Below are 127365 nucleotides of genomic sequence, written 5' to 3' on the forward strand. Positions count from 1 at the left end.
CTTGATTTTCCGAGTATAATGGTTCACTGATGAATGGGGAGACTTTTTTTAAGCAGAGGCCCCCAACCTTTCTGGCTCCATGGATTGACAGCAATGGCAACAGTTGGGGGGGGGGGGGAGAGATGATTTCATGCACAAAACCTTGATCTCACACGTGTACAAATGAAGCTTTGCCCACTTGCCCGGTGTTTGTGTAGTCCAGTTCCCAAGCCATGGACTGTTATCGGGACACGACCTAGGAGTTGGGGGGCCCTGATGTTAAAATTATCCTGAACATGACACAGATATTTTGTAGCATGCAGAAACAGAAATGGGCTGACTTTCCACATGGTCCAAACTAATGGAAAGTTATTCTGTATTCGATAAAGGCATTTCATTTAATTCAAATAGAACAGTATGTCTAATTCACTAAAGTGAAACGTAGAACTCTTTTAGCAGTTGTATGTTCTTTTCCTTTGCATAATTTTGAGAAAAGCATATTAGAAATGTAGGGCTTATTAAATGTTAAATATATATTTTGTTCACTATAGTTTCTCATCCACAAACTTTTATTTTAGGACTATTTCAGATTCAATCAACTTGTAAGAAAAACAATGATTACAGGATAATTTATAAACTATTGGAAAACAGCATCAAAGTTTTCAACTTATTCAGTATTAAGCAGCTGCTCAGAAATATTACTGCTTTCTTTAAAAAAGAAGAGTTATTCTAAATGTTTACTCAATTAGCCAGTGGAGGATTCTGTTGCAGAATTATTTCCAGCAATCCATGGCTTCTAATCTATGCATGTTGCATAATAAAATTCTGATTAAGATCTGATGTTTATAATATATCGATGCAAAAACAATTTTCTCCCTTTGATGAAATGAGCCCTAGTTATCTTTCTTGATGGAAATGTGGAACCACAGTTTGAACAAGATAAAGTGGAAAATAACTGGCCAAAGATATATTGCCACTGAGGCTTAGCCCTATGAGCAAACATGGAGTACATAGTATAAGTACTGCAGTTTCTAGCCTCAAATTTCCAAAGCATTTTTCTGGGATGCCTGAATGAAAGCACTCAGGCTTCCTGTTTCTAGCATGGCTTCATAATAAAGCTCCCTCTGAGTCTTAAAATTGCAGGTGTAAAAAAGGCATTAAAAAAATCAATAAAATAAATATAACTCGTTCTATTAAAAAAAAGGCCATGCAGGGATAAAGTATCAGTCCTTTATTCCATTTCAATGATCTCCTTCCAGCTTCTCCCCAAACAATTTTGTGAAAGAAGAGAAGCAAGGAACCTTTTTTAGTTTCTCTCAGACTATGCTGGAATTATCTGTTAGTTTAAGCAACGCCAGTCACTGGCCAAGTACCATTTTTTGTATCATCTTCAACTGAGTAATGGGGGAGTCTTTTGGAGCATGATGGTAGAAAATGAAGAAGAGAGTAATGTGGAGTGGGAAGAAAGAGGGGGACGAGATGAGGGAAGAAGCAACTGCTGGTGTGTGAAACTTCAAAGGGATTGAACAGAGTATTGATTGCATCACATCCATCAAAGAGTCACAAATCAAAGCAAGAAGCTGCTTCAAAACCATGAAATTAGAAGTTCTGCAACACTGGGGCAATTTCCAAAGCTAGGATAGGTCAAGATAGACATTTTCTGTCAGTAGAAGAAAATATAGTGTGATAGTGCCTGCCGACTCAGGTGGTTTAGAAGGAATTTCCTTATTTTGATTTGTCTCCTGTTCCAACCCATTAGTAATTGGATACTTATTGAGGCAAAAATAATCATGGACTGTTGAACTTATCTATTAGTCCTTTAATTTCATCTTATTTCCCATCATCCATCAGGTGGTTTTCAGCCATCACCTTGGATATTTTTTCTCACTTTGGGGAGTGGATTTTAGAAATAGTACATTTTAGGTCATGTAGTTTAATGTTTTCTTATTATAATCATGTGCTCTTAAAAAATAAGTCACTCTCTTCCTATATGATAGGGAAATTGCTCCCTGATTATTCCAGCAGTTAACAATGAACAGTAGGTTTTAATACAACAGAAAAAAAATTAGCTGTATTTAGTTAATTTTAAAGAAGGGATTCACGCCATCCCACACTAAGGATAAGCTGGAGTCCCAAAATCAGAGTTGGAAAGGAGCATTTGGACAGCTGAGTCTAAATTCCTGTTCACTACAAGAATCCATATTAAAGGATCCGAGACAGATGGCTCTCTAGCCTCGGCTTAAACTTTTCAGCAATCGTTAATTGCTTCCACTGTTTCCAGGAACAGGGAGGAATAAGGTGGAATAGTATGGAAACTGATCATCGTTAGAAAAGTTATTTTTCCATTTCCATTGCTTCCTGGAATCTAAATCTATTATTCCATATCCTATTCCCTGGAGCAAGAAAGACCTGGTGTTTGAGATTGCCATCCAATCTTTCCTTGGTTCAGCAGCATCCACAGCAAACCACAAGGATGCGAAAGGGACACATGCGTGATGATGGAATTACATCATCTTGTATGTGTCATTTGCCCATCTTCCATTCCCTGCAGATGTCAGGTTTCACGTGACCTTTTTTTGAAGGCAAACTATGCCAGAGTTGTTCCAGGAGGGCATGACATTATAGAAAATTAAATTACAAGAAAATTGATTTCAGGTGGACTTCAGGAAAGATTTCTGAATGGTTAAAGAGCTATTCAACAATGGATCAGAATGGCTGATTGTGAACTCTTTATTGGAGATGCTCATTTTTCAGGGAAGCTATAGTAGCAGATGTCTGCATTGGGCCCGTGGGGATGGAGGCGATGTGCTCTAAGGTTGCTTCCCATTCTTATCTTCTATGATTCCATGATAGTTGCGACTTTCTTGCTAGCAGTATGGCCTACTTGACCACCGATTTGTCCAATGGCGGACATCTTGTGTAGATGATATTTAAGAGTAGGATATTTATCAGCACCACAAACAACTTGTGGTTATTGTGTATGTGTAACAAATTTAAAACTAATTGGTAGACTATATGCAGTCTAATAAAACAAAAATACAACATCACACAATGCCCAACTACATTTTTCCTTTCATGGTTTTACAGCTTTGCAAAGGAGACTACTCGAGTCAGGATAAAAACATTTTCTAGATTTCAAGGCTCTATTATCTGGATGACCACGAATTAGCTTTCCACCTTCTCAAACACATATTAATAATTTAAATTCAGATAAAGCTTACAACACCCTTCTAGTACAAAAGAGACATAGCTGATGTAACGTAGAAACCTGATTTACTTTTTGCAAACAAATGGACAATAAATATATATATTGTACAATATATAATAAAAATACAGCATAGTACGAATGCCACTAAGAAAAAAAATAACCTAATTTTAATACTTATAAATGCTTATTTTTAATATATACATTGCAGAATAAGCCACATTAAATACATCAAATTACAGATCATTCATCATAAATACCGAAAATATAAATACAGAAGGAATACAGCATAAAATAAAGTTTGTAGCATAAGGTATAGTTTAGTGTTTTCGCCACCTACACTAACCCTTTTGTATGTGAAGTTGCAAATGATAATGCAAATTAAATCAGCCTGTGGAAGTTGCACTATAATGTCAGTTGTAACTTGTATGTATGTTCTGGGTTTGTTCATGTTCTAGTGTCATGCTATAAATGTCTTTGGGAGGGGGAGGAATTTTGGACAGTATAACTCTGTTAGAACCTTTGGCAGGAGACAAAGCTCTGAAAAGGTGACGTAGGAAAACTACAATCATTCTGACCTGCTGTGAAATTCATTAACTGAAAACTACTAACTTTATTTTTAATTTTCAAGTAAATTGCACCGCTGTCTTAAAACTTCAATACTTTGTCTTTTCGGGGGTTCTACAGGTGGTCCTCATTTAGCAACTACAATTGGGACCCACAATTTGGTTATTAAACAAAGCAGTCACTCAACAGAAACTGCAACCGGCTTATGATCTTACTTCAGCTTTCCTTTGCTTTGCAGACTTAAATATGAGGCCTGGTCATAAAAATACTCTTTTTAATCACCAACAATTGCTAAACAAGACACTCACTAAACAAGGACTGCCTCTGTTAGATCCACAGTATCATTGGACCTGCTACTGTCCTCCTTTATACTGAAAGCATTTCAAAAGAGATGCATTTTATGTATGTGCCATGCCTCTGAATTAAAAAGAACCTAAAGCAAATAATCCACCTCATAGATTGCCAATAATAGACCCGAGTTATTTTTATTGTCAAAATGAATTAGATGAACATTTTCCTTAGCTAATGTATATAAGGCTAGTCCCTGACTTACAACCATTCATTTAGTGATTGTTTGACGTTACAATGGCAATGTAACAAGTTATTTATGACCATTTTTCCACACATAAAACCGTTGCAGCATCTTGTGTCACATGATCAGAATTCAGGTGCTTGGCAGTTGGTTCATATTTACGATGGTTGCTGTTTCCCAGGATCATGTGATCATTGCAACCTTTGATAAGCAAAGTCAAGGGGGGGAAAGCCAGAGTCACTTAACAACTGTGTTACTACCTTAACAATTGCACTGATTCACTTAACTGTGGCAAGAAAAGTCACAAAGCTCACTTTAATTGTCTCGGCAATAGAAATTTTAGGCTCAATTGTGGGTCACCGGTCAAGCACTACTTGTAGAGTGATTCAGCATCAACTGTCATTCTTGCAAAGTGCCTAGGTACATATGTTAGTAGTGTCCATTCTCCTAAGAATGCCGTCATTTTTTTTTTAACAGCCATCAATGCAAAAAAAAAAAAATTGTAACAGAGGAGCAAGTTGACTTCACAATAGTGAATTCTGGCTCTTGAACAAAACTTTTTTTAAAAAATGACAGCCATTAATTATTTTAATTTTTTTTTGCAAAGAATGTAAAACACTTCACTTGCATTTTTTCAAGCTGCATAGCATATATGTGGCTGTAGAGGCATGTGTGATTTAAGCGACTGAATTAAGATGTAGCTGAAATTGCTCTGCACAGGTAAATTAATGTGGCAGTCCTGGGAAATAGAGAGTCTGAAATAATACAAGATTTAAATTGAAGTTCTTATGTTGCTGTGACTTGTGGCTTTCAACAAGCAAAAATTGTGTTGCCTAGGAACTTGCCTTTAGAGAAAAAGCTGAAAACACTTGATTAAACCTACGTGCAGAGAATGCTTGATTTGCAGGGAGGAAAAAGATTTTTTTTTTTCAGAAAGAACTGTAAAAAACCAAACAAATAGAATGTTCAGTTCTAACCTCTTAAATTAAATCCGCTGACCTTTTCCAATCCTATGGTTTTCTTTGCCTGCTCAGAGCCAGGGAAATAGCTTTCACTGTAGGAGATGAAACTTGGAAGGATTCAACTGGACGTGTTCCATTAGAGCTATGCAGGATCTACCTGCATGTCCCCATTTGAGATCCAAGGTTTGTTGATGATAATAGCAGCTTACAAGAAATGAGGCTGAAATTGTATTCTTCTGGCAAGGTTAACACAGAATTTTAAAAGCTATATAGTGCCAAAATAATCTCCAGGAGGTACGTGAAGATATATTCTTGTCAAGGAAACTTACGGAGAAGCATGGTGAACTAGTCATCCCTGAGAGACTAGGAGCAACTGTGGAAAAAGACAAAAAAAACCTGATGAGTACACTGGTTCAATAGAACTTCTCCAGAAAAGGAGAGGAGGGGAGATTACCCACATATGCTCCGGATGGCTGTTCCTCATGAGGAGATCACAGGACATTTGTCTTCTATGGGTTTGAGTGCCAGGAAATGACGGGAACAACCATCAATCTCAACCGTGGAGCCTTTTAAAAGATACTGGGTTCACTAAACTTTTGGAAATGGCCTTATTACCGTAAGGCTATCAGAGCTTCAGAACAACAACCTTGAAAAGCCGCCTAGTGAGTTTATCTTCATTCCTGAACTAAAGAAAAATTAACTACTTAGCTTAAGAATTTGAAGAACTAGAAATATAAATGGAAAAAAGCTAAACAGGATTTTGACCCAAGAAAGTTATAAATGAGTTAAGGATCCAGATGAATTTAGAATATTAAAACTTTTATTAAAAGTTTTGGAAATAATTATATAAACAGACTTTCATGGGAAGAAAGTGTTTTAGCTATCCTAAGTCATATGAAATTTTGAGATGATTTTATGATGACACAAATAGGACACGTGAGGGGACTACATATCCCAGGCAGAAAAGCAAAAAAGAGGGAAGGGCAACCTTCTGTTTTTGGTTAGCAAGGGGATTTACAAAATGACATAAAACACTGACCTTGGTTAACCCTCCATGAAACTTTTGAACAATGGAGTCAGAAATAAGCAGCTACAATATCAGTAGTGATATCTGATTCTATGACTATACTATGTCCAAAAGATATTAATGAATGGATTAATGATGGATTGGAAGAAATTTTCTCTGATGTAGAAATATCAGAAACAAAAATATTAGATAATTTCAGAAATGTGGATTATAAGACAGAAAAGGTAGCTAAAGTAGAAACACAAAAGATGAAAGTGGTCAAGAAAGTGATCCAGATAAGGAGCTCTTACTGGATATACAAAAGAACCATATTAAAGTTTTGAAAATTAAAATAGAAATAAAGTTAAGAAAGCAAGAGAACAATCTTGATAATGATTTTTTATTGAATTTACAAAATGTTTGTTAAAGTGTTCAAGAAATCTTTTGGATGGAGAAAAATAGAATGAAATCAAATCCTATGTCAACATCTGAATAAATTAAAAATCAAGATTGTTAGAAGCAAAAGGAAGGAATATAAAGTTGATTTGTTTGACCAAGGTTAAAATGAGACATTTTTATAAAGCTCTGCTAACCTTTTACAGACTTTTTGCTGACATTAAGACTGAAAAAAATGATGATTTATGATTTGCATATGGAAGCATTATGGAAAGAAGAGAATTTGTAATTTTATAGGGGTGAAGATTGTTTATGCTTGTGATGAGATCGGCAGTCATTTCTTTAATTTCCTTTTTCATTATCTTACTTCTTTTTCTTTTTTTGCACTTTTTATTCTATCTCTCTGTGAATTTAATTTCTATTTGTTTTCACTATTGTAATTAAAAATTTCCATACGTTTTATTTTATTCAATTTTATTTTATCAATTACTATCTGATACCAGCCTTGTGTATATAAAGCCTTATGAATATATAAAAACAAAAAACTGTCTCCCTTTTCCTGCTTGACTCTTGGTAATTACATGGGTACCTCCAGCAATTTATTTGACAACAAATTGAAAATCTTTTGCCGCTTTCTTCCACAGATGGAAATGTAACTTTGTGACTGCTTAGAAAGATCTTTGAAAAATTTAAATATTTGCTCAAAGAGGACTGCAGAAACAAAGGCTTTTCTCAAAAGCCCCTTGTGGACACATCTGTATTTGACACCTTGCACCTTTTTGCTTGATATTTATTTATATTTTAACCCTGGTAGCGCAGTGGTTAGATTGCAGTACTGCAGGCTAACTCTGCCCTCTTCCAGGAGTTCAATCCTGATCAGCTCAAGGTTGACTCAGCCTTCCATCCTTTCAAAGTCGGTAAAATGAAGACACACATTGTTGGGGGAAATATGCTTCTGTAAACCACTCAGAGAGTGCTGTAAAGCACTATGAGATGGTACATAAGTCTAAGTGCTATTGCTATATTCATCTTTATCATTTTTACGAATAATTTGTAAACATATCCAATGCACCTTCTTCTTGTTTTCCCAACAACACTTCAAGGTAGGTTGGGCTGAGAGAAAGTGACTAGGTTAAAGTCACCCATTTGGCTTTCATGCCTAAGGCAGAACTTGAACTCATAGTCTCCCGCTTTCTAGCCGGGGCCTTAACCACTAGACCAAACTGGCTCTATATTACATTATAACCTCAAGGGCAACCTTCCTCAATCTAGTACTCTCTAGACCAGGGGTGTCAACCTGGCAGCCTGCAGACCGGATGCATCACGTGTAGGTTATGCCCAACCCGGCTCCGTGAAGTGGAAAAACACGATATGTCACGATCATGGTTAATGGTGTGAGTTTGACACCCGTGCTCTACATTGAGTAGGTCATTTATTTTTTCCCCCACACAATGCAATACAATCTGAAAAATGGGAACTTTTTTAGGCTGAAAGTTTAAGAGTATATAGCAAGCAACTCATAAAAGTAACTGCCATGAGTGGGCCTGTCTAGACACATGAAACCTATTTATCAAAAAGCAAACTTTTCCAGAGAACTCTTACATCATCCAGTTTGGGACATCCATTAAACACAAAGATATTTTTGTAAAAAAAAAAAAAAAAATGAGGTCAGGCCCCGGTGCTTTACTTTGTACTATACAATCTGGGTATCTATGTATTTATTAATTATGTCATTGTAAGGAAAATAAAAGACAGCTCAGTAGCCTCAAAGTTACCAAGGAAAGTATTTGGGGGTACAGTGTATTTGTGTGTATTAATTAGGTTGCCTGACTCTGGTTTAATTCTTCATACAGGTAATGGGCATGTACTTTGTGAAGCTACATTGTTTAGCTTCATGGTATATGGATGTTGGCAGTAATCATGCGAGAAACCACTAGCAAAGTTTATGTACCATCAGACTTTGCCTTAGCACAGTTCAGATTACAAATAAGGTTGTAGTTTCTAGCCACATTATTTATATTCTTTACATCACAACAAGCATCTAAAGTTTCCTTCGGAAATTAACAGTGGATAAAGTCACAGTGATGAAATACAGCCAAAAATGTGTTTATCCCCGTACTAAAAACAGTGGGACTTTCCAAACATGCAGAGTTTGCTTGTGTGAGTCCAGATGAACTGAGTCGGTCTCAGCCACAAAGAACAATTTGTATACAGTTCCTTTTCATTTTGAGGCCTGCTGGCAGATGGATGAATATGAGGAAAATCAAATCCATCTCCAGTTTTCACACTTACACTTCACCCATTTGTAAATGGGCCTGCTGTGGAAGGGTCCTACTGAGTCCTACTGGATCAGAGTTTAGAAAATATTGATCATTTATTATGGTAGTAAAGTCATTTGTATTATACGCCTAGGTACTAAAAACAAAGCCACAAAAATAGTATTTATAACTACTGTAACCAATCTCTAATGTTTTATAAATCTTATGCTTGGGGGGTAAGCAAAGTTTGTCCCAAACTAATCATTTATCCAAGCCACTCTCTTGTACCCCAATGACTGACAAATCTACGCACTTTCTCATTTAAACCAAATATAAACAATTGGCAGATGATATGGGGCATGAGAGCTCTGAACGGACCCAACCTTGACTCTCGTCCTGTTGAATCGACATGACAAGACATTATCGAATGAAGGCGAATATACATATCCCAGGATAATGTGGCAGGATCCAATCAGGGCCGGTCACTGGGACCAGAGGTTTTATCTTCTGAAGTGTTAGGCTTGTTCTAACAGTCTGAATAGAATAATAGAATAGACTGAAGTTTCTTGAAGGTGGGCTCCAGTACGAGACTGAAAGCTCAGAAGACAAAACCTCTGGTCTCGATGACTGGTCCAGATTGGATGCTGCAACAGGGCAGTATCCTTCCTGGTTTTCCACTACAGTGAGGCTTCTTAGAATGGGGGTCATGACCTACCGAGGGGCCATAAGCAAATCACTGATTTTGCAGACTTAAAACATAAAGAGGAGAGAGTCACTATTAAAACTTGGGTCCACTCCGACGGGCCTTGCCCCGACAATGTGGAAGCGTATCTGATAGGATTCTGGCACAATTTTGTAGGGATCTTACTCTGGAGATCCATCTGATGCAAAACAAAACACAACACAACAACATGAAGCTACTATATCACTAGTGTGGTGGGAGAAGGCCTGAAGTATGGTCTTACAGCGCTCTCAAACAGTCTTACAGTGATCCAGCATTAAGTGTGTGACAAAAGCATGCTTTTTGCTGGAATATTACCAGCTTTTTGGTGGTGGTAGTGGCAGTAGGCCTGAATTGGGAGAATTGATTAGAAAATATTACATTCTAGTACCCTTTATTTTTGAATCACAATCATCCGGTTTGGTATCTAGGTGAGATTTAACTCATTAGGACAGGGCTTTCAATTGCCATCCTTCTGACTTGCAAGCCTTATTCCATGAAGTAATTTACAATGACATGGAATTAGCTGAATTCAAAGAGTGTTTCCAGCAGCAATGATGTGTTCTAGCTAGCCTACGATGAGCATCAAGTATCTTATGCAAATTCTTCCGAATTATTGTCAGTATCGAGGCAACCTAGAGAGAGAGCCACTGCAAAAATTAAAGCACAATGTGCCAAACTAGTACCAGTAGCTTATTTCACCTTCCTTGTTCTAAATGGCCAAAGAGGAAGAATACAAAAGTAAGAATCAAATAAGAAAGGATTTATGAATAAGAAGTCAGCAAAACTTGTCCTTTTGGACATCCAAGTGTCATCTGTTTGTTGCTATGCAACCAGTGCTGACCAGGTGGCTGGAATGTTTAAAAATAATGAGAAAGGATATGATCAATAAAGAAGATAGGAATCAACATTCAAGCCCAAAGATCACCTTCAGTGAGCACATGCCAAGAATATGGAATAAAGCCTCGTTTTTGTAGTAAGTTAGGAAATAGAAGAGTTAAGAACCACCAAGGATTAACACCCCCTCCCAATTCAAAGTAATTTGGATGTAGCACGCTTGCTACAAGGAAAATAAAGGGTCAGCTGGCATGCTTGGCAATGGTGGCTGCTGCTGCCAGGAACATTCCTAGAAGTGGGAAACTTCTAGAAATAAAGCTGTGGAGGCTTCTGCCGAGATCAATGGGAAAGTCTGACTGAAGACTGCAGTGAGATAAAAATGTATTTTGATATGGTTGGAATCTTCTTGAGTTAAGCATGCAAAGGCGCTTCCTCCACAGTAATTTTTTTGAACAAAAATTATCCAAAGAAGAGATGGAGTGCTGTACTTGAAACCACCATTTTCAGAGGACAAGCCTACATTTAAAACTTCAAACATTGCCACTTTAAAGAATGGACATGTACCAGAATAACTGGTACGGGAATAACTTGAAGGTAGACGTTCATAAATATTGTTGTTGAAATCTAGAAAAGAGTCACAAGTGGATATTTATCATTTGGATCTATTTAGGACAACCAGTTCAGAGAATATCTAACAAAATGAAATTCAATGTAGAGAAAAATAAAGTCTTACACCTAGGCAAGAAAAAAGAAAAGTACACATATAGACTGGGTGAAACCAGGCTCAATAGCAGTAACTGTGAGAGGGATCTTGGAGTCTTAATGGACAACCAATTAAATGTGAGCCAACAGTGTGCGGCAGCAGCCAAAAAAGCCAATGCAGTCCTAAATTGCATTAACAGAGGAATACAATCAAGATCAAGTGAGGTACTAATGCCACTCTATAAAGCCTTAGTAAGACCACACCTAGAGTACTACATCCAGTTTTGGTCACCACAGTATAAAAAAGATGTTGAGACTCTAGAAAGAGTGCAGAGAAGAATAACCAGTATGATTAGGGGACTGCGGGCTAAAACATGATGAATGGTTGCAAGAACTGGGCATGGCTAGTCTAGTGAAAAGAAGGACCAGGGAAGACATGATAACAGTCTTCCAATATTTGAGGGGCTGCCACAAAGAGGAAGGGGTCAAACTATTTTCCAAAGCATCCGAAGGCCAGACAAGGAATAATGGATAGAAACTGGTCAAGGAGAGATTCAACCTGGAAATAAGGAGAAATTTTCTGACAGTGAGAGCAATCAACCAATGGAGCAGTTTGCCTTCAGAAGTTGTGGGAGTTTCATCACTGACTGCCATTTGTCAGAAATGGTGTAGGGTCTCCTGCTTGGGTAGGGGGTTTGACTAGATGACCTACAAGGTCCCTTCCAACTCTGTTAATCTGTAAAGCTTAATGAACTGTAATAGCTCCACAGAGTTCCGATGCCGACAATGTTCCTTAATTCCCTACAATGAAGAAACACTTGTGAATTGCATACACTAATGATAGAAAAGCTCTGAAGGAATACACACTCAAATCTCAAGTCTTTTTCTAAAACAAGAGAGAATAATGGCTGAAATATGCCTACTGATTCCAGTTCACCCTAAACCCTTTCCTATTTGGAGATTATTGCGAATCAAATCACACTCAAATGAGAAACTCCATCCCTACCGATTCTGGGTGTCTCCTCTCTTTTTCAGAACTCACGGAATTTCTCCACACACCCGTGTAATGCCATTCTTTTCCTAATTAATTTATTTGGCTAAAGAAATGCAGAGTAAAATTCTTTCTGAGAATTGCTGACAATTCTTGCATGGTTTATCCATGGATATATATATATATTTTTTAAAAAGGAATAGATGCAACGTTTAAGAAAAAACAGTCTTTTAAGATTACTCACAGCTGCTACACCAAACTGTGTTAGATTAAGAACAACAAAAAGAGATACTTACACAAAAGCTGCCCTGGGATGAGAGCACAAAGCACACAGCCCATTAAAAGTTAATTGCAAGGAAGTGCCACCAAATGCAGTGGAATGTGACATTCCACTGAAGGAATTCCCTTTTGATATCTCTGGATCGTTTCCATTAGCACTGTGCTTCCATGTGATTCTGCACGCACTATTATTGTATGCAGGGGAAATGGTTACAGGGCTAGCGGAGAGACGGAATGCCAGTGAGATCTAGAGCTTGAAGGAGATGAGAAGACACCACCCCAAGAAGAACTCATATTGAATCCCTTAGTGGTCACAGAGTTCCCAGACAGAGATAACCTTGGTTCAGTCATTCACTCTGGATTAGTTCTTAAGCGACTGTGAAGATCACTCGAGCACTTTATACATCGGGATGATAATTTTAATACATAAAAATATAACATTCTGGCTTTACATGAAGATAAAACCATGGAAAGACTTCAGCACTGCTCTTATTTAATAGAGGGCCCAAGCCATCCTATAGAACAGGGGTGTCAAACTCGCAGCCCGTGGCCTGGATATGTCACATGCTGGCCACGCCCACCCCCGGTTTAGCGAAGGGGGGGGGAAAGTTGCGATACATCACGTGATGACGTGTCGTCACGAGTTTGACACGCCTGCTGTAGAGCCGCCATTTTCTGACAAGCAAAGTTCTTCACCAATGCGAGGGGTTGCCATTAAGGAAAAGTATGTTGGTTGAAGGAAAAATGGCCAGTGGGGGGAAATGACGGCAAGATCCTAAGAAGTCTGGCTGGATATTGTTCCTATTTAATATTCTGCATTTATCCAGAACAGTTTATGGATTGAAAAGAATGGAGAAAGACCATCGAATAACAAAACACAACCCAATTTCCTTATAATGCTAACGCTGCTTCTCTCGACCCCTGAAAATCTAAGGATTGTCCTACGTTTCACATTGTTAGAAATGTAGCTGCCACTAGCTGCAATTTAGAAACATCTTATATATTGTCCTCTCCTTGAGATGGGGACAGGGCAGCAATCGCAACACAAACACCACATCAGTGTCACCAAAATGACTAAGTGGTATGTCCTCTCTACATTCCTAAATTACAAATACAAATAGTCCCTAGTGCAGATCAGAGAACAGGGCTCGTGATCGAATGTACTACCCTCACAAAGGCAATTTGCCTAATGAAATCTCATTGTGCTGTTCTGCTCCGAAGAGCAAGAGGTTCATTTTTATCAAGTTATGAGTACTAAGCTACAATAAATAAACAAATACATTACTGAATAATTCAGGTTGGTTTTTTTTTGTTTGCAGTCACATTTATATTTAAAAAGTCATCACCCTCGAATAGGAGCGATATTTTAATACCCTAAATATAAAGAATCCAAAGTAAAGTTTTTATTATCTTGCACAAGCCCGACAATAAAAGAAGAAGTTGTAAGTTAGAGAGCCCAGCATAAATCAACACATGGGCCATTTTTGTACTATATGCATGTGGATGTGAATATATTGTATGGTATTCAGCTTTGTTCGGGTATTTTCCCACGTCATTGTAGTTGTGCTTTTAAAGTTGTAGCATGGCTTTGGCAGAATCATCATCTGCCATCATCAGGCTTCTGTAAATCTGACTGTATAGAAGCTGATGATGGCAGACTGAGATTCTGCTCAAACGAACTGCTACAACTTTAAAAGCAAAACTACAAGACGTGGGAAAATACCCTAACAAAACTGAATGCCATATATATATATATATATATGTCTGTGTGGGTTATTTTAAAATCTGGGTATTTTCTATCAAAGGACCATTCTATTTTTTTTATAAAAGTTTACTTTTTTACACAAACTGTTTTTGTGCAATGGCCACAGCCAAGAGAGCTTTACTAATAAACGACAATGAAAAAGAAAATCAAAACTTTAACCACAGTCTTCCCCCTTACCTCCACTGCTGAGAGAGAAAATAATAATAAGAACGCTTCCAGGAAAATCCAATTAAAATAGAATGCATTTTGAAATCTAGAGCGATTCGGTCCCTAAAATAAATTTAAACAGGTACTGTTTCCATGACGGGAGATTTGATACACTCTTCGTGTAGTCTGCTCTTTTCTGAAAGGCCGAGTGAATTCTCGGTGGGATGCTCCGGGAGGTGAGTGCCACCATTCAAAGTAGATACAAATCCATCTTGCGAAGGGCTTTTCAAGTATGAAGGAAAATCCACTTGGGAATGCCTTGGCCGATGTTCAGCATATAAACTGCTACATGGAACAACGTTATCGTTTTCTGACGAAGAGCAGCAAACAATGACAGACGGGTTTGAAGTGGGATACAGGGAGCTGCCATAATTTTCCTCTGAGGGCCGCGCGTAGTCCACAAACTGTTCCGAAGTTGGGTTATAAGGCACCAGAGAAAGATTCCCGTTCTTAACAGTCTCTCTTTCAGAGTAAGTTTCCCGAATCTGGTTAGGAGTGCCAGGGCTGTGATTCTCTATTTGGTAATACAAGGATGTGGAACTCGGGTAGTAGGAAAGTGCCTTTGGCTGGTTTTCATGCATGACAGTGCTGTCTGAATAGCAAAGGACAGAAGGGAGAGCTTGGCCTGCATCAGCATGAACACCCAAGCCTTCCAGACATTCATCTAGTTTTTCTTCTTCTTCCTCTTCCTCGTCTTCCTCCTCCTCCTCTTCCTCCTCCTCCTCTTCCTCCTCATCTTCATCTGTTTCACTAGGCGCTAAACTCTGTGTGCTGGAATCTGTAACTCCACTACAAAAACTACTTGCGTCTTCCTCCTCTTCCTCCTCTTCCTCCTCCTCCTCTTCCTCTCCAGCGCAATCCAAGTCGTCCGCCGACTGCAAATGCATCACCGCAGCCCTGGGTTCAGTCTCTAATTCAAAGTTCTCCAGGACTGAAAATTCCAGGGGGTGGGAGGTGGGGCCCATTGCACTGCTGTGAGCATTGAGCTCAGCGTGGCAGCCGTTCAGCGCAGGAACTTGCTGCTCTCTGTTTTTCTCCAATTCAAGTTTCATTATAGTATGCAAAAAGTGAGTCCGAACCCGGATGGGATTAAATTCAATTCTGCCGGCTGTATTGCTGCATCCTTCTTTAGTGCAACCACACGGGAAAGACATACGGTCCACCTTAGGAAAGAAAAGAAAAAAGATGGATTAGCTATTCGGTTAGCACTATCAATGCTGACAAGCTAGAAACTCTTAGCCAAACAAGAAAGTTCATCAAAGAAAATTGCCCCGGGGGCCTTGTGGAGGATTGATATATGAGATAAATTAATTACCTGCTTTTACAACATCGGTTTCTGGCAGGGGAAAAAAAATCCAGATAAGAGATGTTGGAAAGAGAGACCTGTCTGGCTTTGCAAACTGCACTAAGCCCTGGTTTGTTTGTTTTCTTAAATGGAGCTATATTTCATACTTCATTAGAAATTATGATTTATAAATGAGAATGGCTTGCACAGATCACACCGAGCCAAAAACACACAAACCACATTATGGCTCCCTGCAGACAGTGAATCCAGTTCCTGAAGACAAGGTGGCTGTGAGACAAATGACAGCGCGACCTGGTTAAGGAATGACAAATGGGCCATGAGACCCCACTGTCCCTTTGTCCTCCTCTAGCATCATCGTCCCCTCCTTATTCTGCTGGTCTAATGACTTCTAACGGTTATGCCAACATTTAGGATTAATCCAGGTGACTGCTAAATTGCAGAAGTAGGTTCTTTTTTCAGATATTCAAGCTGGTAGATCTTTTCAGTTAACTGTACACAAATTATACATTCATAGGTAGGATGAAGTTATTCTCCAGAAGTTAAGGAAGTGGGAATCTCGCTTGCTGATCAATCTCCACTTTTCTCACAATGGATTAGTGTGGGTGAATTTGGATATTTCATTCCAAATAGATCTAGAAGCAGTATAAACAACAGCCTCATATGAAATCTCATTATGAGTAGTTCTCTTTTTTAGCCCTCATGCAAAGGCAGGGAAGCAGCTGGTTTTATTTCCATTATGGTGTTTATAAGATGGACAAAGTCTCTTTTTTAAAACCTGGAAACAGAATGGAACTCTTCTCCAGAAAGCTTATATTCCATCAGCACTTCCTGGATTGCCCAAGTGATCACAGCACTTCCTAGCCATGCTGGTAATCCAGGAAGCTGCATTGCTGAAATGTATCTCAGGAGAACCCTAACCGTAACGCTAACAGAAAAGGGGCTCTCAACCTTTAAGTCAGGGGTGTCAAACTCAAGGTCTGCGGGCCACATCTGGCCCACGGGGTGCTTAGATCCAGTCTGTGGGACCGCCCAGGAAAGTGAAGGACCAGCCTGTGGTGCCTCTGCCAATGAAAACAGAGGTTGGGGGGGGTCGTGCGTGGCCCCCTGAGCTCCATTTTTGGTCGCAATGGCCTCCTGCAGCCCTCTGCCAGTGAAAACGGAGGTCAGGGGGGCTCACGTGCAACCCCCCCAGCTCTGTTTTCATTGTCAGAGGCACCACTGTCCAGTTCTTTACGTGTGCCCCCCTCCCCGCGAGCTCAATTTTTGCTGGCCAAAGGCTGCAGGAGGCCGTCAGGACACGAGTAATGTCGAGCTGGCCACATGTCCCCCCCAACCCCTCGAGGTCAAACACAACCCTGATGCAGCCCTCAGTGAAATCGAGTTTGACACCCCTGCTTTAAGTTTGACCTTTTCCAACCTGCTGCCTTAAGTTGTGGTGGAACAATACTATGCTTATGGGAATTCTGAGAGCTTTAGACCCAGAAGGCCACCAAGTTGAAGAAAACAGCTCTTAGGGAGGCTAATCCAAAACCAAAACCTGGGCTATCTGTTTTATGGCTATGCTATATCTTTATTGTATTTTCCCATGTATAGCTGCACACATGAGTCCATGTTTCTCCAGATTATGCTGAATTACTCTTTGGATCCCTCAATGGTAGATATGCTTTCAACTGGTTGGGATCTGTTTCAGCAATACCTGGAGGGACATATGACCCACCGGTCTCCTTAGGTTTCAACTCTAGCTGAAACTTCCTGTAGCTGGGATAATAGAGCAGTGCCACTCTTTAGAACACCTCAGTGAGTGTGAATGGGCAGGATAGCCTTCCTTTTTTTTGAAAATAAGACACTTGGAGCTGCCCTTTGGTGAAGAATCCCCTAAGTGAAGCCCTCTCACCTGGCATTTTATGCCCGCAAGGCAGCAAGTACACGTTTCCGGGTCACAGAAGATTCGACAATCGCAACCACAGTCCTCTCTTGAAAGACGGATGGCTCGCAGCTCGTGTTTTTCTTCCACATCAATCTTCTTGACTCCGGAGGCTCGCAGGAGTGCCCTTCGTTTCTTTGTTGGCAGAGGTTGTAGAAAGAAGTATTCGTCTACTTCAGTGTTGTCCAGATCTATATCATCATCAGAAATGTCCTCCAGCGTTAAAGTGTTCGCTTCCTCGGATTCCACCGTGCCATTATTAGTCATCTGTAGTAACATTAAAAGATGCGTCACAGCTCCACTGAACAGAATGTTCAAAGGAAACCATTTATGTAGCATAAGCTTTTGGTATGCAAGAGTGTGGAATTGATTTATGAGGACCACACCGTCTTTAAATCTCTCTGCTTTGTTTTCATGGCTCTTACTGTTAAGCGAAACAACTGAAGATGCTTTGAAGCATTTATAAACCGCTTATACCGTAGACCAAGCTTGGATCACCAAAATAAATCCTCAGTGTAACAATTCTGTTTAGCAGATCCCAGATGCAATGAATAACATCTCTGTGTCGACTGTATGCTCCTGTGCTTGTGCAAAATACTATTTGCCAAATTGTACATACATACAATACGTATGTGTAACATCCTGTTCCTATGTTACATATGCATAGAGTGTATAAAATGCTGTGTGCATGCATAGAAAATCCCATTTGGATTGAAGGAGTAGTCTGTTTTTAAAGCATGTACTTTTCTCCCAGTGGTCTTTTGAATCAAGGGTTTAGGACAAAATTTCTCAAATTTGGCAACTTTCAAAGTATGTGGAATTCAACTCAGACCAGTATTCTGGCTGGGGATTCTGGGGATTGAAGTCTACTTATCTTAAAGTTGCCAAGTTTGAGAAGCACTGGTTTAGGATAACACGGTAATCACCTTTATTTTTATGGTGCTCTTCATACTACTGTTTCCCATCAACCTTACTCTGGGGAATGCCACTATGTTTTCTCCTGTACCTTTTGAAGGTACCTTGCTGATTTTGACCATCCTTTGCAGGCCCCACTGGAATATCCTCTAGGATTGGAAAAATGTTCAGACAGATGCTCTGAAAAACCCCTTAGCACGGGGGTGTCAAACTCATGTAGTCATGGTGGCATCATGTGACGTATTGGGACTTTCCCCTCCTTCGCTAAACCGGGCATGGCCAGCGCATAATGTATCCGGCCATGGGCCGGGAGTTTGACAGCCCTGCCTTAGCATAAGCAAAGCACATCTTTTTGCAGTGGGCTGTTTTTTGGAAAGCTTGCATAGCCGCTTTGAAATATGTCCCTTTGCCCAGCTGTTTCCCTTTGTTGATAGTCCAAGAGAAATTAGTTTTGTTCATACCTTACTAAGGGCACTTTGGAAGCAGCTGTATTGGCATTGTAAAAGAAACGCTACTCTCATACTTTAAAGAGAAAAGGTTTGTGTCAGGGTTCCAGCGATTGTTTGTGTTAATGAACTTTACAAAACACCCCTTTCAAATATTTTATGCAGCCCTAGTTGCTATTTGCATAGGATATCCTTTTTTTAAAAAAAAAGGAGAGGGAGGAATGTATCAAGTAGCTTGCATACAGCAATACATATCCAGGTAAACAATATCAGATCTATTCCTGGCAGATGTGTTCACTATAGAGACTCACTTTCTAGAGAATCAAAATAAGCTCCTGTATAAATTGAAAGATGTGGATTTCAGTGTTTTGTGCAACTGGATATCACACAGAGTAAGCACAGTTGGCTGTTGCAATTTTCCCAGCAGCCCATCATATGATTCAAAGAGGAAGGGGGTGGTGGTGAAAACTGACTGAATATCAGTTCAAAATCTCTTTTGTGCAGAACAATCCACACCTAGCAGCTGGCTTAACTATATTTGCATCCCGATCAAAGCTGGAACTTTGATGGGGTGGAACAAATTGTCATCATATCTGCATAGCAGGAAGAAAATGATCATCTTAAAGAGCCCAGGTGGAAGCCTGTTAAAAATCTGATGAGTTAATACGAGAGACAGGGTCAATGCCAGCTTGTTGGAAGCGATTGAACTGCAGCCATTTTAGAAGTGAAACTGCAACCTTGCCAAGGATATTAAGCACCAAGCCCACTGTTAATGTTTTGGGTCCATATGTTGGAGGCTGGGACAAAAGGATCCCCTCCTCCCCGTTTTTACCTTGAGTTTTAAGGAGTTCAGCTTTTCCTCCCTGAGATGGTCTCTTAACATCTCTCGATGAAGCCGTTCTTGCTCCATGGCAAACTCCCCAAGAGTATATTGGCGTACACTGTTGTGACGAGTGGACATGCCCAAAGTGCTGCCTCCTTGGCTGGGAACGCTTGTGAAACCTTGCCTCCTGGTGAAGTAGTATACTGTAACACAATTAAAATGAACATTTTTTGTCCTCTTCCTTTTCTCACTCTTCAGAATGGAGGATGCTGGAATGGAAACAAAGGACAAATTTAAATCAAGCCCTGCTTATCCATGTCTTCAACCCTTAACGCTGCAATCCACTAGGCTAACATGGACGGGGTGGGAAGCATGTAACAGAGAGGTTGATTCTGCAACGCGAACTCTTGCCCCTTTTGTACTTGTGACACAAAGGTGCATGTTAAGCACCTAAGAGGTAGAACTTGTGTTGTAAGTAACATCACAACACAGAAACTGTGGCTTGCTCCAGATGCCTCTGGAAGCATGTCTAAACGGTACAGGGAAAATGCCAGACAAAATAATGAAGCTCTCTGCTTGGTTACCTTCTTTAACCACTTGTCCAGAGCTGCAGCTATCTTACTGTGCCTCCTAAAAGCAGCATATAAGCTTAATTTGGCATTTTGTGTTCATTTTTATGAGTCAAAGTATGTCAGTCTTTGTGCTGTCCAGACAGTATATAGTTAATTGGGAAATGGGATAGTTAGTTAGGAATTGAGAGCTGTCCCCTTAAGGGAATGCCTCATGGTAAATGTAGTTAATGCATCATGGGAAATGTAGTTCATGTCATGTAGTCACATCTGTAATCCTGATTGGTCACTGAACTGACCCTTGGTTGGGTTGGGGGAGTTTCCTTTACTCTTGCTTGGACCCCAGCACCGTGTTGGTGTCTCACCCTTTGCTTCACCATTATGGGATGAAGATCACTATAATTCCACACTATGAAGTCAGCTGTGCAAAGAATTGGACATTAGATGAATCTCGACATAACCGTGAATTATACCTCGAGGATGCCTTGTGACCCAATAAAGAAACTTCCTTCGTATGGAAGCCTTTGTAGAGTTTGTCTGCTGTCTTTATATTCAGTCAGCAATTAAAAGACAGAACAGTCTTCCTAGGTAGATCAGACAGGAAACATAACCAGATGGTCTATTTTCTACCCCATTGTAAAGCTACACAAACAGACTCTGTGAAGCCTCAAAGCACTTCCCACCGTCTCCTTTACAACTCAAGAAACAAAGGAGGGCCTCTTCAGAGCCTCTTGTCCTGCCTGCAGTCCAGCTGGGGGGATACATGCTGTGTTATCTGATCATCCTGGCCCATTCTCCAAGATCTTTCCCACCTACCATTACTGATAGCGTCAAGTCAAGTCAATTAGCCAGTTAGGTTAGCTGATTAAAACAGTGGGTGAAGTAATTGCTAATTAACATTAACCAAGCGAATCAAGGGAAACAGAGACATGTGGGGGGGGGGTTTGAGGTGCAGTTTTCCTCACGGTCCACAGCTCCTTTTGTCACCCCCCCCTCAGAAAAGTGGAAGGCAAATTTGCAGGCCAGCCGAGGAGAAGGAGCGCTATATCCAAGCTCTCTGCCAGCTTCCCACAAGCCTTGTCAACGGGAAAGCTTGCAGGAAGTTGGAACTGGTCCTTGCTCTCGTTGATTCTTTTGTCTGCCTGCGGTCATTCTGCTTCTCCGTTTAGGTAAGCAAGTATCTCTGAAAGAACAGCCCAGCGGGTCACAGTTGCCTAGTGTCTTAATACAATTTTCACATGCTCAATGTTTCATGTAAACTTACAATACTGGAGAGATGAATAAATTTTTTGTCTATCTTCAAATCCAGCTCTTTTGTGCTTATTCTTGGAATAAGTAAGTTTCTGATTTGGCAACATTTTCAAAGTAGGGCTGCATAAATCATTAATATCATCTTCATCATCATTAGAAATCTCAGAACTTCTTTAATCTTGTAAGATTTTTGCCAATTTAATCTCTGCATCTTTTTAGGTCTTATATGAGAACGAGTAAACCATCTTTTCAGATCTTCTACTGCATCAGATGTTGGCATTCTCGTACAAGTTCTCATTAGAGTGCAAAGGGAAGTTATTCCGTGCAATTATTATATCAGAAGAAATAAATGGATTAATTAGGGCTACAATATTTCCAGACTTCTCTTACAAATGAGTATTCCTTCCTTTCCTTACAAAATTAACAAGCAGTCTAAGTAATGTGCATAAATCTTGAAATAGTGCCCCCTACTTTTTAAAAATCTCAATTTAAACTTTGTTTACACCACTGTCTAGCAATGCCTCTTATAAATCCATATAGAAACATAAGCATTTAGCCTGTAATGAAAAATATGAAGTGCAGTTGCGAAAGCTGCTTGACTCTTCTGCCTGATTTGGGGGGGTGTTGTTGGCAAAACAACATTGGGGGATGTGAGATGATAAATCATATTTATGTAATTCAGGTATGACAGTTGCACAGGTATGATGGGAGAAATGTAATAGTAAAGAGGGTGGAACTAAAAGGATCATAAAACACGCTAACAGCCTGTGTAATGTGAAGCTATATATTTTAACAACCTTAGCCAGAAGCACGAAGCTAGTTAAAACAGCTTCAGCAAATTAAGTCCTTTGGCTTTGAGATCTGTTCTTCCATTAATCAGGAATGCTACAGGACTTTTAAACTTAAGTTTCAGATGCTTATTATATCTTTATTGTCAAGGGAGGAAGAATTTCATAACCAGAATGAAATTAATTTTTTTTTTTAAAAGAGAGAGAGAGAACAATGCATCAACAGTGCTTTTCAGATTGTGCTCCGGTGAAGGTTTCAGTCTCCAAGAAGCATTCATAATTTCTGCTATCCAGCTGACTAATGATCTATTTCTGAGACCCAATGGTGTAGTTCTTAAGCACCAAGCTAGAAATCAGGAAGCTATGAGTTCTAGTTCTGCCTTAAGCATAAAATATAGCTGGTTGACCACTCTTTCTGAAGCTTAGGAAGAAGGTGGTGGCAAACCATTTCTAAAAACTGTGCTAAAGAAACTACAGGGACTAATCCAGGCAACACCAGGGATTCAGATTGAGACAAAATCATACATACAAATATGTAACATTTTTTACAAATCAGAAAACATAAAAAGCTAGTTTCTCTTCTTCAATCCATTTGACCACAGCTTCATGCTAATCGGGTTAAAATTAAGTTATAGTTTAGATTTCAAGGTGAAGTAGTTTCAAGTGATTTGATCAGTTAAATTGCTCAAAGAAAGATGCTGACAGTATCAAGAAGAGTACTACTTCTCTAGAAAATTAATATCAAAAAGGAGAGGTTGTCCTGTTACTTTTAACCTTTCAATGTAGCTAAAGCTCTGAAATTTTCTAAAGAAACGCAAAATACTTTGCCAAGACATCGTCCTAATGTAATATAATATTTTCCTGCTACAGGAAAAATAGTGAAGAAAAAGGAGCTCTCATATTACTTTTTAATCTTATTGAAGCTAAAGCTCTGGTCTTTTGTGAACTAAAATACTTTCCTAAGCCGTGCACTTCTTACAATACAATCTTTTCCTACTCCAGGAAATAGATTTTTGTTTTCAATATATAGGCTTCATTTATATCCCCAAATAGCATATTCCATTAGCTTCATAAATAATTTAGTCCAATGTTACAGAAGTTCTATATTATTTTACAACTATTGTTGCAATGCTTCTGCTCTGAATTGTAACCTTGAACATTGTTGTTGCATTCTCACCCCAACTCAGGAAGGCCAGTCATGGGGTAAAGGTGGATTCCTGTGTATATACAATGTCAATCTGCATGGCTTGAAACATGAGAATATGAAAAAAAAAGATTTTTTGCAAGCCCTGACTATTCTCTTATAATATAAAAGCTTTGTATATACTAAAACAGCAGCCCCCAACCTTTTGGGCACCAGGGACCGGTTTCATGGAGAGAGGTTTTTCTGTGGGCCAGAGCGGGTGTGATTTCTTTTCCCGCAGATGGGGCTTCACTTGTTTGCATGGCCCAGTTTCTGGCATGCCACGGACCAGAGGCTGGGACCCCTCTACTAAAACACATTCAGCTTGAAATTCTTGCAAATTACAAAACCTGGTGGAAGGGCGGGATTCACACATTCATGTAGCGACATATAGCATAAGTCAGACCATAATAATGTCCCCAATCTTAGGTGGCTAGATGCAAAAGCTAATGGGATTCCTGGAGCATTATAACATTTGTGCCTCAGCAGGAAATGTAACAGGTATTCCCAGTCATAGAAGCAACATCAGCTGTAACCTCTTTCACACAGCTATCAAAATCCCAGAAGTTCTGTCTTGTTTTCCAACACTCTTTGCAAACTTGGTCCTAAAAGCACAATATTGAAAAGAAGCATTCTCTGTCTTGGCAAAGTTGGACAATGGAACCCAAATCCATCACTGAGCACACTGGCCAAAATATACCCCTCCCCAAAGGTTTGCCAATTTTCAATTTCTCTGAAACACTTCGTTAAGGAGCCAGAGGAGGCACACATAAATTTTACAAGTCGGTCTGAAAATGGAGACTGCAAATAGAGGTCTATTAATGTTTATTGTAAAAATATTGGGACAAAATAGAGATGAAGATCTTTGCAAAATTTCCTTCCCAAGTCATTGCATACTTTACATTTGTCACAGATGAGCCAACAACCTTGCTTTGCAGCAAGAATCTTGAACTTATTTTTTTTCCCCTTTTGGCTGGCAGGCTGGTGAAAAGTGCCTTTTGCAAGTGTGAAATTACACTTCTATCTCATCCATTGAAAACAAGGTGCCTCTTGCATATCATCATCTCTGTAACAAGATGCCCACTGACTTTCAATGTTTTTTAAACAAAAAGGAAAAAAAAACCTTGATTTTGATCACCTGATGCTGCAATGATCGTAAGCGTGAAAAATGATCATGTCATTTTATTCAGTGTCGTAACTTTGAATGATCACTAAATGAACTGTTGCAAGTTGAAGATCACTTGTATAATACAGCCAGCCCCCAGATTTACCATTATCAGGGGTTGCCCAGGCTTGCTGGGGAGAAAAAAATACAAATTATTTTAAGGGCTTTTCAGAAAGTCACCAAGGGTAGTTCTGGAGAAAACTGTCTATCTTCCATTTCAAGAATCAACCAAACTTTCAGCTGCTCTTAGGTAAAGAAGTTCCTTTTGCATCTTTGGCAGGTAAAATCTACCAAGATTTCCAAAAATAGCCCAGGGAATTCCAGAGTCAGGAGAGGATGCTGGAAAGTGGGTGGGGACGTAGGAGAAATGGGTGTGGGGAGTGTGTGTGTAAGGCTAGTTAAAAATAAACCCGTGGTAGGAAGAGAAAGCCTGTATTGTCTCATTTGCACAAATCTTAGTGGGAATGACTGTCAAACCTTTTGAACTTTTTCAAGCGCCTTTTTTTAATCTCCAAAAAGAAGTTACTCGGTTACTAAGCATAAATAAATTGAGGTTTGCCTGGCTGAGATCCAAAGTGTGAACACTTCCCTCCTCAATTCCAGCTGTTTTCTTTATGTCAAAAGCATGTTATAATAAATGTAAACCACAGGGTTCCTCGATAGAGTATGGCAGGCTTTCAACCTGAGGGCGAAGTAACTCATTTACTGCCCTCACAAAAACAATTTAAGAAGAAATATAATCTTGAGGCTAAAAAGACAAAAAACATAGCATACAGGTAGTCCTGGATGTACAACAATTAAGCCCAAAATTTACGTTGCTAAGTGAGACAGTTAAGTGAGTTTTCCCCCATTTTACAAACTTTCTTGCTGCAGATGTTAGCTGAATCACTGCAGTTGTTAAATTAGTAATACGGTTGTTAAGTGAATCTGCCTTCCAAATTGACATTGCTTGTCAGAAGGTCACAAAAGGTGGTCGTATGTTCCCAGGACAGTGCAACTGTCATAAATATGAGCCAGTTGTCAAGCATCTGAATTTTGATCACAGACCATGGGATGCTGCAACAGTTGTAAGTGTGAAAAATGGCCATAAGTCATTTTTTCAAGTGCCCGTTGTAACTTGGAACAGTCACTGAACAAATGGTTGTAAGTCAAATACTACAAATGTGAAGGGAAAAACCAAGGAAGTTGAGTTTAGATGGATCGTGGATGGAATTCTCAAAATGAAGGAAGCAACAAATTTAAAGGAAAATAATCAACCATGAAACAAGTTATGAATGTGGTAGAAGAAAGAATATTTGCAAGAACAGAAAGGTATGAAGATATGTGTTGTGGTTCGCCGGCAGCCGGTGCAGATGGCAATGGAGTCGGACAGTGAGGAAGAAAGGGGACCAGTTGGGGAGTCTGGAGAGGACTTGGATGAGGGTCCTGCGTCTGATGCAGGGAAGGAGCCAGGACCATCTGGGAGTGGGGTGCTGCCTTTGGAGCCTTCGGAGTTTGGCAGCAGCAAAGCAGAGGACCCAGGGGAGCCTGTTCCCAGTGTGCGTGTGTGCAGAGCTGCTAGAAGGCGAGAACAGCTGAAACAGAAGGGGCGACGGGAGTAAAGCTGGGAGGTGATTGCCCCTCCCATGAGGGATAAAAGTCAGACCTCAATGGTGAAAGCTTTGCAGGAAGCAAAGTCGTTTGATAGATTCCAAGTCCTCCTTGAACCTCTGTGTATTCTGGTTAGTTTTTTCTGGTGCTTTGGTTGGTTTCTGTTATACTTAATTGGATACTTCTGTTTTTGGCAACATTCCACAGTACTGAAAGGAGTGTGTTTATCTGGGGGAACTGTTTATAATTAGTTCTGGCTGGGAATGAAAGTAATTCCCAGCATTGCAATAAAATAGGTTTTGCTTTTACGACAAGTTTGATATTAATTCCGTTTGACGAAGCCTGGGTCAGAACAATATGAAGTGTGAAAAGCAGTCGTAAGTCACTTTTTTCAGAGCTGCTCTGATTTAAAAACAGTCACTAAATGGGGCTGTTGTAAGTCAAGGACTACCTGTATTTTATAACTTGTATCTATTTAAAATAGGTTGTTTTACAAAGCGCAAACCCACAGAAGGTAATTCACAGATAAAATAAAAAAAACAGTTCTAAAAAAAAGTAGAAAAAAATAATAAAATTAACAAAAGCCAGTAACAAGAATAAAATTGACATTTCATTCAGTTCAAGTCAGAAAAAAGGTGCAGTTGCATAAAATACAACTCAAACCATGGTTACGGGGAAAGGAGAGATTTTGGGAGGTTTCCCACAGATTCATATTTTCCCCACAACAACAACCCCGTGAGGTGAGTTGGGCTGAGATGACTTTGGATCAGTCAGCCTCTCCCAGCCCAACCAACCTCATAGGGTTGTTGTTGTGGGGAAAATAGAAAGAGGAAGGAGTATTAGGTATGTTTGTTGCCTTGAGTCACTTATAAAGTGAAAAAGGTGGTATAAAAATCTAATAACAAACGAATAAACAAACTTCGCAACTTCCATGAAGAAAGCGAACTGAGGCTACTTAAGAGAAGTTCCTCTTTAATTCCACTCATTAATTTGTCTGCCCTATAAGGCAAGCAAGGAGGAAGTATATCCATTGAAGATTTTAAGGGCCACACAGGCTGAATCTCATTTTTCACATCACTTAGCTCAAAAAGGCATAAGCTTTTAAAGATTAAAACTGAGGTTTTAAATTTGGTTGCAAATGATCCAGCAAACAGCACAGCTGGCACAATAAAAGTATCACAGCCGCTTTAATGAGATGGAACTTTCCACTCGGAATCTCACCTTTTCAAAAGGCCCTTCAGGATAACAATCCCAGAACATTTATCCGGATAAAAGGTTACTATCATCTTAAACACATATAGTTAAAAAAAACACCAAATCCAACAATGGCACGTAGGCTTAAATCTTATTCCAAATATAGTTTTTTCTCTTTTTAAAAAAAATGTAAGACATGCCTTAATAAAGTTGGACAGCTATGATTGATGGGAAGTCTGTAAGAGCTCAGGAAAATGAATCTATCAGACCCTTCAAGACCACTAATTCAAAATCACAAGGAGCTGAATGTGTGTTTTTATACTTGCACAACCAGGGCAATATTACTGAACTGAATGTGGACAGCAGACCTTCTATGCTGGTATCTGCAAACTCAAATCCGAATGGATTTTAAATACTCTTTTAACTACAACATTACCTTTTTGCAAAGATATGTTCGAGTATTCCATGAATATTAACTCTTTTGACTCCATGTCATGCCTCTGGTGGAGACTAACTCTGAGGGAGAGGAGGAACAGCCGACAGGGAGTGGAAGTGTGGCTCCGGAGGTTGTGGAGGAGGCTGGGGAAGAGCAGAGGCTGGCTGGGCAGTCAGAGGAGGACCCAGGGCCATCCCCTCTACATCCTAGGGCACGCAGGGAGGAGAGGATAAGGGAGAGACATGATCTACTGGGGAGGAGAGGGCCTTGATCCTCTTCATGGGCTGCAGCTGTGACAATTAGATAAAAGGATGGACATGCGTATGGGTAAGTGCTGGAAACAAAGCGTGGAAATATCTCTAGTTTATTGTTCCTCTCTGAGTTTGGCATCCTTCCTAGTGTGTGTTCTGATATCTGTGGATATCTTCAAGACCTTATCTTTCCTGGTTTGTGTTGTTTTTTTAGTCTTTATAATTTAAACGGCATTTCCTCCTTCTTGTAACTGCTTGTGTGGGAGTTTTTTGTCTCCAGTCAAGGATATTTGGAGCTTGGAAGCAAAGTGAAGGAATAAAAGGGGCTTCACCTGTTTTTAGTGACTGTGTTTATTTTGTATCCCACCCTGGGTCATCACACTCCATCTCATGAAGGAGATTCCCAGGGTCCTTGGATAGTAGATATGTGACTCTGTTCAGTCAAGCCTTCCTCAACTTGCTACGCTCTACCATAAAGGGCCTTCCCCATCATTATTTTGTGTGTGCCAATTCTGGAACAGGAAGCTTTGCTTTCAATCACACATGCTCTTATTGCCCTTGGATAGACTACTATAACTCTACATGGGCCAGTCTTCATCTGGCTTAGCATTTAATTATTAAAGTGCCTATAATTGCCTATATCACACCACTAATGCAGATGCTGCATTGGCTATCGATCAGCTTCCAGTGCAATTCAAGGTGCTGATTATGCTTTAAAGCCTCATACAGGTAAATATAGCCTTACAACTACATTTGGGATCAGAATTTCCATTACTAAGCAAAACGGTTGTTAAATGAATTTTTATGACCCTTTTGCCACTGTTCTAAAGCAAACCACTGTGGTTGTTAAGTGAATCTTGAGGTCATTAAGTGACTCCAGCATCCTCCATTGACTTTGCTTCTCAGAAGCCAGCCGGGAAGGTTTCAAGTGTTGGTCACATGACCCTGGGATGCTGCAACTGCCATAAACACATGTTGGTTGCAAGCAACTGAATTTTGATTACATGATCATTGGGATGCTATGCAAAAGTGCAGAGAAGAGCAACCAGGATGATTAGGGGACTGGAGACTAAAATGTATGAAGAACAGTTACAGGAACTGGACATGGCTAGTCTAGGGAAGAGAAAGACCAGAAGAGACATGATAGCAGTCTTCCAATATTTGAGGGCCTGCCATAGAGAGGAAGGGATCAAGCTATCTTCCAAGGTACCCGAAGGCCAGACAAGGAATAATGGATGGAAACTGACAGGGGTGGGATTCAACCAGTGTTACTATTGGTTCGGTGATTACGTTTTGCCAGTTCGGTGTCTGCTGCTCTTCAGAGCTACCAGTTCTATAGAGCCAGGCAGAACCGGTAGCATCCCTGGAAACCCTGGAAACTAACAAGATGAGATTTAACCTGGAAATAAGGAGAAACTTTCTGACAGTGAGAACAATCAACCAATGCAACCAACAGCTTGCCTTCGGATGTTGTAGAAGCAACATCACTTGAGACTTTCAAGAAGAGATTGGACTCCCATCTGTCAGAAATGGTGCTTGGGCGGGGTGTTGGACTAGATGATCTACAAGGTCCCTTCCAACTCTGTTATCTGGTTATAAGTCACTTTTTTCAATGCTGTTGTAATTTCAAATGGCAAATGAATGGTTGTAAGTTGAAGACGATCTTCATGCCTTAAGACTTAGATATCTCTAAGGCTCCTTTCCCCAAGTTGAATCTGCCCATCCAGAGAGATCAGTAGAGTGTCAACCCTGAAGCTGACCTGACCGGAGCCATAGTGGACAAGGAGGGACAAGGACGGAGAATTAGAGGGGTTTGTGTAGCCAAAATAAAATACTTTCTCTTGAGAACCAAGGACATTCTCACACCTGTGATGACCTGGGGCATCACACAAAAATAACCAAGACACAAAAATAGAATAAAGTCCCTTTAATGCCTCCAACTTGGCCCCAAAGTCCAATTATCCTCGGCTGGATATCAAACTCTTCAAGAAAACAGTTTACGGAAGGAGTAAATGCAGTCCGCACCCAAAGTAAAGTTAATTTGAAATAAAAAAAGGCAACACCAACCACACTGAAGGAATTACTATGGCAGGCAAGGATGATTAATTGCAGACTTCTATCAGATAATGCAGCAACCACAGTTGGGAGGAAGCCAAAACATAGATAAGCTCCAACAAGAATAAAGCACGCTTTGCTTCCAGCAACTTTGCCATGCACAGTTTGTCCTTTTAAACAGTCCTCCCAGCTGCAGCCCATGAAGGTGATCAGGGCCCCTTCCTCCCTCATAGACCATGCCACTCATGTTTCTCCCTTATCCGCTCCTCCCTGTGTGCCCTAGGATGAAGAGGGGATGGGCTTGGGTCTTCCTCTGAATGCCCATCCAGCCTGTACCCTTCCCCAGTTTCCTCCACAACCACCAGAGTCACACTCCCACTCCCTGTTGGCTGTTCCATCTCTCCCTCAGAGTCAGGCTCCAACTGAGGTATGACACACCTAGACTGTAGAAGGAGGGAGGTCTCCAGATGACCAGACAGCATCTTGATTGGACCATGTGACTAATTGTTTGGGGTTTGGGAAAAACTTTCTCCTTTAACTAGGTGAAAATTGCAGGAACTTTACAATCTGTTTTCACCAGATATATGCCAATATGATTCTTCCAATAAAGCTATCTTTTGCCTCATAGTTTTGCCTGCTATGGATCTATTACTTGGAACCCTCACATAGGGAAGCCTTGCCAAGACCAAATCTGAATGAATGTCATGTACAGGGATCTTGTGATTGAATGTTCTCAGTTATGACACCCCGACTTCAGCAAACATATTTGAAACATCCCATGTTGTGTTTGCAAAATGTTGTAAAAAAATGGTTTTCTGGAGAGGCACTTGGGAACAAAATCTATGCCTGAATAGTGACCCCTCTGTTGTTTATGTTATTAATTTTTCGCACTTTAATTTATACAGCTTTGTAGTTTGCAAGCCACTCAAAAAGTGGTCTAGGGCAAAATGTTAAACATGCACACAAATAATAATATTTGACAGACTAGCAAAGGATTTTTGGAGTCATAATCTAAACATATCTGCAGGTGAGAAGGGCAAAACAGATTGGATTAAGAAAAGAAAAAGCAAACATAACAAAAGTATTTGTTGCCACCTAGATCCTCCCAATTTTTGTAGCCCAGATATGGTAGCCTTAATTAAATATTTTTATCATTAGATACAGTGGTACCTTGGTACTCAACTGCTTTGAAACTCATCAAATTTGGTACTCCACATATTTTATCACAAAAATTTTGTCCAGGTACTCATCATTTGTTTGGTACTCAATGCACAAAGTACAACTTGTCAGTGACGGCTGCCTTGTGACTTACTACATTATTCCTTATGTGAAACATCATTTACTCACCACTTTTGGTACTCGTTGCACCTCCCAGAACCCATTAACGATGAGTACTGAGATAGTACTATAAATACATTCGATATTTACAGTAGTACCTTGATACTCATCGTTAATTCTAATTGTTTCACAATTGAAGCTATTTATCTCTGCTTCTGAGGATGCCCAAGCATTAATATTTTATTTGGAAACTTTACTAGCATCCTAGAGGCTTATTCCCAAAAGTAATCCTAGCTGGATTGATTTTAATTCTGTAGGCATGATTTCCTCCACAGTGAGCTTTATAATCTGTATCTCAATTGATTTCATATTCCCTTACCCTAATTGTGTTCATTTCATGTACTAGAGAGGGTCATTTCTTCAGACAAAGCACGTTTTGGATTCAGTTAACATGCAAGATTCATAAACAACATCAGATTTAAATAAGATTCATATTGTGAAAGTCTTATGTAAATAAATACTGTGTGCAATGCAAATCAAGGAGAAGCAGAGGAGTGGAGACAGCTTTCTGATTCACTGAATGGCATCGAATATCACTGATTACAGGATTCTGCTGGTTTGTCTATCCAGACAAGGGATATACGACCATTTTTGACAATAGTGACATTCTTGCTTAGTTGCCAGATTCCAGCTGATGGCGAGGGGAATGTATTCAAACAGGAAGGCATTTGTACCTTATCGTATTATATACTTGCATGGAATTATTAGCTGCCATTCAGAATGCCAAAATATAGAATCCCCATGACAGCCAGCTCTTTTTTTCTGCGACAGCAAATGGGCAGCCTTAAAATCAAATAAATAAATCCCGAACTGATGCTTGGAATCACCAATAAGCTTGAGGCAAATGAAATGAAAGGAGAAAGGACAATTTTTAGTAGTTATCAATTCAGCGTTTGGGGATACCTAGAGATGACTTGGTTTCCTCTTGAACAAACATGATAGATTGTACATGCCATTACACCAAACTCTTATTTTAGATGCTCAAATGGTAAACATGGCAGCCAATCAGTCTAGGTTGGTAAAGAAGCTGTAGCAATTCACGCTCGTATAAAATCCAGATTAAATTAGAGGACAGTAGTTTGAAATTTATAGCAATGGATTACGTTTTAATTAGCAGTGTTCTAATATTTGAGGGGCTGCCATAGAGAGGAAGGTGCCAAGCTATTTTCCAAGGCACCCGAAGGCCAGGCAAGGGATAATGGATGGAAACTGATCAAGGAGTGATTCAACCTAGAAATAAGGAGAAATTTTCTGACGGTGAGAACAATCAACCAATGGAACAGCTTGCCCTCGGAAGTTGTGGCAGCTTCATCACTGGAAGCTTTCAAGAAGAGACTGGACTGCCATTTGTCAGAAATAGTGCAGGGTCTCCTTCTTGGGTGGGGGGTGGACTAGATCAGTGATCTCCAACCAGTGGGCCGGGAACCACTGGTGGTCTGTGAGAAAATTTTGGTGGTCCACAGAGAAATGTCACCCCCAAAGCACTCCCCAAAGCAATTAATGCAGGCTGCATGAGAACACAAGGCTGCGCTACCCACATGGCCCACAGGAACACAAGGCTTGTGTCACTTGCATTGCGAACAACACGAGGGGAGGGGGGAAAGGGCAGAGGGGGGAACTTGCCCCACTCTTCCCATGTGCCTCGCCTGGCCACTGGGCTGCTTCTTTCCACATCTTTCTTCTTCTGCTTTTGGCTACACGCAAGGAAAGCAGCAAAAGTCTTTCTCTCCCCCAAACTCCGCCAGAAATGAGTCTTTGGGGCCCTGCAAGGCATCCTGCTCCAAGAGGCTGTGACAACATGACAAGTCTCACAAAGACTCATTTCTGGTGGAGTTTGGGGGAGAGAAAGAAAGTCTTCTGCTGTTTCTGCTGCTTTCCTTGCATGAAGCCAAAAGTCTCTCTCTCTCTCTCTCTCCCCCTGAGAATGGAGCTGGAGATGGTATCCTATGATCCCAAATAAAGAGTGATCAATCAGTAGGAAAATGGGATGGGGAATTTTCCTGCAGACTTTTTGGGGGATTTTCCCAGGATCTCTAGCCCATGGGATTTAAAATTATGAGTTTGGTAGTCCCTGAGGTCCAAAAGGTTGGTGACCCCTGGACTAGATGACCTACAAGGTCCCTTCCAACTCTGTTAATCTGTAATCTATAATTAGTTGGGTCTCAGGGTCACATGAGATCAGGGATAGAGGGTTTTTTCAGCTATCAAATTTGGAAGGAAAATTTAAAACTTAAAACCAGTGACATTCAGAGGTTCAGATAGTCATTTTGCTCTATTTCTCTCCCTTTCCCTCTCCCTCTTTCTCTCTTTCTTGCATTCAGAGGTTTTTAAGTGGTGAAATGAGATGTAAGAGAATCTCAGCAAGAGGCAATTTATGCAGGTACAGAGAACTATAGGTTTGTGCATAAGATGCTATGGCTCCTAGACAATTCCTTCAAGTATCCAGATTGGAACCCAACCTAAACAAATTTTCTTGCTTTTGTTTTTAAACAGCATAATCATGACAAATGATTGCCTCCCCACTCAGAAGCAACCATAGGAAATCATGATAATGTCTAAATGCTGACATCTTTGCACAAATGACATGTTTATCACATCTGGTGTAAGCACATAAGCTGCATCAAACATGTCATGACATGTTGATGCACATATCATTGCTGGGCCCTCTCCTCTGAATCCCCATGTATGTATGCAGAGTTGTGTTTCTACAATGAGAACCAAGGTACCACTGTAAATATCAGGAATATATTTACAGTGATACCTCAGTACTCATCGTTTGATATTTAGAAAGGTTTGGAAAAGCAGTCACAGTTAGTTACATATAATATCAAGCAGAAATGTCTGTATTTCACTTTCTTCCTTTGGAACTTATCTTTTAGAGCTGCAATTATATGTCCACACTCGAGGAGGAGGGGTTACTTATGAAGGACTTTACTTCTGAAGGGCATCGGTGACCTTATTTATTTAGCTGTTCGACAGACAAAAACAATAATGATAAAGGAAAATATATATAATGAGATGTTAACTGTAAATAAGGACATGCGTGGACTAGAAGGAACTTTATTAGTTAACTTCTGAAAATGATGCAGAGTCTGGAATAGAGGGATGACTTCCACTTGGAAAAATGACTCTTTTTTTGGTTAATTAACAGCTACCTGACTTGTTAGGGACTAACTTACAGTAGTAACTTTAGCACAGTGGTCTCTTAATTAGATGCCTGTGACACGAGGAGAGGGAAAAACATTGTATAATGTTTGTTTTTAAAATATGTCTGGGTGCATGTGTTGTGTGAGAAAGAAAGGCAGGGAAATGCCCATTTATGTATGAGTCAAAACAATTAGGTTCAATGCACGTAACTGTAAAACGTAAAACAAACTTTTCAGCCAATTAAATTAATCACTTTAAAGTTGGCCTTCATGCTACTGGAAAACTACTTCATACAGCCATAATTTATTAGCATCATCATAACAGAATTATTCCTGTCTCAAGGAGGTAAGATATCAAGCAACTGTCAATGTACACCAGGGGCAGCACCATTTATAATATACTGTAATTTCAAAACAAATCTCAATGGAACCTTATGTGACAAACAGTGCTATCTACTGTAGTTGCCAATTAAGATTCTTCTGCAACTCAACTCAACTCGACAACTTAATTCAGCTGCAGCCCCATTTGAAGTGACATTATCTATAGCTGAACATAGCTAAATATGTTTATAAATTCTGTTCCTCCTTTTATAGCTCATCACATTGTGTTTTTCCTTCTTACTGCCCAGTGATTTTGCCAGTAAATTTTACTGTACAGCTTCTTACCAAAGGTATCCCACTTATCCCTACTCTCATTTGGATGGTTATCATCTTGCCATTCCTTTATATCCCCAATCAGAAGAACAGAAGAAATAATCATATAATAAATCAGACCATTGGTTCTTCTTCTTCAATACTGCTTAGGCAGAGTAGTCACACTGTATCTCAAACATAACCACCTTATTCAAAATAATAGATAGCCAAGGACAACAGAATGTAAATTATAATGATATCTTGGAGGCCAGAGAGAATCAACCTTCCTGGTAGTGTCTCTCTAGGATTTCAGACAGGGCTCTATTCCTGCTTTGCCAGGAAGAAGACGTTCCACACAAAATAACTGCTCTAGCATTGTCTCCCTCTCCTCATTTTCTCATTTATACACACTAGAATATTTCATCATTTTCTTTTCTTGCCAGGAAGCCATCAGAATTAACGTTTGGTCTTCAATACTTTCATACTTAAGTGTATCTCTGATTCAACTGATTATTAGATTAGTCTCATAAGCAGAAACCATAAACATGATTTACAGAGATGAGACCGCATGAGTAAGATTCAGATGACTGGACTAAATTGGCTTTCTTAGATTTTGCAAAGCCAAGTTCATTTGTATGAATTTTGTGCTTAGCATTTGATTACTCACAATTTATAATGCAAAGACTATAAAAGGACAGACCTCTTGCTCTCCCTCAACCTATTAAATTGCCATACAATAATATAAATTTGGATTATAAAAGTTATTATTTAAATTATAAACACTGATGAAAATAGTGAATAAGCAAATTAAACATTTTACCATAAACTAATATAGATAAATTATTGCTAGGTTGCTGTACTTGGGTCCAAGGTCTTCTACTAATCCTATTTAATTATTTAAAGTTCCATGAATTCTGCCCATTTTTCTAATCAGAAAAGTATACAGTATTCACATCAGCCAGTGAGACAGAACAATCTAAAATACAAATGACTTAAACTAATAATATCCATGAGATTAAAGTATACATAAAACTTTAAGAAGAGCATCCCACAACATTCTTTGCAGATCATGTTTTCTGTGGATCAGACAACCGAATGATGAATGAAACAGCTGAATAATCATCTGAAAGGCAAGCTTTGACGCAACTTGACAACATAATCTTGGAGACTGTTTTATATCCTTGTTTCACCAGTTTTGATGTCTGTGGACATCAATGTGCCTGCCATCATCTACCTTAGTGTCTACTAAACTCCCTGACCAAGTTTTTTTTTTTAAAGAAGTTGGAAATAAACGTGTTGCAAATGAAAGCAACAGCCTTAGTACCTGAACTGTATTTCCAACAATGACTCCTGATGCTACACAGATCTTAGAAGAATTGTCCATAAATAAAAATGGTAGCTGGATGGAGGCTACTGTCTTATTTGAAGGTGTGCCCCCGCCCCACACACACAAAAGGCAAAGTCAGTTGAAGTCTTGGGAACATGCTAGGATGTTAGGTGAATTTTGTGGAATACTCTTACCAATTTGTCTTAAGGGAATGGGTGTTTGGAGACTGGCTATGTCCTCCATGGCAAACATTTAAAGAGTGCCCATTACATAGTTTCAAAATTCCAAATATATGCATTAGTCTAAATATTGTAAAGCAACCTTGTTGCTCATGTCTGCCTGTCACAAATTTGATAACATATCATTCCTCCTTGATGGTCTGATGACTTCACTTCTTCACATGTACATCTCTCAGTCTTGCAATCTAAACATTCCAATCTAAAACCCAGTTCACACAAGCAATCTGCTCCATATGATGGAAAGCAAACAGAGGACACCCCCCCCCCCCAAATGCTCCAGTTGTGAGATGCCAGCTCTGGTATTCCATCTATTTCCAGTAGAGTAGAAAACTGGGTGAATACGGAGGAAACCATAGGCACTGACTTTCATTTGTCTATAATGAGGAAAGGGCCCTTGCACTGTAACTGTAGTACTTACGTGTAAAATGATTTGAAGTGGAAGGGTTGACACTGTCCCCACTCTCAGCACTTTCGCTGCTAGAGATGTCATCATCTGATTCCCGCACCGAAGAACAGGGTGAGGAGCCATCAACTTCTTCAAACTTCCTCTTTAAAATTCCACTCATAGCTGCACTATTGTCACATGTACCTGCAATGGGAACAGATGCAATGAAAGCCAAGGAACTTCTGACTGCAGACTAAGCAATTAAGATCTTGAGATCTATCCTCAATGAATTGTCAGTAGCATGAAGGTGTGTGGTGGACCAAGGAAACTTACTGTGCTTCCCTCCTCTCTCCTTTTAATTTTTTTTTAATGTAAGCTTCAAGCGGTAATATTTGAACCAAGGAAATTTAGTGATTTCCCCTCATTTTAATTTAAAAAAAAAATGAAACTGACCACTGAAATAATTGCTGTGAAAGCTATATTTTAAACATATATCTAAATTAAAATACCCAGTGCCATTCACATGGTGGTTCACTAAAGTTAGCTTCATGCAAAACTAATCCTTGAATCAATGTTGATGTTTGTGTGTATGTCCCAATAGTTTAAATTTGAAATGCTTTGGTTTGAGCTCAGATCATTTTTTTTTTCATGTACAAAACAGGCTTTGTAGATTATTTCAAAGAGTTCAAAGGTTCTGAAATGAAATACTTCTGAATGATCAAAACATCCTGTTGCAATGGAGAAAAGAAAGAGCTGCATTCTTCTTGTTTAGTTAGTCCTCATTTAGTGACTGTTAAAAGTTGCAATGGCACTGAAAAAAAGTGACTTATGACCATTTTTCATACTGGCCATTGCAGCATCCCCGTGGTCAAGTAATTTATACTAGGATAATCTGACAACTGGTTCCTATTTTGACGGTTGCAATGTCTCAAGGTCCCTTTTGTGACCTTCTGACAAGCAGTCAATGGGAAATCAGATTCACTTAACAACCGTGTTAGTAACTAACAACTGCAATGATTAACTTAACACTTTGGCCAGAAAGATCATAAAATGGGAGAAAACTCACTTAAATGTTTCACTTAGCAACATAAATTCTGGGCTCAATTGTGGTCGGAGGTGGAGGAGTACCTCTACTCTGGTTTTTTGCATAAAAGAAAGAACACATCCTGTCACAACGGGAGGTAATTAATTTAATTATGTTTAATAGTTAACCTAAATATTCCCCTTTTTGTCACAAAGATTAAATATTCAGAGATTCTCAATATTGAAAAGAGCCAGTTTTGGGAACTGAAACACAACTAGATAGTAAACACTCATGTCATGTTCCAGCCTGTCTTTCAGACTTCAGAGGAGCAAAGTATCATCCTCCCCAGACTGCATTCAGATCATGCAATTGACTCTCTCATGTGGCTAAAATATATATAAAACCAAAGCTGCAATATGAAAATTGTTTTTTAAATGCTTTAACTTAAAATCTTGACAACGCTTTAGCAAACATTCCTAATATTGTCATTTGAATATTTTAAATTCTCTAAGAGAAATTAAAGACACTTAGATAAGCATCTGTTTTGACTTTGTTTTCATTTGTGTTTCATTTTTGGAAGAGACTTGTATTATCAGAAAGGGCAGGAAATTTTAATGATTCTTCCTTGCCACTCCTTCTGCACTGTGGCCTCCTCTCCTGTTTCTCTCTCTCTCTCTGCAGAAATTTATGGCAGTAAATTTGTTCTCCTGCTCTACGTTTCCCAGCCCACACATTTCTGTGTATTTACACATTACTGTGTTCATTGTGGGAAGCTGACCTTCTACTTGTGATGAATTCAGTTCTTGTGGTCTGGAGGTTGTTGGGTTGTACCTCTATGTTTAGAAGTAAAACAGTTATAAATATTCATGAAATTGTCCGTCATCCCCCCCCCCCAATCCAGTGAGAAACAATGAAATCAATCTGTTCATGCTGTAGGCACCAACATGTCTCAAAAGGCAACTGCAGGGTTTTTCCCAAGGTCAAATCAAATCCGTGACAGAACAGGAATTTGAATTCAATAATTGCTGAGGGAGTAAGGAACAATAAAAAAAAAAAATGCTGAACAGGGCAGGAGCTAGTGCATATTATCTTTTTTGTTGTTGTTTGATACAGATAATCAAATAGCCTCTTTGGGGGGGGGGGGAAACCTTGTGAGTAACAGAGAATACTACATTACAAAGGCAAGCCATTGAAAAAACACACATTCGGATAGGGTTAAATGAATATTTTCAGCATGCCTCTTATTTATTTTCATTGCTATGGATCCCTTTTTATTCCTTCCAACAGGCAGCTTTGGGAATCCCTTGCTCCATTCTCTTACCTTGCTTGTCCCAACTATAGCCTTACCCATGATGCTGCTGCATGTGTATGCTCAATACTGTACTGCACACAGGCAAAGTTTGTAGTCAGAAGTAAAATAAGTGAGCCCCATCAATGCAGGCAACATTATGATGTCACAAGAAGATGGCTCAGGTCATAATTGGGTGAGCATATTTATTCTCAAGCAGGAGTTTTTCCATTCTGACATCCATTTCTACTAAATCGTTTATAAACAATATGAGTATGAAAGCAAAGCAATCATACTTTTTTTTTTTCTGAGAGAAGAATCCTTGACCACTATCTCATTTGAACTTGGAAGCTAAGGTGCCTGTTTCCTGGGTTAGGTTTATTCAGTGGCAATTTGACTTCACCTAAAATGGCTTGAACGTTGCATAAGAATGCAGAGATGTGCCAGATGAAAATACACTGTCACATAGATTTTATTTTACTTGTCTCTCTATATAATTTTTCCTGGAAAAAAAAGCCTCTGCTATATGGTGAAGACTGCAATTTTGAACAAATAATAATGTCCAATAAAGCTAAGATCTTTCTTAATTTACTCACATAGAAAGTTGATGTCAGCCCGCCCCCAAGTGCCAAGGAAAGACACGAGGAGTTAGAAGTAATTTCTTTTATTGCTCCTTACTTGTAGACAGAATCTTGCCAAACGAAAGCAACTATTTGCACAACTATAGATATGCTCTGAGAATTGTTAGAGATAATGTTTTAATTCTTCTTATTCTTATTCTTATTATTATTATTGCAGCCAATGTATCTAAACATTGCTGCCTCTTTGCAGTCTGGAATGCAGCTCCTCCTTCTTGGGAATAAAGACTACATTCCATCACAATTGATGAGTGCTTAAACCCTATAGTATATTCCATACGTATTTGAAAGGTATCAAACCACAGAAAATACAGTAACAAAATGGAGCACAAGGAGGATTTCTGCACATCGACCATCCATAATCAAAATGTTCTGGGCAAAGTACAAACTAGAAGTAAATTAGGGATGATGCCCCAAAAGCGTATACACAACATGCAGCCTACGTAACATCTAAATTCCTTAGTTGTTTGAGGATGAAATAAAAATGATAGTGCCTTAAAATAGGCATGCATGGAGATGGTCATGTCTTCAAAAGTGAGAACTGCAAATAGTAGCACCTTCTCTGATTTTCAGAGTTGGATACAGGAATTGCAATATTTTTGTTGTGGGTAACGGGAGAAATGGACTTAAAAAAAATTCCATGTTATGTCCAAGTGAGTTTCCCTTAGATCCCTCCCCTCTTTATACTTAGGAGAGAACTAGCTAGTGAACTAGCTAGCCAGCTCGCTGTCAGGCCAGCTGCTTGCTAACAGTTTGATTTAATGATACCCAATAGAGAGCCTGTGCTGTATGTGGAGGATCTTGACGTTGTAAAAGGACTAGTGAGTTCCCAGCAGAATATCCATAGAAGCCAGCCATCTGTGCCATCATCTTGTCAGGCAGTCTACTGTACAGATACCCTTCACTTTATATTCAGTGAGTCCATCCACAAGCCCAGAAAAAAGGATTAAATTGGCAGATTAATGATTATAAGCAAGCACGGTCTTTTCTTCCAAAACAGCCAAAACAACAACAATCAACTACAGACAACAGGTGAAATATCTTGAAAATGAAAGGATCCCAGCCCTCAAATCTCCATAAAGAAACAAACTTGATGAACGCACTCAGAGTTCCAAATTCTGGGAACTGCACATAATGCTCTTCTTTTCATTGCCTTCAGTTCAAAATACTAGTGGATCAGGCCAAAGGTCTCCCACTGACCATATGTACAAGCAGGATAGGTTGCCTTTTATATGATCCAGATGTTCTATGAAGATAATTTTACCCAGAATACAATAAAGCCATAGATCATGATGTCCTTAAATTGCATATTTGACCATGACTAGGTCAGCTTCTTCAAAAAAAAAAAATAAGGAAATTAGTATTCACTTCCATAGAGGTAAAATATAACCAGGTGGATTGCTGGCAAGATAAAAACTGTTTGGGCATGATATGATAAGAGCCATGGTTGTGCAGTGGTTAGAATGCAGTATTGCAGGCTAATTCTGCCAACTGCCAGCAGTTTAATTCTCACCAGCTCAAAGTTGACTCAGCTTTCCATCCTTCTGAGGTCAGTAAAATAAAGATTCTGTAAACCACTTAGAGAGAGCTATAAAGCACTATGGGGAAGTATATAAGTCTAAGTGCTATTGCTACATCTGAAAATTCTTGTCTTTCTCTTATCAACTCAAGTATAATTGCATCATATGATCTAATCAAATACATGGAAGAAGGCAAAATTCCATGCTGTTGCCAAAAAAACTGCGTGGATATATCTGTACCATCATAGAAATATTAACTTTAACATATACGTCAATAAATGTGAATATAATTGATATATTATAACATTGAATCCAAGTTATTATTGTCTGGAACACGGTTGGAACGGCCATGTTTCCACATGAATAAAAGTTACCGTACTTGATAAGGAATGTCAGGCTTGTAATTTAAAGAAAGCAATGCAATATGGTAAATTGCAGCTCTTTTAATACATTGTGTGCAAATCATGAGTGCCCAATTCGTTACCAATATGAATGCACAATCTATGTGGATAACAACATTTCACTGCATATCCACTAGGTGGCATTGGACTTTGTTGTGACTGAGTAAAATAAGTTCTCTCTCTCTCTCCCTCTCCTTCTCTCCCTCCCTCCCTCCCTCCCTCCCCCCCCCTCTCTCATATCTTAAGTTCATGACTGAATTTTAACTCTTCTATATTTGAATTCTAACAATACTGGGTTTTTTCAGGTGTGGAAAATCAAGTCCTACATGAAAATCCAATTACACTTATTTATTGCTACTCAGCTGTGCAAGGAGAATATTCTCAACTAACAGTTAGCACCTGTTAGGTGTTAGATATGGATCAATAGAATTCAAGAAGGAATAGGCTTAGTTTGCTTGTGGCTACGTACAGATTCTAGGCTGATCCCTCTTTTAATTTCATCCCCAGGTTCTGCTACTCCTTCCTCTATAGTTGCCTCATAAATATACAACAACTATAACCAACCCAAACCTTATATAATGCATTTGCTTAAAGGTAATATTTTCTCTGTATTCCTGATGATGAACATTCTGTAATAACGAATTTGGAATAATCTAATCCTTTCTAGTCAAATATTGAGAGGAAATCTTCACGTAGTAAATTATAAACAGAAGGATGAGAGACGAGAGGACATTTTAAAGTCATTAGCTGCTTTATATCTGGATTTCAGAGTATTAAAAGAATTCTTCATTATCCTATTACTGCATATTCAGTATTACCATTAGCATTATTAGCTGCTAAAATTCTACAGGAAAAAAGTGAAAGGTTATTTTGTTAGTTCATCTTTTGTTCTGGTATTTTGCAGAAGATATAAAATATACTGTAAGCTGAGGATGCTCCATGATAAACACTGATGAGCACTGTCATTTAAAAATCCATTTCACATTTAAAGATAAGAGCTCAAAAATCTATGCATCCATGTAATTGTCAGCACCATCCAGGAAAACCCAGTAGCTCTGAATCAAAACATGGCATGGAAGTATTAAATATATGATTCTGTATCTATGGCTAAAATTATTTGTAAGAGGAAAAGCAATGTTTTAAACTGTATTTTTCTTCTGACATTATAGTTTTATTCATTTGTAAATTTTATTTGCCGCCCCTCTTACCACAGGGTAACTCTGGGTGGCTTCCAATCTTAAAAAGATAAAAACTATACAAAACCTAAGAGACATAAATAAAATATTGTAAAGATACAAATGAGTCCCAATTAAATGATGGTGAGGGAGGGAGGAGGATGGGGGGTGGATAATGGGATCTGTTAAACAATCAACACATATATACTATTTGGATTATTACATATTGATAATATCTAAAACCATTATTTTTATTATCAGCAATGATTACTTTGAAAAACAGCAACAATTGTAAGGTTTATTTAAATTAAAATCTCTTGCTGGCTTCATCTTTTCCAGCACCTGTTTCCTTTCACAGCATTTGCTATTTACTGTTCCAAATTCTGCACTCAGCAATCCACTGGATGTCACGGTGGCCAGGATTTCATCCAAATGATGAAATGCCTATTGTGGCATCATGACACAAGCTCCATCCCATATGTGCATGCAATATAAGCACAAAACAGCACAGAATTGCATTGCAATGTGATTGCACATTTTATCACTGGTCTTTCCCACCCTCCCATCACCATTGTCTGCAGATCATTATGGCAAGGCAATGCTTCCCTGTAGAGGCGTAACACTCGAGATTCTTTGTGCATAAGTCAAGATGGCCTTCCAAATCGATACCCACAAACCTCCATCTATGGTCAAGCATAAACACTACTTTTACCACGAACCCTAGTATTCTTTCTGATTTCCTCTAACTATAAAACTATATCCTCCTGATAGAATGGAGTGGTGGTAAGGGATACCGTGGGACAGGTAATACATGAGGAGAAAGAGATTGTGTGTGAGAGAAGAAATATTTCACTGTGATTCATAAAGGTAAAGGATAAAGTTTTTCCCTGTCCAGTTGTTTCCAACTCTAGGGGGTGGTGTTCATCTTCGTTTCTTAGTGGAGGGAACCAGTCTTGTCCAAAGACGTTTTCCATGGTGCATTATACACCAAAGCGCATGGAACGCTGTTACCTTCCTACCAAAGTACTACCTGTTTATCTACTTGTATTTGCATGCTTTTGAACTGCTAGGTTGGCAGGAGCTGGGGCAAGTAACAGGAGCTCAACCCATCACACAGTGCTTAGGTTTCGAACCCAGGAAAGCTGATAAGCTCGGTGCCTTTAACCACTGAGCCATTGAGCACCCCTGTGATTCATAGCACCGTGGGGGGGAGGGAGACAAAAAAGATTTCACAAGTCAAGATCGCACCTAAATGATTTAAATTTCCAGATTTTGTTAGCTTTTCTAAGCTCAAGATTTTTTAAAGAACTGCTTTCCCCTTTGCTTTTCCAAGACCCTGCCAATCAATCATTATCACTATTAATAAATCACCTACATTAACATTTATTAGTTTAAGGAAGCATGCCGATATGAGATTCCCCTGGGATGGTAAAATTAATTATGTAAAATTATTCAACAAAGGATAGCAGTGAGGGATGACAGGGTCAGAAATCCTCTGCTCAGACTATTGGAAGGAGACACAGACTGCTCTTCAGGTTACACTCAGGAGGGAGAACTGCTTAAATACAAACTTCTTTCTATTTTGCACACATACTATTATGCAACTTCAGCTTGGTTCGCATTAAACACTTATAATGGCAACCACAGGAGCTGAACACCATTCCAAAATTTACAGCTTCCTTATTTGCAAGGCTGCCTCTAAACACTTCACTGCTTTTAAAGGTAAAGCAAAATGTAGTCTCTCCTCAGAACGTGACGAGACTGCCAACGGATCCTACTTAACATTTGGTAGTGGCTCCCATTATTCCTGAAAGCCACCCATTCATTTAAGAGATACAAGACCGACACATGTCGTTCATCTTTCAACCGAAGCAATGCTAGGACGGACAATTGAGAGCTAAGGTTCTGGCCATCGTTCTTTGTTGTCTGAGGGGCTACCTTAGTTCAACCAACTACATTCTACTCTGTTGTATACCCCGGGTGGACCAGCAACCATCTGGTATGTTTTCTAAGTACCAGAATAATGCTCATTTACATAACAACATTACAAGCACCTTCTATTCAACTATATATTTTAAGAAATATTGTTTGATTTCTAACACATATAGTTCATTTACAGTTCATTTATAATTTTATACCAATAATTTTAGCTTACTTGCAATTATATATTTTAACTATGTTGAAACAAAACCTCTCTAATAACCTAACAGCTTCTCAGATAAAGATGTATTTTTTAAAAAAAATATAGTTTATTAGTTTTTACAATTAAAACCAACCATCAACACATACACAAATAAGCAAAGGAAAAAAAAGGGAGAAAGAAAAGAGAAAAGAAAGAAAAAGAGAAAAGGAAAAAAGAAAAAAGAGAAAGAAGGTTAAAAGCATTCTTATTTTTACAGTTTGCAAGATCTTTTTTCATAACTTTAATTTATGTCATGTACACACACCTGTTCTTTACTTATATCGCTACCTCATTATTATAGGTTAATACTTTTCTCTTATGCCTTATGATATATAATTTATCTTTGGTCAATCCAATTATACCAACAATTCCAGCTATCATACTATGGTGAAGTGTCTTTGTTTTTTAGCGCCAAAGTCAATTTATCCATTTCTGCACATTTTGAAATGTTTTCAATAATCATTTCATCTGATGGAATTTGATGTTGTTTCCAGTGTTGAGCGAAGGCTAATCTGGCCGCTGTTAAAATGTGTATTGTTATGTATTTAGCTTTTTTGGAAATTTGTTTATCAAAAATCCCTAGCAGGAAGCACTCTGGTTTGTATTCTATCTGCTCTTTTGTAATTTCTTCCAACCAAGTTTTGATTTTCTTCCAGTACCTTTGGGTTTCTGTACAAGACCACCACATATGGAAAAAGGTTCCTTCTTTTTTCCTACACTTCCAGCAATATGGACTCATGTTAGGGTGCATCTTCGCTAACCTCGAAGGAGGGATAAAGATGTATTTAATAGACATTATACCTGGGCAACATATAGCCATAATTGGAAGTTATCTGACCAATGGAAAAATTAAAACAGAGCCAGAAATAAAGCAAAAACCTAAGATGTAAAGAGGAACAAACTGAATTAGGTGAGCTAAAGGACTGAGAAGTCCTCAAGATATATTTCCACAAATTTGAACTGAATAATATTTCAAAGTTGAAGATGGGAGGAGAATATGGGTAGGAACAAGAGAGAAAACCAAATGAGAAGATTGGAGGAAGGAGGGCAAGGGTAAAGTATAAATTAATATTGTCTCTGGTAAAAGTCTATTAATGCTGGAGAATTTGACCTTCACAGACTGTCTGTTTTCCTTCCAATTTATCTGAAGTTTCCCATTATGCTCAACTCTGTCTTTCTCTAAATCTTTACCCAGTAGAAAAATTAATTCCAATGAGCAAAACATTTTATACAATAACTATATGTTGCAATTCCTGGTAGAACACAAAATTTTATGTACAATTCCTCAAGCTCCCACCAACCTCACCTTGACACTTTATTATAACAGGATAAATCTGTCATAGTGCTGGAAGACAACCTGGCCTTGAGATTGAATTAACTGCATATACTTCAAAATCTCAAGGCAGCACCACGGATGGTAGCAGGGGTCATCTTCAATGTTCCTTCATAATTGGAAATGCCTTTGAGGCTAAAGATATGTCAAATTCTCCAGAGGAGTATCTGAAACAGGATGTGTTTTTTCAATGGCCAATTGATATAGCAATTCTATGGGATGTATTTATACCTGGATCCAAGGAAGAACTATCATGGAATACAATTGGTGTATTTAATTTCCTCATGACTGACAACTAATTATTCAATTTGATTATATTAGAGCTCCACCTTCTCTGAATCTGAGCCCCCATGTTCATTTGAAAATTTGATCTCTTTTAATTCCCAGTGGTGCAGATCCTTATCCAGATTCATGGATTATGATAATTATACTGATAGCTCTGAAAACTTAGGGGCTTTTCCTAATATTGATTACTTGGTAAAGCAGGTGCCTCAGATGGCTAAAGAGCACATATAATAAATAGCCATTCCCCTGCCCCTAAACTGGCTCTTTACTGGATAATAAAGAAGAGGCTATGTCATAATATAACCTGAACCACCGAAATTAACTTTCCAATCAGACAATTTTTGTCACATAGGGGACAAGGCAGTATACTGTATAATGTATTCTTTTTTTTTCTGTTGAATCATGTCTGATTTTCAGAAAGTACCTGGACAAGTCCATAGAGTTTTCTTGGGTTTTTCATTGTCTCTTTCCCAGGGCTGAGAAAAAGGAATTGGCACAAAGTCACCCAGCTGGTTTTGTGCCCTAGATGGGACTAGAACTCACTAGCCTGATGCCTTAACCAATATACCAAACTGGCTCTTGTGTCTTTCCTACTAAGAAGGGAAATTATTATGTTTTTTGTTCTATTTTACTGTTTGTAGAGTTCCATTTTTTTAAAAAAAAATGGAGCAAATCAACAAAACAAAAAAACAAAATGCTTAAGAATATAAAAATATATTCCATAGAACATACATAGGAAGCCAAAAATAAAAAATTTTGATTTTAAAAAAATAACATTAAAAATATCAACATATAATAGACTGCAGCTATATTCACTTAGGTCACAAAACAAATGTCAGAATATTATAATCAGATTAAATTGCAAAGACAGGATATGGTGGCTAACAAAAAAGAAAATTATTATTTTGTTGATAAATAATGGTTCTATGGCTTAGAATCAATCATGGTTCCCAGATATCTTTAAAAAAATTAAGTCACCTATATGGGAAATACTAAACAACCTACATGAAAAGAATGTATTTTCTCACCCTGCTTTAGTCATCCTTATAATGTAATTTGTCTCTGTTCTATAATTGGGTTTGAGCAAAGACAAAGACTGACAGCCGACAAACAGCAAACAAATCTCTTTTTCCAGAGATCTGTCTTGATCTCCAAACCGATTACACCTGTCTCATGAACTACATGCAGCCATCTGTTCCTTCCTTAAGAGAAGCTTTCAAAAGAGCTGGCTCCTCTAAGTATCTATTGAGAGCAGAGTGTTGTTATTGTCAGCAAATAGATGTGTCCCTGAATCAAAATAAATCTTTTTATTTTACCCAAATAGCCTATGAGGCGCAATTCATTTCGCAACTAGATGAACATAAAAAGGAAAGGCAGAATTAATATTGCAATCTGTTTTGCATTAGCCATTTCCCCCCATTTTGCCAAATATCTTTCAACTTTTCACTTACGATTCTACAAGAAATCTGTGGATAAATAAGCTGCATATCTAAGAGTCATTTTTCTACCGCAGCCTATCATTCGCTCCCACAAACCTTATGCTTTTGAGTCTGACTCTTAATATGATACACTGATAGCAACAACATCTAGCTCTTGTAGTGTAATGCTCCTCTTCTAACTGTAGGACCACTGAAGTATGCTTTTATTATGAGAATTTAACAAGCTAATATATATTTTAGGCTGAAATTTACAATCTTTCTTTTACAAAAAAAAATGCTAATGAGTACTACCAGTAGCTATGCAGAGGCTTGCCTCTTGTGATTTTAGTTCTGTGAAAAAGATTTTTTGAAGGCAGTGCAGTTAGTTCTAATTGTAATAAGGGATTGTAGTCCCCCCGCACCCCTTTTTAAAATTGTTTTCATATCACCTAGGCCAGAAGATTCAAAATTGGTGCTGTCACAATTTTATGAATCCATGACCTTGTAAATATTTCACACATCTCTTCCTCATTTTATATGGATGTTTACAGAAAACACAACAGCTACTATTTCTGGATACTAAAGTTGATTCTAACAATAGATCACAGAAAACTTGTTTGAACTGCTAGGACAATAGCCATTAAAGACTTTCAATCAAGATCTAGTATGATGATTAAATTATTGAATCAGGCCAGGAAATACTCAAATTCAAGTCCATTCTGAGCCTCAAAAAGTTACTGAGTGACTCAGGCCAACCTATCACACACTAATTGTTAAGATAAAATGAAAAGGGACTTCGTGATAATCACTCTGAGTACCTGGACAACAGAGAGAATATAATTGTACTCAACAACAGTCAGGAAATTGAGGTAACACCCCATTCTACCCAGATCAAATGTGAAATAAATTTCACAATTTGCTGGCTTACAAATTACTGCAAAAACCACATCTACTCTTTCTAGGCTACAAAACTCCATATACCCACTAGATGGCAGCAAACCTGGGCAACCTTTGATATTTGTATTATCTACTGGTGCTCCAGATTTTTCATTACAGATATAGGGTAAGTTTAACAAAATGTAAAATGTAAATGAGAAATTACAGCTCAACAGCAAAATCCATACACTGAATTATTTAATATATAGATCTTTTACTTCTGTTTTAAGTGCAGGTGACTTAATCAATTATTAGATCCTGTATTCCAAACATGTAAAAGTTTGTGGGTTTCTTGGAAAATTACAAAATACGTAATTTTAGAACCAGCTTTGGTACACAGTACCAATGTTCCAGATATCAGGTGTAACAGCTTTTAAAGGACCCAATGAGATTGTACTATATGTGTCATCACTGTACAAACCTGAATATCCTAGTAGCTAATTTCAGAGTCAAGGAAAATTCCAGATTGGGAAGAGAAACCAGGCTGTGGGCTTAGAGAAAGCTTCCAGCATGAATGGCCCGACCTCTTTCTTGATTCCAAAAGCATCTTGCAAATCAAACCTACATTTCACAGCTGGTTCTCCTGCATACAAAAATAGCAGCACTGATGCCTCTCAGAGCTTCCCTATAGAGATTAGAGCCAGTTAAACACAAGAAGGTGAAGTACAGAGAAAATGTTTCTGAAGAATAGACTGGATGAAATATGGGTTTCTACCAGCTCCCTAGACTCACCTAAACGGAAGTTTCCCTAGTTGAAAATGTTAAGAACCGCAATCATCATCAGAATGGGTATGATTATCTTTCTTTTATCGCTCTAGGCATGAGTGCTGTCTGAATTACTCAGATAAAACCAGACTATATCTTCTATAGTAGCGTACTCAGAATTCAAACTGAGAAGCAATTTATTGCACTAGATAAAATTATGTATTTGTAAGGAACATACAGAATAGAAATGGTAACAAGAAAAATAAATTCTTTCATCTAATTAACAAGTATCTTTTTTTTTTTTTGCCCCGAGATTGTGCAAAGATGGACCTATCGACTTTATTGATCCATCTGCTCAAATTTCTCATTCTGATCATTTCAATTTCCAAGATGGCTTATGGTTCAAGATCAACACCAATTTGGAGTTAATCCAAAATGGCATTTTAAAAAAAAAAAAAGAGTAAAGATATATTGGAAACATTCTCCAATCCTCTTTCCTTGTTTTCAAAAATTCAACCTCTAGAATTGAGTAACATGTACAGGTGGTCCTCGACTTACAACCACAATTTAGCCCAAAATTTCTGTTTGTTAAGTGACTTTCGCCCCATTTTAACATATTTTCTTGCCACAGTTGTTCAGTTGATAAGTTAGTGACCTGGTTGTTAAGTGAATCTGGCTTCCCCATTGACTTTGCTTGTCAGAAGGTCGCAAAAGGTGAGATCACATGATCCCAGGACATAGCAAAGGTCATAACTGCGAACCAGTCGCCTAGCATCTAAGTTTTGATCACATGATCGTGAGGATGCTGCAAAGGTCATAATGGTGAAAATGGTTATAAGTCATATGCTTCAGTGCCACTGTAACTTTGAACGGTCACTAACCAAACTGTTGTAAGTTGAGGACTACCTCTATCTATATTTCCCCCGTCTTACAGCTTGTCTTACAAAAAGAGGATTCAAGGCAGAAGTCATAAAAAAGCCAATCAGGAAAAACGTATTCTGAGATTTACTGTTCCTAATTGCAATGAAGCTTTATTGGAATTAAACATTTGTTAATCCTTTTGTTAGGAGAGGCAGGAACTGGGAATACATCTGAAATATGGTGGATCATCTGTAATTCAAAGTCACTGAGTCCCTTGCTGAACTCCTTAATGATTTGGGGAATCAATGTGATTTGCTTGCCAGGAAAAAGACATTAGTTATTGGCTGCTAATGGGCACACAAAAATAGTATCTGCAGAGGAGTCCCTGTGAAAGAGAAGCTACCTTGCTTCCTCTTGCCCTCAATGTCTACAGATTGATGGTTGCCCATTCCTAATGGCTCTATGAAACCAGTCATCTATATGATCCACATCAGGCCTAGGAGGAAGGGATGGGCTCATTGATCACAGACCCACATTATGACCAAGATCCCTGGATTTCCACCACCACTGACAACTCAACAATACAGAGCAGAATTGCTAGGGAAGGAGAGTGTATAATATGTTTGGTGTCCGAATGTGTATATAGTGTATTCGCAAGGGAAGCTATGTATATGTAACACATGTGTCATCCTTGGCATGTAACCAAGCAACTAAAGAGCCCTGGATGCCAGAAAAGTTTTCCAGCCCCTGCTAAAACCTTTCTAATTATTAGCTAAATGTTAACTAGACTAGATGAAAGCGTAAGAAGTCTGCTAGTTTTTGTCACTTAGATGGCAGGCAGAAAAAGAGATCCATTTAATGAATGGAAAATTAGCTTTGTTGACTTTTGAAATGATTTTTTTTTTTAAAATGGAGGCACTAATGTACAGCTAACCAATATAAATGAGGTTCATCACATACTCTTTAGTGGCTTTTTATTATATTTGTGTGTGGGTGAATGGTTGTTCTTGAACCTACTATAATGAAAAACAGGGTGCAAATCTCAACCCAATGGCTACTAAACTTTAAAAATGGATTTGCATGTTCCTAAGTTATTAGTCTTTGTGATACTAATTTCCTTTCCCCTAGACTGGGTGTCTTTATTTATGGTCTCAAACCAGTAAACATAAGCACAAGGTTTAAAATAACAAGAATCCAATGATGGGACAATGAATAATAATGAAAAGACATTCTCCAACAATATTCTTACCATCTTATCCATCATTCCCGTGCTTTTCATTTTTCCTTTTACATTCTCCAACAGCTTATCCATGGTTATCAAAATGGGTAATGGAATGTTATTCATTCTCTACACAGTACTTTGCAAAATAATTGTATAATTCTCACATTTGATTAAAGATCAAAGAGAAAATTTAATTTGATTAAAGAGAAAATTTAATAAATTTTCTAGAGACATAGTCTTTGTTCACGCCTTTCTCCAGAGAAGTTTCAATGGAAATAATGTGAATAAACTTCCTAAGTAACTGGCTTGGAATATTTCAGGCAAATGTCATCCAGATTTAAAAAGAAATTTTTTGCTGAAGTTATAACTGATATTAATATTAATACCTTCTACAGTATGGAAAGGTTCAGGGTGCAAATGTAATCACCCAGTAAGACTAGATAATCTGTAAATGAAATGTTGTTTATTTACATCTCTATTCTTTATCTCAAAACAATTTGTCACAAAGAATATAATTAATATATTCTAATCTACAGCACATCATGGTAACTCTACAGAAGTGACAGGATAACGGCACAACAACCCCAAATCTGTTCAAAACATTTGGTAGATGACTACTGACAGCTGATCAGTTTTTAGTACAAATATTTGGATCCTATTATAAAGGGTTGCATAAACGTATTGTTACATTAATTATATTCTGGATTTCTAGTTCCAGTTTCTGATCTCTGATTTTGAGGGATGAATGTAGGAGTTACTCTGTGAATCTCAGCAAAGAACCTTTTGTGGAAGAAAATCTTTGAATAGACAAATAACTTATGCACTTCTAAATTATTCTTGTGATCCCAGTCATAGTACCTTTAAATATCTTCAGGTTCAATGGAAGTCTTTAATGTTGAAATACTCTCAGTGGGATTTAATTTTTCTAGAAGGTATTGAAGATTTTGAATGTTTACACTTTTATCTTTATTTTTACATCACATTCAGAATATTATTAAATATATCGAAGTAATATGAAAGGGTACATCAGTGCCAAAAGAACAACCTAAATGCATAATCTCAATAGTTAAAACATTTTGATATTTAAAAAACACCTAATTAATCAGAGCAACATACAATACCACACAGAAGAGATAACAAATTTTTACTCCTAATTTGCTTATTTCAATACTTGTAGCTGTGATGTCACAAACATTATTGAAAACGCTTTTCAGACTGTTAGAAAGTGTCAATACCAAACAGAAATGTAACACTAGGTGACTGATTTACTCACTACTATCAATTATTACTTAAGATTGTAACCATGTAAAAAGCTAGAACAAAGCTTACAAAGTAACCCGATTCGTACTAGATGCTGCTGGGTTTTCATTTTAAAGGATAACGTGGATGATACAAGCTTACAGTTTTAGCCTGCAAGAATGAATCTGAACGGGTTTGTATAGTTCACGTGTTCATCCCTCTACCTCTACAATAGAGGCTGACAGGGGAAACCTGCCCATGATGGAGTTTACATACTAATATTCAAACACATTTCAGTGGAGTTTACATCTCAAGCCCAATGCCACACAGGAAGGCTTGCGAGCTGCAGGCGACAATCTGTACCAAAGTCAGTGCTCGACGCACTCCCATATGTATATGTCTCATCTTTTTAAAAAATAATAATAATCCACCACTTCCCCACAAGCCACCCATCCCACCTCTCCAAACGCAGCGCCAACCCTTTCATCATGACACGTTTAAAACCTTTCCTGTGACATTTTGCAAAATGAAAAGGAAGCAGCCACCCACTAAGACCAAGACAAGAATCAGGCTCCTCGTTGCAAAGAACTAACAGCGCGGCTGCAGTTTGCAAAAAAAAAAAAAAAGGGAAGCCCTACGTCGAGTGGAATAAGGACACACTACACTTACACACAAACATATACACACACAAATATGCATAGACCACCCTGCCTTTTCTGCAATGAAGCAAAGTCGGTCCCTGGCACCGTACCTATGATGAAAGTCCTGCTCCGGCTTGCTGCACTCTCTTCCCACAATAGGAAACAAAACCGCGTCGTACTCACTGCAGTAGCCTGGGTGTATTCGCCCCCCCTTCTCTTCTCTCTCAACCCCCCGCCCCAACTCTTACAGCCTCCCACTAGCTGGGTGACCTTTGAACTGGTTTCTCCTCTCCTCGCCGTCCCTCTGCAGGCAAAGCTGCTGTGCCCGTCTTTATTTGCATAAAGCTGGCGAAGGCCTGTCAACCGCGCCGGGCTGTGGAGAGAGAAAAAGAGCCGAGGCGCGCTGCGATTTCCCTCGGAATCCGCGGATCTCCCGTGAGGCGAAGGAGCCGCAGGCCCGCAGGGGCGGGAAAGGCCCGCGGGCTCCCCGCCGTCCAGCCAGCCAGCAACCTTACCCCAACTCGGGTTTCTCGTGGGTGGTTGCCAAGGTGACCATCCAACTAGTCAAACCTTCTCTTCACATCCAGGGAAGACAGAGAATTTTTGGGGGGGGAGGGGGGGGAAGCACCCGCCTTGACCCTCGGTCTTGGCTGGTGAAAATGCAAGCCAGCTAAGCCGGAGGAGCCTCGTTTCGTTTCAAAAACGCCTTTGCGTTTTGTAAGATCCCCCTGGTCTCAGCCAGTGGGGTGAGGGAAGGAGTGAAAGAGGTCTAAACGAAAAGGAAAACGCGTGTCTTTTCTCTTATTTTCACGTTCAGGGAAATACAGACAGCAAAACCTATGTGAACCTGCGTCGAATGCAACAGGATGCCCCAGAGAGGAAGAAACACCAAATGTGTTTCTGATTAATTGTGTCAAATGTTGGAACTGGGTGGTTTATTTTATTTATTTTGGGGGAGGGGAGATGGTAAGGTTGTTGATTCCCTGCTTTCTCCCATTTTGCTTCCAGCAAGAAATATCAGCCCTGTTCAAAAATTCTGCTCACCTACCATAGCAGATATTACAAATTAACCATTTTACTTCCATCAAAATTGGAAAAGATATTCAGAAGAGACCAAGTAATCTGCTGAACTTTTGTTTTAAGAAGGATAATCTTTCAATGATATATTTAAAAATAATAATAATAGAGGGATCATTTCACTGAAAACATGTGAGGTCTCCCTTTCTCAAAGTTAAGAGGAATTTCAGTGAGTGATTAAGCAGAAGAAAAACATGAAGGAGAAAATAAATGCACGGGTTCTTTTGAAAGGCCTCTGGGATGTGTTGAATACAGTTACATTATCTTAGTGTATCTATCTTTCCATCATCCCTTGTGAAATATTTCAACAAAAGATGGTGTTTCAGAAAAAATTCTTGGCCACCTAATTAACATTCCAGAGTATTCCATTTCTCGTGACAAACAGAAACAAACAAACAAAAAAGGAACATCCACTCATTGAAACCACATGGCACCCACTCAAAATAATGAGGCTGACAAGACACCAGCATATTAGATTTTTTTTCTGTGTTAAAATAATTAGGTATTTCAGATTGGCTACTGATCATTGTTAAAAGATTTATTATAATGAATAACTGTGAATGTGTAATTGTCCTGGCCGCAGGAGTGTTTTATGTTTTTAATATTCCCCCCATTAAGTCATTGCTACACTTACCACAATTTATTGGGCTAGCCATTCAACTCCAAAAAGCCACACCTTACTGAATTCAGAAAATGCTAACAGCTCACAATACTACAAACCCATATCCCGAATTACAGTCCAAACATTCATATCCCTGAATAACTGGGGGAAAAAAAAATTTTAAGAAAAGAGAAAGAGAGACTGACCTGTTAAAGTGGTTGCGTTTCCAATCCATGCACTTTTTGGCTAATAATTATGCACCCCAATGGGCTGTCATGTTGCAAGGGTGTGACGTGTTACCTGCTCTCCTGGTTCCAGCGGAATCTTCTTAAATTTCCCAGTCTGGCGTTTTATTGCTGGTACCATATGCTTTATTGTTCAGCGACAAGAGCTACTGCTTTGCACAAAGCCTCATTAGCTAGTGCTCGCCTCCCAGCTTCAGCCTCTCTGACGCTGCTGGTCTGATCACATGGGAGTTTTGCCTGATAAATCGGGGCATACAACTGAATCCCCTGCCTTCCCCCCCCCTAATCAGTTAAGGTCTTCTAGGAGGAAAGAACAACAAATGATACAGCTGCTGGAAGACATTTAAAGCCTCACAAATGAGGGAAATTCTTTCCCAACCACTGTCCCTGCCCATTTCAAACCCCCTTCACAACATCCCTTACAAAGCACAGATTCATTAGAGATTTGAGAATGTGATTAATGCTTGCTTTGTCAAGGCTAATGACCGTATCACATAGTATACTATATGCTGGAGGAAATCTCCGATTGTTTTTTGCTATTCAGGAAGAGAAAATCAGGTGCCTCACCAACGAACTTCTTACAGTTACACATTTAAGTTGCTGATATTGGAAAAAGATTCAGGATACAGCCTTTTTTTTTCCTGAAGTAATCAGAGGAATTTAACGCTGTATAAACATAATTAGAAAAAAACATTAAGGGAAACCTTATTTCCTAACTCAAAATAATCACAGTTTCCCCACTTTTTTTTGTTTGTTATGGTAGTACTTCGGATGAACTAAATTCCAGTACTCAACTTTACAAAAAAGATTAAAAGTAAAATTTGATTTGCTTATCTAGCACTCATACATATTTTCCTATTATATATATGAATGATTGAAACTAAGGCTGTATAAGTTTTATTTTTAAGATTCAGAAGTAAAGGAGCGCCTTCTTTCAGGTTTTTAAAAATTACCTCATGATATATTTGTTACTTGTTTGGAGAACCATAACTGATAAACACTCCTTAAAAGGAAATGTGACAGAGCAACTTTAGAAATGTGACATCAATTTGAGGAAAAAACCAAACCAAACCAAACCATGTAATCACAGAAAATCCAAAACCTCTAATTCTTTACAGTACTTAGGGGAATTATAAATATCAACATGCTGCCAACAAAATGTATTTTCCTATCTGCAAAATTGGATTGGTTTGTATTAAGTTATTTAGAATAACTGAAAATAATTGTATTTTAAAAGCAGATAAAAGACCTACGCTTATGTCATTTACTTTTTAACATTCTGAAAAAACTTTTCTTATACCTTTCAATGGTTTACCTATTAGCATAAATAATTGGCATATTATTGCTTATTATGTATATAAGCAAGCTTTTGTAAGTGTACTTGATAGAAAGGATGCTACTGACCTCAATTCATTCAAGATTGGACTTTAATAAAGGTGGCCATTAGAAATGCAGTTTTGAAGTCCATCATGGCACAACTCCATCTTAGTTAACTGAATTATGTGAGCAGGCTTCCATGAGGTAAATAAACGTATACTAAGCATTATATTCATGTTTAGATTATAAAGGAAAAATTGTCATTAAAAAAGATTCTCCCTTTTAGTAATCATATATCACAAAACATCTTACTAAATCCGATGTGAGAAAATATCTGAGTTCCCTAATTCTCTAAGTAATAGAAGTAAATCAATCTGTTGACAAATTTGCTCTAGATTCCAATTCCAATTAGCATTTATTTTATACTTTTTTGTTTTAGTACTAATTGGTTTAATTTCTACCCTACTGATTAATATATACTATGACTCTCAGCAGCTGGTGAGATGGTGAGTGTCTACAAGGGCAGAGATTAATGAAGCTTTCTATATTAATGAGGAAAACTAAGATAAATTTTACTTGTTTATGAAGATCTTCTTTAGCTGCTATTAATATTTTAAAACATGGATGATGTCATTTAATATTACATACAGAAGTAACTGCGAAACAGATGTGGAGCCAATGTAGAAAGATACTAAAAATGAGAATAGGAAGTGAACATGTTGTCTCAGCATCCTGGGTAAAAAGAATTGAATATTGGATGGGTGGATGGATAGGCCCCACAAGTAACTTAATAAGTCTTCTATTTATAAAAGTTTAAGTTTTAAATCAAGAAAACTTAAATGACCTAGCAATGAAATATGGTCCAAGAAAATGTATGTAATGCTGTGGTACAACTTACATAAGATCATCATTCTCTTGTCAGACAAGCCCTTCCCTAGTTCACATGAAGATAAACAGAAAGATAGGGGAAGCACATTCAGACTTCCAAGATTCTGTTTATTTACTTGTTTGATATTTCCCCCTCCATCTAACCCTTATTACTTTATAGGTAACTCCAGGGAGTGATCTTACATAATACTTGTTCCTACTCCTGTTTTCCTCACAACAACAACCATGTGAGGTGAGCTGAGAGGGACTTGCCCAAAGTCACCCAGTTGGCTTTTATGCCTAAAGCAGGATTAGAACTCCCAATCTCCTGGTTTCTAAGCCAACAGCTTAATCACTACACTAAAGTAGCTTCCTGATATGAGTAGTATTGATATACATGACGTTGGTTTCCTAGGATACTTTGATGGGCTGACACAAACGCATTCAAGATAAACTAAACAATAATAAGATATGTAACTTGAGTCAGAAACTGGCTAAAAAGAAGTAAGAGAATATGGATATTAGATTTTATAATGAGGGAAAGTAAGTGGAATTCCTCTAAAAGTTCATTTTGGGAGTAGTGTAGGCAAATTACTAAGTGATCCACAGTCAAGGATAAGCAAAAAAAAAAAAAAAAAGGTACATTAAAACAACAACAACCTGCACGTACAAACAAGTAGAATATGAAGAGGAATGTGAAGATATTCTAAAGCAGTGTTTCTTAACCTTGGCAAATTTAAGATGTATGGACTTCAACTCCCAGCATTCCCCAGCCAGATGACCCAAGGTTGAGAAGCACTGTTCTAAAAGAACTAACTCCAAGTGGGCAAACAGGAAGCAAAAAGATGAATGAAAATTAGACAAGGGGCTCTAGCATTTCCTTTTTCTAGCAGTAGCATCCCCTGAGTGCAGTTCTCCTCAGAAGGTTCCTACCAATGGAAAGGGGGCACCGTAGAGACCATTTCTGTCCATTGACCAACCCCCTAGGACCAGCTTCCCTAGATCTGAGGATTCTTAGAACTGATAACAAAACAACTGAGGAGGGAATTAATAGGTGTTTTCAGAATGATGAACTAGGTTGATAGAGCAGAGAGAGAGAAAAAATCTCTCTTATAAAGCCTGCTTCTAGACAGAAACACTTCTTGTTACCAATCAAAAGTTCTTGTGCAGCTGTTCTGTATTTGGGAAAATGAAGGAGGAGGAAGAGGAGGAAGGGGTAAAAAAAAAACAAGAGTTACAATAGAAGACAACAATAAATTATTCCCCATAGCCAACTTAATTACAATCTACCAATCCTTCATTTGCTGTCCCTTCTTGCAATCTCTCTCCCTCTCTCTCTCTCCCTTCCCCTCCCTCCCCCTCCCTCTGGTGGCAGCAGTGCCTTAGATAGAAAGTCCATACAGAGAGTGGTAAGGACAGCCGAGAAGGTGCTTAGAGCTCACGTTGCTCACCACACACCCACTTTACGGTCTGTTTCTGTTGCTCCCCTTTGAGAGGAGGTTTCGAGGTATTTCTAGCAGGACTACAAGATTCTGTAACAGCTTTGTTCCTTATACCAACTGTCTTGTAAACTCTCAGAATTCTTTCCTCCCCGCCATGCATATGTATACATTCAAACTAGACTGTGATGTTTCTCTGTGTCATATATGTATGTGCATGTGAGTATATGCATATGGTTATCCTTTGAGAGCTGAATGCAATGAAATTTCATTTTAATGTAAGCTGATTAGTGTACATTTAAAATTACTATAAAGTTTTATTCTATTTATATTTTATATTTATATATATATATATATAAACACACACACACACACATATACACACACCCACACCTGGCATGTGTGAATAGTTTGGTGCCTTTTATAATTTTAAAGATTTTAATAGTAATATTAATACTTGTCAGTATATAATTGTTTTTATCTTTGTTGTACACTCTCCAGAGTCACTTGTCAGTGAGATGGACAATTATATAAATATGACAAAATAAATAAATAAATGGTTTACTGGAGACATTAGATATCATATTGGTGAATCACCCCCACCATAGTTACTTTTGCCTTCCATCCAATATTACTAACCACTGGAAGAACATCCTCCAATCATACTCCTTAACTTGGAATACTGGGATTGGAGAAAAAGGCAGATTTTGAAAGATAGCTATACTAGCAGATTTAGTGTAAGGATCCTTCATTGGTGAATTCAAAGAGGGAGCAGTAAACCCATGACTAAAAAGAGTCTGGGAATCAGTTTTAGTTTGGCATACGTGTTTAACCCACTTGTATTCAAGGGAAGCCTGACCACCTTCTATATCCAGAATGATATCAATTCTAGGAATACATTCCAGAAGACCACTGAAATCACATTCAAAAACTATATGCTGATACTGGTGGTGTCTGAGCTGGAAACTGGCTTGGAGGCATAATAGATATCGGACAGGAGCTAGTTTGGGGGGCGGGAAAGACTTTTCCAGTGTCCAAGGAAAAAAGGGGTCACGTATATCCCAGCATAAAGTGATCAATAATTGCTAGGCTGATATCACTCCCTAAGGGTCACCTGACTGTGATATCCATCAAATGAACCTTGAAACATATCAGACTGCATCCATAGAGAAAACTGCCACACATTTTTGCTAGCTTAAAGTAGAACATTGTATCTGTGTTTGTACTTTAACAATGGAACGGGGGGGGGGGGGGGGGGGGGGGGGGGGGGGAATGGGGAAAAAAAAAAAAAAAAAAAAAAAAACTTTGATTTTAAGCAGATATGGATTGTGAGTTTGTGAGGAAATGTCACAAGTATATGGCAGGAAATTGGTTGGCAGGATGGGATGTTTGTGTCACGTTCAAATGCTTCATGTACAATTCTGTGAATTAGGCACATAACAACTGCACAATAAAAGCATTATTTGAAGATACCCCAATGATGGTACATAAAAAAGTGAAATCAGCATTTTTTTAAATGTATGAAATTTTCTGCTTTAAAGATGGTAGTGGATGCAAGCTGTAAAGGTTGGGAGACATCAGGTGAAAGATTAAATGAGAGAAAATGAATAAATTTTCAAGCAGATTTATTAAATGCCCAGTTCATTAGTTCAGTTCCTCCTTGTTTGGAATGTCATTCATGAATGCATTTTCCTCCAGTAACGATTTACAGATATATGCAAAACATGTAAACCAATGTGTTGAAATATTTTTCTATCCCACTCCACATGCCCCTACCCCTCAATCCATCTGCAAAAGAAATTCAATACATGAGTGATCATTGCTTAGATCTGTCCTGGAATGAATGTCTTATGAGCCTCTTTTGGCCTTCTTGTATCTATCAAAAAATGCTGTGGATGGTCAGGTTTTCTGAAGTGTCAGGCTGGGAAGGGAGCCAGTTAATGAAAAATTGTGAGTTAGTTGTCAGAAGGCCCCAGTAAGCTTACCTTGATTGCCAATTCACTCAGCTTCTTCCATCCAGCTGCCCAGCAAATCTTACGAAGTGAGGGGAAGACTCCACAGCATCCCATAGTTGTGATAGACAGGAATAGTTTCATTTCCTCCAGCCAGAAAAACTGGAAAGGGGTAGACAAATTTGGAAGCCAAAGCAGAATCCGGTAATAGGCTGGCCATTAAACAAGGGCATGTTTGTCCTGATGACTTCAAAAAGAAATTCACAAAGACGAATGCTAAAATGGAAATGGGGGCCCTTGTAAATCTCCAAATAATCCTGAAGTAAAATGCCCAGAACCCACTACCATTTGCCCTAATCATCTTGACTGGGGCTGCTAGGATTTGTCATTTAGTAGCTGGAGAATCGCAACTCAAGGGCCAAGCAAGATCCTCATCCTTTGCACGGAGGAAAACCCAGCTTCAATTCCTGGCAACCCTAGTAAGACTGGGAATACTCCAGTCTGATAACGAGATTGCTGTTGGGATAGCAGGATAAATGATCAGACTTAGTGTACAGCAGCTTCCTATGTCTGCATGGTCTCATAGTACTATGATGATATTCCTACAGACATCTGCCACTAGTAATCACAGTCAACGTGAATGCACTATTTGGGAGAAATATTGCAATACAAAAATTGAGCTACAAAGCGTTATCCTGAAATGCAGGTAAAATTCAATTAGATTGTCATAAATACTCAGCTTTGCGCACGGCACACGTGAAAGTCCAAGAAACTCAGTGTGATGAAATCTGGAAAGACTTCTCTATATTACTATGCAAGTCTTTCTAACTTGGCCTGTTCTTTATCATTTAATTTCAGATAGATGATTTTAGATAGAAAACAATGTGCAGCAACCGAAGACAGGAACATTGCATAGTGGCAATAATAAATGTCGCCAGGTAGCAAGAATAGTTGCAGATATTGCTTATGAAGTCACAGCTGATTCATTGTTTTAGCTGTGTCACTACTGTGCAGAATAATTAGGGCATAATGCCCCCTTCTGCTGCTTACCATCTTTCATCCTGGCACGTTGGCACTTATATTCTTCTCTTGTATCAAATTGCTGCAAAGGATATCACTTAAGGAATTGGCTTCTCTTTGCCAGGATGCACAAATGATAAGATAACTTCAAGAGGAGCTGTTTCATTGATAAGAAGGCAATAGCAAAAGGCTCTGACTCTCAGCATTCATCAATTTACAGGATGTCAGCAAAGAACATACCCATTTGTAACATTCAGTGACAGAACTGCGTATTCCTTTACATATTTCACATTTTTTAATTCCTTCAGGCTATATTTTCAAGAGGGGTTGTCCTAAGGGAATGCAGTTAAGTTGCTAAGGAAGAAATTAGCTTCTTACCATCTTTATGCTAGCCCTGCTTTATGTGCCTTGATTGAAAAAGAAGGCAACGTGCCAGCCTCTCACCACTGGTACAATGCAGAAAGCAGAATGCTATTCCCTTTATTCCATTAAGCAACTGGACTTGGCAACAAAACATCTCCTTTGTTTGGATGTGTCTTGCTTCTCAGGGGCCTCCTCAAGAGGACAGCTGAATGTTTCCACCTCCCGCCACACCATTAAGGATCCCTTTTGAATACTAAAGCCATCCTTTGCTTTGGCTATAATGTTCAAGCACTTTTTATCTTGGAGCTGTTATGCTGCAATCTCAACCTTTTTTAACTGTGTGCATGGCACTTTGATATTATCTTTAGAATCCAGCGACGTGGTTCCCATTTGTTTCTGCCTGCCCAGAGAGGGAACACAGAACCAATCACTGGTCAGAAGAAGGGACTTCCAATCCTGATCTGAGATCAGACTTTCTAAGCTATGTGAAAGGGAGTATTGGGAGACTGGAAGGTTCTTCTAGATACAAAGCCTGTCTGGTCGGCCAAGAATATCCACTGCTCTTTACTCCAGGTCAATCTAAAAACATTGTCTAGACCAGTGATCCCCAACCTTTTTTATGCCGCGGCCCGGTATCCCCAACCTTTTTATGGCGCGCCCGGTACCGACATCAGCTGGGCGCTGCCATCTTGTTTTGATGAAAAAGTGCTTCCGGTGAGCTCACCGGAAGCACTTTTTCATCAAAACAAGATGGCGGCGCCAGCGCTTCCGGTGAGCTTTTCCAGGTAGAAATGGCTTTCCGGTGAGCGCCCAGCAAGCCAGCGGCCCGGTAGGACTTGTTCCACGGACTGGTACCGGTCCATGGACCGGTGGTTGGGGACCCCTGGTCTAGACTACAGTGGGGTAAAATCCTGCAAACACTTCTACTGATAGTGGGAAGGAATCTACTCAGAGGTGTCAGATTTCTCCTCTGAGGTTTGAGTTTTACAAGGGTTATAGGGATGCAGCTTGCATTTTTAACAAATTGTCCAATTGAATAAACTTATATATTTGTCCCAGGGAAGGCAGGCAAGCAGGCAGTTAGTTAGTTTTCTTGGCTACCTACTTGAGAAGAAGAAGATAAAAACTGACTGGAAAAAAAACATCGTTGAAAACCAACTAAATACAATTCAGGACCTAAAAGGACAGTTAATACACATATATTTTGTAATAACAATAAAAGATGTTACAAATCATTTAATAAAGTAGATTAAATCCTAATCCAGGTAGAATACCTCATCAGGGCCTTTATGCCTCTTTCATGTCTTGAATCAAAAACTACACTGTACTGTTTCCTGTCAACATTTCACAATCCCATTTCTAATCATGGGCCCCAGGCAATGGCACCAGAGAAATAACACCTTCATAAGCTTTGACCAGGTTTATAGGTCTCTCCCCGCCCACTATAAAACTGCTTTCCCCTCAATATTAGAATTGACATTAGATTTTCTTAATGTAATTGTAAGACTCTTTCCTGCAATGAAGCCACCCAGGAATTGCAACAGATGTTTCCAGATCATGAGCAACATTCTTCAGGCAATTCCTGGATCTTTCCAACAATTGCTTAAATGTATTTTCAGAAATGTTAACAGACTGATGGGAGTTTGTTTTGCTTCTGAAAAGGATACATATAGCGTGAATGAAGTAATAATTCACTTTTGATTACATCCTGAATGTCATAATTTAAACAAGAATATAAAAAAGCTGCCTATTAATATATCTGACATTGACCTCTGTAAAACATAAATCTTTTAAAACGGCAGTTTTATTTATAATGTCTTCTTCTTGATAAGCTGTCAGGTTCATTTTACCTCAGTCTGCTAAGGAGTCCTTCGCAGCTTGGTATAAAACTTCATGAAATATTGAAATGATTTCAGAAGTACTCTTGGGCAGTTTTCTTATACAGATAGTCCTCAACTTATAACAGTTCTTTTAGTTGACTGTTCAAAGTTACAACAGTGCTGAAAAAAGTGACATGACTACTTTTCACACTTACAACCATTGCAGCATCCCCATGGTCACATGGTAAAAATTGGCAAACTGACTGGTATTTCTGATGGTTGCAGTGTCCCCGGATCATGTGTGATCCCCTTTTGCAAACTTCTGACGAGCAAAGTCAATGGGGAAGCCAGATTCACTTAACAACCAGGTTACTAACTTAACAACTGCAATGATTAAACTGTGGCCAGAAAGGTTGTAAAATGAGGCAAAAGTCACTTAACAATCCACTAGTAGTCCTACTAGAAATACTTCGAAACCTCCTCCCAGAGGGGAGCAATAGAAACTGACTGTAAAATGGGTGTGTAGGGTCTCTAACCAGAGGTGGTATTCAGCAGGTTTTGACCGGTACTGGAGAACCGGTAGTGGAAATTTTGAATAGTTCGGAGAACCGGCAAATCCCACCTCTGACTGGCCCCACCCCCATCTATTCTCTGCCTCCCGAGTCCCAGCTGATTGGCTGGGTCTTCTTTTGTTTCCCTGCACCAGAGAACGGAGCTGGAAAGCAGGTTAGTGGGGTGGGGAGGGAATGGAGATTTTGCAGTATCCTTCCCCTGCCATGCCCACCGAGCCATATCACGCCCATCAAGCCACACCCACAGAACTGGTAGTAACAATTTTTGAATCCCACCACTGTCTCTAACAATGCTTCGAGCTCTAAGGCTAAGCACATAGTGCTTGTAAAGAGTATCCTGAATAACGGGGAGTGAGTTCCTATAATCTTCTCAGCTGTCCTTACCATTCTCTGAATGGACTTTCTCTCTGAGGCACTGCAGGCATCGAACCAAACAGTGATACAATATGTTGAGATGTTTTCAATCATGCCTCTGTAAAAAAAGTGGCCAGGAATAAAAATATGCTTTCTTCATCTGATGCAGGAAATGCAAATGCTCATTTGCACACTTCGCTAAAGATAACATATGAAGTGACCAAGTCAGATGGTTAGTGATCTACACCCCCAGATACTTAATACTGTTGACCACCTCCACAGCTGCAGCCTTGATACAAAGTGGAGTATGACTATGTTGGCACTTTCTAAAATTAACAATGATCTCCTTTGTTTTATTAAAATCCAAAACCAAGTTATTTTTATTGCACTAGTCCACCAAAGCCTTCACCTCCTCCCTATATAAGAATCTTCATTGCCATCCCGGATAAGACCCACCACTGCTGTGTCATCTGCATACTTCACAATATGATTCATAGCAAACTTGACACAGCAATCGTGCGTCATCAAGGTGAACACTAAATGGACTCAGGACACAGCCCTGCTGGGAACCCGTCCTCAAGGAGATGGAGTTTGGAAACTTTTCTTCCAACTTGCACCAACTGGGGCCTATCAATAAGGAAATCCAGTATCCAATTACATAAAGAAGTATTAAAACCTAATAGGCCCAGTTTGTTCACCAAATGCTGAAGAATGATTGTATTGGATGCCAAATTAAAATCAACATCAGAGTGGAATCAGGCTTGGTATGTACAGACAAATCAGGAACCTTTGCAGGACTGTGTTCTGAGATATGTTTGTTCAGGTGGAGCTGGGAAAAATGTGACTTTGCAACTTAGCTCCAATATTTCTGAAAATCCTGGGCTTAGCGTTTCTGTTTCTTTTTAGTAGATGTGCTTAATTGTGTTTTATGAGCAAAAAATGCTCACTAATTTTGTATCTGGATTTGCTTATTTAGTTCTCTGGGGCCATCCAGATATAAAAATTGTTGAGAATGTATAGTGACTCGGAGGATTGAGCCTGCTCTGTTAGAAGACACAGACTCGAGTAATGAGGAAGAGGAGGATTTGGCCTTGAGTTTTGAGCCTGCCTTGCTGGAAGTTTCGGAATCATCTCCCTCCCCGGGACCTTCCTCCCTGGTTGTGCCTCAGGTGTCAGCAGATAATTAGGAGACCGTGCCAGGAGTCCTTGGCTGAGGATCAAGCCAAGGAATGCTGGTTTGATGCAAGGCAAAGACGCAGGCAGAAGCGTGAAATTCAACGTAAAAGGAAATGTCAAATCAGGAACTGATTTGAGAGACGGACACGCCCCTCAGGACATAAAGGAGGGCGTGTTAGCTCTGAATCCCCGTTCGGGACAATTTGTTTATTTGAAAAAGCAGCTTGGACAAATCCTCTGTGCAGCGTCTGCCTTTTGATTTATGGTCTTGTTTGTTATCAGACTTGGCAGGCAGCTTCTGGAAGACTGCCAAGGAACTTCTCCAGTCAAAGGAATTTAACTCTGTCGTTCCTGGTCCTGTCTGTTTATTTATATTCCTTTGGAGGCTTGGACTCTCACCTCGTGGTCACAGGTGAGACAGAATATACATACATACATACATACATACATACATACATACATACATACACACACACACACACACACACATATATATATATATGTTTTCTTAAGTTTTCGCTGAATGATATATATATATATATATATATATATATATATATATATATATATATATATACCAGCTATATTTAAATCAGAGGTGTATAACTGATAGGAGGTAGGTAGGAAGGAAGGAAGGAAGGAAGGAAGGAAGGAAGGAAGGAAGGAAGGAAGGAAGGAAGGAAGGAAGAAAGATAGATAGATAGATAGATAGATAGATAGATAGATAGATAGATAGATAGATGATAGATAGATAGATAGATAGATAGATATAGCTAGCTAGCTAGCTAAATAGCTAGCTAGCTAGTTAGCTAAATAGCTAGCTAGCTAGTTAGCTTGAGAGATAGCTAGTTAGATAGCTAGATGGACAGACAGACAGATTGATTCTCTGTAAGGGTTTCACTGTCATCCACACTCCAGAGGAAATTAAGGTATTCTTCCTGCCATCTCCCTTTCTTTGAATAAAGCCAAACTAAAGCTAAATTTTCTAATCTTTTATTATGAAGAGATGCCATCCAGTTCAAAGGGAATTCTTTATGGACAAGGGTTTTTCCCCCCTGTCAGTCTTATACTCCAAAACCTCTTGAGGATTTCAAGATAATCTTGCTTGAATTGTATTATTTAGAATGGATTCCTAAATTTCTGATGTCAAAGTAATGAGAAAGGACAGTTGCATCTGATATTTTAGTGTTCATGGCATAGCCAACTTTGTGGATGCTTGACTTCTTGATGTTCCGAGTCACTGCATTTTTAAACGTTGTGGAAATAATATACCTATTTAGCATGCATTGGCATGTCTTGCATCTTAATTGCGTTAGTCTTCCTAATTTTGAAAGACTAATATGAGAAATTATTGCCAGAATTGGTCATTGCCTGATTTGTATTTATTTATTTAATTCCTATAGCTGTCCATTTCAAGCCAGTGACTCTGGGCAATTCTAGAAACAATTAAAAACAGTACAAAAATAAATATATACAGCAACCAAGAAAATTATCGTAATAATTGTCAGTATAACCAAGAAACAGGGTCCTTAACACATTCAGAGCCCCAAGCAGGGCACATACCCCATGTTTTAAAATCCACACAAAAGCTTTAATAAAAGACTTTAAAAAAAACAGAGTCAGGGTCATCTTAATCTCTGAAGGAAGGCTATTCCAAAGGGCTGGAGCTACAGCAGAGAAGACACGTCTTCTGGTCCCTGCAGGCTGACATTCCTTGGTTGATGGACTTACAGTATGCCCAACCTATCGGACCAAATTATAAATAAAATAGTTTTAACATTCCTTAACTGTCATCTGTAGGGAAGTAAGGAAGGTTCTCAAACAAACCCACAATCATAGATATCCTGCTTCACTTGTGGTTGGAGTCTATGTGTCTGTCTGATTATTCAGGTTACTCCGAGCAGGAGCTGATCACAGATAACATATAAACTGCATAAAAGTCCATGTACACCTTGTGGGCATTAATGTTCGCAAAGAGGTTTTAAAATGTTGAATTCTTTAATACTTTACTTCTATAAATTACATGAGCACATAAAATTGCAGGTAGCAGTTTGCTCCACCCCATCCTTATCTGTTACATTTCCAGTTTCATGTACACTGGCATGAGAGGTTTTTAAGAAACAAAGAGGGCTGCAACTGTGGGATATTTGGGACGTTCTCATTCCTTAGACAGGTTGAAAGTCCTTTCCATTGCCCATTTTCATTCAAGCCCTGCCCATCCTTGGCATGGGAAGTAGCAGTGGTGGGATTCAATTTTTTTTTTTACTGCCAGTTCTGTGGGCGTGGCCTGTTGGGCGTGGTGTGGCTTATTGGGCACGGCAGGGGAAGATTACTGCAAAGTCCCCATTCTCTTCCCACCCCACTAACCTCCTTTCCAGCTCCATTCTCCTGTGCGGGGCAACAAAAGAAGACCCAGCCAATCAGCTGGGACTCAGGAGGCAGAGAATAGATGGAGGCGGGGCCAGTCAGAGGTGGGATTTGCCCGTTCTCCAAACCACACAAAATTTCCGCTACCGGTTCTCCAGAACTGGTCAGAGCCTGCTGAATACCACTTCCGGGAAGTAGCTAGAGCATTTAGACTTATATACCTCCCCCATAGTGCTTTACAGCACTCTCTGGGTGGTTTGCAATGTAGAGGCATTGTTTGCATATTGCTCCGAACAATCTTGGTCCCTCATTTTATTGTCCTTGGAAAGATGGGAGGCTGAGTCAACTTTGAGCCTTGTCAGGATCAAACTCCAGGCTGTGGGCAGAGTTTTGCCTGCCACACTGCACTTTCATCACTAGGCCACCAAGCCTCCTTGTGTAGCCCTGTCTGTAATGACAGGCGCTTCTTGTCATACACTAAACGGCATCGGTGTGAGGATATTTATTTATTTATTCATTCGTTTTTAGGCAGGGACCATTCTCGAGAGCAAATGCCTTTCCCCCCAAATTGGAAAGCCTTGCCAGCAACACTGGACTAAAAGAGATAGTAGATAATGCTAATTACACTGAAACTTTTTTTTTGCATGAAAGGATAGTATATGACCTTTACACTTTTGGGGAACACAGCACAACTTTTCCAAACAATTCACAGCATGCCTATTTATTGCCAAAAGCTGTTGTAAGGGCTGTTTTCTGTGGGAAAGAATAATGTTAGTTATCTATCACATCAGGCCATTATTTTATTACTCAATGAAAGCCCTCTCTTATCAGCTCAGATGCCTATCAAGCTATTGCTGGTACTACTCTGCATGCTGAATACTAACCTACAAGAAAAAAATGAATTCCCAATCCATTCTGACCTGATTTGACGGCTGATGTCGAGCTTCCCAAACTCACTGGAGCCCTTCCTGTGAAAGTCTCAAGAACTAATACATTTGATAAATTGAAAAAAAAAACAAGAATTTGTCAAACTGGGATGTTGAATTTCTGAGTTTTTCATCAGGCAATCCGAGAGATTATAACTCTTCCCTGTTCAAGGGTACAGAGAACTCAAGGACAAAAAAGGTTCAAATGTTTTAATCCTGAAATGATCCATGGACATGTCTATGGAGAGCCTCAGTCATTCAAGTCATGGTTGTCCCAAAGGGGCTTCTTCAGAACTGAAGAAGCTTCTTGGATGAGAAGCGAAACGTCTTCAAAGAAAAAAACAGAAAATCCAGTTGCCTGAAAAAAAAAACCATTGGGGTGATCCACTGGACATTCCACCACAATACTTGAAATGTGGGTAGCTAAATAGAAATAGCATTTACACTTATATATTGCTTTATAGCGTTTTACAGCCCTCTCTAAGCAGTTTACAGAGTCAGCCTATGGCCCCCAACAATCTGGGTCCTCATTTTATTGACCTCGGAAAGAGGGAAAGCTGAATTAACCTTGAGCCAGTCAGACTCAAACTACTGGCAGTCGGCAGAATTAGCCTACAATACTACCTTCTAACCATTGCGCCACCACTGAATCACTGAGGTTCACAATGAAATCAATAAAAATCAGGGAAGGGCTGATCTTAAGATGTGTATTATTAAGATAAGTACAAGCCAGGATGGCCTCACAATTCTTCCTGTATTCATTCCAAGGAAGGAGAACTCGCTTTCAACATTTCTTACAAAAGCAAAAAAGGATTACCGGCACAATTCTTGTGGGTGTCTGGACACATGTCGAAAAGGGGTGGGGTGAAGGTGTGAAGGTGCAATTCTATTGGCATCACTCTATTCCCTCCAACATACACTCTCTTGTAAATCCAAGTTCTTTCAATCTTGGATAAGTGCGGAGTAAACCCAGTACTTTCAAAACAGGGTGACATATTTTGTTTGCGACTTATCGTGTTTTTGATTCTGTACGGAAAAAAAAAAGAAAGAAAAGAAACCAAGGAGGTAAAAATAAGGAGCCATGTTGCTGGCCAACCCCACTTCTTTGAAAGGTGACTCTTGGATGATTCGGACGGTTTTACGCTGTCGGTTCGTTTTGTTTCTGCCACCTGTTCGGTCTCTATGATCCTGAAGCCAAAAACCACCAGCCATTTCAGCCTCACTGGGCAGCATAAAGGTCTAGCGAAGCCCCATCCCTGCGTTTATAAAGCTATGCTTATCATTTGAGCTGTGGATCCATCCCAGAAACCTTTCGCATTGTCAAGGTGGAGTAGTGTTAGCGTTGCCAGCTGCAAGGTCAAGGAACTTAAGAAAACTCCCATTCAGCACCCGCCACCAGGGAAGCAGGATTAAATGACATGGTGGTGGAAAACAGCTGAGGCTTCTCTTCAGTCCACTGTGGATATCCAGGCCGAAATAAGGAAGGCCTGGGTTGGCTATGCGCACTCCAGATGCTTGGAAGAATCAGATGGAGAGCTGGACCTTCGTCCCCTCTGCCCTTCTGTCTCCCAAGCTTCTATCTCTATTTTGAAATGCATTTGTTTTTCCGTTGTTTTTTTTTAAAAGCTTGTCAAGCCTGAAGGAGAAATGCTCCTTTTACTCCATGACCGGAGAAGGGGAATGGGAGGGGGGGCGTGTGTGAGGGGAAGGAGAATTATAATCACCTACCAATTACTCTCTTTTATGTGGAGCAGAAGCAGCACCTGTATAATTATCTGTACTGCATATCTTTCAGCAACCCGCGCTTTAGCTGCCAATCCCGGATTGTGATGCTGGAGGAAGTAAAAATAAAAAAAAGAGAAGGAAATCAAGGCGCGCAGGTTTCAGTTTGAGGGACTGAGTGTGTGTGTGTATCAAAAGTAATCTCGTGCATCGGAGAATAGCTCTGATTGCCCTTAACTCTCTGATTTACATACCATTAAATCAGTGATTGGTGTTGACAGTTCCGCAGAAGGCCAACCCACCAGGGAGAACAAAACAGAATCTATTGCACACCGTTATATCTGGGACAAGAGTTTGCCATGACGTACGGTGAACAGGGTGCGGATGCTGAAGGTGAAGCTATCTGACAAGGAAAAGGGAACACACAGCACTAGCACTGATGCTGTTACCTAGCTTGGTTAATGAAACGTCTGTGGGAAGACAACTAAGTTCAGAGAGCACCAAGGACCCCACATTTCAGCCCAAATTTCTGCTACAAGCACAGGTAGTCCTTGACTTAGAAGAGTTTGTTGAATGACAGTTCAAAGCTACAAGGGCACTGGAAAAAAGAGACTTATGAATGTTTTTCACACTTATGGCTGTTGCAGCGTCCCCAGGGTCACGTGATTTACCTTGGGATGCTTGACAACTGGTTCATATTTATGACTGGTTCGTATTTATGCAGTGTCCTGGGTCATGTGGTCACTTTTTGCCACCTTCCGACAAGCAAACTCAATGGGGAAGCCAGATTCACTTAACAACTATGTTACTAATTTAACAACTGCAGTGATTCACTTAACAACAGTGGCAAGAAAGTTCATAAAATGGGGCAAAGCTCACTTGACAATTTTCTCTCTTAGCAGCATCAATTCTGAGGTCCATTGTAGTCATAAGTCAAGGACTGTCTGTATTCTCCTTTACTGGTAACACTTTACACAATTTGTTTAGAGTCTAGAGCTTCAAAAATGGCTTCTTTTTTCTTCCTTCAGCATGTCCTTTTGAGCAGAGGTTTCCCGGTGTTTCAATTCCCTCCAGCCATTCTCCTTTATCTGATGGAAAATAAATTGCTTTTTTTTTTTTTAAGGGGAAGAAAGAAAGTTCAAGGGTAAGATGTGAGATTTGTGTACCTCAGCTGTATGATGATATCAGCATCTTGACTTTCACTGGGCTTTCTTCTAATCCAGGACCACTTTCCCACCTTTCAATGTGGGATGAAATAATGAGGGACCTCCTCCTAAAAGTTGTTTGGATTTGGTTTCTAACAGATTAACAGAATTGGAAGGGACCTTGTAGGTCATCTAGTCCAACCCCGCCACCCACCCAAGCAGGAGACCCTACACCGTTTCTGACAAATGGCAGTCCAATCTCTTCTTGAAAACCTCCAGTGATGAAGCTCCCACAACTTCCAAAGGCAAGCTGTTCCATTGGCTGATTGTTCTCACTGTCAGAAAATGTCTCCTTATTTCCAGGTTGGATCTCTCCTTGATCAGTTTCTATCCATTATTGCTTGTCTGGCCTTCGGGTGCTTTAGAAAATAGCGGGATCCCTTCCTCTCTATGGCAGCCCCTCAGAAATTGGAACACCACTGTCATGTCTCCCCTGGTCTTTCTCTTCACTAGACTAGCCATGCCCAGTTCCTGCAACCGTTCTTCATACGTTTTAGCCTCCAGTCCCCTAATCATCTTGGTTGCTCTTCTCTGCACGTTTTTTTGAGTCTCAACATGTTTTTTTTATAATGTGGTGACCAAAACTGGATGCAGTATTCTAGGTGTGGTCTTACTAGGGCTTTATAGAGGGGTATTATTGCCTCACTTTCTATTTGAATCGGGAAGTATGGTAAGTTAAACAGATGCATAACAAGAAGAAACGAAACCCCACACTCCTTGGATATTGCAACAATGAATAAGCTTAAAAACGATAAGAACAGAGGTGGCATTCAGCAGGTTCTGACCTGTTCTGGAGAACCGGTAGCGGAAATTTTGAGTAGTTCAGAAAACCGGCAAATGCCACCTCTGACTGGCTCTGCCTCCATCTATTCTCTGCCTCCCGAGTCCCAGCTGATCAGCTGGGTCTTCTTTTGTTGCCCTGCACAGGAGAATGGAGCTGGAAAGCAGGTTAGTGGGGTAGGGAGGGAATGGAGATTTTGCAGTATCCTTCTCCTGCCATGCCCACCAAGCCACGTCCTCCAAGCCACACCACACCCACCAAGCCACGCCCACAGAACTGGTAGTAAAAAAAAAATTGAATCCCACCACTGGATGAGACGCTCTTAAGCAGTTGTGTCTGAAAAATATACAGGAAAACAGTAGTTTCTATAATAGAGGAGGATACAGTTGGGGGGGAAAGGACAAAGGTTGGAATTTAGGCAAACTATCTGAGCTGAAAGAATCTGGAAGCCCACTAGATGAATAACATACCATTCTATACAAATACGATAAATAAATTCAGAAAATTTCTGCTTCCTGCAGTTTAGTAATTGGCTGAATTTTGGCAGTCCAGAAAGTTCCACAGAATTCTCACTGGGTTAGGTTTTAAAGAAGAAATTAGACAGCCATTCGTCCAGAATCGTACAGGGTCTCCTGCTTGGACTAGAAGACTCCAAGCTCCTTTCCAACTCCGTTATTTCTTTATTCCTTTCCCAGCATTGTCCTCAAAGAAATCTTGCAAATTGCAAAAAGAAATCTTGCAGATGCGGGAAAGAGAGCGGGGTGGGATTCAATTTTTTTTTACAACTGGTTCTGTGGGCGTGGCTTAGTTGGTGGGCGTGGCTTGGTGGTCATGTGATTGGGTGGACATGGCTTGGTGGTCATGTTATTGGCTGGGTGTGGCCAACTCAATATCACTCACATCAAGGCACGCATCTCCTCGCCTGGCCTCATGACTGTGGGGATGCTACAACAGTCGTAAGTGTGAAAAACGGCCATAAGTCACTTTTTTCAGTGCCATTGTAACTTTGAATGGTCACTCCACACAAGCAAAGTACCAGCAAAGGAGGGGGAAAAACTCCAGAGAAGTTCCTGAGACAGGAAGTCTAGTCCTGCCAAGAATGTAATAAGGGTTAACGGAGAGGCAGTTTCTGTAAGCAACACCAGAATGTTTCCTTCCTGCCTTCCTTACAGGATTAGGCCAGTAATTTCTTCTAACAACCGGTTCTCCGAACTGCTTAGAATGTTAACAACTGGTTCTAGCGAATAGGTGCCAACTGGTAGAATCCCACCCCTGAAAGAGAGCCCTCCCAATTCCCTCATTGGAATGATTTAAACCTCCCCACCTTATTCCAATACTCCTCAAAGCCACACTGGTAGTTTATGAGAAGGCCACCCCTACTCATCAGGTTTACTGAGCAGAGTAAAACCATTTCTGAGACAACCCGGAGGGGCCGTCATCGGCTGAGTCACATTTTTTCAAAGCTGCACTGCTGAACTGCTCAACTTTTAGCAGGATAGCACGAAGATATGGTCTGGATACCATGGTTACGAGCAGCACATGACTGAGCCTTCATCTCTTCGGAGAATGCAGGCAGCATAATATGAGGGGAGTCGTGCTCTTTTTCAACACTGTGCAAACTCTTCAGATAACAAGAAAGAAAGGTGGCTGTAAAATTCAGAATAGCAGATCTGGGCTGTTCAAGTGCACGCACACACACACACACATACACACACACACATCACAATGATGGCACATTTGATAACTAAGCAAAAGCAAGTTGCAAAAAGATAGGATCCAGGCCAGCTGATACGTGGTGCCCAAGTGCAGCATTTTGGCACCTAGAGTTGGAATCCCAAGCAAACAGGCAGGGTGGTTAGCATACATTTTTGGCCCTTTCCCCTTTCCGTGTTGCTGGCTGAGGAGGCTAAATGGGCTTCAAATGTTCTCATTCAGTCTTCCCCCTATGTTCAAATCAAGAACCTAGATTGTGAAACTATCCAGCGGAAGAATCTTACATATTTGAGGGCTTATTTAGCAATTAATTACAATTTGTCCCAAGTCACAGTTACTGATTTGTTCAGGCAGTCCTCGAGTTATGGCCGCAACTGAAAAACCAAAATGTCTGTGGCTATGCAACGCAGTTGTTAAGTGAGGTTTGCCCCATTTTACGACTTTTCTTGCCACCGTTGTTAAATGTATCACTGGAGTTGTTAAGTTAGTAACATGGCTAAGTGCATCTGATTTTCCTAGTCAGAAGGTCACGTTGATTTTCCTAGTCAGAAGGTCACAAAAAGGGATCACTGCAACTGGTCATAAGTATGACCCAGTTGCCAAGTGTCTGAATTTTGATTGCGTGACCATGGGGATGCTGTAATGGTCATAAGTGTGAAAAACGGTCATAAATAACTTTTTTCAGCGCCATTGTAACTTTGAACGGTCACTAAATGAACTATTGTAAGTAGAGGACTATCTGTATGTAATGGCAAGCGAAGATATAAGCCATGCAAATCTTTCTTTATTACGCCTCCCAGCTGAATGGGAGGAAAAGAAAAGTCGTGAAAGAGACAAGACTTTTTTTAGGGATTATAAGCTATATATGCCAATCACTTAAACCATGGTTTAAGGTTACATGCAAACACCAGGAATATGTGAATTGTTTACAAACGCAATTACACCATAGCATGTTGGTTGCAAGAAGAAAAGAATATGAGAGCTGCCAAAACAGGATCCTGGTTTGAGTTAGGCAGCTAGAGATATTCTTTTAGATATATTCATTCTCTTTACTATTTCTGAAGCAAAGCTGTTTATTCTCAGTTTAGCATGTGAAGAGAATGAGCAGTTCTAGCATTCAAAAGCAAATAAAATCCAACTCAATGGAAGATTTCTTGGAATTTCTGCCTGTTAGAAGTTCTAGAAAACTGCTCATCAATCCATTTTCATTTGCCAACATTAATCTAGGTTAAACAAAACTCAAATTCCCCCCTCCCACAATTTCTGAAAATTTGGAAGTCTTATGCTAATTATTTGCTTAGGTACAATGTGGATATCAATGCAATTCTTTTAAAGCTGAATAATAAATTATCTGAATATGGAAACTGTATAAGTAGTCCTTTAATTTAATATGGATAGATCAGTGTGGAATAGAATAGGGATATCCAATCGCTGTGCCTCTGCCCACTAGTAGGCTGCGGCCCATTCAGACCGCAGAAATGGTGGGTGAGCACACAAGCACAGCTCCAATTATGCAAGCAGTGGGTATGCCTGCCCGTCACTTGCACAAATACACATATACATACATATATGTATAAAAGTGCTTTCCAAAACAAAACTGGACCTTCTTAGTTTTTTTTTCTTGAAAACATGTTGTTTCTCATCCAAGAAACTTCCTCAGAACTGAAGAAGCTTTTTTGGATGAGAAACGAAACATTTTCAAGAAAGTCCAGTTGCCTTTTGGGAAAAAGTAGCTTTGAGCCATGGTGCCACAGTGGTTAGAGTGCAGTAGTGCAGGCTACTTCTGCTGACTCCCAGCTGCCTTCAATTTGGCAGTTCAAATCTCACCAGGCTCAGGGTTGACTCAGCCTTCCATCCTTGGATAAAATAAGGACCCAGATTGTTGGGGGCAATATGCTTACTCTGGTAAACCGCTTAGAGAGGGTTGTAAAGCGTGGTAAAGTGGTATATAAGTCTAAGTGCTACTGCTATTTGGGACAACCATGATCTGGATGATTGAGAATATCCATAGACATTTAGGTTATATGTATAGTGCTTACAGTATTACCGATGGTATAGGAATATCTATATATTATGTGATAGATACAAAGGCAGGAAATAAAAATGACTAACAAATTTAAGTTTAGGACAACCACAGACTAGCAATATAATTTTGATCATCAAATGTAAACACTTCACCTCAATTCCATGGGATTTACTCCTTGCAAAGTGGACCCAGTACAGATTAACATACATATAAATAGTAAACTTAATTTCTGCCAGTTCAATGATTTCTTCATTGCTAACACAATCTTCAAACAACCCCAACTATGCTTATATACATGGATACCACCAGATGGAATACACCAGATGGAATACATGGTGTTTGTGGAACAGATCACAAACTGCTCACGAGCAAGTTCCAAGTTAAGCAGAATTGGAAGAAAAAAGTCAACGAGTTTACTCAACATGAACATGACCAGATAATGACCATTTGCAAGGCAGGCATCATTATTTTGAAGTCCTGAATCTCATTAATAGGGAACCAGAGAAACTACGGAATGTAATGCAATAGCTTGTTATGGATGAAAAAGACTGCTAAAGAAGAAGGAGCAGGAGAAAGGAATTGATATGAACAAATGGTAAACATTGCCAAAAAGAGAAGAAAAGCCAAAGCCAAGAAAGACAAAGATCTCAGGGAAAAAAACAACAATAAAGAATTTCAGAGAATTGTTAGACAAGAAGCAGAAATCACAAAAATATCTGTTCTATCTGAAGATAGAAATGGATACTTCCTGACAGATTCTCATTCAGCTTGTAATGGATCCAACCCTACTTAGCTTTGCTTTGAGATCAACTCAACTAGATATTGACAGTGGCGTAGATATTTGGCTTTGATATTAGGTATTTGACTGTTCATTCAGATGACTTTATGTAGCTAAGCATTAACATGCAGATAGCTGGGTCTAATATGGGAATGATAGTTTGGATCCAGTGGGAATGCACTTAATGTATCTTCACAGTGCTGAAGGTGCAGCTGCTTTAGCTGCAATTAACAGTACATCAAGTGCACCTGAGTTAGATCACAGGTCCTTTCCCACTTTACATCCAGATGCCTGCAGATCCACATTGCTGGCATTGATTAGATGGAATCATGGGCTATTACAGGGGAGAAACGTACAAAAGAATGCCCAATATTTTAAAGAGATTGGACCAATCACATTATGGGGGAGAATTTCTATATTGAATTTTAGCAAAGGGAAAGGTGAATTAAGAGAGTGAGGAGAAGATGCTTTGGAATGTAAAGGAATAAGAATGTCATACTTGCCTGTGTGACTCATTAAAGCAGCTGCATCTCTTTTTAGAACAGTATAGCTCAGGGGTGTCAAACTCGCTCATCACGGTGGTGTCACATGACATATCACAACTCCCCCTCCCTCTCTAAACCAGGCATGGGCGTGGCTAGCGCGTGACACATCCAGCCCATGGGTCACGAGTTTGACAGCCCTGGTATAGCTGCATTAAACATTGTATGGACCTGGAGTGAATTCTACTAACTGCACATTATATTAAGTATGCAACTCATATGCATATTGTATGCATATTGTTTATTTATTTTAGGCCCTTCATTGCCCTCTGCTCTTTGTGAGAGTTAAAAAAAAACCTCTGCCATCTCACAAAATGGATTTCTTTTTTCTGTGTGGCAGGAATTCACAAATAAAACAGTAAGAGGACAGATTTTTAAACTTGTACAATCCTGCTTCATAATATTAAAAGAATTGTCTCTGAAATCACAGCAAATATGAAATGTTCCATTCAGAGATAACTAAGTCCTTTTTTAAAATACATTTTACTTTATTTATATTACCCTATTATGAATGCCATCCGTAGGCACTGAACAAAATAAAAATATATTTGGTACAAAATAAAATAACATCTAAAATTCAATAATCAAAGGCTTAAAAGTACTTTCCAAACACCTATATTTTCAAGCAATTTCAGAACTCATCGGGTAGGTAGGCAACTAAGAGATCACTTCATGTGGGTATCCATTTCCTCTCCCCATTGCTTGGTTTGCCAAATAAAAGGTCTGCCTACTTTGACATTTGCTGGAACAATTTGCAACTCTCTTTCATAACATTTTGAGCCAGTTTCTGAGGAAAACAAAATGGGATTTTTCTATAATTCATCAATACGTATAACCAGATGCTCATATCTTTGGCACTGCAGCTTGTCTCTTGCAAATGGAAACAGTAGTCTGACTCTTGGTTTGTGAACCATTTTAAGTCAACATGACACCAAACTCAGGCAAGTTGTATACTGGCTACCTAATCCTTATAGAGCTTTAGATGTTGTTTAAGGTTAGCTGATGACACCTAGCAGAAAACAGCAGCAAATAGATTGAGTTGCAATAAGAATATGCAGGGGTGTCAACTGGTGGTCCATGGGCCAGATGCATCACGCGGAGGCCACGCTTACCCCAGCTCCGCAAAGGGGAAAATGTTGCAAAACATCGTATGGTGGCAATGTGATGTGGCAAGTTTGACACCCATGTGGTAAAGTGTATCACTCATCCTTCAAAGTTGCTGCACTCCATTTCCTTCATTGATTTTATGCCTAAAGCTGAGGTGGTATTCATCAGGTTCTGACCAGTTCTGGAGAACTGGTAGTGGAAATTTTGAGTAGTTTGGAGAACCGGCCAATACCACCTCTGACTGGCCCTGCCCCATCTATTCCCAACTGATCGGCTGGGTCTTCTTTTGTTGCCCTGGACAGGAGAATGGAGCTGGAAAGCAGGTTAGTGGGGTGGGGAGGGAATGGGGGTTTTACAGTATCCTTCCCCTGCCATGCTCACCAAGTCACGCCCACCAAGCCAAGCCACACCCACCAAGCCATGCCCACAGAAAAGGTAGTCAAAATTTTTAAATCCCACCACTGGCCTAAAGTATCTGATCACACAGACCAATTCATTATGCCATAACAAACTATGATTACCTAGATATCAGTAGTGTTGTCATGGAGAACAAAATTCAGGGTGCACCAAAAGTCAGGTCCCATCGACCAGGCTTGCTATGCAGCCCACAAGCATTTTGTGAGAACTCAAGAAATCTACTGCCGCCAACATTTGTCACCATCAAGAAGGATCCATTATCACTGGCCCCCAAAATACATTAACTGCCATTGGCCCTGGCCTATCAATATTTTTAAAAGTATTACTCAAAGCGTATATTGTCCAAATGTAAAATTTCAGTACAATTGACTGGCTGATAATGTGCCATCGAACTGGCTATTATTGATAATGGTTGGACCCCAGCTTCATTTCTAGAGTGGAGGACAAATTATTTTGCCCTTCTCTAATTGTCTGCTTTCACCATGGAGAGGCAGGGATTGGATTCTATAATAACCAAGTTTCTCCTTCTCTGCCCAGAACATGCCTCACAATCGTCTTCTTTTCACCTCTATCGTCACTGAAGTGTTGATCTCAGAAACACAAGGATCTCAAAGTTTCTTCATTTACAGTATAGATTGCAACACATTTTGGGCAGACACCTCTGCAGTTGGTGTGGCAAGAGTTAGTATATTCCAACGACTTTCTGACTCACTGCCTAACTACGAGTATTCCACAACTTGCAACCACAATTGAGCCCAGAATTTATGTTGTTAAGTGAGAAATTTGTTAAGTGAGTCTTGCTCCATTTTACGACGTGCCTTGCCACATTTGTTAAGTGAATCACTGGAGTTGTTAAATAAGTAACACGGATGTTAAGTGAATCTGGATTCCCCACTGACTTTGCTTGTCAGAAGGTTGTAGAAGGTGATCCCGTGATTCCAGGACCCTGCAACCGTCATAAATGTGAATCAGTTGTCAAGCATCCAAATGGAAATCATGTGGCCATGGGGATTTTGCAACGGTCATAAGTGTGAAAAAATGGTCATAAGTCACTTTTTTCACTGCCTTTGTAACTTTGAACGGTCACTAAGTGAACTGTTGTAAGTCAAGGACTACCTGTAATTTTTTTATTTTGACTGATGAAGTTACTTGGATGAGCAACGAAACATTTCAGATTAACAAACCTTGGTCCAGTTGCCATGATTTAACCTTGTTAGAGACCTCAAATTTTTCTTGCAGAAGTGGAAAGGAAAGTCTGAGAGTAAAGTTCCCCATTCAATTAGAGTGCTTGTCTTCAATTTGGAAGGGAAAATGTGAACCATCAAATGTATCCAGGAACAGTCTTAATGACCATAAGATTGCAATGTTAGGATTATTTTCAAGTAAGTAAATATACTTGTTTGGAAATAAATCACATCTATATGTGTGTGTGTGTGTGTGTGTTTATGTGAGTGTATATTTATTTATTTATTTATTTATTTATTTGATTTGCCAATTGTTTACAAGATAATAAGTATAAATGTATACATAGTTGTGAATACATGAAATGGTTACATATAAGAAAAATAAAAGAATAGGAGAAACAATAGGACAGGGACGGTAGGCACGTTGGTGCGCTTATGCACGCCCCTACAGACCTCTTAGGAAAGGGGTGAGGTCAATAGTAGACAGTCTAAGGTTAAAGTTTTTGGGGTTTGGGGAAGAAACTACAGAGTCGGGTAGAGTATTCCAGACATTGACCACTCTATTGCTGAAGTCGTATTTCCTGCAATCAAGTTTGGTGCGGTTTACTTTGAGTTTGTATCTATTGTGTGCTCTTGTGTTGTTATGGTTGAAGCTGAAGTATTCATTGACAGGTAGGACATTGCAATGTATGATTTTATATACCATGCTTAAGTCAGACCGAAGACGGCGTAATTCAAGGTTTTCTAGTTCTAGAATTTCAAGTCTGGTGGCATAAGGTATTCTACAGCGAGTAGAGGAGTGGAGAACTCTTCTTGTGAAATATTTCTGGACTTTCTCAATTGTGCTAATATCAGATACGTAGTGTGGATTCCAGACTGATGAACTGTATTCGAGTATTGGTCTAGCAAATGTTTTGTATGCTCTGGTTAGTAGTGTGATATTACCAGAGAAAAAGCTACGTAGGATTAGGTTAACAACTCTTAATGCCTTTTGGCTATGTAGTTGCAGTGTGCTCTAGCACTTAGATCATTAGAGGTGAGTATTCCAAGGTCCTTTACAGAGCTTGGGTCATCAACAAGATCTTGACTATTCAGCTTGTATTTTATTTTCTGATTTTTTTGCCAATATGTAAGACAGAGCATTTATTTGTTGAGATTTGAAGTTGCCATTTGTTTGACCATTCGGATACATAGTCAAGATCTTTTTGAAGGGTAGCAGTATTGTCTGTGGTATTGAACAGCTTTACGTCATCAGCGAAGAGAACGCAATTGCTCTTAATATGATCACAGAGGTCGTTTATGTAGAGTATGAAGAGAGTTGGTCCTAGAACACTGCCTTGGGGAACACCACTATTGACAGGTACTGGATTTGATAGGACGCTCCCGATTTTGACCATTTGTTGTCTGTTTGACAGGAATGCTTCTATCCAGTTATTCAGTTGTCCAGAGATACCATAGGATTTTATTTTTAGGAGTAGTTTGTCGTGTACCACTGAATCAAAGGCTTTACAGAAGTCTATGTAGATTGCGTCTATTGTTTTGCCCTGGTCGAGTTGTGTCGTCCATATGTTTTTGCAGTGTAAGAGTTGCAGATTACAGGATAGTTTTTCCTGAAACCAAATTGTTTATTGGAGAGTAGGTTATTTGTCTCTAAGTGAAGGATGATGGATTGGTTAATAATTGATTCCATGACTTTACAGGTGACGCAGCATAAGGAGATTGGCCTGTAGTTTTCAACTAGGCTTGGGTCTCCCTTTTGAAGATGGGGATGACTGTGGCTTGTGACCATAGGTTAGGCAAGGAGCTGGTTCTGAAAGATTTTTCAAAGATTATGCTTAGAGGTTTGGCTATGGCAGAGGATAGCTTTCTTAAGAAGTAGGCACATATTCCGTCTGGTCCAATAGATAGAGATGGTTTTAGGTTGCGTATTGCTTTTTCAACATTGTCTTCTGTGAAATCGATATGTATTAGATCATTGTTGTTATCTGTGGTACGGCTAGGAAATATTGGGCATGATCCATTGCTGTTTACAAATACTGAGCCGAAGAATGTGTTAAAGATGTTGGCTTTAATGGTGTCGTCGTTGCAGTCTTTACCATCAGGTCCTATCAAGGGAGGGATGGACCTTGAGTCTTTTAGTTTGTTGTTTACAAAATTGTAAAAAGCGCGGTGGAATTGGTGCTTAGAAGGTTTTCCTCTTGTTTAATGTGATAATTGGTGCATTCGGTCTTTATCTGGTGGCATAGATTTTTGTATCGGTTTTTGAAATTGGCAACATGACCAGATTTGTTTTTCCGCCAGAGTGATCTCTTTTGGATTGAAGTTTCCTTATTGATATGGGTAATCTGCTTTTTTTTTTTGTTTTGGGAGTTGTTGTTGGTACATATAGTTTGATGACTCTTTTGACTTCAAGTAAAAATATGTTATAATGGTCTTCAACAGTATTGCATCCAGTGAATAGAGATTGCCAATCAAGGGATGAGAGATCGTTGTCTATAAGATCATAGTTGCCTTTTTGAAGTTACAATAGGGATTACATCATTGTGGTGATTTTTGTGGGTGTATATATGTATATGTGTGTATGGCATTCAGCTTTGTTCGGGTATTTTCCCACGTCATAGCAGTTGTGCTTTTAAAGTTGTAGCAACGTTTCAGCAGAATCTCATCTGCCATGAGATTCTGCTGAAACGCCGCTACAACTTTAAAAGCACAACTGTATGACGTGGGAAAATACCCGGCAAAGCTGAATGCCATACATGTAAGTACCCGCGAAAACTTAAGAAAACGTATATGTGTGTGTATACACATACACATATATACACTGCTCCAAAAAATAAAGGGAACACAAAAATAAGACATCCTAGATCTGAATGAATGAACTATTCTTATTAAATACTTTGTTCATTACATAGTTGAATGTGCTGACAACAAAATCACACAAAAATTATCAATGGAAATCAAATTTAGCAACCCATGGAGGTCTGGATTTGGAGTTACACTCAAAATTAAAGTGGAAAAAAACACTACAGGCTGATCCAACTTTGATGTAATGTCCTTAGAACAAGTCAAAATGAGTGTGTGTGGCCTCCACGTGCCTGTATGACCTCCCTACAACGCCTGGACATGCTCCTGATGAGGTGGCGGATGGTCTCCTGAGGGATCTCCTCCCACATCTGGACTAAAGCATCCCCCAACTCCTGGACAGTCTGTGGTGCAACGTGGCGTTGGTGGATGGAGCGAGACATGATGTCCCAGATGTGTTCAATTGGATTCAGGTCTGGGGATTGGGCGGGCCAGTCCATAGCATCAATGCCTTTGTCTTGCAGGAACTGCTGACACACTCCAGCCATATGAGGTCTAGCATTGCCTTGCATTAGGAGGAACCCAGGGCCAACCGCACCAGCATATGGTCTCACAAGGGGTCTGAGGATCTCATCTCGGTACCTAAGGGCAGTCAGGCTACCTCTGGCGAGCACATGGAGGGCTGTGCAGCCCCCTAAAGAAATGCCACCCCACACAATTACTGACCCATTGCCAAACCGCTCATGCTGGAGGATGTTGCAGGCAGCAGAAGGTTCACCACGGCGTCTCCAGACCCTGTCACGTCTGTCACATGTGCTCAGTGTGAACCTGCTTTCATCTGGGAAGAGCACAGGGCGCCAGCGGTGAATTTGCCAATCTTGTTCTCTGGCAAATGCCAAATGTCCTGCATGGTGTTGGGCTGTAAGCACAACCTCCACCTGTGGATGTCGGGCCCTCATACCACCCTCATAGAGTCTGTTTCTGACCGTTTGAGCATCCACATGCACATTTGTGGCCCACTGGAGATCATTTTGCAGGGCTCTGGCAGTGCTCCTCCTGTCCCTCCTTGCACAAAGGCGGAGGTAGCGGTCCTGATGCTGGGTTGTTGCCCTCCTATGGCCTCCTCCACATCTCCTGATGTACTGGCCTGTCTCCTGGTAGCACCTCCATGCTCTGGACACTACGCTGACAGACACAGCAAACCTTCTTGCCACAGCTCGCATTGATGTGCCATCCTGGATGAGCTGCACTACCTGAGCCACTTGTGTGAGTTGTAGACTCCGTCTCATGCTACCACTAGAGTGAAAGCACCGCCAGCATTCAAAAGTGACCAAACCATCAGCCAGAAAGCATAAGAACTGAGAAGTGGTCTGTGGTCACCACCTGCAGAACCACTCCTTTATTGGGGATGTCTTGCTAATTGCCTATGCTTTCCACCTGTTGTCTATTCCATTTGCACAGCAGCATGTGAAATTGATTGTCAATCAGTGTTGCTACCTAAGTGGACAGTTTGATTTCACAGAAGTGTGATTGACTTGGAGTTACATTGTGTTGTTTAAGTGTTCCATTTATTTTTTTGAGCAATGTACGTATATACATACATACATACATACATACATACATACGTGTATGTATATGTGTGTGTGTGTGTGTGTGTATGTATATATGTGTGTGTGTGTGTAAAGTAAAGTAACAAATAGAATTTATATTTGATCTGGTATCTTTAGTTATCTATTTGTATACAAAAAGGTACATAAAGCCTTATTGATTCATTTAGCAAGTGATCTGGGCTCTAGCACATAATCCGTGTATGAATATTGATTTATTACAAACAGACTGGAATTGTATTTGTGCGTTTTCAATAGTATCCATGCTTGCTTGACAAGTACAGGAAGTGTCTTGCTGAAGTGTCTTAGCTATATTTTTATCCAAAGCCTTTTCATAGTAGCCCCTTGCCCATTTGTAATTTTGATTGTCTTCTGCAGGGCCTACTCCAAGTCTGACCCGCAGCTGAATTTGGAATCGTATTTGGCTGCAGACATTATGGAAATATAAGTGTCAGCTCCTGACACTGGGTAGGAGAATCCCAAAGAAGACTTCATGACTACAAATTCTCCTAAATTTGTTTCTTGAATATGATACAAGAAACCGACGGCGTAAACATTTCTTCCTGTCCTCTGATACTTAAGGCCAATATCCATTTCTCAGCTGCTCCTAAATGTTTCTCAAGCCATCCTAGTCCTTATATTTCCAGCAAGTCCTCTTTTGTGCTATAATTTCATTACTATTTGCAGTAGTAGCTAGGCACAGCAAGAGTTGAATGCAGGCTAATGATGTTGCTATTGTACGCAGGCTTCCCGTATTTTCAAGTTTTTCTGTGGACCCTGGAAAATTAGAAGACATTGCTTGCTGTCTACCGTCAATAGGAATTCATATTTATCCTGCGTTCTTGCAATTATGGTACTGATTAATGGTAAGTGCCCTGCTGTCTGCAATCTATTCCTTTGAGGGAACTACACTTTGTGTTCCAAAAATGTTTTCTACCTCTTAGTGATGCATTATTCTTCTTTTGCAGATCAAAGATCATGGTTGTCATGGAAACAGCAAAAAGTGGAAAGCCAGTCATGACATAGCAGTGGCATAATGGGGAAGATCTGCTGGGAAATCACTCGCTAGCTGGGGGTTTTGTGTCAAAATTGCTTGGGTAAATTTGAGTGGAAAGCCAAGTCACTCTGAGATCTAAAAGTCCTGTGATACTAAAGGCATAATATCAGTCACTATTATAAGGAACATGCTTAACAGTATATATAACATTGAAGTCCTGATGATCTATCCCCCTCTCTCCGATAATAATAATAATAAAGCATTATAGGCTCTTTTTGATATTCTGCAAATAAAATAATAATTACATAAACTTAAAAATCTTCCTGCCCCAAATAGGGAAACAAAATGTGATGACTCAGGGTGGGATACAAAACAAATACGGTCACAGAAAATAGGTGAAGCTCCTTTTATTCCTTCACTTTACTTCCAAGCTCTGAATATTCTTGATGGAAGCCAAAAAACTCCCACACAAACAGTTACAAGAAGAAGGGAAAAAGCAACACAAACCAGGCAAGATAAGAACTGGAGGACGTCCACAGATAACACACACTGGGAAGGACGTCAAACTCAGAGAGGAACCATAAACTAGTGATATTTCCACGCTTAGTTTCCAGCATTCACCCGTACGCATGTCCAACCTCTTATTCAGTTGTCACAGCTGCAGCCCATGAAGAGGATCAAGGCCCTCTCCTCCCAAGTAGACCATGACTCTCGCTTATCCTTTCCTCCCTACGTGCCCTAGGATGGATAGGGGATGGGCCTGGGTCCTCCTCTGACTGTTCAGCCGGCCTCTGCCCTTCCCCGGCCTCCTCCACAACCACCGGAGCCACACCTCCACTCCCTGTCAGCTGTTCCTCCTCTCCCTCATAGTCAGTCTCCACCAGAAGCATGACACAAGAGTATCATCATCAGTCACGCAACCATCTGGTCCATATCAACATAAAAAATTGATCAGCAATAATCATGATGGCCAGAAGGTTCAGCAGGTTAACTTTTGCACTATCTCTGTAGAAAAGAAAATGTGAGTTTTAATCAGAAGAATCTTGATAAGTTTTCAGTTTGGAAGAATCGAGTGACATAATATTTGGAGAGGCTGAGCCTAAACTCTGCTTAATCTGGAGTGATTGTTTACTCTGTTTTGATATTACGGGCTTCTTCACTGAGAAAGGATATTTGAAACAATAGGTGTTCATTTTACATTAATAAAACTTTACCCATTAGTAAACTGCGTAGCTTGATTTAACTTAAAAGCCCCTTATTAGATGCTATTAAAATTTGCACATATTGACCTGGGTTGAGATTGAGTGTTTATATTAAGTTCCTAATTAATTAAGTAGCTAAAAGTAAGACAAATAGATAGTCATTCCCAACATGACATATTGACAAACTCAAGCAAGGCTGATAGTTTGTCCCTGACATATCTACAAAATAGATGAATCAGAATCTGAATAGAGGTGGAAGGGGCCTTGGAGGTCATCTAGCTCAAGCAGGAGACCCTATACCATTTCAGACAAATGGCTGTCCAGTCTCTTCCTAAAGACCTCCGGTGATGAAGCACCCACAACTTCTGGAGGCCAGCTGTTCCACTGGTTAATTGTTCCCACTGTTAGAAAGTTTCTCCTTAATTCCAGGTTGCTTCTCTCCTTACTTAGTTTCCATCCATTGTTCCTTGCTTTCAGTCACAGCAGCAGGTCCCTAAAAGCCTTCTGATGCCTTGGAAAGTAAGTTGACCCCCTCTTCTTTGTGGCAGCCCCTCAAATATTGGAACACTGCTATCATGTCAACCCTAGTCTTCCTTTCCTCTGGACTAGCCAAACCCAAATTCTTCAACCGTTCTTCATATGTTTTAGTCTCCAGGCCTTTAATCATCTTAGTTGCTCTTCTCTGCACTTTTTCCAAAGTCTCAACATCTTTTTTTTGTAATGTGGTGAGCAAAACTGGATGCAGTTGCAATGTGTGTGCTAAAACTGAATGAAAGGAAAACAATATAGAGTGGTGGATTTAAATTTTTTTACTACTAGTTCTGTGGGCATGGCAGGGGAACGATACTGTAAAATCTCCATTCCCTCCCCACTCCTGGAGGAAGGTTACTGCAATATCCCCATTCCTTCCCCACCCCACTAACCTGCTTTCCAGCTCCATTCTCTTGTGCAGGGCAACAAAAGAAGACCCAGCCAATCAGCTGAGACTCGGGAGGCAGAGAATAGATGGGGGCGGGGCCAGTCAGAGGTGGTATTTGCCAGTGCTCCGAACTACTCAAAATTTCCACTACTGGTTCTCCAGAACAGGTCAGAACCTGCTGAATTCCACCTCTGCTTGTATAGGGTTTGTTTGAACTCCTCTTTTTGGGTTGTTGCAAATGTGGAAAGGTCCTCATTTTTTTCTTTTAAATGAAAGCTAGAGGTTGTTTATCCTACCCTGAGTTGTCAAACCAACATGAAAACATTACACAGGACCAGAAATATTCCTTTGCTAAGGGCATACAGTAAGTCCACTGTTCCTGTCACCTGTGGCTGGGCTTCTTATGAATCAAATGTTTGGAAGTGGGCAGATTAGTATTCTCACCCTCATCAGCAATTGTGCCACGAGACGCTTCATCATCTGATTCCCACACGGAGGAAAAAGCTGGAGATGCTGAGACTCCATTAAGATTCTTCTCAAGGCTTCAGTATTATCACATGTATCTGTCAGAGGGGTAGGAGAAATGAAGCTAAAACATTTGTCTGTCAAAGTTGCTGAAGTCACTGCTGCAGAGCTAAAGAGCTTTCACTCGTTGCTTTTTTATAAATACAACTTGCTGGGTTTTTTCCCGCTAGTTAATGGCATTTTTCCAGCTCAGCAATCAAACTAAAATTAAAAATCAAGCTTGGCTTTTTTTTTTTAATGCATGTCTTTAATATTTTGAATGAATGTGTACATATGTGCTGCTATACACACACACAAACACATACACACACATCTAAAACCCAGCCATGAAGAACAACTGTGTAACAGACAATTATTAGGAATAAATGACAATAACAGTCAAAAGGCAGGATGGTTAATTTGTTAGCTCTTGACTGAAATTGATTGAATAACATCTCCCATCCAACATCCAATATTTACTGGGCAATCCTTGGAAACAATCACTGTCTAAATTCAGCAGGCCTATTTGCAAGTTTGGAATGTGTAGTGTGGGGGCAACTTCAACCCAGTATGACATCCTGAGGTCACTAGGAAAGGAGGAGTATCAATGAAAAACAAAATGGCAGAATTTACAGCTTGCCCATCATGATGCTGATGAGGTACAAGAGGCATTATTTTTTAATCAATTATAAGAAGAATGTGGTGCTCCAAACAGCTGTAGATATCTTTAAGGGACACCAAAAAGTACAAGAGAGACTTTTGACCAGTCAATAAATAAATATGGTACAGGTAGTCCATGACTTACAACCTCAATAGAGTCCAAAATATATGTTGCTGAGTGAGACATTTGTTAAGTGAGTTTTGCTCCATTTTACCATCTTTCTTGCCATAATTATTAAGTGAAACATTGCAGTTAGTTTTAGTTTTAGTAATACAGTTGTTAAAAAATTAAACCATTTTCAATCAGTGGCAAAATCAGTTCAGAAAGCATCTAGGTTCTTTCTACAAACAAGAACCGAAACGTACAGATGTAAAGAATGGGTTTAAAGATCTAAATTGAGAACACCATACATAGTTAAATGGGGATTGAATTCTACATTTGATGGATAGGTACATCTATGTGGGATGACCTCACCCTTTGCACTGGCCAATCTTACGATTCTTATTGGAGACTGAATACAAGCAGAACTTCCAAAGCTGGTCTCCAAGATGCCTACCAACATATGTCCTCAACACATGCAGCACATAAATTCATAAATGCACAGAATTATGTATCATCTAATTTAGTTTTCATCGTGTTCTATTTTTAATTCCTGCTATAACACAGAAACCACTCTTATGCTTTACAGCTGAGTCCCTCCACTCTGAGATTTTGAAAGCTTGTTCCCATAATATTTATTATAACTAAGTCTGTTGCTCAACTTCCCACCAGTGAATTTCTTGTTGCGAATAGCGTTCACATCTGTCATAAGGGAACACGAACGGTACAAGACAAATGCATTATGGATTTTAAACAATGCTACTGACCTCAAGGGTGATGTCATCTAGATCAGGATCCCCCAGCCCAACTGGCTGGGGGATTCTGGGAGTTGAAGTCCGCCAGGCTTAAAGTGGCCAAGGTTGGAGGCCCCTGATCTAGATCAGGGCTGTCAAACCCACGGCTCGTGGGCTGGATGTGTCACGTGCTAGCCATGCCCACGCCCGATTTAGTGAAGGGGGAAAAAGCCGCAATACGTCATGTGATGCTGCCATGACGCTGCCAGCTTGACACCCCTGATCTAGATGCTCACTGTTAGCCGTGGGGTTCTGCAGCACATTCCTGAAACTTAGGAGATACTTAATCAAGCCACTTTTCCCTGCTCCCTCATCCACAGCAGAGAATCTTAGGTATCTCAAATATCACTCTTTTGATTCCTTCTCTAGAAACCCTCCACTCTAGTCTGTGTCTCCTTCTCTGGCTATCCAAGTCTCAATTCACCCCTAGCCAAAGCCACAGAGCAATTCTCTCATTAGCTTCCAGCTTTTCATCAGCCACTTGTGTCAAGCTGCCCACAGATATGCCAGAAATTTTTCCATCTTGGGCAACCTGCCCTCTCTCTTTGGCTTACTCATGAGTAATCTGTCAGCAGAGGGAGACACCCCTTATCTACCAGTTCCAAATACCGGGGGTAGGCTGCTATGGGTTCGCACGGGTTCAGGCGAACCCTTAGCACTGGCGATCGGTTGGGCCCTCCCACCCACCCCTGCTTTAGTCTGTCCTTTATTTCTGCAGTTTTAAAGCTCAGCTGAGGCGCGGCACAGTGGATTACCGCGCCTCAGCTGTTTTACTCACCGGCGTTGCAATAGAAAGTAAGTTGTAAAGCTGTAAAATGGCGGTTTTGCAATGTTCTGCCTGCACACCAACTGTGCATTTGGCGCACGCACACACAAGCACTTGAAGCACGCACGCTCACTGAACCGGTTGTGAAACTGGTAGCTCACTACTGCCAAGTACCCACTTTTCTTTTGCTTAGCTAGACCCCAAATTGTTTCTCCCACCTCTTCCATTAGCATCTTTCTCCTCCATTATTGAGAACAGGGGTGTCAAATTTGTGGCCTGCAGGCTGGATGTGTCACGCGCTGACCACGCGGATTTAGCAAAGGGGAAAAAAGTTGCGATCAATCACATGACAATGCCGTGATGATGTGAGTTTGACACCCCTGATTTAGAGGGACTGGTTAAACTGTCACCTGGAACCAGCAAGTATTTCAGGAGAGGTCATCGAACTCTTAATTTCCCCTAGGGCAGGAGTCCCCAACCCTTGAGTCAAGACCCACTACAGGGCCGCAGCCTATTCAGAACTGGGCCACACGTGAGGTGGACCGGTGTGTGCATGCATGTCCACTCGCCTGAGAGGCACCCCAAAGGCTTCTCTTTTCTCTTGCGTGAGTGGAGACTGTCCTGCTCAGCTTTGCTGACGCAACGAGGCTGCCTGCACAGGACACCCAATCCGCTTTTGGAGTGTCAGGCAGCCTTGGTGAGTCTGAAGAAGCATGAGACTGTGCCCCCAAAAGCTTCCCTTCAGAGCACCAAAACTTTTGCAAACGGATGGAGGGAGTGATCTCACACTGTTTCAGGCCTTCCATCCCTTTGCAAAAGCTCTTGGTATGATGAAGCCCAAAGGAGCATGAAACCATTCCCCAAAGGCTTCACTTCTTCTCTTGCATGAATGGAGGTGTGCACCAGTGATGGGATTCAAAAAAATTTTTTTTTTACTACCGGTTCTGTGGGCGTGGCTTGGTGGATGTGATGTGGCTTGGTGGGTGTGGCAGGGGAAGGATACTGCAAAATCTCCATTCCCACCCTACTCCAGGGGAAGGATACTTCCCATCCCACTAACCTGCTTTCCAGCTCCGTTTTCTCATGTGGGGCAACAAAAGAAGATCCAACCAATCAGCTGGGACTTGGGACGCAGATAATAGATGGAGGTGGGGCAGTCAGAGGTGGTATTTACTGGTTCTCTGAGCCACTCATAATTTCCACTACTGGTTCTCCAGAATTGGTCAGAATCTGCTGAAAACCACCTATGGTGTGCACACATGTGCACCAGCCCACTGCTTCATGGTTGGTTCCCCTCTCTCCCCAGTTGGGCCACCAAGCTGCAAAGGTTGGGGACCGGTGACCTGGGGGGTATAATTAGCTATTTCATTTTACAACTTTAATATTTCTTGCCTTGCACCAGCTTTATAGCAACCACTGAGTTTCTAAAGCAGGCCTTAGGCAGCAGGGGTGGGATTCAAATTTTTTAACAACTGGTTCTGTGGGCGTGGCTTAGTTGGTGGGCATGGCTTGGAGGTCATGTGACTGGGTGGACGTGTCTTGGTGGCCATGTTATTGGTTGGGCGTGGCCAACTCAATATCACTCACATCAAGGCACGCATCTCCTTGCCTGGCCTCTCATGACTGTGGGGATGCTGCAACAGTCGTAAGTGTGAAAAATGGTCATAAGTCACTTTTTTTCAGTGCCATTGTAACTTTGAATGGTCACTCCACACAAGTAAAGTACCAGCAAAGGAGGGGAAAAAACTCCAGAGAAGTTCCTGAGACAGGAAGTCCAGTCCTGCCAAGAAAAAATAAGGGTTAACAGAGAGGCAGTTTCTGTAAGCAACACCAGAATGTTTCCTTCCTGCCTTCCTTACAGGATTAGGCCAGTAATTTCTTCTCCGAACTGCTTAGAATGTTAACAACCGGTTCTAGTGAATAGGTGCGAACTGGTAGAATCCCACCCCTGTTAGGCAGCCTTGGCACCTGCGTTCTCTTTGACTGCTTTAAGCCTGGCCTTTGGCAACAGTCAAAGCACAGAAGGCCAGTCAGGGAATTCATAGGCCATCAGTTCCTGCAGCAGACTATAATGTAGGTGGGTGAAAGTACATGCAAGCATGGGTGTGTGTCTCTCTTTTTTGGGGAAAGCGGGATTTTGAGAACGCTTGTCAGGAATTGATATTCTTCTGCATAGCAACAGCACAGAATCCTGTATGGGCTGATTTAGAGCCAACAGAATCAAACAATCAATCAATCAACTACTGAAATTCTCATACTCTAAATTAGGTACTTGCTTTAATTACTGATCTGACAGCTTCAAAGAAGTCTCGCAACACACAATGCCTCTAATTGGTATGTGTGTGTGTGTGTATATATATATATATATATATATATATATATATATATATGTGTGTGTGTGTGTGTGTGTGTGTGTGTGTGTGTATGGTATTCAGCTTTGTTCAGGTATTTTCCCACGTCATTATAGTTGTGCTTTTAAAGTTGCAGCAACGTTTGGCAGAATTTCATCTGCCATCATCAGGCTTCTGTATAGTGTTCGTCGAATAATATATATAAACAAACACAATACAGAAGCCTGAGGTTTTGGATTGCTCTACTATTAAAGCAAAAATCTCATCATGACAGTTGTGCATAACCATAGAAGCATACAAGGAACCCTACACATAAGGAAATCATGAAAAAATCTTCTTAAATCAAATACTTTCATTTTGAAAAAGACTAAGCAATTCTTCTTAATGCAAATTATTGACTTCTAGCTGTGCTCAAGGCCAGTTGTTCTATGAAGTGGAGTCAAAATCGCTAATATTACAATAATGGTTATTTCTCCTCACTCCCTCGACCCTTTATTTGTATATAAAGTCAGGGGATCAACCAGAATCCTTCTATGAGCCATTCACAGCAGTCAATGCACAAGCAGCTATTCCTTCACTGCTTTCCAGTGTACAGGAAGAAATTATTTTAAGCCTTCCCTCAGTGCCACTTGTCAGTATCGTAGCTTTTGAGCGCTGCTGGCACAAAGCTAATTATAACCCAGCTGATGTCTCTCAGCACCACATTCCCCAGATAAAATAATTGTACAGCACAGATGCAAGGGGAAAATGCTAATGGAGATTGCAAGCAAAAAAAAACCCAAAAAACCAAAAAACTGTCTGCCTGTTTATACTGGAGGTAGCAAGGCGTGATTTTTGTCTGAACGACTGAAGCAGCCACGAAGCATCAACCTGGCCTTGTATTGGCTATAGGAGTTGCTATGGTCACAGCACAGAGCCAAAAGCAGTGGAAGAAGAGAAAGAGACTTGAGAGGAGGACAGACAATGAATGTCTGATAGGGGATCCCCAAGGTTCAGAGAGAAAGCCTATTCAGGATATTCTTCTATGCCATCATTAAACATGCCCCACAGAAACAAGGTTCCTACTCTGAGCAGCCAGTGGATGTAACATGCCTTTGCAAAAATCCCCATTATTTCCATGGCAACCACTTGTGATCTCACCAAACCAAAGATTTGCTGTTTGATCCTAGGAATAAACCCACCCTGTTTGTACAAGAGTCTAAAGTAATAAAAGCAACATCAAACCGGGAAAATAGGAAATCCCATTATCAAATATTATCAAATAGGAAAGCCTATTATCAGATGAGAATAAGTTTGTCTCTGTACCTATGGGAGGATGCCTTTGTTAAAAAGGACCAGCAAATGTGTTTTTATGGAATACAGATAAGACTAGTAACCAGTACAAGAACTGTGTGCATCCCCACGTATCTGAGGAGGAAGAGATAATAACAGTAAAAGTAAGAAGAGGAAATTACAGGATGATTGCCCTTTCTGATGTCAGTCCTCCAATGTAGAGCAGACTAGGAAACCAAAGCTACACGTACTAGTACTGCTGTTATTACAAGGTTATAGTTACAGAGTTTTGTAAGTAAAGGCAAATAGAAGAGAGATGCATTTTCAGACCTGCAGGATTCTGTTTCTATAACCTTACAATAAAGGTAGGGTTGGTACAGGTAGTCCTCAGCTTACGGGCATAATGGGGCCCCAAAGTTATGTTGTTAAGTGAGTTTTGCTCCATTTTACAACTTTTCTTGTGTTAAGTGAATTGCTGCAGTAGTTCTATTAGTAATCCGGTTGTTAAGTGAATCTGGCTTCCCCAATTGAAGCCCCTTGTCAGAAGGTCGCAAAAGGGGATCGCCTGACCCTCCCAGGACACTGCAACTGTCATAAATGTGAGTCAGTTGTCAAGCATCCGAATGTAAATCACGTGACTGTGGGGATGCAACAACGGTCATAAATATGAAAAAAATGGTCATCAGTCACTTTTTTCAATGCCGTTGTAACTTTGAATGGTCACTAAATGAGCTGTGGTAAGTCGAAGACTCCCTGTATTCATTGCATTGATTTCTTGCTTGGACCATCCTGAAGGACTGACAAAAGCAGAGATCATTTCTCTGGAGTTTATGAACTGGGATTAAAAAAACAAATTGTTTGCATATCCCTATTATGTTTGAATGCTGCTTTTTGTGAAGAAAACAATACCCAAGCTGACTTATTCCAGTAACATATAACTAAACGGAAACGTGGCTACTGCCCATAAAGAAATCTTCTGTCATGGCCCTGGTGGAGACTGACTATGAGGGAGAGGAAGAACAGCTGACAGGGAGTGGCAGTGTGGCTCCGGAGGTTGTGGAGGAGGCCGGGGAAGGGCAGAGGCCGGCTGGCAGTCAGAAGAGGACCCAGGCCCATCCCCTCTCCATCCTAGGGCACGCAGGGAGGAGAGGATAAGCGAGAGTCATGGTCTACTGGGGAGGAGAGGGCCTTGATCCTCTTCATGGGCTGCAGCTGTGACAACTGGATAAAAGGACGGACATGAGTACAGGCGGGTGCTGGAAACAAAGCGTGGAAATATCTCTAGTTTATTGTTCCTCTCTGAGTTTGGCATCCTTCCCATTGTGTGTTCTGATATCTGTGGACATCTTCCAGCCCTTATCTTGCCTGGTTTGTGTTGCTTTTTCCCTTCTTCTTGTAACTGTTTATGTTGTTTTTTACTCTTTATAATTTAAACGGCATTTCCTCCTTCTTGTAACTGCTTGTGTGGGAGTTTTTTTGTCTCCAGTCAAGGATATTTGGAGCTTGGAAGCAAAGTGAAGGAATAAAAGGGGCTTCACCTGTTTTTTGTGACGGTGTTTATTTTGTATTCCACTCTGGGTCATCTTCATTCCACCAAATAATTCTAGAAATCTCCTTTCTTTTTCAAGGGGATCCCTTGCCATTCATCATTTGATTATTCATAGACTAATTTTTTTTAAACCTTTATTGCTCAGGAAAGGCGAACAAACACGAAGCCATGCATAGCTACAGAGATAACCACTGACATACAGTCATACAATGTCTACTATGAAGCACAACATCTAGCATTCATATGCTTCCCCCCACTCCACTCCACTCCACACCCCCACCCCACCCCCGCCATTTCCCCAGGATAAATTAGGATGACTTTGAATGTCATTTCTCCGCATCCCTCTGTCCCTTGTGGAACTGATTTTCTCAGTGGTGCCGGGGGAAGGTAATTTCCAATTCATCTCTTATGTCTCCTGAGGCACCTTTAAAATCTGCTGTGGAAGGCTAGAGGACTTTCTAGGGCAGATGGGAACGGCTGATTGTGGTGGGCTGAAAACTCTTTGTCTCTTGATTTCTGTAACACAGAGTGAATCACAGTGTGAGATTTCAGCATGTCCTCAGATGCACCTGCAAGTATATATCATCCAAATAAACCCTTAGAAATGGAGTGTCTTTGATTTGGAACATCATAGAAAGGACCTTGGAGGTCTTCTAATCCAACCTAGGAGCACTATCCCAGACAAATGGTTGTCCAGTCTATTTTGGAAAACCTCCAGTGATGGAGAATTCACAACCCCAGGAAGCAAGCTATTCCATTGATAAACTGCTCTCACTGTTAGAAAATGCCTCCATTTTCAAAATTCAAGATTTCAATGAGCTATCTTCTAAAACTTTCATTTTTTAAAAAATCAAAACTTCTATGAGCTCTCTCAGTAAATACCTCATACATAATATCATAATGTCTTAATAAATATTAATTTTAAAAAGTCAACATTTCAACGGGCAATAGTCCAAAACCTAACCTTAATATTGAAAAAAATGAGCGAGGTGTTTCTATCAAGCACCATCTTAGCTTCTGAATCTCACCAGGTTAAGAATCATTTGTTGTTAAATCGATTGCTAAGACATGGAAATAAGTGGATTTCTGTTGCTTGAATCTTTGAAGACATTAATTATGTTTTCAGCCTTAAGAAACAGGACTGTAGTTTACTTTACTTTACTTTACTTTATTGTCATTGCACCTCGTACAATGAAATCAAACACCATCTTCAGTGCACATCATGACCACGAGCATGAAAATAAACACAAGCACACATCCTTCACCCTTCACACATTGAACCGGAAATCCCTGACACCAAACCAACACTGCACTATACAGCAGAATTCAAAAGAGCTACTGCCCTGGGATAGAAGCTGTTTTTCAGCCTATTTGTCCTTGTTTTTATTATTCTGTACCGTCTGCCAGATGGTAATAGTTCAAAAAAAGAGTGCCCAGATGAGACGGATCTTTGAGAATGTTTTGAACTTGAGGTTGTTGTTTTTTTCCCAACCATGTATGGTTATTTTTCCAATGAACATCAACCCCTGCTATTGGCGTGCACTGCTTTTGTTCATGCGTGGGGTTCAGTTCACTCTGAAGTCTCTTAATCACACACAATCAGCAAAAAATAAATTTTAAATGGTGTTAAGCGACGGGGGGGAAATGCAAGACGTTCATGTAAAGCAAGGATTACAACAAAGAGATCTCCAAGTAGCATTTTCCCCAGAAACTGTGACTGTGTTCTGGATAAATGAGTGTCTACTTTGGTTTCTTGCTCTTTTTGATATTTATGAATATGTCTCATTTGCTTTGTTAAACTTGAGAACTGTTTTGCCAGACTAAAATTCGTATTAGGTTGTACATTGGCCACGCAAGTACCTTCTGAAAAACCCTTGACTAATGAAAACAATGTCACAAATATTTATTTTCTAACATAATGCATGTTCTTCCTTATTTTCATGAATGTACATATGGAGATTTCCATAATATGCACGGTTATGGCCAATGCCAAATCAGTTCATTGATCGAAAAAAGGTAGGCGGAACTATTGTATTTTTTTAAAAAAAAAAAAATCTCCAAATTGTATTGCGAAATTTTGGAGAACAATATATTTTAATGAGTTTACACTAAGTTTGGATTTAAGTATTGTTTCAAAATACGATACTAGTTAAGTTTGTATTCAAATGCAAATTACACTAATCCCCCCCCTCACTCTAGTGATATACAGATCAGGGTTGGCTTTTTAAAAATTCCATATAATGTAGTTGGCATACAGCCAAATGATTCCACGTATTGTAATTAATGGTGCGGCGAGATAATCCTAGATTCTGGATTCAACAATTTTATGCTGAAGGAAAAGCTTTTGGGCAGCCACGGATTTTACTTGAAAACAAAAGCACCATTTTAGTGGCAGGAAAATCTATTTTTTTTTTCCTAAAGTAAAAAGCACATAATGAGTTTCAGTGATGAGAAGAATACTAAGCTAGCTACTGAATATGATTTCAAAAATAAGAGCATGAGGGTGCAGTGGTAAACACTAACAGCGCTGCTGGGCCTTACAAGCCTATGTCCACTCAGATATTACTGACCCAGTGGAGAGTTCCATCACTTCATGGTCACGTGTGGGTCTTCAGGCCTTCAGATTTGTCCTTGACATCCAATCCTAGCAACACTGCGGATATCAACCATGAATGCAAATCTGGAACACACACAGGGGTGGGATTCAAATTTTTTAACAACCAGTTTTCTGTGGGCGTGGCTAGGTGGGCATGGGTAGGTGACTGGGTAGGCGTGGCTTCTTCTTTTCTTTTTGCAGCACGCCCCCGCACTCCATTTTTGGGCCTCCTGGGCCTCAGGGAAGCCTCCCGGGGGGCATTTTTGCTCCCAGGAAGCTTCTCTGAGGCCCAGAAAGGCAAAAAACAGAACATGGTGGGCCCCCCTGTGCAGCACACACACACACACACACACACACAGTGCGTCCCTTTTTGCCTCCTGGGCCTCAGGGAAGCCTCCTGGGTGAAGCAGTAAGACAGCGAGGGGGAACCCGGCACAGCTGATCGTTGGAACAGCTGATCATTAGGCAGGGGGGAAAAAGAAATACCTTAAGGAGTGACTGGGCGGGGAGAATGCAGTCAGCGATGTTGGGCATGCATGTGATGTCACGCATGCGCGATAAGGACTGACTGGGTGGGGAGGGGAGGGGCAGTCAGAAAGGGGCGGGGCCAGCCAGGGGCACAATTTGCTGGTTCTCTGAACTGCGCAGAATAGTAACAACCGGTTGTATAGAACTGGTCCAAACTGGTGGAATCCCATCCATGAACACTCGTATATCACAAACCTTATAGCATTGTACAAAACTATATGTGTTCTGGATAAGATTGGGATATATGTGTCACATCCTGACATTTGGAGAAATTTTTAGGATCAGGGAGAGAGAGAAAAAAATCACAGGGATTTTCCACATCAAAGAACCAGGCAACTCCAAGCTGTACAGTGATTCACAAATGAAGTCCCAGGATAATGTTACAGGTAACATTAGTAATAAATCAATTGCGAGCAAGACTCCAGGGCAATTGAATTCCTCGAAGATTACTTTTATTGGAAATATCATATTGGCACATATCTGGTGAAAACCGACCGGAGTTTTCAGAGTCAGTTTTCACCATATTAAACGTAAACATTTTCCACTTACTCAAAACAATCAGTCACATGGTCCGGGTGACATAACCGGGTGGCATCATCCCGCCTTCTTCCAACCAGGTGTGAGAATGATTCCCAAGAGAAAGTACTTTGTTTTGGCTACAAAAAAATCCCTCTATCTCAGATCCCCTCTCCCTGACCCTCAGCTCCAGTGTGGCAACACTGAAGCTGACAAAATGGCTTCAGTCAGGCCAATTTCAGGGTTGACAACAGGATCCAGTCTGGGTCAGTCACCAGAGGTTTGGTCTTCTTTTGAACTCATCCTCCGGGAACTTCTCACACTGCTAGAGAGAAGTTCCCTGAGGATGGTGTCCGGCATGAATCTGGAAACTCGGAAGACTAAACCTCAACCAATCCAAATTAGATCCTATACAGTGACTGTTTTAATAATCTTTTGGCTTTTCTACTCTGTAATGTACCATTTTATTTATGGATTGAATTCATAGACAAATGTACCAGAGAACAATAAAGTCAGTTATATATACCAAAATATTTACTCACCTGATAATATAAAATTAATGAAGTTCCTCATATATCTATAGTAATTGCAACACATTTGGCAATTCTTCTGGAAATATCTACAGACCTGTCAGCTAAAAGTACCAGAGTTTTCTCTTCTTTGGAGATGCTAGGAGAATGGGGTGGGAAAAGTGTCTTTAGATCAATTCATCACATGTGTGTGACAGCTGTTTCTATTTCTTCCAACAAGAAAGGGCAGAGTCTTTTCTGTGCAGGGATATTTTAAAAACCAGCCCTGTAACAATGAGGTCAGCACAATATAACAATAATGAGGAAAAACACTTTTCCATGAAATGGATAGAAAACATGTGTTAAATATTTAGCATAGCAGAAAAGTCTTCTAAGCGGGTTTGTTGATCCATGACTGGTATTCTACTGAAATCCTTCTGGATATCATTATTGAGGATCCTTTCTTTCAGAGCAGAGCAGGTATTCTCAGGGCCAAATGAAGTTCAATGGTGATGTGATGACCGAGGAGAAGGCATGAAGTCAACACAGCCAGCTGAGAGTTCAAACTCCCCTTTAATGCTCCAAAAGTCCCCTCAAATTCTCCCACTTTCTTGGCAAGTGCCAGGGCAAAGTGTGTGCGCGCACACACACACACACACACACACACCCCAGCCTCTGGCTGCTCCCAGTCCAGCAAAACAAAGGAACAGGGAAAGGAGTCCACAAAATAAGGAACAATGAGTCCACAAAGCAAGGAACAAACAATGAGTCCACAAGTAAGGAAGAAGCAAGCAGTCCTACAAACTCCAAATGTCTGTACTGACACACCAAACTCTACCAATTCAGCATTTGTTCCTGGCAAATGCCCCTCCCCCACAGTATCTCCTGAAATCACAGTCCCCAGGTGTGCCTTGTGAAGAGGGGCAGGGCACTCTCCACCCAAGTCGTTGGGTCGGCCTGTGCTGTTCCTACCTTCCCTCCACTCTCCGTGCTCAGGGAATAGGAGGGGAGCGGTCCTTGCTCATCGCCTGAGCTCTGTCACTCCTCCTGTCCACTGCTTGCCCTCTCTCAGTCATCCTGCCCTCGTTCCTCCCTGCTAACAAGCCGTCCCAATCCTGAGGAGCCCTGGACTGCCTTGGACAGCTGCCCCCTCAATCTCTATCGACTCTAGCTCTGGCTCATCCTCCTCTGCAGATTCAGGCTCCGATGGGGACATGACAGGTGGGCTGGTAGCTTATAGTTCTGTAGATCAGGTGTCCCCAACCCCTGAAGCAAGGACTGGTACTGATCCGTAGCTTGTTAGGAACTTGCCACGCGGGTGGAGGTGAGTGGTGGGCAAGTGAGCAAAACCAAAACCATCTCCGCCTGGTTCGTGGAAAAATTGTGTTCCACAAAACTGGTCCCTGGTGTCAAAAAAGTTGGGGCCCCACTGATGGAGATCTATGAAGGTATATAATCATCCTGCAAGATCAGGGAAGCTACTGCATTGCCAGAAATATCCATTTAAGTTAAATATTTCAGGTAGCAAATCAGATCATGGGTTATCAGAGAAATTAAGTCAGATTAGGGCCTCCACAAGGAATCGGATACCTGGTGAGCCTTCACAGCAGAGCGCTCAGCAACTTAGATTGATCTGTCTCGATTGAGGTTAAGTCTCCCTAGTAGCAAATCTGTGTGCAATAAACCAAGCGGCTGATTATCTTGGCTCTGAAAATATTTGTAGCAGCAGGGAAGTAGTTGTTGCCATTACAATTGGCAGGGCACAAAATTGCTTTTGTGAGTTTCAGGGCCCTAGCTGTGACTTCCCATTGCTGATGGCTTCAGGTTGCCAGATCTTTGAAATGAATGCCCCTAGTATCTCATGACCCTAATTTGGTCAGTGCTAGAACCATTAATTCTCCAGGAGTTGAGAAGAAAACTATATTGATTTTATTACAGCTAATAACTAGATGCTCCTCATTGCAAAATTGGGCAAAAGCATGGAGGCCCTGTATCAAGCTACTTGAGAACTGCTGTCTCAGCAACATATAGAAGGATGAAGGCAGATCTGTTCCTTAATATAGATGAGGTGGAATGTTAAGATTTGCCAGAACTTGAACCTAGGGATTCAAGTCTATACCATCTAGACCAGGGGTGTCCAACCTTGGCAGCAAAGCTGGCTGAGGAATTCTGGGAGTTGAAGTCCACAAGTCTTAAAGTTGCCAAGGTTGGACACCCCTGATCTAGACTCTAGAGCACTTGTAGCTATGGCAGATTGTCTCTCACATTTCTGGATCCTCTGCTGCTTTGTCTTTGACATTAATGATGGTAGGCTATTGCTCGGAGGGCCTTCAGGTGTTCTCCATGGGTTCTCAACGTTTTTTTAAGTCACATCTGGAGTTGCTTCTGGTTGAACCTGAAATATTTTGCAGACAACTAAGCTACAGGTCTTCCCATGGGATTAGTGGCCATATAAATAAGCTATCTAAAACCTGGCAGAAAAGATCCAAGAAGAACCCTGTTGGATCAAACTCCATCTTCATTCAGTGTTTGTTTCTCACAGTGGCTAACTGATTCCATCTCAGATGCTCCCTAGCAAAAGTTGGGGATGTAATCCTCTCCCATTATTGTTCCATTGCAGCTAACATTTACATTTGCTGCTGCGACTGAAGACAAGAAACAATGGATGGAAGCTAATCAAGGAGGGGAGGAACCTGGAATTAAGGAGAAACTTCCGAACAGTGAGAATAATTAACCAGTGGAACAGCTTGCCTTCAGAAGTTGTGGGGGCTTCATCTTTGGAGGCTTTTAAGAAAAGACTAGACAACTATCTATCTGAAATGTATAGGGCCGGGTGTCAAACTCACGTCATCATGGTGGCATCATGTGACATATCGGGACTTTTTTCCCCTTCGCTAAACTGGGCGGGGCCAGCATGTGATGCATCCAGCCCATGGACTGTGAGTTTGACACCCCTGATATAGGGTTTTGTTCTGACCTAGGCTTCCTGAGACAGTAACAATCACACGCTGTTTCAACAAAAAACTTGTTTTTATTTCAATGGCTGTGAATTATATGCATTCACAGCCCGTAATGAGTCCCAAACAATTGGTGAATAGTCCAACAGAAGTCTGCCACAGTCGGGATAAGGCTGATAGACACCCACCTTTATCTGCCTTGAAATACTGCCAACAACTAAATTGCCAATTAGCTGTACAAAGCCAAACAGAGCACAAAGTCAATACAGAGCTTCAGATTTTAAACCAACCAGAACGAACAAAGTTGCTTCCTGCAAAGGCTCATGTCCCTTTGCTCCTCCTTTATGTCTTATGGGAGGGACCAATCATCTCCAAGCCTTACTCCCGAGTCGCACCTTTTGTCTTAACTGTTCTTGCCTTCTGGCAGTTCTACGCAAGCGCGCACTGGGAACAGGCTCCCCCTGTCCTTCTGCCTCGCTGATATCAGATTTTGGAGGCTCTGGAGTCTGCACATAACTCTCAGATGACCCTGGCTCCACCTGTGTGTTGGACGCAGATCCCTCGTCCAAGTCCTCCTCAGACTCCAGGACTGGCCCATATTCCTCCCCACTTCTGACTATGCTGCCAGCTCCACCAGCCGCTGGCGGACCACAACAGGTTTCCTGCTTGAGCAGGGGATTGGACTAGCCAGAAGACCTACAAGGTTGCTTCCAGCTCTGTTCTGGTTAATAGAATCTCCTCCTTATATTCATCCAATTCCCTTTTAAGTACATCCCAGTTAGGGACCATTAAACACAGTGTCGCCAGTTCTGAATATCAACAGTTGTTTTAGTATTTACAACTGAAAAAATTGTCACAAATTATAGAGCAAGCACACAATTAAGTCTAGTCCATAAAACCCATCCCCTCCATATTACTGAAGGACTCAAAACAAGACACTCTTCAGGATGTTACCAATGGCCTACCAAGATGGACCAAATGTGTTGCCATGCAAACTATGAGCCAGTTTAGTCTAGTGGTGAAGGCACCTGGCTAATAATGAGGAGAATGTGAATTCTAGTCCCACCTTAGGCATGAAAGCACAACTCTGATGACTTTGAGCCAGTCAGTCTCTTTCAGTTCAACCCATCTCATGGGTTTTTTGTTGTGGGAAAAATAGGAGAAAGGAATGTTGTATGTGTTTGCCATCTTGAGTTATTTATAAAAATAATAATGGCAGGATATAAATACATAAAGGGCCCCATGCATTCTTACATGTGCCATTGTGATGCAATAACAAAAGGGCGGAGTTTGCATTGTGATCTAATAATGCATATCCCTTCCTTTTGGCTTCATTATAATTAAGAACAGGCAACTGTCAATGTCACGCAAATCCTTTGGAGTTTAAACAGTTACTGTTTAAATTCAGGCTCTTTATATTTATTGGTTTGTGAATAGGATTGGGGGGAAAAAGGCTTATTTTTAATTGCCTTCATATTACTTCTGTTGCTATGCAATTTTTATTTTGAAGGAAGGTCTACTCTATTTGCTTATAAAGCTTTATTTAAACAAATAAACTAGCATATTGATTTTTACAATGCACCATATTTACTGCAAAGGGTGATAACTATAAAATAATTCTAATTTAAAAAAGAGGTGGGGGATATCAAATAATAAAACTTATTTATCTGTCCCTATTACTATATTCCCACTAAATCCAAAGGGAGTTCCCTATTTTAAGGATAAATTAGTTGAGATTCATTAGTTTTCTTTTCAGATATATAAAGTACTATTCTTCTTCGATACACAGCGTTATGGCTGTTTAAAAAGATACACAGATTATTTCAATTAAACAAAACTATGGTATGGAACCTTCCCTTAAAAATATAGAAGTCAAAACGTTGCTTTCATTAAATAAAGTAGCTATTCATAAAGGATCCCTTGCAAATAATCTGTGGCCAATAATTAATTGCAGCGGCAGAGTTGAAAATCTCATCAAAATTTGGTACACAAGACAAAAGCCTAGAATCCCCCCTCCCTTTTTTCTATAGAAAAATACATGGATGGCGGTGAGATTTTTATTTATATGCTGAATTCTATGCCATCCTCTTCTTTTTCATCAATAAAAAATTCAGAGTGACTTTCACTTACAGGAATCGAATAGGAAGCAGCAGCATCTTTCCAGAAACTTCATCGGGGGGAGGGGGGATACACCAAGTAACTGTAATTAATTTCTAGTCTTGCTAATATAAATACTTTCATTTTTCTCTTCATTTTCTACCCTTCCTATCCAGAAATACAGTATGTGTGCTTTGCTCAAGAGGCAGATCTCAGATACAACCATTTTAATGTTCCCGGAATGATGGGATTCAGCCATTACTTCTTTCTCCAGAAAGATAGCTCTAATCTCCCCTCACTCACTCCCCGTATACACACACACACACACACACACACACACACACACACACCTATATCTCCATCCATCTATCATCTGATCTTTCTTTCTTTCTTTCTTTCTTTCTTTCTTTCTTTCTTTCTTTCTTTCTTTCCTTCCTTCCTTCCTTCCTTCCTTCCTTCCTTCCTTCCTTCCTTCCTTCCTTCCTTCCTTCCTTCCTTCCTCCTCCTCCTCCTCCTCCTCCTCCTCCTCCTCCATCACTGATCAACATGTTTTCCATTCAAGACTAAAGCCATTCTATTGTGCCAATAATGTAATCTACAGATATAATCCACAACAAAACCTACCACCAGTTCCACCTGTTGCCAAGCCAGGTTTAAGTTACTTCCGTCACAGCTGCAATGTAAGACCTAATTTTTGGGTTTTAACCTTCTTCCTCCATTCCAAATTATAACTACTAATGAAGGGTTCTGGAGAAGATGACAAATTTGCAATGCAGTTATGGAGTTTGGATAATTATTTGAAGTTGCTAATCAAAAACATCTCCATAAAACCAAACTATTGTCTTTGTTGGGGACATTGTCCCTATCTACCAAACTGTTTCCTCCATGATACTGATTAGAACAGGGCTGTCAAACTCCCAGCCCACAGGCCGGATGTGTCATGCGCTGGCCATGCCCACACCTGGTTTAGCGAAAGGGGAAAAAGTTCCGATATGTCATGTGACGACGTGAGTTTGACACCCCTGGATTTGAAGAAGGATCACTTGGTGTCCTCTGTTCTGCTAATTATGTATATAAGGATTAAAACTGGAACAACCAAAGGCTACACCTCTTGAGATTGTCCTTGCTAATTGTATTGTTTATGGTAGAATATTGTACTATAATACTGTACCATAAACAATAGTATTGTTTGTTGGAAAATATTGTGTCCACTTGATTTATAGATAGTATAAATTCTTATCTCTTGTCTCTTTCTCTCTACTATATATAATTTTGATAGCTGACCTGAGTGGCAGGCCTGCTCATAGGGATTGATGGTGAGTGCGCTTGGGGCAAATTAAATTGGAACTCACCCACAATAATTTCCAAATATTTTCATTAAAGTCTTTATAAAAATAAATAAATTGAGTGATATACAGATGTGTAAACATCTGTCCAATAGCAAATCAACAGATATAAGATGTGACCTATCCCCCCACCCCGACTAACATTTTGATTCTTTTTGCATGCATTTGTTGGCCGATCTGCAAAAGGCCCAGAATAGTTGCTCAGAGAGAGAACTGCACAGCTGTCAAGGCCTGTTTGTCTGCGTCATTTAAAACAGGGATCCCCAACCTTTTCGACGCCGCGGCCCGGTTCCGGCATCAGCTGGGCGCCGCGCCCGGTACCGGCGTCAACTGGGCGCCGCCATCTTTTATGACGAAAGGCGCTTCGGTGACGTCACCGGAAGCGCTGTTTCATCAAAAGATGGCGGCGCCAGCGCTCCGGTGAGCTTTTCGGGTAGAAATGGCTTTCTACCCGGAAAAGCTCACCGAGCGCTGGCGCCACCATCTTTTATGACGAAAGCGCTTCCGGTGAGCTTTCTACCGGAAAAGCTCACCGGAGCGCTTTTTACCAAAAAGATGGCGGCGCCCAGCAACCAGCGGACCCGGTAAGGCTTGTTCCGCGGCCCGGTACCGGTCCGCGGACCGGCGGTTGGGGACCCCTGTTTTAAAAGACCTACAAGATAATCTTCAGAAAGCTGGATTTCTACAAAAAAAGAAGAAAGGTTGCTTTTTGAACCGAGTAAGCCAGGAGTTCCTGCCAATGCACAAACATCTTGCTCACAAGCTCAATAGATCTTCAATGTTTCAAACAGGAAGATCATCTTGGTGTGATTTCAAGCACACGGCTGCCAAACAGATGAGTTCAGCTGCCAGACACAGCTGACAACACAAAAATCACGCAGGTCCAGAGGTAATCCCAAACCAGAACAAAGACTCCACTCAAATATAAATTTCTTAAAACAGCAAACAAAGACCACTAATAGATAAGATGAAATACTTGCTAAGAAAGCTTTCCAGCTGAGAATAAGCAGAGCCCTATGTAGCAAATAGCAGCCAAAGATGACTTCCAACCTCTGCCTTGGACTAGCTGAATTCTGAATGAAAAAGGGAACCTGCCAGAAAGACGCTGAAGTTAGAGAAATACACTGCTCAAAAAAAACAAAGGGAACACAAAAGTAAGACATCCTAGATCTGAAGGAATGAAATATTCTTATTACATACTTTGTTCATTACATAGTTGAATGTGCTGACAACAAAATCACACAAAAATTATCAATGGAAATCAAATTTAGCAACCCATGGAGGTCTGGATGTGGAGTTATACTCAAAATTAAAGTGGAAAAAAAAACACTATAGGCTGATCCAACTTTGATGTCATGTCCTTAAAACAAGTCAAAAGGAGGCTCAGTACTGTGTGTGGCCTCCACGTGCCTGTATGACCTCGCTACAATGCCTAGGTATGCTCCTGATGAGGTGGCGGATGGTCTCCTGAGGGATCTCCTCCCACACCTGGACTAAAGCATCCCCCAACTCCTGGACAGTCTGTGGTGCAATGTGGCATTGGTGGATGGAGTGAGACACGATGTCCCAGATGTGCTCAATTGGATTCAGGTCTGGGGAACGGGCGGGCCAGTCCATGGCATTCGTCTTGCAAGAACTGCTGACACACTCCAGCCACATGAGGTGTAGCATTGTCTTGCATTAGGAGGAACCCAGGGCCAACCGCACCAGCATATGGTCTCACAAAGGGTCTGAGGATCTCATCTCAGGACCTAATGGCAGTCAGGCTACCTCTGGTGAGCACATGGAGGGCTGTGAGGCCCCCTAAAGAAATGCCACCCCACACCATTACTGACCCACTGCCAAACCGCTCATGCTGGAGAATGTTGCAGGTAGCAGAATGTTGTCCACGGTGTCTCCAGATCCTGTCACGTCTGTCACATGTGCTCAGTGTGAACCTGCGTTCATCTGTGAAGAGCACAGGGCACCAGTGGCGAATTTGCCAATCTTGGTGTTCTCTGGCAAATGCCAAATGTCCTGCATGGTGTTGGCTGTAAGCACAACCCCCACCTGTGGACGTCGGGCCCTCATACCATCCTCATGGAGTCTGCTTCTGACCGTTTGAGCAGCCACATGCACATTTGTGGCCTGCTGGAGGTCATTTTGCAGGGCTCTGGCAGTGCTCCTCCTGTCCCTCCTTGCACAAAGGTGGAGGTAGCGGTCCTGATGCTGGGTTGTTGCCCTCCTATGGCCTCCTCCACGTCTCCTGATGTACTGGCCTGTCTCCTGGTAGCGCCTCCATGCTCTGGACACTACGCTGACAGACACAGCAAACCTTCTTGCCACAGCTCGCATTGATGTGCCATCCTGGATGAGCTGCACTACCTGAGCCACTTGTGTGGGTTGTACACTCTGTCTCATACTACCACTAGAGTGAAAGCATCGCCAACATTCAAAAGTGACCAAACCATCAGCCAGAAAGCATAGGAACTGAGAAGTGGTCTGTGGTCACCACCTGCAGAACCACTCCTTTATTGGGGATGTCTTGCTAATTGCCTATGCTTTCCACCTGTTGTCTGTTCCATTTGCACAACAGCATGTGAAATTGATTGTCAATCAGTGTTGCTACCTAAATGGACAGTTTGATTTCACAGAAGTGTGATTGACTTGGAGTTACATTGTGTTTTTTAAGTGTTCCATTTATTTTTTTGAGCAGTATATTTTCTTAATTGCTGCCTCGCTTTCTATTGCCTTATAGTTGTAAAGCTGTAGTACTCCAATTCAGATTAAGATTCAGGATTGGAGCTTTAGGGCCAGGGAAATCCAGATGCAGACTGAATATGAATTGTATGGCTCTTCCATCATCAAAGTTCCCCAAAGATCTGTCCAAATACCCTTCTTCGTTCACTGATCCAGAGGTGGTATTCAGCAGGTTCTGACCAGTTCTGGAGAACCGGTAGTGGAAATTTTGAGTAGTTCAGAAAACCAGCAAATGCCACCTCTGACTGGAGATTTTACAGTATCCTTCCGCTGACATGCCCACCAAGCCACACCCACAGAACCGGTAGTAAAAAAAATCCCACCACTGCACTGATCCCAGAATCATCCATAAATAATGCTCCCAGCCCCAAGGACTGTCCTGTTCATTTTCCTTCTTTCTAGCCATATTAGGACAATCCAAGTGGCAGCTGGCAACTTGAAACCGTTAAAACACAGCACAATGTTCCTTCCTCCTGTACTACTTCTTGAGATTTGGGTAATGAAAACTTGATGATTTAAACATTGTTAGTGTATCTTTCCCCCCCCCTCCCTCCCCTCATCTCCAGCAAGCTTCCTGTAGCTGCTATTTTGTACCTTTTGAGCTATTAGAGCCGGGCTGCAAAACCTGGATGCCCATTAGGTGACATCAAGGGTTGGGTTTCTGGTATCTCTTCAGTAGTGCACTAATGCAAAGTTTTGATCTTCTGGGTTCATTTCCCTTAATTTCCCTTAATTTTCAACAGGCTTATGAGAAGACTTCTTAAAGTACTTTAAGTTGCGTCATCATGGCGACATCATGTGACATATCCTGACTTCCCACCTTCACTAAACCGGGCATGGGCGTGGCCAGCGTATGACGCATCTGGCCCATATGCCCTGAGTTTGACTGCCCTGATTTAAGTACTTTATTCTCAAACTGAGAATACATTATTTTTATAATACTTGTGAAATTGGACAGCTTTGAGAGATGCGTGTGTGTGAGATTTTGGCCTCTCTGTGCTGCTATGAACCTGCCCCCAAGCACATGTCCTTGTGCCTCCATCTGTATCTTTATGCAGTCTGAATATAGCTTGTATTAGCTGAGATGGCTCAATGGTTAGATTGCCATACTGCAGGCTACTTCTGCTGACTGCCGGCTGCCAGCAATTCGGCAGTTCAATGCTCAACCAGCTCAGGGTTGACTGAGCATTCCGTCCTTCCGAGGTTGGTAGAATGAGGACCCGGATTGTTGAGGGCAATATATTGCCTCTGTAAACCACTTAGAGAGTGCTGTAAAGAACTGTGAAGTGGTATATAAGTCTAAGTAGTATTGCTATTGTGGCTGTGCACACTAGAAGTATGCGTTAATTTGCTTCAAGACTTTATGTGTCCAATATAAATACAGCAACCAAGCATCCTTTATTATAAAAGTCCTTCATTTCAGACAGCTGCCCTTTAGTTTCATTTTTTTTATTTTTTATGCTTCTGTGCTTGAATTTTCCTTTGTAAAGCAAAGGTATAAATCTAAAGAAATAATTTAAAAAAATTGTTACAAACTTCTTTCAGATTTTTTCTCTTTTTCAGCTTTCCCCCAACCCCAAAGGAAATAGAGTCATTGTTAACCATAGGGTATGTTGACGCACGGGAGGGAGTTTGTACAAAATGGTGTTTTTCCTGTCAGGTTCAATTGGATCAGCCAATTTCCTGTGGGATTGCCTCTTCCCAAAGGGATCTTGATTTCTTCTCCTCAGTCCTCAAAAGCATTGCTCCTCAGTGACTTTTCTTACTCCTTTAATGAATGAGCGAAGAACCACACAATTGATCTCCCCAGAGGCAGAGATGCATAGTTGAACGTAATGCTCACCTATTTACCTACTTGATAAAGTCAAAGGGACTATGGAGAAAAGAAACCTGACCTAAAAAGCTTGATGATTGGTGGCCTTGCATGCCCTGGCTTTTGTCAGTTGCCAATCACAGACCTTGGGCTCAGGCAGATCAATTCAGGCTGTACCATTAGGACACATTGTGGAGGTCACTTGATTTCAGGCCTTGTGGTTTCCTGCTGGCACCAGTCTAAGATGAAAGCATGGCTGTGTGAATGTATAGCTATAATGCATTCAGATATCTGTACTGAAGATGCAAGAGCTGCTTTCAGAGCACACACCTAAGGCCGGAATTTTGCTCATGCTGGAAGGAAGAGCCCACTTTATTTGAGGGTGGGTGGGTGGGGAAGAGGGGGAAACCATTGCATTCTACAAAATGCTGCAATGTTGTTGTTTTTTTGTCCCTTCACCATCAGCTCTCGGAGCTATTAGAACCTTTTAATCTCTTGTCTTCTCACATAAATACTTAAGACATAAAGACGTAAAGACTGATGAAACCTCTCCAAAAGCACTGAAAGTTAATGGTGGATAAGAAACTCCAGGTCTGCTATTCACACAGGAGACCTTTGTTCCTATAGTAGGGGGGAGAGAGAGAGAGAGAGAGAGAGAGAGAGAGAGAAGAGGAGGGAGGGAGGGAGGGGGGGAGAGCAATGCTTCTCCCAACTGCCTTCTCCATTTCTCCATTCTTTGTTATTCTAAGAGGGGCCAGTTAGATATTTTTAGCCACAGAGAGGCAAATCCATCTGCAACAGAGGGTTTCCAAGGAAACAGAATAATTGAAATATGTGTTGAACTAAGATCTGTTCCTACCAATTCCTCTTGATTAGTGGAGCTGCCAGGCAGAGTCTACCTCAGACTGCACCCACACTGTGCTTATTAATTGCAACTGGGCTTGCCGGGGAACTGAGTTTGATAGTTGATTGGAGATGAGAAGAGAAGCAGACAAAATGTTCATACTGCAGTAGCTAGATGCCAGGCTGTGCGTTTCTAAAGCCATTCCAGCTGTAAGGAACCATTCTCAGCATGCGAGGTAGAGAAGAGAATTATATGAAAACCCTCTCCTGAATCAAAGGAGCCTGCTGGGTGAGCTAAGATCAATACCAAGCAGCGACAGTGTTCTTGCTCTACATACACAGTCATCTGTAGGGTGGGGTCAAAATCTGCCAGGTGAGGACCGTGGCATACAATAGAAGCCCTGCCCTTTGGGTCTATGTCAATGCACACATTGCAAGGTGCAATGTCAATGCACACATTGAGATACATCAGGGCAGGATTAAGGAAAATAATGGCAAAGCCGGAGATAACGAGAAGATGGACTCCCCTGTGATTTTATTTCAAAGTTGTTTTCCCAAAGTTTTCCTAAATAGCACTGATGTGCCATGCTTTCCCCTGAAAAGGTTTTCCAATGTGATATCGATAAAGGAGAATATTTGTAGCTCAAGATTGAAATGAGGGGTCGGTCCTCGGGGCTCTCCGAGGTTGGTTGTTTTCTTGCAGGTGTTTTCATTACCCAAACTAATGAGTAATGATGATTTTTACCCCATTTGGATAATGAAATGAAATGTCTTCAAGAAAATGACCAAGTTCAGAGAGCACCAAGGACCAACCTCCCTCCCCCCATGTCTTATCTGCCGCCTGCCTTTCTGTCTAGCTATGTAAATACGGCTTGAGTTTGGAAAAAATCCAGATTTGGCACAGATGTACCCTATTGATAACTTATTTATTTAGTGTGGAGATCTGTGCCAATCCCAAAAGCTTACAAAAAGTATTTGCCTCAATGAAAATTTGGATTACTGAGTTTGAGACCTGTGTCATTCAGAATGCATTCGTTAAACCATAGACACAGATATTTACAGCCTAAAGAGTACAGTACTAGAAGGCAATGTATTTAATTTGTTATCATTATAAGATACATCAGGTGCACAACAATTTAAAATGCAATAGTGACACCCCTGAGAAATAGGAAAAGCTGGTGCCACTAAATGGAAACTTTACAAAATTCCTGTCCAGTGCCACCTACCCAGATGTGTTGTGACTATAATGACCTGAATCCCCAACCAGTGGGACTTTTATGTTCAATATATCAGGGAAGAAGTTGGTTTTTTCTTTTGTTAAATGAAAGCGTGGAAAAGCAATTTCAGAACCTTCACATAGAATAACAGAGTTGGAAGGGACCTTGGAGGTCATCTAGTCCAACCCCCTGCTTGAGCAGGAGAGTCTATTCCTCTACCTAGGATTGAACTCACAGCCTCCTGATTGTGAGGAAAGAGCTCCACTCAGTGTGGTGACTAGAGGAAAGACGAACAGCAGACTGTTGAATGTTATCCATCTTTTGTAGGCCAGAACTGGTCACTCAGACCAACCAAACAACCAAAAATGGTAAAATGAAGACCACATCATCTTGTATTGGCTTTTCTCAAATTTCTTTCTACAGCTGGGCTTTTTTTGCTGTTAATTTTGAGGTTATTTGGAATTCCTTAGAGCCACAAAATTTAGAATGCTCTTCAATTGTTGGGGGAATCATCTTATCCAAAATGATCCTTCATATCCTGTGAAGCTATGTGTAAGATTTTATACAATGAGTGATGGCAAGGCTGTGGACCAGAAAGCAGAACTTTTGTATGATTGCTCCAACATTTAAAATAGATAGATTAGACAGACAGACAGACAGACAGACAGACAGACAGACAGACAGACAGACAAAGATGATTGAATTTTTGGATTCTGGAAGGCACTGAAGATGTGTCTTTTAAAGAGGGCTTTTTGATCCTTGATTCCGATAATGACTAATGGTCATTTTTGGTTCTGTACCTATGTTCTTTTTATGCTACGTGTGATGATGTATTGGTTTTGTAAGAAGGGCTTTTGATCTTTAAAAGAGAGAAGTTTTCTAGCTTCATGTTCCTTAGACTGTACACACCCAGACTTGTTCGGAGAAGATAATATGAAATGTTTGTAAAATAAATACTTAAAATAAAATTGGCTGACACAAAATGCTAAGATATTATTACTCTTAGGCTGAGCCTATGTGGATAAGCCTAGCTTGTTCCACAGATGGTATTCAGCAGGTTCTGACCAGGTCTGGAGAACTGGTAGCCGAAATTTTGAGTAGTTTGGAGAACTGGCGAATACCACCTCGGACTGGCCCCGCCCCCATCTATTCTCTGCCTCTCAAGTCCCAGCTGATTGGCTGAATCTTCTTTTGTTGCCCTGCATAGGAGAACAGAGCTGGAAAGCAGGTTAATGGGGTGGGGGTGGGGAATGAGATTTTGCAGTAACCTTCCCCCAGGAGGTAGGAGGGAATGGAGATTTTACAGTATCCTTTCCCTGCCACAGTCACCAAGCCATGCCCACCAAGCCATGCCCACAGAACCAGTAGTAATTTTTTTTTAATCCCACCACTTGCTTGTTCCATAAGAGGGATTTCCTCATCTCCCTAAGCCAACCTTCCCTTCCCCACAGCCACATTATACTTTGGTGTTATTGTGGGAACCAGCCACCGATCTTATCTGTAGTAGAGAAAAATCACACTGACCATTATCAAAACTAGTTAAACTTAATCCAAGATGACATTTCAGGTCTTGTAGCTGAATGTTACATCACATAAACAATCAATAGGGTTTAATCATTTTGAAAAATATTGCTGTCTTCTATTGCTGTCTTTCACGCGCGTGCGCATGAAATTAGTTTTTATTCAGAGAACAGGCAAAGGAATTGTAATGGTATGTGGGAATAACCTTGAGAGACAAACTGGACAACTGTAATATAAAAGGTATCTCAGTCCACAGGAGAAGAGATGTGAGAACTGTTTCAAAAGAGACCATCTTTAGACTCATCCTATATTATTATTTGCATTTCCTGAGTGAAATGTCTCAATTCAATCTCATCCTACTATTTTCACCCATTTCTGTACCTGAACAATGTCAATTTAAATTTTATTTCTAGAGTATGACACTATTCTACCAAATCTTAAGTCATCTGAAATTTGTTAATCTTTCTCCCTACCTAATTATTATGTTGAAGAACAGAGGTCCCGAGATCGTTCCTCCTGGCATACCCCTTGATAACTCTGTCCAGTTTAATGAACTATTGATGAGTAAGTAAGTAAACCAATTTATTGTAACTGCAAGTCATAATGTACAGTATACTCTAAAATACCATGGATATCGATAAATAACAGTAAAATCATTAGATTATAAAGTGAAATAATAGATGTAAGAATATTAGATATAAGAAAGTCAAAACAAGATAAAGCCAGAGCTGCAACTAACAACTCCACAGCTATTTAAACTTATTTCTTAGACTTAAATAATTTTAAATGACAGCAGAGCAAAGGTAGCAACTTGACTGCTAAGAGTTGGACAAACATCTGCAAGAAGATTGTTCCGCTGTTTGAAGTCTAAGTTTTCATGTTCTCCTCCCATAATTTGGCCCTAATCCCATTGTTAAAGGGGGGCAGTAGATGATGCAATGAATAATGGCTTCCACTTGACCAATGATACAAGGACAGAGATATTATTCATCAGAGTGTGAAGGGAATTTCCTCATGTTCTTCTATATATAAGCCGCAAGTTCCTTTTGTACAGAGAGCATTTTATAAAAGTATCACCAAAATAAAATTCCATATGGACAAGTCATTTGGCATTCTGATTCTCCTAGAAATAGAAATAGCAATAGCACTTAGACTTATATACTGCTTCACAATGCTTTACAGCCCTCTCTAAGTGGTTTACAGAGTCAGCATATTGCCCCCAACAATTTGAGTCCTCATTTTACCCACCTTGGAAGGATGGGAGGCTGAGTCAACCTAGAGCCTATTGAGATTCGAACTGCCAAATTGCAGTCAGCCAGCAATCAGCAGAAGTAGCCTGCAGTACTGCACATTAACCACTCCTCCACCATGGCTCATAAATAATATCAATATCAATTTTAAAAACCATGTGGACATTTTTTAGATTATTCAAGTGAAATAGAGGGCATCTTTGTAGGCAGCCCTATTGGACTGTAATTTGAAACATGCTAAGATGGCTTCTCTCTCTCTTATGTGGTGCCTTCTACATGTACTGGACTAAACTGTCATAATATCAAATCAACAGAAACCCTGTATTAATTATCCTGGTTGGATATGATGGGAAATCATGTTTTAGAAGGCAGAACTAAGAAACAAGAACCTCTGAATTTATCCTTTTGAATCAATGAATATGATTGCACTCCACTTTGCTACAAATACAAATGTCCATGTACAAAATGGTTGCTAAGGTTTCACCGATGTTTAGCACTCTCGTATGATATATGATATATGATATTTGCATATATCAAACTAAAGGTTTCTTCCAAATAAATGCAAAAGTAGACATGTGTAATAACTCTTCACAGACCACTGTGGAATAATGCATACCTTTATGCACAGATTAAAATGCAGGATGTCACATGGAAAGCCACTTGAACTCCAAATTAAAGAGACTGCATATTTAACAACGTGCTGGCATGAACAAGAAAAATGGGAGACCCAAAAACTCTTATAAATAGCCAATAGTGTGAGATGCAATTAAATGTCATCCAATTCTGCAATCTACAGAAAAGAGAACAAGGAACTAGATCAAATATATCTTCAGAAAGAAGCATTTTTGTTCAGGTTTTAAATATTTTATATTTCATTTCACTGGCAAGTCTGTTTTATGACTGTGATTTACTTGATTTGCATGAATGATTTATCACAGTCAAATAAAGAGGGTACATTTGGGCTGATAGATCTGACTTGTTAGAGTATCTGTTACTAACAATATTCATTTTCACGCAGATGTTTTTAAAATGGATGATTCTTCAATCTTGGCTGGAAAACTATCACTACTTGCTGACATCTAGTGGTTACCCTGGTTTTGTAACCCAGATTGGAAGCCCTAATTATCCCACTGAAAAAGTAAGGAAAAGCCTTGACTGGACTAAGCACTTCTCCATATATTCTTCTTTGTGAATCCCCTATCAGGGTACTTTCAAGTTAACTTCTGTTAGGTTCATTGGTAGATGTAAGCATGTGTTGAAATGTCTCTCAATGAAATTTAATTTTGGCTGTGAAGTTTTTGAATTTCTATATTTTTGTCTTTATTTTTACTTCCAATACTCAGCATACCCCTAAATAGGTTGAAATAAAACCAGACTCCGCATCAGTGCAAAAGAACAACCAAAATGAATGCATAAATTCAATAATGCACTTTTGAATTTTCAAGTTCTCCAGAACACTTTAGCTTTATTATGATCCAAACATCCAAGATGGAGGGAGAAAAATGTTAAAAGTCCTGAAGTAATACCAAATATTGTGGCCATAAGGTGTATAATTTAAATGAGTTTCAAAATAGAAATTACAGGGAGGATCAATTGATAAGTTTATACATACCATTGATAAGTACCATGATGATCAGATTTTAAAGATCTTTGTAATCTTGAAGGTGATGGCTGAATGCTAACTTTCTGGGAATATGAAATTGTCTTCATTATTTGTTTGATATATCTATAATCCACATTTTCTCCAGAAGCTCAAGACAGCTTAAATGAAGTCTCCCTTAATATTATGCCCATAACAATAACCTAGTGAATCTCCTTGATTGTAACTGGACTTGTATCTGTGTCTCGCCGGTCCTAGTCTAACACTTTAACTACAATACACCCTGACTTTCCAGAATGGGACAATTTGGTGTGGCCAACTCACCACAGCCAACTCGGCACTGCCAACTTACCACGAGATAAGTCATTGTATTCATCTCATTACAGGACAATTTGCCGTGGGACAATTCAACAATTCAATTTAAGTATTTAAAATGATTAAAAAAATATTTTAATTTTTGCCATTCACATTTAATTTTCTCCCTTCTTTTGAATCCTTTCTTTAGTGTTTCTACTCCAACATTTCTTCAATCTTAATGTAACTCTTGTCCTATGGCGAGTTGTTCTGTGATGAATTGACCATGGCAAGTTGGTGGCAGCAAATTGGCCGCGCTGGGATGGCTGTGCTGAGAAGATTTAGTAAAGGGAAAATATGTAAGGAAAAATATGGAATCTCTGCATAATAGTTAAACTAGAAGGTTTAGTCTGTAATCTTCCTTAATGTTACTCCAAAATAGATTGTATTTGTTTATTGTCATTACTGATTAGGTTTGCCTATGATCTAGTGTTGTTATTCAGTTACTTTGCTCTGCCTGAATATTGATTAATTTGAGGGAACAAAGGTAGAAATAGAGGAAGTTGCATCTGAAATGACTGAAGAGTCAACTGGAATTCTTGAGTTACTTGGTCTCCAGTACTGTTGGTCACAATGAGAATTCTTGATTATGGTGACCATCATAGCCTAATATGAAAGCCATCACAGCATCTAGTTTTATGATTTTGCATTTCCTACTTTCTCCAGCATGCATGAGGATGGACTACTTATCATTTTGGAAGGACAGGACCAGACTTCATTATTATCACCCCTACCTAAGCTGCCAAGAAGGTGGCCACTTCCTGAGTTTTCTTACTCTATATTGAAATTTGTTGAAGTCCACAAGCCTTAAAGTTGCCAAGTTTGGAGATCCCTGCCTCAGAGGATGGACTTTTTTAAAAAATAATAATAAACAGATTGCGAATATCCTAAGATAAATGCAGAGAGCCAGTTTGGGGTAAGTGTTCAGGCACCAGGCTAGAAACTGGGAGACTGTGAATTCCAGTCCTGCAGTAGCCACAAAGCCAGCTAGGTGACCTTGGGCCAGTCACTTTCTCTTAGCCCTAGGAAGAAGGCAATGGCAAACCACTGTACAATCTTGGCAGGAAAATTACATGGGTTTGCCTGGGCATTTGCCTGGAATCAACACTGATTCAAAGACACAAAAATAAATAAATAAATAAATAGTATTTCTAATGTTGGCCAAACAACACGATCATTTGTAAAATGAACAACACGATCATTTGTAAAATGCTCCGTACTTCTAGAAGATCAACAGGAAAAATAAGTATACTGCTTAAAATATTTCCTGAGTACAAACATCAAGCGTCAGCTATTGCCTTTTATCTTGTTTACAATTGTTCTGTTAGACTGTTTGTCAGAGTCCTTCCTGAACAATCTTTGACTGAAGCAGCAAACATATTTTTGTGAAACAAATAAATGAGTAAGTAGATAAATAAAAGATCCAGGTGTAGAAAAAAAAAATTTTAATCTTCAAAATGCAGGTTTATACATATATGTAGCATCTGACACAGTGGCAGAAGGACATCTAGTGGTCAGTTTAAGCAGGATTGAGTAGAATAGTTGTAATAGTTATAAAGCGTTGGAAAACAATACAGGTAGTTGTTGACTTATGATCACAATTGAGCCCAAATTTTTTGTTCCTAACTGAAACATGTATTAAGTGAACTTTGCCCCATTTCAAGACTTTCTTGACACAATTGTTAAGTGAATCACTACAGTTGTTAAATTAGTTATATGGTTATTAAGTAAATCTGGCTTCCCCTTTGATTTTACTTGTAAGAAAGTCACAAAATGGGATCACATGACCCCAGGACACTGCAACCGTCATAAATACGAGTCAGTTGCCAAGCACCCAAATTTTAGTCATGTGACTGTGGGAATACTGCAATGGTCATGTGAAAAATGGTCATATGTCACTTTTTTCAGTGGCGTTGTAACTTTGAACAGTCACTAAATGAACTGTTGTAAGTCAAGGACGAAAAACAGTAGAAGACCAAAGTGAGCCATCTGCTAAATGTGTAGCAATGGAAACAAGCTGTGACTTTATTGAAATTGTCCAAGTTCAAAAGGTCCTGTTTCAATCTGAGAACTTCTGGGATGGAAGCAGAATGTCAGGATACTGTTGAAATGGAAATAACCAACTTCAGATTCAAGACAATCACTAATAAAGAAGAATATTTGTAGCTCAGGGTTGAAATGGGGGATCCTTGGTGTTCTCTGAGCTTGGTTGTTTTCTTGCAGATGTTTCATTACCCAAACTATGTAACATCATCAGTGCTAATCTGAGGCACTAATTATGTTACCCGGTTTGGGTAATGAAACATCTGCAAAAAAACCAACCAAGCTTAGAGAGCACCAAGGACCCCTCAAGGCAGTCAATCTCAGCTGAACAATTTTTGCGTACCTCCAGACAAACTATTTAGCTTGTTCTATTTTTTTCCCCCTCCACAAGTTGAATCAACGGAAAGTTTTTGCAGGATCTAATGTGAATCAGTCACCAGGACCAAAGGTTTTGTCTTCCGAGCTTTCAGATTCGTGCTAGCGCCCGTTTTTCGAGGAACTTCTCTCTAGCTAGCTAGAAGACAGAAGGCTAGAGAGAAGTTCCCTGAAGATGGGCTCCAGCACGAAAGCCCAGAAGACAAACTCTCTGGTCTCAGAGTGACTGACCCAGATTGGATCCTGCAACATTATCCTGGGACCTGTATGTTTGCCTTCATTCAAAAAAGTGTTTAATTCCCTCTTTGGTATGAATATCAAAATTCATCTCTGTGTGCAGTTTGTGTGTGGGGTGTGTGTGTGTAGGATTTAACTTTGAAAAGGACAGTTTTGTTCTGTTGCCAATTGATCTCAGGGTAAAGTGATAGCTGGGGGGAGTGTCGCTAACCTGATGGCGTTCTTTAAAAGGGAATGATAACTTGGCAACTCCTCGGGATCGCTTTTGTTTATGAACGCCACACGGCCCAGAGTTGCTCTGTGAGTGAGATGGGCGGTTTCTAAATCTGATATATAAATAAAGTGGGTTGCTGGGTGGAAACCAAAGCTTCAATTTACAGAAGCAAGGGGTTTCTTTCTCTCTCTCCAATCTGAAAGGCAGGGCTGTGCAGAGTGAGGGTGGGGTGGGGAGAGAGAACATTTTGTGCACACATATTAAAAGTGATGTCTTTCCCCTCTCTCAAACCCGCATGAAGAGGGTTTGTGTTTTTATATTCCAAGAGTCGATGATTTGCACACGTGATGAGAGGAAGAATAATACCACAAAACATCTGGCTGTAGATTGAGGTCCAACAGGATTGTTCAGAATTTAGATAAAAAAAGAATTGCTTTTCAAAACAATGTTAAGTTCTGCCTCCTGCCTGCCTGCTTACCTGCACATAGTTCTGAATGTATTCTATTCATAGTTCTGAATGTATTCTATCCTAACCCTTCATTGGATTTATGATAGGTTCACACAGAGTGGGTATTCAGCAGGTTCTGACCAGTTCTGGAGAGCCGGTAGTGGAAATTTTGAGTAGTTCGGAGAACCGGTAAATACCACCTCTGACTGGAGATTTTACAGTATCCTTCCCCTGCCACGCCCACCAAGCCACGCCCACAGGACCGGTAGTAAAACAAATTTGAATCCCACCACTGGGTTCACCATATGAAGAGGGCTGGATCCAAAACTGTCCTAAGGTGGTAATTGCTGATAAAAATTAGCATTATTACCTGTCCTGCATCTCCTCCAAACATGGCACAATCTTCTTTGGTGCTCGCCCAGGTTCCCTGCCCCATCAAAACATCTTGCAAAGCCAAGAGCCAGTTTGTTGTTCTACTTTAACTTATATTTAGTTGGACGTTACAATGGCACTGAAAAAAGTGACTTATGACCATTTTTCCACTTACGACTGTTGCAGCATCCTCATGGTCACATGATCAAAATTCAGACGCTTGGCCACTGACTCATATTTATGCCCTGGGGTCACATGATCACCTTTTATGACCTTTCTAACAAGCAACGTCAACAAGGAAGTCAGATTTATGTAAGAATTGTGTTACTAACTGAACAATTGCAATGATTCACTTAACAACTATGGCAAAAAAGGTCGTAAAATGGGGCAAAATTCACTTAACTACTGTCTCTCTTATCAATGGAAATTTTGGGCTCAAAATTTGGTGGGTAAAATGAGGACTCAAACGTTGAGGGTTACCTATATCTATAAGAACTCTTCTGCATAAGTTCAGAGGTGGTCATACCAAATAAAACCAGAAGAAGATGCAATCTAGTGTTTATATCCATTCTCAAAAGTTGTGGTAGCCACCAGCACTGAAGGATTCAAATGAAGATTATTAAAGGCTGCTAGTTGTATCTTACGTATCTGACAAGCTTCTCCACAATAAATGCAAGAATTTTGCAGTAGATGGTTGAGTTACCTTGAAATATTTGAAATGCCTATCTGAGAAGAGAAGAGATGATGGAACTGAGTTTTGGCCTAATCCAATAAAACTCTTCCAGTAATGTTCTGTCTTGGAAATTTTCTGGAAATCGTTGTTTGAAACTGAAATTAAGGTCCTTAAAATAAGTTAGACCAAGATTGATTTTATAGTCAGGCTCTTGTCCAAATGTATTTTAGGCTTCTCTGTAAATGTTTATTTATACCTTAGGGTATTATTGTAATGTGAGTGCTAAAATAATTATTAATGGCTCTAACAGATATAGAAGTAATTGCTGTGTGCCAACATTTATTAGAATGGTTGACAACATGCAATCCTATTGGTAAAATATTTTTATTTAAATTTTTAAAAAAGAGGAAAAAGAAAATTAACAAAGTTTTAAGTACTATTAATGCAGCAGTACAAATAAAACTGATAAAGCTTATGTTTCCTAAAGACTAATATCTGTCTAAAATTGAAGCTCTCTGCCAAAACATGAAATGTTGTCTTGAAGCAAAGAAGCCACAATTTAGATTTGAAGCAACAAGAAGGCGCTCTCTCTTATTTTCATCAAGTGGGACATCACAACTGGGTCATAGGGAAGAGCAATTCAATAGATCATAGAATTTGTGTAGGGTTTTTGTGGGAGAAGGATGTTCCTCAGATCTGCTATCATCATCATCATTCCGACCCAGGAAACAAACTGAAAGGGAGGGAGCAGCATAAGTGCCAATGATGGCCTGTATAAGCAGGATTGGATGGAGATGGAGTAGTCCAAAGTTTTGATGTCATTGGACATTGAACAAACAAAGAATTGATCTGAGTCATAAACCATAGCAGAGCAATAAAAGCCAGCAAGCAGAGCTGATCAGGGAAGATCTGAAAGTAATTGGTCAATGAAAAAGTAACATAGGCATGATAATCTAACACATAGTCTTATCCGATGCATCAAGTCCTGAGATGACTTGAGGTAAAATTGATATTAAAGATGACTTCATCAGACCTTCATTCGTGCCACAATACTCTGTTTCATTTTAGCTTCAACACAAATAAGTACATGGACCCTTTTAGTAATATTTGATCTGGATTTTTGAATTGCACTAAAAATACAGAGGAAAAAATTGGGAAGAGTTAAGCTTCAGCTGTATTGAAGTTGAATTTGGATATCATCATCACATTATTTCTGAATTGTTTGAAGGTTTGAGTAGCTAACTGAAACCCTTACTTGAAATATTCTGTGGTACTAATGTACCTATTTGGAAAAAGAAACAGCTCAATATTTAAATTGCTGTAATTAATAATAAAAGAAAATTGCAGTCTCCTTCCTAATTTTCCTATCAGCCAACATTGTTTTTTTTGCTCGTTGCAAAGAAAAGAATATTACATGTGACCTTATTTGCGGTTGATAAGAAATTATGGTTACCATAGGAACTGCAAAAAGTCCATGATCATATCCTAACGTTACAATGCAATGGGTTTGCTATTAATGTTGCCTGTATTTCTCAGAACAGAAATGCTTGGCTAATTTTTGCAAAGCAATTTCTTAGGGAGGAAACTCAGTGGACATTGTGTTTAGATTAATTTCTACATGAGAAATGCAACATTTCTCTCAGGGTTTTATTAGTGGTGGAAAAACAACAACATGTAACTTCTAATGGTATAGATGAAAAATCAAATTCTATCACTGATAAAGCCTGGAAAAAAAGTCTTTACTGCTCATTGCTGTAACAACATATACAGGTAGGAAGCAGTTAATGCATTCCAGTTAAATATGGAATAAACCATATACATTGTGGATAATGGTAGCCAGATAATGGTTTACTTCAAACAGCAGCACCTGACCAACCATGGGTTGAGAAGCTAAGCAAGGTCATACCTGATTAGTACTTGGCTAGGATTTTAAGCTATAGAACTGTGAATTTGAGGGGGAAATCCCAGAATGTATTGTAGCAAGGAAAACTATATGGACACATATCCATGAAGTCATGAGAAGTTTACCTTAAGGGAGCTGTTTAACGTATTTATGGGTGTCTATGGAGATTCTCAATCATCTAGTTGATGGTTGTCCATTTCAAAAGGCAACATTGAAGATGTTTTGCTTCTCATTCAAGGAGCTTCTTCAGTTCTCTTCTTCTAAGAAGCAAAACATTCTTGAAGGAAAAACAAAGAAAGTCCAGTTGGCTTTTTGAAAAACCACTTTTGTGGGGTTTTTTGTTTTTTTGTTTTGAATATATGTTTTATTGATGCATTTTCCTTTTAAAGGACATAAAAAATTCCATGTCTATCTGAATAGTGTGTTGTCTGGGCACAATTAATTTTAAGTAGAGATACAACAATAACCATGTCATATTAATAATCTTAATATACGTATCACAACACATACCATTAGTTTATCCATCTTGCAAAATTTCCAATACAAATTTTTATTATCTTTTTAGATTCTGTTTAGTTTCTAACTTCTGTTTCTGTTTGTTAACCACTGGTAGAATGAATCCCATGTTAAAAAAAATATTCTGTTTCTTATTAGAATGTGCTGAGATGGATAGACTGACACTTAAGATAAATGTCTGTCTATCCATCTGAGCACATTCTAATATTTTTTTATTACACTTTCATGTTGGGACCTCATCATTTTTCCCATTGTTATGCAAACACTATTCTTGCTGCCTTTACTACATGCAGAATTAAATATGAATATTAAATATGAATATTAAATAATATAATATTATATTTAGAATTAATCCCTTTATTACACTGTTCTGGTAGTATACCCAGCATGAATATTTCTGGTTTCATAACAATATGTTGCTTTATCATTTTTTCTAACCAAGTATGCATTTTAGTCCAATATTTTTTTGCCTTTGGACATGTCCACCACATATGATAATATGAACCTGGTATCTGGTTAAACTTCCAACATATAGCTGGTAGGTTTTAAAACAACTTTGCCAACCTCTCTGGTAGTAAATGCCATCTATAAAACATTTTGTATAAGTTTTCCTTATAGGCCATTGACATTGTTAACTTGGGTTTTTATGGGTGCTTAGATAATATACGTAGGAAAGTCTGCTACCTGACAGAATGGTTAAGAGAATGTGCAATGTCATGTTTTTATTTAAGTTATGGTATTTGAAACCTATACCTGTTAAATATAAGTTGCAAATTTGATGCCACTTTGGTTTAATAGTTCTATAATGTGCATTTATTTTAGTTTACTAAATAAAACCCTTTGGAATAGTCTCCATTACATTTATTGACTATTTTTATACTCTGTCAAGGTATTTTTTTTCCTGTTTATCCCATCCACTTTTGTACCAATTGTAGATTTGCTAAACATTCCCTTCATTTCTTTATCCAAATAATTAATGATGCCCACAGCCAGTTCAATCCTGAGTGGCTCAAAGTTGATTCAACCTTCTATTCTTCCAAGGTTGGTAAAATGAGGACCCAGATTGTTGGGGGCAATGTGCTGACATTTGCAAACCACTCAGTGAGTGCTGTAAAGCACTATAGAGTGGTATCTCAGTGCTATTGCTATTAATGATGGGTAGAGGACCCAGGACTGATAATTGTTGGACCATAATTTGAGACCCTTTTCATCTGCTGATGAGCATTCAAGTATGATTTTCAAGGAATTATCCTCTTAATTGTCATGTCATCCCACCTCTATTAACTAGATTGCTAGTCAGTATGCTATGGGGTAGCTGTGAAATGCTTTGCTGAAGTTAGAATATATCATGTCTATAGTATTTAT

The 127365-nt window shown here is 40.0% G+C and overlaps 1 protein-coding gene across 2 annotated transcripts; it reads right to left on the reverse strand.

Moving 5' to 3' along the window:
* Positions 1-3236: 3236 nt before the first annotated feature.
* CSRNP3 (cysteine and serine rich nuclear protein 3) lies at positions 3237-56347 on the reverse strand. Of its 2 annotated transcripts, none has more exons than XM_087949804.1 (6): positions 56124-56347; positions 37405-37575; positions 19831-20090; positions 17608-17904; positions 14378-15570; positions 3237-5618 (listed from the first exon to the last, which is right to left on the reverse strand). In XM_087949804.1, exons 2-5 carry the CDS (start codon positions 37550-37552, stop codon positions 14482-14484), a joined length of 1794 nt encoding a protein of 597 aa, XP_087805930.1. In that variant the 5' UTR covers positions 37553-37575; positions 56124-56347; the 3' UTR covers positions 3237-5618; positions 14378-14481. The 2 variants fall into 2 exon arrangements, with proteins under 2 accessions (XP_087805930.1, XP_087805931.1); XM_087949805.1 differs by lacking the exon at positions 56124-56347 and adding an exon at positions 54350-54425.
* Between the last annotated feature and the right edge of the window lie 71018 nt (positions 56348-127365).

The sequence above is a fragment of the Notechis scutatus genome, chromosome 1, assembly GCF_049901735.1.
Source record: "Notechis scutatus isolate UNSWTSFEM ecotype Mainland chromosome 1, rNotScu1.2, whole genome shotgun sequence".
In the NCBI taxonomy this organism is placed as follows: domain Eukaryota; kingdom Metazoa; phylum Chordata; class Lepidosauria; order Squamata; family Elapidae; genus Notechis; species Notechis scutatus.

Excerpts from the sequence above, each read along its gene's own strand:
- CSRNP3 (XM_087949804.1), bottom strand. The coding sequence starts at position 37,552 with ATGAGTGGAATTTTAAAGAGGAAGTTTGAAGAAGTTGATGGCTCCTCA. Across the intron at positions 20,091-37,404 it reads CACTTCAAATCATTTTACAC|CATCCTCCATTCTGAAGAGT; the intron begins GTAAGTACTACA and ends TTTCCATTCCAG. Across the intron at positions 15,571-17,607 it reads TTGCGGGCATAAAATGCCAG|GTGGACCGTATGTCTTTCCC; the intron begins GTGAGAGGGCTT and ends TTCTTTCCTAAG.